The sequence below is a fragment of the Meriones unguiculatus genome, chromosome 10 (genome assembly GCF_030254825.1).
Source record: "Meriones unguiculatus strain TT.TT164.6M chromosome 10, Bangor_MerUng_6.1, whole genome shotgun sequence".
In the NCBI taxonomy this organism is placed as follows: domain Eukaryota; kingdom Metazoa; phylum Chordata; class Mammalia; order Rodentia; family Muridae; genus Meriones; species Meriones unguiculatus.
This window is the reverse complement of record NC_083358.1, coordinates 103,750,190-103,892,604: the sequence shown is the minus strand read 5'-3', so window position 1 is coordinate 103,892,604 and position 142,415 is coordinate 103,750,190. Positions and strand designations below refer to the sequence as shown.

General features: G+C 48.1%; 1 protein-coding gene and 1 long non-coding RNA gene across 4 annotated transcripts; both read left to right on the top strand.

Moving 5' to 3' along the window:
• Positions 1-25,033: 25,033 nt before the first annotated feature.
• On the top strand, positions 25,034-116,757 carry Igsf3 (immunoglobulin superfamily member 3). 3 transcript variants are annotated; one of them, XM_021648494.2, is made up of 12 exons: positions 25,034-25,158; positions 25,773-26,455; positions 76,069-76,446; positions 78,781-79,191; positions 84,111-84,500; positions 85,864-85,923; positions 88,362-88,763; positions 92,763-93,167; positions 104,619-105,029; positions 108,557-108,964; positions 111,508-111,993; positions 113,564-116,757. In XM_021648494.2, exons 2-12 carry the CDS (start codon positions 26,413-26,415, stop codon positions 113,812-113,814), a joined length of 3,645 nt encoding a protein of 1,214 aa, XP_021504169.1. In that variant the 5' UTR covers positions 25,034-25,158; positions 25,773-26,412; the 3' UTR covers positions 113,815-116,757. The 3 variants fall into 3 exon arrangements, with proteins under 3 accessions (XP_021504169.1, XP_060248956.1, XP_060248958.1); XM_060392973.1 differs by lacking the exon at positions 25,034-25,158 and adding an exon at positions 25,598-25,618; XM_060392975.1 differs by lacking the exons at positions 25,034-25,158; positions 25,773-26,455; positions 85,864-85,923 and adding an exon at positions 57,685-57,704.
• An 8,319-nt stretch (positions 116,758-125,076) lies between these two features.
• On the top strand, positions 125,077-132,191 carry LOC132657071 (uncharacterized). Its single transcript, XR_009594915.1, has 4 exons — positions 125,077-125,154; positions 127,594-127,689; positions 130,359-130,403; positions 130,982-132,191. It is a non-coding gene; the product is annotated as an uncharacterized LOC132657071 (long non-coding RNA).
• The last annotated feature ends 10,224 nt before the right edge of the window (positions 132,192-142,415 follow it).

Genomic DNA, 142,415 nt, shown 5'->3' with positions numbered 1-142,415 from the left:
GGACACTCAGCTGTTTGGGCTGATTAACTGGGACACTCACTCCTCGTCCAGGTGAGCCATGCTGAACTTAATGAAATGGTTTTCCACCTCTTTGCACTCTGGCTGCTAGAGTGATGTCACTGGGCACCTTCCTTTTCTCTTGCCATCTCTGCTCTGCGTATGGAAGAGGAGTGCCAGAAAAGGACCCCAGCTCCCAGGGACTCCCCTGAATGTCCCTATGAGACAGCAGAGAGTACGAACAACAAAGAGAGACTTGGAACCAACTGCCCCCCCTGCGCCAGTGTATCCAATCCCCAGGTCACCTGCTGCCAACCCAGCAGCTCACAGGAGGTCAGGATCCGATAGGTGAATGAGTAAATTAATGATTCCAAATGGGCTCCCGCCTAGAAAGGAAAATTAGGGGGAAATCAAAAGTTGCCGTGTCTGTGAAAGCGCTCTATAAACTGTAAAATGGTATGAAAACATTAGAAAAAAATGTTATGATTCTTAATTATTACCGTTTTGAATCTTCGTGCCAGGAGGTACAGCCCCTTGGATGCTGGGCTAACTCTCTGCATGTCATTTGTTGGGGGGTGTTGAAGGGCTAAGGGAAGAAAGGGGCTTTCCCTGAAAAGGTGGCTGCTGTTTTTCCTGGAGCCAGGCAGACTTTAACACCCACGGTATAAGCTATTCATTACAAAGGCATAAAGGTATATCCACAGAGGAGAGATCTGCCAGATAATTAAACTTTCCAGCACTCTACACGAGGAGGCTGAGGCAGGAGGATTGAGAATATAAGTCCAGCCTGAGCCACCTAGCAAGAATCTTATCAAGCAAACAAGCAAACAGCAAAGAACAAAACACACACACACACACACACACACACACACACACACACACACACACACACAGGAGTAACCACTGCAAGTATGAGGGAAAATGACCTCATTAGATTCCCAGGCAGGACTGATGGGAGAGCTTTTGCCTCTGTGTCACCTGGGCAGGTGTTTTGGTTTCCTTTTCAAATAGTTTTCGTTGATTTGTTGTGTCCTTTTCCTGTCTTATTGCAGCTTTTGTTCTGGGTTTTTGGGTTGCAGGGGATGGAGTCAAAGGACCCCGCCCATGCTTAGCAAGCACACAGTCTAGCTGAGTACAACCCACTTGTGGCGTTACTCTTGCCTCAAACAGTTAGCTTGCATGCAATAATCGCCACTTACAACGCAATCACGAGAAAACGTGCCCTCTTAGGTGTCTGTTTTCAGCTGACCAAAATCACGTGCCCTCTCACATGTTTATTTTCAACTGAGGATGAACTGAAAATATTTCCACATCTCACATTTGGAACAACAACACACACACACACACACACACACACAAGAAACCAAAATTTTTACTGCTGTCAACAGTGACTCTAAGGAAGGGGATGCATGGTATTTGTCCGGTCTCCTTATGTTCTGAAGCTTTGAACTTTTTCATTCATTAGAAGTTGGGAGAGACTTAACAATAAATGAAAAACACTAAGCTCACTCGCTGGGCCTCTGTTATAATCAGACGCGTTTTGCCCATTCTGATTCGCTTGACCATCTGTGGCCAAACCACTGTGGAAGAACTGGATCTTGTTTGATTTCACTCCAACTTTTTTTTTTTAAATATAAAATTTTATTGGCATACACATTGATGGGCTTCAAAAAGATGTGTTCGTACACTTATATTGATTCTCACTTCTCATCACTACGTGACTATCTTTAGACGTCGGTGTCAGGAAAAGTGGGAAATCCAGGGCAATATAGCCCATGATTTTTTGAGGCTGCATAATCTTTTAAAAAGACTAGCCAGGCTCCTCTGTGGATTCCTAGGTGTCTCCTTCTTTCCTCCTCCCCTTCTCCTGCTTCCTGCTTCTCTCCCCCTCCTTACCTTCCAGGCTACTTTCTTCTTTTCCGTCCTCTATGTCTTTCCACCATTGATCTCCAATGCTGAGCTTTTAAATGACCTCGGTTCCCGGCCTCCAGTTCCACGTATCCTAGATAAGGCTTGCTTTGCACGGAAGCTGGGAAAAGCTGGTCTCATAGGCAACCTATTCACAACAGACACAGACCCCTGAAGCACGAAAGCAAAGGTCAGATAGACTAACCGGAATCCTTAGTTTAGCTAGTCTCAGACTTCAGAGGGAACTGCCTTGTGAAGGAGGAGGGGCTCTGGGTTGTGGAAGGATCGGTCTGGCCCTGACTGATAAAATGTAGATCAGGCCTAGTCCAGAATGCCAGGCCATCTGGCAGTTTCTAGACAGCAGGTCCTTGCTGCTTCCAGTCCCCAGGACCAGAAGTGGGCAGCCTGTCCCACCAGCCATTGGCAAGGAGCCCTTTGCCCTGTGGAGAACCAGTCCTGGCTGAGCTCCTGTCTCAGTCATGTGTATCTCTGGATACCTGTGTGGCATCTTGTACATTTGACCCTCAGCTTTTCTCTAGTGTTCCTTGTTCCTGTTCTTCTTCATGGGCTGCATGGGGAGATTGTGCTATGCAAAGCCTTTTGGGGATCCTGGCCACTGGCTGATACCTAAAATTTAGAACTATCCGGAGTGTCTTATATTATAGGCAGGGTCACAGACCCACGCATCAAGAACTTGGTGAGCTGAAAGTTGTAGTCTTACGTAACACTAGTGCAATCACAACATTTTTGTTACTTTTACCTGGAAAGCCCTGCTCACTTCCTAATACATGCACATTTCATAACAAACTATATAACCTGTGGATAGGCTGTTCCATTCCTCCAACTCTCCCTCCCAAACTTGGGATCCCTGGAACCTTAGCAGCAACAAAAAATAAGGAAAGGTCATGGTTGCCAACACCTGTAATCCCAGCTCTCTGGAGGCAAAGGTAACCGGAACTCTGAGTTTGAGGCCAGCCTGGTCTGCAGAGCAAGTTCCAAGAGAGCCAGAGTTACTAAGTAAGACCCTGTTACAAACAAACAAACAGACAAACCAACAGAAATATGGAGGATGGGTACCTGGAGCCCTCTGGCCTGACTGTCTTGTGTCTGAGACACCTCCTCAGCCTCCCTCCCACAGAGCGCTCCTCCGCATACAAATTAAGCGTGCCCAAGCTGGGTTGCTGTGGTGTGCAGGGTTCTTCACAGAGCTGCGTTTTAAAGGACAATTAAAGGACAGCTCTCTTTCCCGAAGTAATGTCCTCTAATATTTTGTTTCTCTTTTTGGCAGTGCTGAGATACAAGTGATAGGAGATGCTGTTTTGGTGTAGCCTCCTGCAGAAGGTCCCGACAGACCAGGCTAAAAATAAAAATGAGTTGCTTAAAATGAAGTTCCATGTCACCAAAGTGAGACTAAGCTGTTTATCTGACCTTGTCAGGAATCAGGAGACAGAGAGGATAGCCAGACTCCTAGCCCCGGCCAGGTTCAGGGAGCAGACAGCGAAGGCTATGTGCCCTAATCCCTGTGTCCCCCACTGGACTCCCCCAAACTACCTGAAGTTCAGGACTCTGTTATTTTCCTATTGCTTTGTCTCTTAACCCTGCTTTCCAAGGCCCAGTGCTTTGAAACAGCCAGTCTGCTTTTTTCTTCGTTGCTTCTGCTTTCTCCTGCCGTCTCTGTTTAGGAAACTGAGCGTATCCACTCAGTCGGCTGGAACACTTAACTCCACTTTATGCAACAAAGGTGCTTGAATCTAGAATCACAAAGCAAACGGAAGGCTTTAGATTTGCTCCAATTTTGTGTCTTGACAATGTTAAAATGCCCCTTCTTCTCTAAAAAGATGGCCACTTGAGTAGACGGTCCACAAAATGGCAAAATGGATAACCGTGAATCGGCCCTGACCACCCCTCCCCCAGCTCCATGGATAACATTCTGTACAACTCCGTTTGTGAGAAACACTGGCTTAGACAGACTTCTGACTCGCCCTCTCCTAAGCTTCATGATGCTCTCTAATCCCAGCCCCTTGGCTCGCCAGGCCCCAGTATTTTTTCCTCTAGAGCGCAGCACCCCTTTCCTGGGGCTTCCGTACTTACTGTTGGAGACAGAACCTGACCCAAATGAGACATACTCTCAGCTCTCTTTTTTAGAATTTTACTGAGACAAGAGTCACACTAAGTTACCCAGAATGCCTTTGAACTTGGGTTAGCCCAGGCAGTGCGGATCATAGACCACCAGTCAGGGCTCCTCCGTGATCTTCTGGAAGTCAGGACTGCATCCCATTTCCTCCTGCTTTCTCTGTTTGGCACACTGTAACTGCTCAATCAACCTCCAAGTGAATCAAGAAATATATTAATTCCCAGAAAAATTAAGGTAATGGATACAGTTTCTTCAGCTTTTAGTGGGTTTTTTTTTTTCCTCACTACGTTTTTATTAAATCTTTGGCACCTGTTATTGCTTGTCCACTGGCCAGATGACAAGGAGAATTAGCAAGTAGCAAATGAATATTAACGGAACCAGACACAACCCACGGTGCTCAGTTTGACAGATTGGTTATTTTTCTCTTTGGATGGACAGGTGTTTGGGCTTATGGTTGTAGGTTTATATTGTCTGCTAGTGTCTGTAATTTAATTAAATTCAACATTTTTAGGCAACTTAAGCATAAAGGCGCTAAATATATGATTTTGTGCTAATTCATAGGCTGCAGTTTGAGTTGAATCTATCAGTATTTCACAGTCAGGTTCCTGGCACAAAAACACTTGAACGAGTTGGCCTGGGAGGCAGATTTTGGTTGGAATTTGTAACCACTGGGCAGTAAGATACAAAGAAAAGGGCTGAGGATGGGGGGGGTAAGGGATGTCTGAGGCGAGTGTGAATTCTCCATCCCTGTTGCTCCCTCCCATGGCTTGGTCTAAAATGCAGTTCTGTCGTGTTTATTCTCATTGAGGCTTTCGGTGCGTCTATCTTCTCAGTCTGTGTATTCTGAGGGTGCCGTTAATGTCTAAAACAATGAGTAATTATTGGAGAAGAAAGGAATGCCTCCTATTGCTCTGCTCAACATGCTCAGCTCAGGGTATATTCTCTACTTTAAAAAAATATATAAAGTAAAATCTCAGTGGGTCAGAGTTAGGAGGATCTCTGTGAAGTTCAAGGCTAGGCTGGTTTACTCAGTGAGTTCCAGTCCAGCCAAAGCTACATAGTAAGATCTTGTCTCAAAAAAAACGGAACATCAACAAACATGTGTTACAGCTGCTGTTTCCAACCTAAGGCAAGCTTTGATTTCTTGGTGTGGTCTTTCAGCCCCTCCAACCCTGAGCCAGTCTGTGGCAGCTCTGTGGCATGATTTTCATGGCTTCTTTGTACCTAGGCTGTCCGAGTACCAAACCAAGCCGACCACTTGACTTCCAGAGCACTCAGAAATTTGACCCTACATTTGCTGGAGTTGTGTCCCAGTCCCTAGAGATCCCCTGCTCCCGTGATGAACTCTACCCTGAAGCTGCTCTGACATCTCAAGTCTCTTTCAAGGTACCTGATATTTTCTGCTTTTTAGAGGGTCGATTTTTACACTTTGTTATCCCAACTTTTTTTGCTACAGATTTTTTAAGAAAATAATCATGGTAGATGAGGTTGGTTCATCTGTGTCTAGACAGTGTCTGGCATGTTGCTCTTACTTACTTTGTGCCAAATTCAGTTTGTGTCCTCAGTGATGCTAGCCTGGATTCTGCGTTTGTTTTGCTGATGTTCTGTATCATCATTCTTCCATTTGCAAATAACACATCAGTCAATCCAAAAGGATGTAGTCAGTGAGAAAAACAGATAGCTGGGCCTCACATACAAAGAGATCTGGAAGGAGGGAGGCTTCAGGGTTGCACCTGATGCCGAGTGACATCATTAGAGACTGCCAGGCCATTGGCCAGCCGTGGTCACGCTGTAGTTGCTGCAAGTCCCATTTCTGTTTGTATACAGCAGCAAGAAGCAAAGAAGCCAGTATTTCTAGGACTACTGTTTTATTTCACCAAGAAACAACCAGAAGACTTATATATTATTGATCAGAATTGCAATGCGTTCAGACCTTAAAAATGATTGCTGCACAGGAACTGGCATTCTTTTGATTGACTCGCATTAGTGAAGATTAACAGCTTTGGTCAGGAAAAAAATTAGATTAGCCTAAGCACATGGTAATCACACATATGAACAAGATTAGGCCTATGGTGGTTTGATTGGAAATGGCCGCATAGGCTAATATCTTTGTTCTCTGGATTGGTGGTGATGGTGGTGGTGGTGGTAGAGGAATTTGACTTCCAGATGGAGAATTTCTTTCTCAAGAGCAGCTAGAGAACTTTAGGGAGAGGCCCAGGTGCTAGCTAGGCCAGGGTGAATGCAATCGCCAGTGGCAGTGGCGTTTCAAAGCCTATGATGACACCAAAGTGTTACAGCTCTTGGTTAGGCTGCTGTGCCGAGCACCACAGGCATACAGGCCAAAACCATGCCTGGTGGGCTTATAGCAAAGACACAGACCTGGTGAGGCCGGGACTGGAGAGGCCCAGGCTTAGTGGGCTGGAGGACAGGCCTGGTGAGATGAGGCCCAGCAGAGGATAAATGATGACTCTCAGGAGGCCATGGTGGAAGGCTGATGGTATCACACAGCATGCAACCAGCCAGCATTTATTTGAAATCAGGGATTTATGAACCTTGGGCAGTGGGAAGGATTTTGAGGGTGAATAGGTTTGATTCAATGAGGCCAGGTGGTCAGGGATACTTGATTTACATGTAGTGGTACGGTGCCTCATTTTCCATGCAATAGCAAGGAGAACACAGTATTTAATTATCTTATGTGTGGGAGAATCTCCAAGTACAACTGAAAGTCACTGCTAAAGACTATGACCCTTAGCAGGGTGGGGTATTTCTAGGAATTCCCAGATACTTGCTGAACTTTTTTTTATTTTTAATCAGAAAAGAGTCAGGCCTGTAATTTGCCCTGAGTGCTGTGACACTCCTTACAAAATCTGGGGTCACCCAGATTGGTGGAGGGGGACACTTTTAGAAAGTCTCTGAGAAAAGGAAGTCCGTCATAATATTAATAGACTGAGTGCAAAAAAATGGCTATCTGGAGATGTCAGACTTCAATTTAATCCAGCAAAGCCCCACATCTTTGAATGCTTGGTCCCCAGTTGGTGGAACTGTTTGGGGAGAATTGGAAGGTCTGGCATTGTTGGAGAAGGTGTGGGTAGCCTCGAGGATTCAAAAAGCCCATGCTATTCTCAGTTAACTCCATCTGCCTCATGCTTGTGGATCAAATGTGAGCTCTCAGCTACTACCCCAGAACTGTGCCTATTGCAGTGCTCCCTGCTGTAATGGTTATGGACTCTCATATGGAAACTTGATCCCCAAATAAAATGCTTCCTATTATAAGTTTCCTTGGTCCTGGTGTTTTTCTCACAGCAACTGAAAGGTAACTAAGACAGTGTGGATTCAATTTTTAGAGTCTCTTAGTCAGTTGCCAGCCTTCATCTATCTCTAGCTCCCAAAATTGTTTTGCTATTGTTTTTCCCATTCTTTCTTTCCTGTGATGTGTATCTTTCATGTTTATTGAGTTTAATGTAATTATGTAGAGCTTCAGGGGAGAGTAAAAGCTGGTGCTTAGGGGAAGTCACTAGCCTTCATTGGGAACTGTTGCCCTCTACGTGGAGGGACAAAATGGCAATGGACACTGTCCATTTCTAAAGAAGTTCCTATCTCCATCTTCTCAGTCCTCTGAAAGATCCTCATCCATCCTCAGTTCTGTCAAGAAATCCAACATTCTTGCACCCAAAAATAGAAATACATGAGTGACTATGCTGCCTTTCCTCCAGCCTTCTATGTGATGCCTCCTTGCTTCCAGCTCAGGCCAGTGTTTGCACTTATATAGGGGGATCCAGTACAGTCACCTACTCAAGGGTATCATACATTTGATCACCTTCCTGTCTCCTTCATCACTGATATTTTCCTTCTTATTAGATCCTTCTGCTAACCTTCAAAGTTTTTAGGGTAAAAAAAAAAACAAAACAGGATTCCAGCAGGTCTGATAAGTTAAGCTTTGCCATCAGAAGAGTAACACTGAAAAGCAGAGATTTATTCAATGTGTGGCCATGTTGGGGAAAATAAATAAATAAAGGAGTCCAGTCCCCAAAAGTCTGTCTTTCGGGTGTGCTGCCATGATGTTTAGGTTTCAATAGAAGAAGAGTTGGGAAAGGAGGCAAGAAGTCTCATAATTAAGCAGTCCTGGTAAAAGTATGGTCCTGCCCATCATTGTCTCAGTTCTGGTTTGGCAAGGCAATGAAGAGCATTTCTTATCTTTGCCATTACTTGAGGGGTTCCTACAAGACAGGCAGCCACTTCTACTCTAGGACACAACCTCCATTATGAGGATATCTGCCCTCGGTTGGAGATGGTCCATCCTGCCAAGTTTTGTTCCTCTGGAACTGAAGATAATCTCAAGTTTACGATGATTGATTCTGTGTTCGAAGCCTTGAAGGGGATGAGACAGGCCTAGAAACAAATTCCTTGAGTGACTAATACACTGACCTGCAGAAGTGAGTGGGTGAACCAGAATGAAGGGGCCAGTCACCAAACAGAGATGCCAGGCTTTCATCTGTGTTTAGTGAGTTAGCTGTGGACCCAAGAGAGGAAAGAACTCAATGTTTTTGTTTGTTTTGTTGGTTTGGTTTAGGAAAGGAGCTTCTAAATGCCTGTTTGGCTTCTGTCCACAGACAACATGAGCTCAGCCTTAAGCAGTCTCTTAACCTCATGTCCTTCTATTGCTATGAACCATTTCTGTTTTCCATTTGTGAAATGGAAATTTCTAGAATTTCTCAAAGGGGTTATCAGTTATCCTAATTCTAACTCCTCCCCTCTGTTCTTTCCATAACTTCTCCCCAGCAGGCTTCCACATATATTGCTCCACTGGAACTTTCAAAGCAACAAAGCATTCATTGGCCAAGTCCAGTGACCAATTCTTGGTCATCACCTATTTCAGTTACTCTTCTCATTGATATGACAAAATATCTGTCAAAGCAATTTAAGATTTTCTTTTTGTTTTTTTGTTTGTTTTGTTTTTATTTATGTTCAGGATTTGAAGGCATTCAGTCCTTGACAGTGGAGAAAGCATGGTGACAGGATCTTGAAAGTTCACATTGTATCTGAAATCAAGAAGCAGACAGAGACTAATGCTGGTGCTCTGCTGGCTTTCTCTTTATTCAGTCCAGGAGCCCAGTCTATGAGGGGTGGAGCCACCCACACTCAGGGTGACTCTTCCCTCCTCAGTAAAACCTTTCTGAAAACACCCTCGCAGACACCCCAGACATGAGTTTCCACAGGAATTCTAAATCTAATCAGGTTGGTGATGAAGATGAGTCACCACAGCATCTTATGTAACTACGTATAGATTGTCAACATAGTGAGTTCTCCCTTCTCCCAGAACCCGTTCTGTACTCAGTTTTCACACATGCCTACTGTTTTACCTATTGGCTGGTCCTTCTTATCACGTGTGCAGATTCTCTCTTCCTCCTCAGGTACTGCTGTGCTCCAGGTCTCTGTCCTTGGGCTTCTTTCAATGTTCTCCCTTCCTTCCCTGCAGTTTTTGTCACCCTTGTGATTAAACTATTGTCCATATGCTCAGGACTCCCAATATGTCTTTTCAGCCTTGTAGATCTTTCCTGGATTCTAAACTCAGCCAACCAACTGCCTACATGACACCTTAATTTAAATATCCACCTAACATCTCAAATGTCACATTGCTGTACCAGTTACTTATGGCTACAAAACAATGTGGCTCTCTTGGTGGCAAATTGGGCTTTGCCTGGCTACATGGTTCTGATCTCCACTGACCTTATCCATGCAGCTGAAGTCCCCTGAAGCAGAATTGGAGCTACATGGTTTATGAGGTCTATTGGTTAGGCTTACTGGGCAGGGACTGCTCTTTTCCTTCAGTAGTGTTCCAGCAGACTGGCTAGAGGTTCTCCTGTGATTAGGGCAGCATTCTTAGTAAGGCACCAGTGTGCAAATCGCAGTGAGGGACTCAGGAGGAGCTGGTAAAGTAACAATATCTCACAAAGTCCAATAAAGAATGCATAGCATCTGCCCTCTTCTACTCCACCACTGTCTTAGTTAGGGTTTCTATTGCTGTGAAGAGACACCATGACCACAGCGACTCCTATAAAGAAAAACATTCAAATGGCATGGCTAATAGTTTCCAAGGTTTCGTCCAGTATCACCATGGCAGGAAACGTGATGCTGGAGAGGTAGCTGAGAGTTCTACATCTGGATCCACAGGCAGCCGGAAGAGACTGAGACATACCAGCCTGGCTTGAGCTTCTGAGACCTCAAAACCCACCCCTGCTGACACACTCCCTCCAACAAGGCCACACCTCCTAATAGTGTTACTCCTTCTGAGTTGGGGCCATTTTCTTTTGAACCACTACAACCACCAAGCCCAGATCTGCTTCAGATATGGGGGGAACCTTGATTCTTATGTTCCCACTGAGAGGATTTCCCTGGGACCCACAGAATCTGAACAAGCAAAATGACCGAGAAGAAAAGCATACTCTTACAGACAGGAGTATATCGGGGAGGGTCAGCCCACAGGGCCTCAGGCTTCATGGATTTTTGTTTCTTTGTGTTGATGTTTGTGTTTTCAAGAAAGGGTCTCACTGTGTAGCCCTGGTTGGTCTGCAGTTTACTATGTAGACCAGACTGGCTTCGAATTCATAGATAACCACCTGCCTCTGCCTCCTGAGCACTGGAATTAAAGGGGTGTGTCACCATGCCTGATCAGGTGTTTAAAACTTTTTCTGTCATTCAATTGTATCATCTATCCTTCTCCTTTTTCATTGGTGGCTGTTTTGTTTCATTGGTGGCTGTTTTGAAATTTATCTCCCCCAGTGCATGTGCCTGTTCACAACCAGCTTGCATCAAGACGGCCCACGCTTTTGTGACCAGATCATGAAGGTTTTGTTGTTGCTGTTGTTGTTTTTGTTTTAACAAGGTCTCTTTCTCTCTCTCTCTTCAGTTTGGTTTTTCTAGACAGGGTTTCTCTATGTAGCCTTGGCTGTCATGGACTCATTCTGTAGACTAGGCTGGCCTCGAACTCACAGAGATCCACCTGCCTCTGCCTCCCCAAGGTACTGGGGTTACAGGTGTGTGCCACCACACCTGACTGACAGGGTTTCTCTATGTAGTTCTGGCTGTGCTGGAAGAGACTCTGTAGACCAGGATGGTCTTACATTTACAGAGATCTACCTGCCTCTGCCTCTTGAGTGCTGGGCTTAAAAGTGTGTGCCACTATACCCAGCTTACAAATAAATCCTTTTTTCCCTTCCTTCCTTCCTTCCTTCCTTCCTTCCTTCCTTCCTTCCTTCCTTAATGTATTTTCTTTTCATATGCTTTGGTGTTTTGCCTGCATGTATGTCTGTGTGAAGGTGTCAGATTCCCTGGAACTAGCTGTGAGCTGCCATATCTGTGCTGAAAATCGAACCTCTGGAACAGCAGCCAGTGCCCTTAACCACTGAGCCATCTCTCCAACCTCACAAATAAATATTTTTAATAAAAATAAATAAATAAACAAATCTGAATCCAATCACTTGTCACCACTACTGGTCCATGCCACACTATCTTCCACATGGATTATTTCTTGATCTTAAACTATTTTTCTTCCTCCTTCAACTGCGGTCTCTTGTCCACATAGCAGCCTGAACAACCTTGTTTAAAATGTTATCCAGATCCTGCACTCCTTTTACTCCCTCCAAAGTTTTTGGTGACAGGCAAGGTTCCTTGCCACCAGCACTCTCTGCTTCCCCACCCCTGCGGCACACTTCCCTTCCTTGCTCATTTCCTCCATCTGTCCTTGCTCGCCCACAGGTTCCTACAGGGTCCTGTCAGGTCTGGCATGCCCCTCCGGCCTCAGGATGCTCCCTCCTCAGATGAGGGCACGCTTGGCTCCCTCACCTCCTTCTCTCCCTCACCTTGGACCATACACAGACGTCATATCTAGCAGGACACCTCCCTTGAGCACAGCCAGCCCTCTTCTCTCTGCAATTCTTTCTGGTCTTATTCTTTTTATTTGGGGGGTATTTTTGGTTTGGGGTCTTTGCTGTTGTCTGTTTGTTTGTTTGTTTGTTTGTTTTTAAACAGGGTCTTATTCTATAGTCCATGCTGGCCTCAGACTTCCTGGCAAGGCTCCTGTTTCAGCCCTTCGATGGCTGAGATTAAAGGTATGAGGCCCCAAACCAAGAACCTCTAGATGGTTCTCCCTTATTTCCTCTCTTGGCTTTTTTCAAAGCAATTTTCATCACCTGGTGTGCTTTATATCTTTCGGGGGTTTTTCCCCCTTCACTAAGTCATATGTTTCACTTCTCTGTTGGTTCATTTGTTCTTTTTGTGGAGTGTTGATTCCACGAGGGCAGGGTTTTCTTTCTGTCTCTTGTTTTCTTGGCAGCACCTGGAGTAGAGCAATGCACTTAGCAGGCAGCCAACCATACTTGTTATATGGCTGAATTTCGTGCACTAGCGCTGTGTGCTGTTTTTTCCCATGCTGACTATATCAGTTACTCTTTTCAACACTGTAAGGGCATCATATGGAGGATGTTCGGGTTATGGTCCTTTTTAGCAGGAAGCCATGGCTGCAGGAGGAGGATTTAACTGCTCACTATGTTTGCCCTTAGGAAGGAGGGTGATAGGAATCTAGCATTCAGCTCATTTCTTTTTGTTTCAGTACAGGACCTCAGCCCAGGGATCAGCATCACCCATGTTCAGGGTGGGTGCCTCCACCCTGCCTCCCTTCTCAGGCAACCCTCTCAGAGACCACCTCTTTGGATGTCCCCTAGGAGGTTCTAAGGCAATTTGACGGTGAAGACAACCCATGCCTCTAACCCTCTGAGGGAAAGGTCCTGATAAAGCGGATGCTCTGTTCTCCGTTCTCCACTCTGCAGATGAGGCAACAGGCTAACAAAGACCATTCTCCCAGCTAGACGAGGTGGCACACGCCTGTAATCCCAGCAGTTGGTGAGGCAGAGACAGATGGATCTCTGTGAGTTCAAGGACAGCCTGGTCTACAAAGTGAGTCCAAGACAACCAAGGCTACACAGAGAAATCCTGTCTCAGAAACAAAAAAAAAAATCATTCTTCCAGGGGCTGGAGAGATGGCTCTGTGGTTACAAGTGTTTTCTGATCCTCCAGAGAACAAAAGTTCCTTCCCCAGTGTCCACATTGGATGACTCTCTACCTCTTCTGCTTCTTCAGTCATGCACGCAGACATGTTCAAATGCATAAAACTAAAACAATCTTTTTTTAAGTGGGGAGAGGCTGGAGAAATGTCTCATCAGTTAAGATCATTTGTTTTCTTTCTTTCTTTCTTTTTTTTACAAGACTCATGTTTGGTTCTGAGCACCATGAACTCCATGGAGTTCATACATCTCAACAAACAAACAAACAAACAAACAAAAACCTCTAGATAGGTAGTGGTGGTGCATGCCTTTAATCCCAGCACTGGAGACACAGAGGCAGGCTGATCTCTGAGAGTTCAAGGCTAGCCTGATTTATAGAGTGAGTTTCAGGACAGCTAGGGCTACACAGGGAAACCCTATCTCAAAAAACAAAACAAACAAACAAACAAACAAACAAACAAAAAACTAAAAAAACAAACGGCAATATAGCCAGTGTTAAGAACCCAGAAAATGATGCTTCAGAGATCTACCCTTGGACTGGCTGAAAGGGTTAGAATTCATCGGAGCTCTCTGACTTGTCTTTCCCCAGTTTTATTATGTGCCAGGAGAGACTTTCTCAGGAGTTCCTTTGTATGACTTCGGAAAGCTTTCTAGGGAGAAAAAAAAAAGGTAATTAATTGTCTTCAGTCTGCTCCTGAGGAATCTCACTGAATAACTAGGAAAGCTTATGCTGCCCTAGAAAGAGGAGGAAGTGTCCAAGCCCTAGAACTCTCTCCTAGACCCGCATCTGACAAGCCAAGACTGGAAGGGTTGCTCCAGAGACTTCATCTGCATAACACGATGACCTTTTTTGCATCCCAGCAGTCAAGCTCAGAAGTTGCTTAAGCCTTGAGCATCTGGCCCCTGCGGAGACTCAGAGCTTATATGCACCGTGATTTCTTCCCACCTCCTCCTGTTCATGTTAATGAATTTATATTCCTTTTCTTTCTATTAATCTGTCTATTGTTGATTCATTTTAATGGGGCAGGAGAAACCTTTTCTTTTTTCTTTTTCCTCCACCAGTGAAAGAGATTGTCTTAGTTTTGTTTTATTTATTTATTCATTCATTCATTCATTCATTCATTCATTCATTCTTCCTGTTTCTGTGATAAAGTACCTTGACAAAAGCAGCTTAAAGGAGAAAAGGTCTGTTCTGGGTCTCAGTTCAGGGCACTCCAGTGGGGCATTTCAAGGCCCCAGGAGCTTAAAGCAGCTGGCAAAGACATGTTTGTGCTCAGCTCCCTTTTTTCATTTTATACAGTTCAGGATCCCCTCCTACAGTCAAGATGGGTTCTGCACACCAGTTAACATAATCAGGATAATCCCAATCAGACATGGTAAATGGGGCGAATGTCTTTAATTCCAGTACTCAGGAAGGAGACAGAGGCTGTGAGTTCAAAGCCAGCTTGGTCTACATTTCAAATTCCAGGTGAGCCAGGACTACGTAGTGAGACCATGTCTAAAAAAGAAAGGGGGGGGGGAGGGGAGAAGGAAGGTTCCTCACAGGCATGGTTAGAGGCTTGAGGTCCAGTTTAAGAACTTGTCAAATTGACAATTAACAGAGAAAGTGTGTGATTTGAGTTAACTGTTGAGTGTAGTGTCACCTGTCTTCATCTGTCCCTTCACATCCCCGCAGAAGGACTGTCAAGTCTGTGGCCCTCTGACATGCGTGTATTCGTGCACTTGTGTGGTGGGACAGCTGGCCACCTCGCTCTGATTCTGTAATTGTAAATCAGGAGCTATGAAAAAAAAGGGAAGAAAAAGGGAAAAGGGGAGGGATAAAACATGTATTAAAAAAAAAAAGACTAAATCAGAAGAGAAAAAAATGGAATTGCTGTAGAAGGGATGACATCTAGGACCACACAGGTCCCAGGGTACAGTTGAGAAACACACACACACACACACACACACACACACAGAGAGAGAGAGAGAGAGAGAGAGAGAGAGAGAGAGAGAGAGAGAGACTCATTCACATATGAAGGAAAAAAAATGGTTTTGAACAGCTCAGGACCAAGACAGATGGCTGTAGTTGATAGATTCTGGAGAAAAATAGCATTTCCTGCATTTGGGTTATCATATGAGAGATCACTAAGAAAATGGCTTTGTTCTGTGCTCGATTCTCTGGGCAATTAATTGTGGAAGATCTGCCTTGAGGTCCCTGCTGGGTTTGAAATACTTCAGACATATTTCACAGATATTGGTGGTTACTTCATGCTTCTCTCCCTCCCTCCTCTCTTTCCCTCTGTCCCTCGCTCCCTTCCTGCCTCCCTCCCCCTTCCCTTCTCACTTCCTTCTGCCCTCTTTTCTGTTTCTTCTGCTCCTCTGTATTTCTCCCTTTCAATTCTCCTTTGGTCTGCCCTTTTTTCCCCCCAGCTCTTTTGTTCTTTTATTTTTTTTTTTGTGGCTCCCCAGCCCTCGTCCATAAATAGCAAATTATAAGTAAAGAGAAGGGGAAGATGAGGGGTCATTGTTGTAAAAATTACAAGTGACTTTTGGGGAAGCTTGTTGGCATCCATATGGGGTAATTTGCACTGTGAACTTGGTCCACATGTAGGCTTCTAAGCACCAGGCAGCAAGCTTTGAAGCCTGGAGGAAGATGCTGCTGTTTCTGGTTTAGTCCCAAGGGCCCCTGGGACTAGGCTGGGTGTGGGATTTAGAGATCCCAGGCAGATGGTCCTTTCCAGTTCTTTCGGATGAACTAAAGAGACTGATCAGCAATTAAAGTTCTTTGTACAAGTCCAAAAAAAAAGTTTGATTGCTAGTGTCTGTGTGAATCAACTCCCACATCTGCTAAGAAGAGAGTCAGATACTGTGGCCAAGTCACCCAACTTGAAAACTTACAAGATGTCCCCACCCCAGCAACTGAAGCATCATAGAGCACAGGGACTACAGGCCCACTTGTGTGCTGAAAGTAAGTTCAAGGGCATTTGTTCATAGAATCACTGAATTGTCCTGAATCCATTCTGTAATGCTTCTATTGTGTGCCTGCACAGCTACACAGTTACAATGGGCAGTCTCTGACCTCAGGAAACTTACCAGGAAAATCATGCATTAAACAAAGAGCCCAAGTCAGAGGGAAAGCATTGCCCTGGGCACTGAGCACAGAGCTGGTAAAGACGTGCACTCACTCCGGAAGAAGGGGAGGAGAGATAATTTTTACTCATAAAATGGGTGCGAGTTTGCCAGGCTAGTGGCAGCAGCAGAAGGAAGTGCTCACCTCCCAGAATACCTGGCACACACACAGGCATGGCTGGGAAACCACAGCTTACTGGTAACTCCAGTTCATAACAGGCAGAACCAAGAACTTAGGGAAGCTGGAGGGAGATGGAGGAGACTGGAGAGATGCTTAGAATCCATTCAAGGAAGTCTGAGTCTTACACAAGCATGTGGCGGCCTCAGGAAGGGTCCCATCTGTAGTTTAAAAAAAAATGTACACCTCTTTTTGGAATGTTGTTTTGTTTTGAGTTAGGGTCTCAGCTATGTAGCTCATAGCCAAGGTTAGGCTAGCCTAACCGGAACTTAGGATACTACTGCCTCAATTGCCTTGAGTATTGTGATAATATGCATACTTCGGACAGGCAGATGGGCAAGAGTGAGGTCTTTAAAACGTGAACTAAACTGGGTGGTGGCGACCCACGCCTTTAGTCCCAGCATTTGGAAGGCAGAGGCAGGTGAATCTCTATGAGTTTGAGGTCAGTCTGGTCTACAGAATAAGTTCTAGGACAGACAGGGCTACACATAGAAAACAAAAACAAACAAACAAACAAACAAACAAACAGAAAACAAAACAAAAACAAAAGACAAAAAATATCACCACATAAACTAATCCTTGTCACTTTATGCCTCTGAATTATCTGATGGTATCCTCCAACTCATGCCCACACAGAACAAAACCTAGATTCCCACAAGACCCACATGGTCTACCTTTGTCTTTCTCTCTTACCTCCCTTGCTGTCTCTCTTGTTCCCACCACTGTAACATTCTCTAATAGGCCAAGCCTGCCCTTCCCAATTGTCCTCTTAGCCTTGAAAGCTCTCCTCTCCATCCTAGTATAGTTTTACATTTCTTTGAACATTATTTGATCTTTTATTTTTTTTTTTTTTTCATTTTGGTTTTTCATGACAGGGTTTCTGTGTAGCCTTAACTGTCCTGGAACTCATTTTATAGACCAGGCTGTCCTTGAAATCACAGAGATCCACCCTCTGCTTCTAGCCAAATGCTGGGATCAAAGGTGTGCACCACCACCACCAAAACTTATTTCATGTTTTAATGACCTCTCTCTTTCTCATTTGCCTGTCCAAATTATGCACATTATCCCAGTACTCCAGACAGCTGAGGCAGTAGTATCCTAAATCCCAGTTAGGCCAGCCACCATCTCCCAACTTTGATATTTTCTTTTATAAAAGGTACAGTCAAGCTGGGTGCGGTGGTGATGCCTGTAATCCCAGACCTCGGGGAGGAAGAGACAGGCGGACTCTGTGAGTTCTAGGCTATCCTGGTCTATAAAGCGAGTCCTGGACAGCCAAAGCTCTCTCTGTGTAGTCCCTGGATGGCTTGGAACTTGCTATAGACTAGGCTGATCTTGAATTCAGAGATCCACTCACCCCTTTCTCCTGAGTGCCACCACATCCAACTTCCATAGCATTTTTCCTTGCTGACTTGTTCATCATCTCTCTCCAGCTAGATTTTACTTATTCATTCAACTAGTGTTTACTGAGTGTGAGTGGTATATTAGCCTTGATTCTAAGTGCTGGGCACACCCTGGAGAACCAGGAAGAAGAGAACTAGTTACTCTGAGTTTCCACCCTCCTGGGAAGACATACAACAAACAGAAAACCACACAGAACAGAATCCCATAGGGATAGAAATCAGGACTGCCTACTTTCCATTTTCATTAAGACTTATTTCTACTTCTCTGTGTATGTATCTCTGTGTTTCTGTATGCCACATGTTATGGAGGTACTGGTGGAAGCCAAAAGAAGGCACTGGCTTTCCTAGAACTGGAATCACAGGTAGTTGTGGACTGCGCAGAGTAGATGCTGAGAATCAAACTTGGTCCTCTGCAAGAGCAGCAAGTGCTCTTAACCGCTGAGAGACTCTTGATCTCCCCAGCCCTGAGGACTACCTTCTATAGCATCCTAAGACATAGAACACTGCTTTCAGTTAACTTAATATTTATTTTTTCTCTTTTTCAAGAGACAAAAGTCTTGTGTCCATATTATTTTTCAGTATTACAGAGTATCTGATGTTCAACTACCTTGTCAGCTCGCTGCTTCTCCCTTCTTCAATGGGTCATATTTAGGCATGTGAAGAGTTAAGCATCTTGCATGTCATTCTGGAAATATAATTGGCGTCTATCATATTACTGTTATGGGAAAATATGCTCTGAGTTCCAAATAATTAACTTGCAAGTGAACTTTGAAGCTGTCAGCCAGGCTCATGTATATTTGGGGGAGGTTTTGCCAATGTCTTTGCACTCTTTTACGGGGAGAGGCGGCATGCCAGCCAAATCGGCCCAGACAGCCCTGGCGATCATGGGGTAACAGATGTCTCAGAAAAATCTCCCCATCCGGAAGGTTCTGCTAGGCTTTGCATTCAGTGTTGGGATTCTTAGAATCTTAGACCTATGCTGACACAGACCCCTGTGTGTAAGGACAGACATTGTAATCCAACATTTTTTTTTTTCTTCACCAGAGGGACCAAGACAAATTCTTCAGAGTACTTCACCTGGACCACGGCATGGCTGAAAGCAGCAGCCAGCCTGGGCACCCAGCCCAGCAGCCCTTCGACATGGAGCAGGAAAAAGCTTGGGGGTCAGCCAATCTAACTCAGAGAAGTCACTCCAATATGACAAGCAGCATGGCATTGAGCCCACTCAGGGCCTCTGGGGCTTCTCAGTATTTTAGCAAAGGGAGGAAGCTCACAGAGAGAAGAGCTGGGTCTGAGGAGGTGGTGATCTAAGGCTATCAGGTTACAAACAAAACAAAACAAAACAAGATTTGCTGAGACTGTGAGTTAGGAAGGAGGTGGGGCAATCAAACGCTCGATGCTTGAGGCTGGAAACAAGGGTGTTCTCTAGACCGCAACTGGGATGAACACTGGTTCTTCTCAGTCTTTGGCTCTAGGTGATGCTATGTAGCTGAGAGGCTCCTTACTGCAATCAGAGATGGTGTGACTGTAAATCTGGGCATGTCTGTTTTTATCTTTCCATTGCTATAACACAACACCTAAGACTACATCAGAAACCAGGCTACATGGCACATGCCTTTGATCCCACCACTCAGGAGGCAGAGTGAGGTAGATTTCTGAGTTTGAGGTCAACTAGGTCTATAGAGTGAGGCGGATGCCCCAGGCGGAAAAAAACTGAGTGATTTATATATGAAAGAGGTTTGTTTAGCTTTTGGTTTTGGGGACCTAAGACCATGGCATTGGCATGGGCTTCTGGTGGAGGGCCCTGTGACATGTTGGTATATGTTGGCAAAGTGGAGGGGAAGCAGGCATGTGCTGAAGGGAAGGGCCTGTGTGAGAGACTGAGCAAGAGAGCAAGTGGCAAGCTCTATGCAGCCTGCTTTCTTTCCTGGGGTGTGAACCCCCTCCCAGAGGTGGAGTTTCATGAGCTAATCTCCTCTTCATGGTCCCACCGCCTCTTAACAGTGTGAAATTGGCAGCCAAGTTTCAAGGGGCTACATTCAAACCATGGCCAACACATCCTAACATTTTGGCCTTTAAAAGTCTTCTGAAGCCAAGTTTCAAACAGGCCTTGAGAAACAGAATCTTCCAATGGGCCTGGGAACCTACACTTGTTTTGTCTTTTTGAGACAGGGTTTTTCTGTGGAGCCCTGCCTGTCCTGGGACTTACTCTCTAGACCAGGCTGGCCTGGAACTCACAGAACCTCCTGCCTCTGCCTCCTGAGTGTTTGCAGGGATTAAAGGGATGCACCACCACCAGTGGTGTGTCTGCATGAACTCATGCATAGCCATGTGCAGAAGAAGTTGGGCTCCAGAAGGGTTCTTAGAGCATCATTTTAGCATAAAAGTCTGAATGGGAAGCTGGAATTTCTGACCCCAGGCCCCTCACTCATTGGACATTGAGAAGTACACATTAGTACAGAGAACAGGATGGGTGCTGCTGTAACCCACATTTATAAACAGGCACCTCAGGCAAGAAAGGGTACGCAGCTGAGCATGGAGGCTCACACCTGCAATCCTTGCACTTGGGGCATAAGAACTGGTGCAAGTTCGAGGCTAAGATGGACCACACAGTGAGCCAGTCAGGGATAGAGTAGGAACCTATCTCAAAAACCTAAACAAAGAAGCTTGACAGAGAGTTAGGTGTCAAGAAACACAGCCCTGGGAGCCAAACTCATGCCTTTAGAGCCATTGTCCTTTATCAGGGATGAAAGAAGAAAGCCCAGTTTTGTTGAGAACGGAGAATGTTCTGTAAATGGAGTTAGTTTCGCCTCTGGAGTGATCCAGGCACCAGGGCTCCACGAGGCAAACCTAATCACATCTCTAACGCTAGGTGGCGCATCTCAGGTTCTGCGTACCCACCTGTGGGAGAAGCCTTCGGGGACTACCCACTCTCCACCCAGGTCTCAAGATATAATAGTCTCTGTGTGTTTGAAGACAGATGGCAGCCCGTGTAAGCTATTCCTAGGTTCAGCTGCGGGGATCCTTGTCTGTGTAGGAGGGTGATCACCGAGGAAAGCTGGCTTTCAGGAGAACTGCTCAGCGCGCGCTTCGAGCCTTGCTCAGGCTGAGCTGTGAGGTAGGAGGCTCTGCTCTTTTCACAGGACACTTCCTGGCGCACTGAAGAGCAGTCAGCGCTAACGGTGGGGGTGCGTGGGGTGGGGGAGGGGAGCTTCTGAAGACTCAGTCTGTGCCTGCTATCTGTAGACAAAATGCTTTGCCCCCAACTCTCTTTCATGTGACCGAGGAGAACTTTGGTAGACATCCTTTTATGTTTTTCTTTAAAACTTGAACTTGCTGGATTTTCGTTTATAACAACCATCTGTGGGTCTGACATCTCACACTCGTAGAAACTCTTGGCCATACCTTATCTAAAAATGAATTTTGTTCCCCGCAGCACTTAATTTAAACACTGGTCTGGTGGTACAGGCAAGCCATTCAGGAAACTACTCAGGCCATTCTAGATCCGACTGAGGTGGGGCAGCTTTGGCCGTGTCTCAGTGTTAGAGTACTTGCCTAGCATGTAGGCAGCCCTAAATTCACTCCCCAGGATTGCCAAAGCAACAATGAGGAGCACACTGATTTCCAGTTGATAAAATGAGGAAAAACTGTGGCTGTTGATATGGCTTAGTCGGTAAAGGGTCTTGCTTCCAAGCCTAATGACCTGAGTTTGGTATCTGGAACCCTCAGGAAAGAGGAGACAAATAACTCCTGCAAGCTGTCCTTTGATCTCTACATAAGCAAGGTGACACACATGAACACAAAAATCACAAATATTTAAAAAAAAATTAGAAAACAGGAAGAATTCTAGGAAAAGTCTAGGTTTCCTGGTTTTCTTGAAGCAGGAAACTCAGATTACCAGGCTCCTTCATGCTCAGTGGCAGTACTTGGCCAGGATTCCTCGGGGCTGTGTCTTCAGCGTACCCAGCCCCAGCTCTCCTTGTTGCTGTTTCTCCACCTGGCTCCATCTGGGTTGAGCTTCCCGGTGGAGAAGACTTAAGGTGTCTTCCAACACCCACAAAACAACTGTCTTGTTCCAGGCCAATGCAGGGGAAGGATTAGAAGCTGAATTGTAAAGTGTCGTGAAGCAAGCTACTCATGTGCGAGTGTGTCCAGGACACATACACACACACTCCCCCAATAGCACGACAGAAGACAGCACCAGCGATGACGGTGACCACAAAGGTGGGTTTACTGAAGGTCTTCTCTGCCTTCCTCTCCTTTGCTTCCCTTGCTTCCCTAAGGACCCTTCCCAACTCAGTTCTGCGCCTGGCGGCTGATCTCCTGCAGGGGCCACCCTCAAGCTTGGTTCCTGTCAGAGCCTGTCTTTTAACTGTGCCTTTTGCTGCTCCCTGTCCAGCAGTTAGCACAATTCTCCGCATATTGTAGATAGTTCCCGACTGTGGAATTTAGAAAGAACCCATTGCCGGGAGTCTGCTGTGGTTAGACAGGCCAAAGGCTCAAAGAGAAAGCTGTTGGCCTCCAGGTGGTGGAGGAAGGGCAGGTTGAGAAGGAAAAAGCTGGGAACAGACAAAGGATTATTGAGTGCTGAGGTTAGAGGCACAGGTAGAGGACGGGGGGAAAGTCTAAATTTTGAGGAGGAATTAGGCAGCTTGATAGGGTCAGAGAGTTCTTAAACAGGCTGAGAAGGACCTTCAAGAAAGTTCCTCAATTTCTCTCTTTCTCACTTTCTCCAAAATTCATTTCCACAAGGAATGCAATTGACAGGCTCCCAGACTCCAGACGTTCGTCACAGCCTTCATATTCACTGCCCTTAGCTGAGCCATGATCCCCTCATGCCACGCAGGTGTCAGAGGCCCCTGTCCATCATCTTCCTGCCACTTCTACTTCTGTCGCTCTTCTTCCTCAGCAGCCCATGATCCGAAGACCTCTGTGGCTTCTCGGATCACACTCCTCCCATTTCTCCTTTATGCTATGTTAGAAATACTTTTAATTTCAGAACATGTTAACTGGCCTACCATACCCTACAGCCGGGACCCTCTTCCTTCCATTTTCTCTTCCTCCTGCCTCCCTCTAAATCAGGTTTCTGTTCTAACACCTCTTGGAGAGATCTTCCTGGACCATTCCACCTAGAACAGAATCCCCTCCACACCTCACCCACTAAACACACACACACACACACTATTCAGTCACCCTCTTTCTTTAGACACATGCTATTGTGTTATATATTTATTTGTTTCATGTCTGTGTTTCTCATGAGAATTTACTAAGAGAACAGAGACGTTTTTTCACACAGAGATGTTTAGGAAATAAACAAAGGAGTCTAGTAGGCAGGTGCTGAGGGACACCAGGGCCACTGCTGTCTTGGGGGAAAGAGGACATATGTGATGTATGAAAGATTTTCAATACAATACCGTAAATATGTGATAACTATTCAATTTGATACGATAGAAGTATTTATAGTTCAATTACATATGCAGATCAAACGCCAAGAGTTGTTTGGGGATACATGATAATTACAGAGCAGACTGCCTTCGAGAAATGTACAGCCAAGGGTGAGGGGAAAGGACAAATAAAGACTTTCCAATTATCCGGGTATCCCCCATGACAAGATCCTCATTGTCATGTGCAATGGAGGTATTGACTTTTGGGGGATGAGTGAGCTATAAGTATATTCATTTTGTTTGTGGATACATGTCCATATCTAGGCCATGTGTGCAGAACCCAGAGGACAACAACCTCAGACAAGGACGCTCAGGTGCCATCCGAATTCTTTTCTACAGCGTGGCTTCTGGGGGTCAGACTCAGGTCCTCACCTTTAATGGCAAGCGCTTTACCAAACGAGCAACCTCCCCAACCTATCAATGTATTCTTTCAGTGCTTTCCTGTCACACAGTCCAATAGGATGAAAATTCTCTGTAAGCCCCTCTCTGGGCTCTGAAATCTGCCGGACTTCTCAAACGGGAACCTTCATCCTCCTCCTCTGAATCCTGATCTCAGGTACTGAGCCTCTCTCACCCTCACCGAGACATTCCATGGAGCCCACCTCCTGCTGCCAAGGCCGGATCAACCCTCTCTGTCCCCTTAGCTGCCTGTGTGGTTACTTGCATTTCCTGGATCTTTCATCTGTCCTACACTATGACATCTTCAGACTTCCGGAAAACGCCCTCCACCCACTCTCCACTCTTAGGTCATGTGGTTTTTCTAAAATGCACGTCTGATTGCCCCAGTTCACTAATTGAACTGTTCATGGGTTTTTCTCCTGGACACAAGCTCAAGGCCCCTCTGGCTTCTGGATCTTTGTTATAGTCCTTCTTGTCAGTCTTCCTTCCGGTCTAGTTAGGGCTGCACAGAGCTTTCTGTCACAGGTCCTGAGTCTTTCCTCTCTGGGCCTGTAAAGGCATGTGTCCAGGGCCTGTGACTGTCCTCTGTACCTCCTCTCTCCCTGTGTTCTATTCCGTGGCTTTCCACTCAGTTTTCTCTAGGAGAAGGCGTCCTAGGCCTTAGCCTTGCTCTGCATCCCACTATAGTAACACAGGGTTGGGAGCCTTCCTCCACGCCATTTTTGCACGGCTCACTATTAGCGTCCCCAAATAGACCGCAAGCTCCGCAAGGGCAGTATGTCCAACCGTCTCTGGTGAGTCGGTTTAGCACTTCGTGCTCGGCAATACCGAATAAATATGGAGGCACCTGTACGGATAGCAGTTAGAAAATAACGACAGTTCATTTTTACCGAACGCTTTGGACAGATGAGGCATTTCGCTAAGTGCTTTACAAGTATGACACGGACATCTCACACAACCCTCTTCAGCAGAGGTTATGTACTCTGAGACAGATGAGCAAACTGAGGCATAGAGGATAAGGAACCAGCCTAAGGCCCTCAGCTACGAAGTGGAGGCCTCCTGGGTGAGAACCCCAGATTCGATGCTAGAGCGGAGCAAGCTGCTGGGGTGGGTTACAAAACCAGATTCAGGTCTCTAGCGAAGCGCTTTGCTATTGTTTATCGGGCGAAAGACACGCCCCCGGGGCCTGGGCTGTGGGAAAGGCCCACGGTGCGCGAACCCGGGGTTAACTTTCCATCAGCTCATCCCAGGTGGTCCGCAGCTGCGCGGGGGTGCAGCCTAAGGGCTCCGGGGCGGTGGGCGGGGCGTGCAGGGGGCGTGTCCCCGCGAGGCCACCGCCCTCTCCCCTGCTGGCCAGGCCGGGAGCTGCGGGCCAGGCCGGAGCTGGAGGGCGGGGCCTGGGGCGGGGCGGGAGCAGGGCAGCCAGAGCCGTTGCGGGAGGCGAGGAGGAAGCGGCGCGGCTCGGGAGGCGTGCGGGACGCGGACGGGAGGACGAGCGGCTGCCGGGAGCTGCGGGGGCCCGGGCGAGGTGGGCGCGGGCGGGCGCGGATCGGGGACGGGGGCGCGGGGACGGTGGCGTGTGTGTGGGGGGGGGATCGGCGTCCCGTCCCGGGCCCAAGCCCGTTCCTCAGTTGGACACGGAGCGCATGGAGCGGGCTCAGCCGGCCGCGAGCAGAGCTCCGGGCCCCCTTCTCGGTTGTCTTTTCTTTGCCAGCGTCTCAGAAGCAACCTCCGGGGAGGTAAAACAATAGCGGGCCACCTGGGACGCGGCGCGCCCCGGCTCCCACGGCCCCGCGCCCGGAGTCGCGGCCCCGCGCCAGCCCCGTGGCGACCCGCGCCGCCGAGGGTGGGGCTGCCCGCCGCGCCCCGCTCCGTGGACCGCGAAGCGGGGCAAAGCCCGCGAGTGAGAGGCGTTCGGTGAAAGTGTTTTGAGAACAATCGTAATTGCCCTGCTCTGGGCGGGGAAACTGAGGCGTGAGGCAGGGAAGGTAGGACTTGTACAAGGTCAGGAGGCACACATGGGCAGTTCTAGCCTAGGGAGGGGACCCGGCTGGCTTGGCTGGCCAGCCGGGCGCTCTGATCTCTCTCGGTCTTGGGGTGGTTGTGTTGGCCTTGGATCAACGTCTGTTGTGTTTGTTTTAGGAATCTGCCGGCTTTTGTGGGACCGCTCCCGGGCTACCGAATGCCAGCTTACTTCGTGTGCCCTGGGAGGTTCTGGGGCAGGTGACGGCACCGTGACCTATCCAACATGGATGGAGATGGACTTTTTGATGAAGAAACCCGAAGTGTCTTTACCAGTCAGGGTGGTTTGGCCGTCCAAGGTTTTTACAAAACCTGCCTGGTTCCCTCTGTGGGATCCGAATGAGAGAGATCTCAGACACCTTCACTGCGAAGCCAAGGACATTTCTGTATAATCAGCGGATGAAAGGGTTTTTCTCAGACTCTCTTTTCTCCCATTTTCCTTGAGGATTAATCCACCAGAATCCACAGTTCCTGTGGAGACTGCAAGGCATACAATGTGGCAGAAGCCTAGAGCGCCTTCGGAATTGCTCTGGACCCTGCCTTTAGCATAGAGGACTCTCAGACATATGCCACTCCCCTCCCCTGCCCCCAACTCCCTCCTTCTGATTACTTGTCTTTGACTGGTTCTCATTTTCCCCCGTGAAGTTCTGTTTCCAAACTGTTCCCCGGAGCTATAAGTGGATTGGCAGTAATGAGAGATTAGGCGGTGGGAGGAAGCACGGTGCCCTATGCTGTGTCCTTTTCCTGCTGCGCCGCCGACATGAAGTGCTTTTTCCCAGTGTTGAGCTGTCTGGCTGTGCTGGGTAAGTGACTGCTTATCAGTTCTTTGGCTGTGAAAGTTTAACCTGATCTCCTTGCTAATTCCTTGTGGTTCTCTCCCATCAACACTGGGTTTTGGGGGACAGTAGAGTGTAGCCAGAGTGTGACAAGGGAAGATTAAAGTACCAAGAGAGTTCGGGTTTTTTTTGACCCGGAAAGAATGGTGGAGATACTGGTTGTCTTTAAGCAGGAGTGTGTACTGTCCTGGGCCTTTGACTGTAGCCCTTCACCTGCAAGTCTGTGGCGTAGGGATGGTGTGTGGGTTGAGGGCTTCCAGTGTTTCCACTTTTGCGTTGGTCTGCTTTGGTTCCAGGGAAGTTACAACATAATTCTCACTCTGTTGGCACAGGTGGTTTGATGAACGAAGGTGCTTTTTTTTTTTTATTGTTGTTTTTGGAGGGGTAAGTGGGAGTGAGTGGGATGTGGCTGAAGGGATGCTTTGTTTTGCCCAAGAAGTCTGTAGGCTAAGTGTATATGAAGACACTAGTCCTGTGTCTCCAGACCAAGGGAGCCCAAGCTCACAGTCCTTGTGGGAGGTGAAGCTGGAGACACAGGAGTTGCCTGGCAAGGGGTGTTTTAGGATTGGTTTTCATGCCCTCAGAGAAGAAAGTCAGAAGGCTCAGAGTGGGAGGAAGAAACTGTGGTCTCAGGAGTGAGCCCTGACTGCTCTTCAGGCTCCCTCCCCAGGGTAGGTCCCCAAGCCCTGGTCCGTTCTGATGTCCAGCGCATCTCCACCATGTATCTTCCAGGGCTTCTGTTTACAGTAAAGCTGATAGCTGGCACCTGGTGCATCCTCTGCTCAGACCTCACGGAATGGACACACCCCCGTGTTCTCTGTGTGACTCCCTCTACATTCAGAGAAGCGAGTACTGCTGGCCCCTTGTTTCTCCGTTCTAGGTATCTTGCACTTCCGGAATTCATCCATGGAGGTTATCCATGTCTCCAAATTATCTGTACCTTTACAAAAGTTAACCGGTGTGTGGAGTGAGGATGGACTTTAGAGTTAGAGCCTTGAATTGCTATCGCAGCCTCATCTTGATTGATTGGCATGTGTCTCAATAGAACACCCAAAGACTGCAATTAAGGGATGTAAAATGTCCTAAAAAAAAAATCTTGATTGCCTTGCAACATGCTTGAAACTCAAATCACTACGTTCATTCAGTGGTGTTCAAACTTGGGTATAAGTTGTTGTCTTAAGGCATCTTAAAACACAGCAACAACAGCAACAACAACAACAAAATCCTTGATATTCAGACAGCCACCTCAGACCCGTGAAACCAAATTCACTGGAGTGGGACCAGAGATGGAATTGGTGTGTGAGTTCATTTTCATCAGTGCCGTCCCTTTCTTGTCCAGCACACATATGCACAGGCACACACACCTCCATCTGGTAGTGAGTTTGGTCCAGTTGTCCTGTTGTTAGGGTACGGAATCCCCATTTCTCCTGTGTGCTCAGGTAAAGGAAGTCAGGAGGTAGGCTTCCCTTGGCCAGTCTCTTAAGACTATATTTGTATATGTTGTACAGTATTTGTCATTGTGTCTCAGCTTGAATCAGCGGTGATTCATAGAGATTGAAAAGGACACAAACATGGAAAGCCCCACCTCCTACCCCACTCTCAGGCTTGGGTGTGTGTCTGAGGGGGCAGGTGGAGCTCAGGGCAGAGGGAGCCACCAACGGGAAAACAGGGAACTATGTATGACATTTGTGCCTTTCCTTTCTTTTCTTTTTTTTGGCTGTTGGAGAAATGTGAGGCTGCCTGCTGCTCTCCCTGCTGTTCGCTCTGTGGGCCCCTCTGTGGAGCCCTCTGTGGAGGGGAGGTGGAACCCTGGCACCTGGAGAGTGCTGTCATCTGCCCTTCACCTTCACCCCTGCGTGCAGACTGGGGGAAGCCGAGTCTCCAGGCAGCTGTGGAGGGTTCCGGGTGTGGAAGGCCGGATGAGTGTGAAAGTGTAGATGTTTGGAACTGTGGACAGGCACCCTAACCCTGTCCCATTCTGAGCCCCTCTGGGGGGACTCTCAAGGTCTTTGGCTGTCATCTGATGGCTAGAGAGGCCTGCCTTCTACTAGCCTAACCTGGGTGAAGCACAGGGTGTGTGGGGAGGGAACAGAACCACACTCCAGTCTTACTTCCTGCTGGCTGCCTGGTGTGGTCTGATTCATGTGTCCGCATTCTTGCAGTGTACTAATGTGAATTAGTGTGAAGTGTGAATTTAAAACGGTAAAGGATCCCGTGGTTTTGAAGCCTTGTGGATCACATACCTGGAATAAAATTGTATAAAAGCTGAGTCAGGCTAAGGGCTGTGAAAGCCAAGCGGAGAGTGGACACTTTCTTCCAGAAACACTACATTTGAGATTGAGGATCTATGAGCATCTGTGATGGGACCATAGGGCGAGTCAGTGAGATGTATGTGGCGTTAGGCCTGAGCGTCTCTGCTTCCTTCCCTTGCCAGTGTCTGGAGTTTGATTCAGGTTCCTCCTCTATTGCCTGTATACGGCACTGATAATTCAAGTCTTTGTCCCCGTTCTCCTGACTGCTGGGTCTCCTGTCCTTTTGCAGTCCCAGGTGGCTCCTCAGCCACTGGCTGCCACCACCCCCTCCTTTCCATACCGAAGGCATCATAGGCCTGGGCTGGTGAGCAGCAAAATTTCCACTGCTAGGAAAGGATGGAACCAGAGGGGCAGAGGGTGAGAGGGAGAGTGAGGGCTCATCTGAGTGTGAGGAAGAGGGGATGGGCAGGGAGAGTGGGGGTGACTGGAACCATTTCTGTGCCTGGGAGCACCTCCTGTGTGTAAATATGACATGGAAAGAAGGCATGAAGAAAGGAGGGGTTGTGTCTTTTTGAACAGGAAGAGACCACTCTGGAAAGAAGCACGTGGGCTGTAGGCGCAGAAAGCATGGTTCGATTTTGTGTACCATGAAGAGCTGTACTTCCCAGAACAGTTGGGAAGTAGCTTTGAAAGAGTTAGCTGTGAGAAATTCAGGAGACAGCTACCTCTGGATCAACACAGGAGAACATCTGGATGGTTAATGGGCCTTCGTGTTCTTCTCCAGCGAACCCATACGCTTCATAGAGTGTGGGGAGCCTTCTGTTTGAACAGGATGGGGTCAAGTTATCACTTACTTCCACTTATTAGGCAGAGGCCAGAGGACGCTTCCGAAAGAGATGGAAGGAAACTTTGATGTTTTGATAGGCATGAACTCAGAGACCAGATCAAGGTGATCAAAGGCAAAAGAGAAGGAAGAAGCAGATGACGGAGAAGGAGGAGGGGGGTTTGCGTCATTCAGGGGCAGGCTCTAAAGCAGGGAGGGAGGGATGAGCATCTTGATTAATGGATGACGCAGCACTGCTGGTCCTACCTCTTTTGGAAAAGTGGTTTGCTTCATCAGATCACCGGATGAAGGTGTTGGAGAAAGGAGTGCTTGTCAGGACGGGACTGGTTAGGATGTCTTTTTTGGTGGCCTGCTTATAACAAAACATCTGACATAACTAACTCAGAAAAGGTTCATCTGGGCTCGCAGTTGGCTCTATTGCTTTTGGGCAGAGCAGCTTGGTGGGGGTGGGCAGGCAAAAACAGTCACCTTATCGCCAAGGAGTGAAAAAGGAGAAGGAGCTAGGCTGTACTGTATTTTTTAAGGACCTGTTCTCAGTGTCTGGAAGACTTCCCACTAGGCCCCGCCTCTGAAAGGTATTGCCTTCTCCCAACATCCCATGGTCCAAACCTTTGGGTGTATAAGGGTCATTTAAGATCTAAACAATAGCATATTGAGACGGTAAAAATGGTTGAGTGATCTCTGTGCCCAGGGCTGTCTTCTGTCCCTTTTGTTAGACCGTTCATTGCAGCAAGGCTATGGTTATTACTACAGCAATGCTAATACCAGTTCTCTGAACTCCAGTCCTTACTGTGAACCAAGCCTACCATTGAGTCCCCAGAGCAACCCTCGGCAATAGCTACCTTCATTTTCATCCTTTTATAGATGGGGATGCTGAAGCCCAAGAAGATTAAGTGAGTCTCCTAAGAAGGACTGCTGGCCAGGTTAATGCATTGCATGCTATTCGGGCCCCAGGCTCCTTCTGGCTTGTTTCCTGTGCACGGCATTTACTCTCCATATTTCCTCAGGGTCTAGTATGGCCATTCTGGCTCCCGCCATCAGGAGGAAAGAAAGGACTAATGAAGGATTCATAATGAATCTTACATAGTAAGGATAGTTACCAGAAGGTCTGTACATTTCTTCTGCTTATATTCTCATTGGCTTGAACTTGGACAGAAGGGCTGCAAGGAAGTCTGGGAAGTATGCTCCTTCTGAGTGCCGGGGCCATGCTTAAAACCTGGGGCTGTATTGCTTTAAGGAGAGGGAAGGTTTTGGGTAAGTATCGGGCTCCGCCATGGCCACAAGCTTGTAAGCGGCAGAGCAGAGTACTGAAGCCAGGACTGTCAGTTCCAAGTCCCTTATTCTTTTACCAAACAGTCAGTACCTTCTGTGAGTGAGGCCCAGGCTCTGGCCAATGAGGAGCCTCCTTGGGAAGACATGAGCTAGACAAACCAACAGTTGTTGTTGAGGAAGCGACAGAAGCCAGCATGTAATTACAAAGAACACGTGTGGCATTCACAGTGAGTACTGTGTTTATTGGGTGTTCTGTGCCAGCACTTCCCATACCGTGGCCTTCTGTGTAAAGTGCGTAAGGATGGTCTCCGTACACGAGCCCTAGGACTGTCCTGTGTTTGCCACCAAGTGAGCAGAAGTTCAGTTAATTTGGGGCAAGTGGGTTCACAAGGTAAATATACGTGGTTTAGCTTGGTTGGCTTTGCAGAGCTGGGGCTGGATCTCAAAGCCTGGACATCCCGGGTACCGTGGTATCCATTGAGTTACATTCCCAGCCCTCACAAAGTAAATACTGTTTTCCTATTGGCCGCCACGCTCATGTTGAGGAGCTTCAAAGTTGAGGGGGAGGAAGTAACTGCTCTGGTAAGAGCTGGAAGTTGGCAGGGTCAGGATTTGAACTGATGTTTTGGATCGTAGCACTCAAGCCTACATTCTACCAAATAGGGCTTCTGGATCTTTTCTGATCTGTGTGAATCCTTTGGGTAGTCTGGTGAACCTAAGCATAGCATTTAAAAATATATAAATTACTCCCATAAAGGAAATTAATTATATTGAAATAGAGCTATCAAAATGTTTAAAAAGAACTATGTGATATGGTAACATGCCTCTTTAATAACACATTAAACTACCAGTCCCTGACAGCGAATGTAATAAGCATTAGTGTTGATATAGCGACTAGTGTTTGGTATTTTGGGGATGTATGGACTTCATTGGGTATGAAAGTATGTGATTTCTACTTGGAGAAATAACTGATTCTAGAAACATTACTAGGGATTGGTAAGGTTCACTTAGAGGCTAGTGAGAATAAAGATACAATTTCCCACTTCAGGCTCACATGCCTCCTGAATTCTCCCCACAGACTGGCAGGGTTCAAAAGCAAGCCAGCTACATAGTGATGGTTGAGGGAGAAACTCATTCTAATTCCTAAATGTTGGCTTTCAATTTAAGGAAATTTAGATCACCTGTGCATCAATGCCTCCTTGATTTTTAAAGACTCTCCCAGTATTTAGAATGGGCAGGGTGGAGGGGTGGGCAGGAGTCAGCAGTTATAATGGTGGGGGATGGGCATGACTTTTTATGGGCTGAAGAGTCCCAGTGACCTGATGTTGAAGCAGAAGCTTCCGGTTTAGGTTGTATGATGCTAGGTAGAGGGTTGTTGTAGATTGTAATGAACTTGGGATTTGGATCTAGAAACCAGAGCCCAGACTGCTGTCAGGGTAGGTGGGAGTAGGGGTGCTGGAACTGATGGAAAGGTCTCCAGGTGAGAATGGTGGTGCTCACTGGCCATGGGTACCCCATGCATCACTTCTGGGCTCACATTTTTTAGCTTCCTCTGAGAGTTCCTCATTTGCCACAAGCAGACACCTGTTTCTTTGAGGCTTCATAGTGAAGCACAGCAATTCCTTATAAAACGTTGATTTTTCAATTTAAGGAAATTTAGGACACCTGTGTGTGAATGCCCCCTGATTTTCAAAGAAATGAGCTGTTACATAAAAATCAAGCATGTAGTTGTGGAAAATCACATGTTGCCAAATTCCCTCACCAAGAACCGTTTATTAAGTGACTAATTGTGAACCGCAGATGCAGGTACTAAACAAAGAGGAGAGCAGAGGCCCTCCTTTAACCAGAAGTGAGAGTTTTTGTTTTCAAATTTGCTTTCAGATGGGCAAAACTCACAGGCTGGAGGTGTATTCAGTTTAGTTTCCAAGCAGTTATCCACCCAGTCTCTACATTTTTTTTTTTTCATCTATAATTATAGTAGCAGGAGAGAATGATGAGCCTGGGACCCTGCAAGATCCTAAATCGAAGACTGAATTATATTAACTCTGCCCAGCTGGAAGGTGGTCAGATGCATTTTAAAAAGCTTTATAATAGGCTTTATAATGATGAGAGTTCAGGCGAAGTTTCTGCCCAGCCCTGTAATTAGGTCCACCGGATAGTGTCTTCTCCACCATCCAGGTGAGGCTTTGTTGGCATGCCCAGTCCTCTAGGGCATGATAATGTAAGTCAGCGCTTCTCAGTCTTCCTAGTGCTGAGACCCTTTAGTACAGCTCCTCATGTGTGGTGACCCCCGCCCATAAAATTTATTTTTGTTGTTACTTCATAGCTGTAATTTTGCTACTGCTATGAATTGTAAGGTAAATATCTGATATGCAGGTTATCTGAAAGGGGCCCCAGGGGGTCACAGCTCACAGGTTGGGAATTGCTGATCCAAGGCCGCCAGAGATACAAAGGGTAAATTGACTGGCCAACAGGCTGGCTACTACTGACATCTCGTACTCTTAGAGGATGCATGTCTTGTTGGGCGTGGGGAGGTTAGGCTGGTGTGTGCTTCTTTTCGGGCTAGCAAGAACAGGGACTTTTTTGTGTTTTTTTTTTTTTTTCAGCAGAGGAAGCTGGTAGAGAAGCTGTTCATTGGTCCACCCAGAAATGCTTTCTGGAACAGCTTAAAATGTAGACATTTTCCTAAGTAGGAGGGGAGTGACATTTCTGGCAGGACTGTGATGCTTCTAGGAGGGTAGGTAAGCCTGTCACTGAGCCAGGCCCTCCTAGTGCTGTTTGGTAAGAATTGGAGCAGGCAGTTGGTAGGAAAACTGGGTTTTGGGGTCAAAGACAGGTGGAAGAGATCAGAAAGTTGTCATTGGAAATCTGGCAGGTCACTGGGAAAAGTGGTCAGGGAGTTCCCAGGTGGTCGCCCAAGGTGGAGGGGTCCAGAGATGGAAGGAAATGTTCACGCCTGCTCCTGAACCAGACAAAAGTTCTCAGTTCTTCATTCTCTGTTCGTTACCTGATAATCAGAGCGAAAGTGGCCTATAGAACTGGGAATTCAAAGAAGGCAGTGTCTTGTCTGTCCCCCCCCCGCCTTGTCTGCAGGTGTTTACACGAACACTCTATTGAAACAGGGAAAAATGAACCCCAAACTGATGCTGGTCAGGTGTTCTTTCTGGGCCGATTCTCCGATGCTGTTTGCCCACGCTTGCCTTAAGTTGCTGTTATTTTGCATACAGATCAGTTTTTGTCTGTCGAGACACTGTCTGATACTCCAGAGGGTTGTCTGCTGCCACACCCTGTGTGTGGTGACCTCTGCTCTCTCCGGGGCATGGGTCTAGAGGCAGACTTCGAACCCCCGCTTCTCCAGGATCTGTTCTGTCACTCCACAAGAGCTGCCCATTTTGAAATCTTTTCCTCAGAGACAGAGTCTATTAAGTAATAATTAGTGTGCCTTTCGGTAGGTGATAATCAGGAGGGTAGCTCACCTGCAGATGATCCTGCTGTCAGGCCTTTGCTGTGGGCTGCAATGGTGGCCGAAGTCCACACACACCTGTCTGTGGGTGTGTTGGCACTTTTCCCCTGGTCTGGGAGTGGTGGCACTGGCAAGCGTTTCAGAATCTTCAAGGTGCTAGTTTCCTGACCACAAGTGCGGCTTGAGGCCTCTACGGTCTTGGGTAACTCAGTGGTGTGCATCCCTTACTTGCATTCCTCACCTTGATCCACTGAGCCAGGAAGCACTCTCAGTGGAGAGCTGGAGAGGAGCCTGGGGCTCAGTTATCACCTGGTGCTGCAGGTCAAACTGCTCCTGCCCTGCCCAGCCCTGAGGACTTACTGTTTGCTAGAAGACTTCTAGAGAATGTACACATTGCATAATCAAAACACGGAGTCAGGCTCTATAGGTATGTGTGAGTCTTATGTCCAAAGGGGAAGCAAAGAGAGAAAGGGAAAGCAGACTTCTGGAGAGGGAAATGCCATAGTCTCTTAGGTAGGATCCACCTACAGGAAATAGAGAGGTTTTTTTTTGTTTTGTTTTTTTGGTTTTTGTTTTTGTTTTTGTTTTTTGTTTTTCCCCCAAACAGAGCATTTGGTTTGAATTAAGCCATTAATTTCAATAGTTAATAAAATGCTGTAGGCAAGAATATTGTATAGAAGTAGAGAATGAGATACTGGTTTTAATTTAGATGATAGTGTATATTTTCTTCACAAATTTTTTTTTTTTTTTTAATTTTGAAGCTTTTGTTTTTTTTTTTTTTTTGGCAGAGGTAACAAGACCATAATTCTGGTGTAAGATATATAGGAGGTGGGGCTGGCTGGGGGCTGGCTGGGGGCTGGTGGGGGCTGGCTGGGGGCTGGCTTCGTGGTAGAGCACTGGCTTTACGTGCAGGAGTGGCTGAGCGTGTCATCGCTAACACTGAAGGAAAGAGAAAAAGAAACACAGAAATTAAAACGTGCACATCCGATCTTTGTTCCACACTCCTTATTGGTTTTGATATATCTTCCTGATGATTAGTATATCGTCTCTCAGTCTGTGTGTATGCTCAAATGCACATTTTTCTGACATAAATGGAGCCATCAGAACGTTCTGTTCCACAACATGATTTTAAAGGGGTGATTTACCTCACTTCTTTTTTTTTTTTTCCAGGCTTAATTTTATAGTCATATCAGAACTGATTTGCTTATTTTATAGCTAGCTGAAGCTGTAATTTGTGAAGTCACCGGGGAATCGTGAACTCAATCAGTAGCTATACAACAGAATAATTTCGTCTCCCTATCATCAGGAGACCAAGAGTCATAATAAAAACACTGGCCTTACATAGCAGTGTATTTAGTGAGGATAATCGACTTGTTTATCCTGAGTATTTTCTCTGAAAAACACATAAATTTGACAAATTAAGTACATTCATGTCTTACTGACCAGTTTGTCATAATGTCAAAATCACATTAGATTAAAAGGAAACTCTCTGAGAATTTATTAAGGAGACAGCTGTAACACTGGGTTATGTGTCTGACTCAACCAGACGTTCTTGAACTGCAAGAGAACCGAGTTTTCCATTTCCACATGGTTTCCCCAACTCACAGTGGGGGCGACCAGCCTCCAGTCAGGTAGGAGGGGCCCCCACTTAAGACATTCCGGCAAGGAAGAGAACTTCTCCCTGCTGCCTGCAGTGTGGCTGCTGCGGCTACGGCTATCTTAGGCTCACTGTTATGACTGCGCAGCCTGGCTCACCTTTCCACTTTTAAGAATAGCTGCTATTTGGGAGGGATGGTTCTTGAATTCACATATCATAGTGGAGAATCTTAAACATCAGAGCCTGACCTCCTCTTACCCTTCTGAGACCACCGGAGGAGCCCTCTTCTGTTAGAATCTACTTTAAGACTCCCCAAAACCTTTTATCCAACAAATATTCAAGTGCCTACTCCAAGTGCTCATTGTTCCGTTATCTCAAATGCCACAGAATTGAAAGCTAACACCATGACGGCCATTTTAACAAGTCACCTGATAAGTATTTTTGATCTTTAATAAATAGGGCGATTAATTAAAAACTTAGTGATACAAAGGGCCTCTCTCTTCACCTCTCTCCCTCTCCCTCTGCCTTCCCCTCCCCTCTTTCTCTATCCCCAAGGTAAGTCTGTTTTCTGGCTGTCACTTTGATGTCCTTTCTTCCCATCCTCCCCCCTTAGTTTTTAATGCCCATGAATTATGAATACCCAGGGCAACCCATGACAAAGGACCTTTAGGGAAAGGATTTAGAATATTGCTCATGTGGGGAGATGGAAGTAGTAGATGGTACAGGGATGATTCTTTCTGTTGAAATACGCAAGTATCTTGAGCCCTGGAAATGTGGACTCTTCCCCTTGACTGCTGAGATGGGATTGACTGTTGGTGACTGCTGGGGATGCTGTCTGGATACAGGAATTGACCTTCCATTGGCTGTTGGGGATGCTGTCTAGATATGGAGACTGTTGTCTTTGCTAGGATGCTGTTGGGCTATGAGGGCACTGACTGTTGGGGATGTTATCTGGATGTGTGGACTGATTTTTTTATTGACTGTTGGGAATGTCATCTTTCTTGGGGAATTGGGAGTTTCACCCTTGCTTCTGAATTTCTAGGAAATCAGAATAAAAGAGAAATAGAAAAGGGCAACCTTCCCATCGGACAGGAGACAGTGTCCACACCAGGCTTTCTCCATGTATTGGAGTGTTGGTTAGGTTTAGTCCTCTTCTTCACTTTCTGTCTGTCCTGTCTCCCTGCCCTGCGACTTCTGTCAGGAAGGCCACAGCACGGCTGGCCCTATCCTTGCCAGGCATCCTTAGAACCCTGGTGGCAACTCTGAGAAGGCACACTGCACTGTTTTCCTGTGTTCCTGTCAGACTACAAGGTAGCCAGAGGCTCTCCCTTTGTCAGGGACCTCTTAAGTCTGAAGGTTTGAGCTGCTTAAACACTGCCTGGTGGACATGGCCGTGGCCCAACATAAGCAGCTGCTGCCCCGAGAGCTTCTCTGTTAGGTCTGCTTGCTCCCTGAGAGCAGTGCTTGCCTGAGGCCACCCTTCCTCACTGGTTTTGTTTGGCAGTGGGAATTCTGCCACACAGATGGATGCACACTTGTTATCTTATGGGGGGGGGTATGCATCTGTTCCAGGCTTACCCCCAAACTAGACAGCCCTTTCTGACTGCTTAGAGATGATTTGCTGGACAGTTTTATATTGTTTTCTGGTTCTTAAGAATGAAAAACTGCACACTGAACAGTCCTGTGGACTGTGTTGTATTATCACATTGTGAAGAAAAAGCAAGACTCCATTCTGAGTGCTCTGCTTGGCTCTTTCTCTGTCCCTCTCTGGGAATGGGCGACAGTCTCTGGCTAGGAGACTGGAACAGTAGGCTTCTGGGAGGGAGATGATAAAACCAGAACTAATGTGTCCGTAGACTTGAATTTATTTCAAGGACGCTGGCAGATCTCCTGTGTGGTCCTCTTAATTATAGGGGTAAATTATTCTAGAGGTGAAGAAAAGGCTGGTGGTGGTCTTGAGGGAGGAGAGTGAGGGGGTGGAAGAAGAACTGGAAAATTTTCCTAACATCATCTTTGCACATTGGCTTTGTCGTACTTAAAATATCACATGAGATAAACTGCCTTTCCACTCTTGCCCCAGCACAGAGGATCTGTACCTTCCCATATTTGGTTTTTGGGGAGAACAGGGCCTCATTTGGGGATAAATCCAGATTCCATCTCTGCTGTCTCTGTTTTGGGGAAAGGAAGTGAATATTAGGAGCCTGGCATTGTAGCTGAACACGTGATTCCCTTACATGCCTCCCCACCACTGTTATTCAGCTCCTGTCCCAGAGCTGGTGCTGTGCCCATCAGGAATCCGACTCTTGCTTTCTTCTGCAAATTTTCCCTTTTGCCAATGCATAGGCATTTGGCTTTAATCAAGGAGGCTTTTACTCTGTGATCTGTGGCAGGGATGACTGAAGTCATGGAGAGGATTTTAAGTAACTAATCTCTTAAGACATTCAGAACCTAATCTCCCCAGCCCATGAGCATCCTGCCTGCATCTGGGAGATTTGTGAGGGCTCTGCAGAGAAGGACGGATGGGGCCTGGCTTCTTTGGAAAGGCCTGGTGTCTTTCTGGCTGGCGGCAGGTCACTGACACAGGAGCAAGGCCTGATGTTCATTCGTCAACAGAGTTCAGGATGCCCCATGAGTGTGACCACCGTGCTACTAGTGCTACTAAGTCTCTGTGCCAGCACCCAGAACGATAAGAAGCCAAACTGGAGTGAAGATGTCATCCTGGTTCACTCATGATTCTGCAGTGTGTGTCCAGAGCTCGCTTCCAGGGAAGATGCTGAAAATACATCAGAGGCCGGCTGCCCGCAAATGAGATTGGGTTCATCAAAACATCAGAGGTGCAGGATCTGACATTTCCATGTGCTTTGCTTACAGTTTGGATGTCACCTCACACGGATGCTATGTGCCGCACTAAATTGGATTACAGTGGCTCTGCAGGTTGTCATGTATTGATTTTCTGTTTCTATCTACTTTGAATGTGAGCTCACATTTCCACTACCAAAGGTACCCTTTGAAAGAATTTGGCTCAGGATCCTGAATGAAGACTCAGTCATTTCTCTTGGTAAAATGATCAAATGCCTAACAGTGTAAACTAATGAAGAAGATTAGTTCAAATTAGTGAAATGCCTGAATTACCAAATATTTTTCAAGAAATTCACTGTTATTACTTGTAAGTAAATATTGTAACTCAGACTAGGCTAATGGAGTGCCTAATAAAGATCCTTGGGGGAGCTGCTATAGGAGAGAAGCAGGAATGATTTGCAATTAGCAGACCCATTGTTGATGCAAATGGAGTTTCTGAAATACTAGATTGTGCCCGAGAACCGTTTGTTCTCCTAAGTATTTTAAATGGTCCCCGTGAAACTCCCGGATGCTGGTAGTTTATATGCTGTGTTAAGATCTGTATTGTGAAGACGGAACTCAGCCGTGTTGGCAGCATCAGAGCTTTCATGTTAGTGATGCCCTTGATCCTTGCCTCCTGAAGATTAGGTTAGTTTCCCTTCCACATGCTTCCTTCCACACACTTATATCTGTCTGTCATGATACCAGTCAATACATTTGATGCATGTGTAATGTGTTCTGTGTGCTTGGCAATGAGTAAATGGAGAGGACTCGGCAGTGCTAGCCTATACAGTCCTAGCAGGTGGTTCATGGAGACGCCATTTATAGACCCAAGCATAAGCGGATTGGTGCACTTGTCACTGGTGACATCACTGAGGCTAAACTGTGGATTACTTTGTAATTAGTGCACCCTCCTTCTTAACAGAGTTTGCATCTGTTACTTGCTGTAGTGTCTCAAGATTCTCGCTCTTGCCTGACACAGACACAGGGTTGATATTAAGATGAGCTGTATGATGTTACCAGTTTCAGATTAGAAAAAGAGACAAGTATCAGCAGGGACATAGGTTCAACCTAGTAATTGCTCAGTTAGTATGTATTAAAGGTCGAATGCATAAATAGCATGATCCATGTGTGTCCAACTTTTAGATATTGCAATGTGACTGTCATTTACAAAGGTGATGCCAGAACATGGTGCAGTTAAGTTAAAAAAAAATCGTATAATGCGTTGAGTAAAGTTATGATGTTGTGCTTGGCCATTCGCATGCAGTCGCTGCTGCGTGCAGGCTGTGGGCTGTGGGTTGGACAGGCCTGCTGGTTCACATCTTAGGATTTCATGCAGTTCTCTTTAGCCAAGGAAGTGTCAGCTTCATTATTTAGAAAGGAATCCCTAAACCTCAAGTAGCTAGAATGTGTAGTCTTCTGACACAGCTTAGGGACATGGGGTGAGTGGTGGGGTGCTGAAGAACCTTACTTTCTATGTGTTTCCCCTGAAGTTTTTTAGTTCCCTTTACATTCCATGTGGGGACATGTGTATTTGGGGTCTGGGGTGCTGTCGATACCCAGACCAGCTCTCCTGCACCTGTGCATTCACTGACAGATTTGTGAGGCCACAGAGCTGTCGTTTGGATCTTCACTGTCCCTCAAAGGCCTATGTGATAAAGATTGGGTCACCGACCTGTGATGCTGTTGGGAAGCCATGAAACCTTGTATGGGGTGTGGCTTAATGGGAGGAAGTTAGGTCTTAGGACCATGCTCTTCAAAAGGCCACTTTCTTTTATGTCTTTATTTCCTAGCCCCCATGAGGTTAGCCCCCGGTATCTACCTTTGTTCCCTCCCGTGGTCATTTGCCTTGCCACCAGCCCAGAAGCAAAAGGACCAAGCAACTACAGTCTGAAACTTCTGAAATCTGGTTGGTTGTCTCAGCTGTCTTGTAAAGGAAAACTGACAGGTCTACACAGTATGCTCAGTTACTTGATGGACACTCGCTCCTCGTGTGCCTCCTTGGGGCCTGGAACTTATGTGTGGTGAGTTGCGTGCTGGACTGGAGCCCACTAGTCCATCAGAGGTGAGAGTTGAACTGAGGAGAAGGCCCAGCTGGGCCTGTTGGAAGCCCAGCTTCTGGCCAGGATCCCACGCCCTAGCTGTGGAACTGGGAGTTGGGCCCAGGCTAGAGTTGGATCAGAGCTACCCCAACCTTCTCTTATGAGAACATCTCTCTCTGCATCTGTTAGGATTTCACGGCTGTCTTTCTAGTTTCTGTGCACAAATTTCCCATTGTACCGCCATGCTATGGTGCTCAGCGTTTTCTCCCAGGCGCAGGGTAATTTCTGCTTCTGCTCAAGCCCACAGTCATTTGCCGAGCATCCTCCCGTGCCAGCACAGGATGGGGCTGCAGCGTGAGGGGAAACTCAGATGTGTGGCCTGGCGCTGCTGGTGCAGGGACAGTTGCTTGCTCACGCACCAGCTCTTCTTTTCTCTTTCTGCTGGTGGGGCCCACTTTGGTCTGCAGGCTGCATCTCCGTGCACACCCCTCCAGGAAGGATGATCCTCCTTCCTGCTCTGGAGTAAGTTCTGGTCCATCTAAGCTAGTCACAGAAGCCTGTCACTGAGATGTGGGCCAATGAAACTGGCCAATGAGATTTGAGAAAGCCGCTGGCGGATTCTTGGAAAAAACATTTTCTCCTAAGAACTGTAGGAAAGAGGAAAGCTCCTCTCACTAGACTCTTGGAGATGAGGCAGCTGTTTTGTCACCATGAGGAAGGCAAGTTTGTCAGGAACAGCAGAGAAGAAACTGGGAGCGATTAGGGTGCTTGAGGGAGGTCCCTGAGACCGAGCAGTCCAGTCTCCGTGCTTTCCATTCTCCGTGTTTATCAGACGAGTTGATATTTTTGACTGCTCATAGTTGGAGGCAACCTATATCAGACACTCCCTGAGTGAGCATGAAATGGGATTTCTTTTCATAAAACAGCACCATTCAGATTGCCATCAAAAAGCATATTGTTTGGAGGCAGTGCTCAGCCCCGCGGTAAGCCGGAAAGAAGAGCAGAAAATGCACTGACAGGGAACACATGAGTGAGGAGATTGCATCTGGAGTGCATTCTGAAGAAGGGTTAGGATTTGTGTGGTTTGGGGGCCACCTGAGGAGGGGGCTAGCATGAGCAGACCCGTGGAGACAGGCATGGATGTGGAGGTGGCATGCAACAGTGACATTATGTCCCAGTTTCATCGGGATTCTACAGTACCTCAGACTGGGTGTGTAGGTTTTGACCCTTGATTTGTACATGGAAGTATTGTGAGCCCTTGGGCAAGGCAGAGGCTAATGAGCATGGGCCCTGGGGTGGGAGTAGGATTAAGGAGCTGTGAACCAGGCTGACTGGAAGGGGAGGGAGTCAAAGCTAAGTGGCCAGTGTAAGCCGCAGGGGAAGCATTCATTTGAAGGGGTGAGGTCTGAGTTGGGAGGCCTAGGGAAGGGGGTGGGGGTGGTGAAGATATCCCAGGAAGGTTGTAAAGGAACAGAACAACCAGTGAAAGGTGGCTTGGCTGGTGCAGGACGGTGAAGCCTGCAAGCTGACTCCGGGGGCGTGCGTGTAATGACTTGGAAAATGACACACACAATGGAAGTTTGGAAGAGGTGGACTTTAGGGAGATGATATTTGGCTTCTGCCACTGGGACTTCGAGATAGTGATGGGAGGTCTAAGTAGGGAGACTTGAATTCAGTGAAACAATGGGCTGGAGTCCGTGAGTGAGCCCAGGAGCTCCTGTGATGTGAAAAGCCCCGGATCAGGAGACACGTACTGAACTGTGGCGGGTACTACTGGCTGCTCTCTGTGTAGGATCTGAGTGGCACGTGGGCTTCAGGATGTAGTTGCTTTCCTCTCTTGTCTTGATTTTCTCAGGGCTCTGCCGCAAACGCGCTACAGCTTACGGGTCAAATTCATTTTACCTTTGGGGTAAAATGAAGCCAGGTTTGCGTCCTGGCTTCAGGGCCCTTCAGCTGTCGGGGGGGGGGGGTGTAGGGCATCCTTGTTCATGAGTGACGTGGCTGAGCTCTCTGTGGGTCACTGGAAAGTCAAGTGTCTTGGTGACTGCAATGGGTATGTTAATCAGTGAAATGTGAGGCTTCATGAAAAAGCTCTAGTTCCAACTAGGCTGGATTTTCACTCACATCTTGTATTTTCCTCCTCTGAAGTCATCTAAAAGGGACCTTTTGTTAAAGGTTCTGGAGTCCAGAGCTGGGTGCTGCCCGTCTGCACACTTAGTGAAGGTGTAATCCGTCTGCTGTCTGGCTCCCATTACTTCCCTAGAAGCACAGGGCCCCATGAGTGAGTGCCGGGGGCACTTGCATCTGGTTTTCATCAGGCGACAAGTGAGTGCACGTGGGGGAGTCTGGGCTCTTTCTCTACACAAAGCTGAGGCGGAGGCAGCCCCTCTCTTTCTCACTGTTAGCTGTGGGAGCTCCCATTGTTGACTCCAGAAGCACCCGGAAGAAAACCCTCAAGCTCGAGAGACAGATGGCATTGCCCACTCGGGGCTTTTGTCTCTGAGCTGACAAATACAAAGATGGGCCCAGCACTGTCTGTCTTCCTAATGGGATGCTCAAGTTCTTTTCCTTCCGCTTCCCCATAACCCAGGGTGTCGTGTTTGTCAGGGCCATTTTGCTCACTGGCAGCCACTCATATTTTACACCCCAAGCTTTCTTCTTCTGACAGCCCTGTGTCTAGGTTTAATCCCTGGAAGAGGGTGATACTATCAGCCCAGACTTTGATTTGTCTGCATGTCTGTTTTTCTAGACATCCATCTCTCTTTCCATCCAACTAACATTCAGCAAACATTTGTTTTGGAGACAGCAACATGAATTTGGGCAAATTATTGAACTCTTTTTCCTAGGCCATAAACAAGGAGATGTGAGCATGGTGGTGAGAGTTAGCTGGAACCCTCCGGGAAAGCACTCTGCATGGGGCCTGGTGCACAGCTCCCGCCCTAGTCGGGGGTAAGCACCATTAGTGTGGCCAGGCCAGGGTTGCCACCCTCGCCAGCTGACCAGCCACGGGTTGCCTTCAGCATGGTATGGCTATTTGAAGATTGGATTTATGGCACAGTACATAGTTCCAAGCCATAAAGACGTGACCTTTGATCACTTTGTCACCTCCTTTGGCATTTCTTTCTTGTTTCAGTCTTGATAAGGCCACTGTGACTCCACTCCAGAAGGCTGAGCTCGTACTTGGTAGGTACTGAGTGCTTGCCAGGCCTGAATGTGACGGGTGAGTGCAGGTGGCTTTGAGGTACAACTCAGCATCGTGATGTGGGTGTCACTGCCCGGGTCTCCCCTGCCCTTCAGAGTCACCTTCTTGACCACTTTTTACACCGTAACTTGTAGGTGTACCCTCAACATTTGAACCTCTTTACTTCTACCCTTCTTTGTCTTTATCCTGTCAGTCCTGCCCTTCTCTCGCATGGCAGTGAGGATTCCCTTTGTTTGCCATTCTCCCTGTACACTGAGAACAGGGCTGACCCCTCATGTCCTCGGCCGTGTGTCCCGCTGGAATCAGCGTTGGCCCTCTTGAGTGTCAGAGCACTTACTGGAGGGGTCCCAGGAACGTGCAGGATCCATCACTGGGAGGTGGGAGGGGGGTCAGGCTCCCCTGCCTGAGTTAGAGTGGCCTGCAGCAGGGGCAGGTAACGGGCAGGAAGGCGGTCAGCCAGCAGGCTGTCCTGGCTGATGGCTGTGGCCTTGGGCACATTCTTTCACATCTCAGCTCAGTGTCACAGATGACGACTCACTTCTGCCCCTGCCATTTGGGTCACCTGGAATATGCTTCAACACCACTTTCGCCTGGTCTGGCCCTCCTTCAGTTAATTGAGGAAATTTGTTTCACCCTTGGTGAGCCAAGCACTGCCCTTGTCTTAATGGATAAGTCGCGATTGTGCTAAGGAGAGAGCTCTGCTTTTTCCTGTATGTGTCCTCATATTTTCAAGTTTGTAGGGTATCTGGAGCTGTTCTGGTTTTGGCTCATCTCTCAAAGTCTCTGTCTCCCTGGATAAGACAGACCTCTTTCGAGGCTAGACCAAGGCGTTTGCACTGCTGCCTGGGGGAAATGACAGAGGACTGCTGGGGCCTGCCTTCCGTGTTACAGCCTCAGGGCTCAGACAGAGATGGGGGGAACAAGCCGTAAGTCACAGCCAGTGATAGAGGGGACTTTGTGCTGCAGTGGGGGTGGGCATGTGCCCGACCCCTCATTAAGGGCCAGGAAACGGGATGCCGAGGCCAGTAGTTGACCCTGGGCAGAGTGGTCAAGTTGTCGCCACCGAGCCCCTGCTGTGTGCTGTTCTTATACCCCACACTCCAGCAAGCAGCGCTTCCACGTGTCTTACCACTTCCATGTGTCCTTAGTTTCCCCACGTCCAGGGCTTCCCTGAGTCCAGGGTTTTCCCAAGTCCATGGCTTCCCTGAGTCTGCGGATGGGTCCCACACACTGCTCTTTGGGTCTGCCTGTGTTGAGTCTGTCGCTTGCTCTCCAGCCTGTCTTTGACTTAGCTGCTTAGAGGCTTTGTGGCTCTCTGGGGTATCCTGCACTGAGGAAGGTGAGCAGGAGTGGTATGTCTTGTGCTCCCACAGCAGTCCAGGCTCTTTATGTTCACTTAGCCTTATAAACGCCTGCCCAATGGGTGGCCATGCAGTCGAGGCCCAGTAAGGTCATGCCATTTCTCCAGGTCAGTCAACGTGGCCATGTCTTTGAGCTTGGTGTGTTAGTATGGTTTATTGTAGTATGATTTGCATGATTTGTAGTACAATTCACCTATTTAAAAGTGTGTAGTTGTGTGAACTGTTACAGATGTCAGCGTGAAGGGCAGCTAGGTGGGGCAGCCTGGTCACATGGAAGCCTTTGGGTCCATTATATTAGATTCCTCCATCCAGAAGTTCCCTTGCGTTTCTCGCAGTTGGCCTCACCTCCGCCTCCAGATTCTTGGCGGCAAGGGCTGAATCCCGCCATTACAGATGTGCCTTACCTGATGTGCATGGAGCCCTGCAGTGCTGCCTTTGGGATCAGGCTTCTCTCAGCATAATGCTTCATGTTGCTGTGTGTCTAGTTTATTTCTTTTTCTTTGCAAAGTAGTTTTCCATTGTACGGCTTTGCCACATGTTTTCCATTCAGAGGCAGCTGGCTGTTTGTGTTGTTTCCAGTTTATGGCTCTGAAGTATAAAGCTGTGGTGACACTTAGGTGTTTGAGTGGACGTAGGTTTTTGTTTCTTCTTTGGAAAACACCTAGGAGTGCGATTCTGCCACCCTGTGATTTTATGTTTAACTTTGTAGGAAATACCTAGGCTGTTTTCCGCAGTGGCTGCACCATCCCACACATTCTCCAGTCCTATAAGAAAGAACCTGGAGCTTGTGACTTAGAATCTAGAGCTTTTCCTGTTACATCGCCGTGTCCCTGGCTGACGAGTGTTGCCGTGATGTGAGCCTGCCTTTAGCATAGTGTCAGGGTGAGCGTCACCCCTGGGGGAGCCAGTTGATGGTGGGAGATGTTTCCTTGGGGAAACCCTTAGCCAGTACTCAGTTGCTTTCCCCAAAAGCTGCCCCTCCTCCGCTGGCTTTCGTCTCTGTTATGGCCTCGGCTGCCATTAAGACTCTGGTGGAGTTCCCTCCGCTGCAGTGGGGACCCTCTTTACCCTGTGGACACCGGAACAGTCTGTGCTGTGTGGCTCACGTCCTGTGTTCTTGTGGACACCCGAGATGCTGGCTCCTGGCCAGAGGTGGAGTTAGAGCCTCCTGAGTAGAGAAGCCATGGATGCTGGGGACTCTGTCTTAGCATCTCTGTAGCTGTGTATCTGTGTGTGAAGCTGTTTGCTGCTGTGCAGGCTATGAGGGGCTGTCCCTGCTTTATGGCCCATTTCAGGCCTGGCCCTCCCTGCTCAGGGCTCCTCTTGACTGGCAGCCAGGCGGTCTGCAGTTTCCTGCATTGCTTTCCTGTTAGGTCCCCTGTGTTTTGAAAGAGCCAAAACCAGACAGGGGCGCTCTCAGGTTACAGCTCTGCTCTGTGTGGAGTCTGAAATGGAGAGGGAACTCAGGAACATGTGGTTGGATTTACTTTTTTTCCTTAATTTGGGGCAGCATTTCCTGAGTGGGGGACGACTGATAATTAGGCACTCTCTGATTCAGAGGCCCCAGTGAAGGAAAGTACAGTCATGCTTTCTAAAGGACCATTGTTGCAGCGAGTGTGCCTACCGTGGAAGCGCGCGTCCTGCAGCGCGCATGTCTGGAAGCCTCACCAAACGGGTGCGTGTTTGGGAAAGGCAGGGGCAGGCCGGTGAGCTTGCCTGCCTGCCCAGATGAAGACTTGAGTTCGAAAGTTCTTCTGGGCCCCTCCCTTCTCTTGCCAGTGTCAGTGACTGTAGATTGATCAGTGACCTGGGCTTTCGGGACTTTGCCTTCCGTATTGCACAGTAGAAATTCCATTCAGTCTCACAAGGGGAACAAGGATGTGGCACCTCAGAAGCATTTTAATTTGTGTGACAGTGTGACATCTAGAGGTGGCCATGTCTCTGAGCATGTGCTTGACTGTGGAGGCAGAGCCAGCGCTCAGAAAGCCACCTGCTGTCTCTCCCTTCATCCTGTTGGTCCCCATGCCTGTCTACCCAAGAGGACCCCGTGCCCAGGACTGGCTCTGGCAGGCTGGCCTTCTTGCCTTTGAGCACAGGCAGTGTGGAAAAGTCAGTTGGTCCCCTGACTGACATTTATGGCAGAGGAGGACAGAGCAGCTGAGGAGTGTCGCGAGACAGCCATCAGGATAGGGCGTCACTCCAGTGACCCTCCTGCCTGGGCTTTGCCAGTGGCCTGGAAGTATTAGGGAGAAACAGCTGGGATGCAGCATGGAGTAGGGGCTTCTGGTGGGTCTTGAGAGCAGAAACGAGAGCATGGACTTGGGAAACAGGAAACCTAGGTGTCCCGGGTCCTCTTGGGAATTAGAAGGGGCAGGGGACCTTGCAGAGCTTGGAGCCTTAGTTCCTTTTCTGTAAGACAAGAGGACCAGATCAGATGATGTCATTGCACCAGGGAGTAAAGCTACACGGCGGCTGCTTCCCCTGGCGGCCTCGTGGCGGGAAGTCCCTGTGGTTACTAGGTGATGGCTTCAGGGGTAGAAGTGTGGGTGAGAGGACTGCTACTGTGGGATAGACGGGGCAAGGAGGGAGCTGTTCTTAGGCCACACTCGGCAGAGGCACCCAAGAATGGTCTTGCTAAGCAGTTTTGCTCACAGCTTGTTGGCAAGTGGCCCTGATGGCCCCTGCTGACATCCACTGCTGGAGCTCCCAGTGTCTAGCGCAGAGAAGTGATGGATGGCCCTGACGCAGAAGCCCTGCATAGCAGCCCTGTGCATGCTGCCTGCCAGGGCCAGGGCTTCAGGACACCAGCTGATGGTCCCTGTGCTCCCCGTTCCAAACCGTGGGCATGCGGAGACATTGCTCTGGCCTCTGTGTTGTAAATAATAAATCAGACAGATGTTTCATTTTAAACACAGAATATAAAAACAAATGAGGTGTTCTGTATTTCAAAGAAAAATTTTAGTAGAAAAAAACCTGAATTTTCTCTTTCTCTTTATTTCTTTTTCTATCTTTTTCTTTCTTTGACAGGGTTTTACTGTGTAGACCAGGCTAGCCTCCCAACGTGTATGTCACAATGCCTGGCTTCAGTGATTTTTTTTTCTTTAAAGATTTATTTAGTTTTCAAAATTCATTTTAAGAGGGTGTGTGTATGTGCATGCGCTGGTGCAGAAGAGTATGGGTGCCCATAGAAGCCAGAGGCGTCAGAGTCCCTGGCGCTGCCTGATGTGGGGTTAGGACCTGAACTCAGGAACAGTACAAGCTCTCAGCCACGGAATCATCTCTCCTGCTTCAGTTATTATTAGTTTTTTAACAACTCAAAACATTTTGCTAGGTGTTGTCAGGTTGTGCAGAGCCACTAGAAACGTAAATTTGCTAGTGTTGTTAACTTCTGAGTGAAAACATAACACACCTCACAAACTTCTCCTGGCCTCCTTTTCCCGCCCGTTAGCCTCACCTGCAGACACTGCCTCTGCTTGTAGAAGACCGTCCTGCCCACAGTCATCACTGCTTTTCTCTGGACCGTCTAGGCAGGAGCATCACAGCTTTTCTCTCTCTTTCTTTCTTTCTTTCTTTCTTTCTTTCTTTCTTTCTTTCTTTCTTTCTTTCTTTCTTTCGTTACTTTACTACTGTGGAAAATGTCAACTGGGTACCAAAAGAGGGGAATAAGATAATGAAATTCCATGTACCCTGCTCATGGCTCATCTTGTTTTGCATGCGCCACCCCCCAATATGACTTCCAAGAAAACACAAGGTCTGCTAGTGTGTTCCCATGTACTGTTCAAAACTCTTGTCTGTTAAGCTGAATTTATTAGACATTTATCTTTCCATTTAAAAATTCATTTTCAGAGTAACGAGAAGGTAACCTTTCAATCCCACAAGATCAGTGGAAATGTCAACCAATACTAGGAATTGAGGAAGACACAAGTTGAGAACACTGGAATGCTGTCTGGGGACTATAAATCAGGGCAGCATTGTTGCAGAGATTTGAACAATGCCTGGTGTGCATGAAAGGACCCTCGGGAACAGTGAGAAGCCTCTAGATTGCAGTGGAAAGTTGCAGGCCAGTTGAAAGTTCATCAGTTTTCCAATGAGTTCGTTTGGCAGCACCCACTGTTAGTACAGCAGGCTGTGACATACAGCAGTTGAAACAAATGCTTTAACCTCTGTCAACAGGGTTTACTCCAGAAAATGCTTCCTCAAGTCAAAAAAAGAAAAAAAGAAAAAAAAAGGAAGCTGTAGAATGGTACCTGCAGAGCGATGCCGTTTTTTAACAGTTTTAAGACACGCAAAGCCCTATGCTGTTTACCGCTTTGTAGTAAAAGTCCAAGAGTGAAGAGTGATAAATATGGCTGCTTCGGGGCTGGTGGGAGTGACAGGATTGAGAAAGTGGCAAAATAGGGACCTCGCTGACTCTATGATATGCTTTCTTCCTTGGGGAAAAGCCTTGAGGAGTGGTTCTCAACCTGTGGGTTGTAACCCCTTTGGGGGTCGAGTGATTCCTAGGGGTCACCTGAGACTTCATCTGCATATCAGATATTTAGATACAGTTTTTAACTAGCAAAATGACAGTTATGAAGTAGCAACAGAATAATTTTATGGTTGGGGCATAAAATCCTCACTACAACATGAACTGTATTAAGGAGCTACAGCGCTAGGAAGGTTGAGAACTGCTGGCCTAGAGCAGAGGGGGCAAAATGTTGCGGTTCGGTATACTATGAATGTGCCTGGGTGTTTGCTTTCTGGATGATTAAAATATCCCCTATTAAAAAAAATAAATAAATAAAAAATATCCCCTATTGAAAAAGTAAGCCAGCCATAGTTGTGCTTGTCTGTGGTCCCAGCTGCTCAGAGGGTGGAGTAAGAAGTTTCCAGTCAGCCTGGGTAATGTTGCAAAACCCCGACTCAAAAATAAATAAATAGGGGCTGGTGAGATAGCTCAGTGGGAGGCTGAGGCAGGAGAATTGTGAATTTAAGACCAGCCTCATCAAAAAAGCAATGTAGGGAAACCCTGTCTCAGAAGAGGGGTGCATGGGGAACACTGTTTTCTGGTGTTCTCCAGATAACACAGCTTGCTTGCTTGCTTGCTTGCTTGCTTGCTTGCTTGCTTGCTTGCTTGCTTCCTTCCTTCCTTCCTTCCTTCCTTCCTTCCTTCCTTCCTTCCTTCCTCTTTCTTTTCTTTTCTTTCTTTCTCTCCCTCTCTCTTTCCCTCCCTCCCTCCCTCCCTCCCTTCTTCCTTCCTTCTTTCTTTGTCTTCTTATCTTGAGGAAATGTGTTTCTTCATCACTTAATGATAGCTCGATCCTGGCTTTGCCTACATTTACTGAGTTCCTAGAAGCCAGTGACTCCAGTTATTTCCTTGACGTCTGTATTGAGAGGTGGAGAAAGCGGATGTACAGCTCTGGTGATCTGGGGAAGGAAGCTTTGTTGCTGGGCTTCCACTGATCCTCCTGGAGAAGGTAGAGAGAAGGCTGAACTCGGAGTGCTCCTGGCCTCTGGGAGTTGGATCTGAATGGCAGCTTCCCTTCTGTCACCAAAGTTGGCTCACATCTGTCTCCACACCTGTCGTTTGCTCGAAAGTTGGGAGGATGGATGTGGAAGAAGTGGGACCTGAGCTGAGTCTTGCCAAGGAACAGCAGGCTCTGGATGGGTAGGAGGGAATGGTTGGGTAGGTGTTGCAGGATGTAGGATCTCTCTTTAGCCAGCCACAACTGTTGGCCTCCCTGCCTGCCCACTCTCACCTCTGCTGCTTCCCAGCAGACCCCGCACCCCATCTCAGTGACTGTTCTTTTGCCCCGAGCTACACATGTCCTGAACCAATCATGTAGAATGGAATGGTGCCCCCTGTACCTGCCTCTGGGCTACCTGCCCCTGGGCAGTGTGCTAGACTTACCTGCTCACTCTAGACTCTGGCCGTGTGTCTCCTGGGTATGCCACATTCCCACAGTACATCGGCACCAAATCTGCTTTTGTCCTCAATCCCATGCTTGTCTCCTTTCCTGGGACTTTCCCGGGAAACCATGGAGGTGGAGGTGGATTGGTTCAGACTGTAGATGCTGTGTACAACCCTGGGAAGACATGCTGGCCCAGCTGGACTCCCTTGGGCGGAGAGTGGCATCTACACCCATGGCTGTGGTGGAGCTGTATACAGTCCCGCAGGTAAAGCCCCTAGTAGAGAGCCTGGGCCATCAGAGCCAGCCAGATGCTGTCCTCCCCCCCTTGTCCCTTTGTCTGTCCCCTCTTCCTTTCTGGACTGCTTCCCCTCCTTTCTTTTCTGTCTTCATTTTTGTTTGCCCACAGATGACAGTATAAGGAAAAACCTAGAGGTGTGAATTAAATGGTGGGCTCGGGTGATGACATTGTCTCACAGGTTACAGAGGAGTGTTTGGAGGGGTCCATGGGAGTCAGGCAGCGGAGGTGGAGTGAGCCAGAAAAAATAAAAGCCTTGAGCCAGGTGTATCAGTGTGCACCTGTGATCCCTCCCAGCTACCGAGAGGCTGGAGCCAGGTGTATCAGTGCATACCTGTGAGCTATTGCAGCTACCGAGGGGCTCAGGCGGCAGGCTCATCCGGAGCTGTATAGTGAGTTTCTGGCCAGCCTGGGCTCCATGAGATCCTACTTAAAAAAAAAAAAAGTGAAAGCCTTGAGTGTCTAGAGGGGAAGTTTGCACTTGATGTGATCGTTATGGGTGGACCTGCCTGGCAGGAGTTGGTGGGGTGGATTGATGGAGCCAGTGCAGAGAGTCTCAGTGAGATCAACTCTGAAATGAAGTGAGACCTTGAACACTGCAGAGAAAGAATTTGTTTTCAGAATTCTGTCTTGGTGTGTTGAAGGAGTCTATCCACACTGCATTTTCCTAGTGAGTTCAATGAAAGTAGAGACTGCACTGATTTGAGTGTGTCTGGGTGTGTCTCCGTGTGTGTGTCTGTCTGCAAGTCTGTGTCTATCTTCATGGTATTGGGAATTAAGTACAGAGTCTCTCCATGCTAGCCGAGTGCTCTAGCTCCAGGCCATATACCCAGCCCTCATCTGTATGACTCTAAAGCAAGAAGGGCAGCAGGTGTGCAGATTGGCAAGCAGGGAAAAGGCTGGTGGTTTGGGTCTGTTGGACTATCAGTACAGATCCACACTGTGTGGTGTGGAGACTGAGGGTGAAACAGACTGAGGGTTTTCCTTGGCAGGCGTCAGTCCTGCGATGGGGTCCCCAAACAAAGCTGTCTTGTATCCCCGGCTCTGCTTGCTCCATCCTGCTCAGACCTGGAGAGGAACAGCATGGCGTTCTGACAACACACTAAGGACCATGGACAGACTGGAGCCTGTTTGCAAGAGGTGGGGAGCGGAACTGGCCCGTAAGCAGCAGGCTGTGCCCATGAATGTCCTAGAGCGTCAGTGCCCGAGCCAGCACCCTGTTGGTGGCGTGCTCTCAGCTGCTGCCCGCTGAATAGATCCATGAGATTGCGCTTGTCCCATTTCCAAATCCTCAGAGCCCTGTTGGTGTCGGCTCAAAAGAGGACGTTCCTTTCTTCCTTTTCTTTCCTCTCTCTTCTTTCCTCTTGTCTTTCCCCCTTCCCCTCCTTCCAGTCCCTTCCTTCCCCTTCTCTCTCTTCCCATCCTTTCTCCTTCTCCTCTTTCCCTTCCTCTTCCCTCCCTCCTCCTCTCCCTGGCTGGAACCCAGGGTCTTGCACATGCTAACCAAGCTCCCTAACACTGAGCAGTATCCCCAGTCCCGAAGCAAGAGCTTCCCTCCTGAGCTGTTGTCAGTAGAGGTGTCGCCTTCACGAAGAGATGTCTGTACAGACAGGGCAGTCAAGCCTGGGTGCTGGATATAACTCTGCACCCTAGAAACCCATCCTTCATGGTTGGGCTTTTTGGTCAGGGAACGTAAAGGAGAGCGAGGGACCTCTGATCAGTGAGGATAGCTGGCAGACTTACACAGTAGTCCTATCCACAAACAATGCTTTCTATAAAATTCTAGCTAAAATGCCCTAATTTGAAATAGCATTAGATAGAATTTAAGCTAGTGGTGTGAATTGTAGTCCCATCTGCTCTGTTCCATGGCCCAGTAGATCTGCAGAGCCATTTGTCACAGTTTGTTGTAAAGCCTGGAAGATAAATAGTCCTGGCCACTGTCCAGATCCTCCCATGGAACTCTGCATTTGGAACATGGAAGGGGTGGGCAGTGAGAAATCCAGGGCTGGACAGAGGAGGGTGCCGTATTGCCAGGAAGATGTACCTGGTATCCTGTCCTCTGGTTAGGTTGCTGGTGGTTGTCATGGTGCCTGGTTCAGAAGGGCCAGGGCAGACTTGATGCTCTTTAAAGCAGGATGGCCATTCATTTGTTCATTCATTCATTCTTTCATTCAACTGATTTTTTTTAATTTTTATTTTTATATGGGACACCATTATTTTATGGGTAAGTATGTCCTGTGGACTGCAGATCTAGTACCAGTATTTCTTTCTAGCCTTAAGACCGAAGATGCCACAAATATCACCATTATTTTATTAATGTTAGTTACTTAAGCACAGCATTTCTTCAGATGTAGGACTGGGGCTCAGAAGTCTCTAGCCTCTGCTCTTGTGTTTGAAGTCTCAAGGGGAAAGAGGCGTTCACGACATGCGGGCAGCAGAGTCCATGCATGGGACACAGAGAAAAGTAGAGCTCGCTGGTGGAAGGCAGAAGGCTCCTTCACAGGGGCGAGGTAGTGGACTGGGCTCTGGGGACTGGGTTTTGTTAGATGAGATGGCATCAAGGAGGACCTGGCACTCAGACTGCTTGTTGTGTGTACGTGGCTGGCACAGTGGGCTGGAGGCTGCAGGAGAAAGGCTGGCAATTCATCTCAGAAGCACTTCTGTTAGGCACAGGAGGACAACAAGATAAGGCCCTGGATGGTGGTGGCCCTCCGCCCAGTGAGGCAGGTAGGGATTGGGGGAAATGTTAGCATGGCATGAACTCCTAGCATTGGAGAACTTCCTGGTGAAGGAGGTGAAGGCAGTTTCCTAGCAGAGGAGACAGCAGGGCTTAGCGTGGAGGACAGGCCTTCTCTCAGGTGAAGGGCTCCAAGTGCTTTAGTTCACTGTCCTCCTGTGGATGCAGGCCAGGGATTCCATAGGCAGGTGTTCATATCATTCTTGCAACAATGAGTCTGTATTCCATTGCCTCCACAATATGGTCATTATTTGAAGAGGATAATTCTTTTTTTTTTTTTTAACAATTTATTTAATTTTATTTTCTGTGCATTGGTACAAAGGTATCAGAATCCCTGGAACTGGAGTTATAGACAGATGTGAGCTGCCATGTGGGTGCTGGGAATTGAACCTGGGTCCTTTGGAAGAGCAGGCAGTGCTCTTAACCACTAAACCAGTTCTCCAGGCCCCTGAAGAGGAGGATTCTTGGTGTGTGAGCTGTGCCTTTTCTGGAACATGTGGGTGGGAAATTAAAAAAAAAACAAAAACAAAACAAACAAACAAAACGTCCTTTTTCCTCTGTAGGTGTGGGGGGGGGTTGGAAAGGGTGATGTTCTGGGAGGCAGCCCCAGGTGCAGGCGCCTGGGGAAGTGGCCAAGCTGTGACAGGAGGAGGGAGGAGGGCCAGGGCTAACAGGTTAAGTTAGGGATAAGCAGAACTGGGGACAACTCTTGAGTGAGGATCAAATTAGGGAAGGAGGGAAGAACTGACCCCTGGAGGCCAGAAAGAGAGCAAGGGGAAGCCACAGCCATGGGACTATGGGCAGGAGCAGGCAGAACAGACTGCAGTGGTGAGTTTATCTAACGCAGTGTCTGGAGTTGGTGGCTCAGGGCCTTGAATTCAGTAAGAAACAGTGAGTGGAGGGAGTGTGAAAGGGGCTGTCCACTGCTTAGAGGCCAGTGCTAAGGCAACAGCTTCTTATGGCTACCTCAAGTCCATGTTGCTTTCACAGATTCTGAATAAGACTTGAGGAGAGTTCTGGTCCTGGCACAGGTTGCAGACAGGTGTGGGGACACTGGGAACTGGTTGGGTGCTGCCTCGGGCTTCTTCAGGGTATGGTGGGCTTAGAGTGGCCGTGGTGGACACAGCAGCTCCCTGCTCCAGGAGAGTGGCCTAGATTGCCTGTAGAAGTCTTCTGTCATCTAGGCTTGAAGTCCAGAGTGTGGTACCTGCTAGAATCATAGCTCATCAGACTGCAGAGCCCAGCCCTCCACTGGGGACCAATGTCACCTGTCAGCTGGGTGAGGAAGGGGCTGGTTGAGAAGCACACTCTGGCCCTGGGGGAGGGGGGGGACGGTGTGAACAGGTGAGCTGCCTCATTGCATAGGGGTGGAGGAGAGCACGAGGCCTTGGCTGAGGATTGGTGGCTGCCAAGAGACAAGAAAGCTGCGGATGACTGAGGGCTGTGCAGGGGGACGGAGGAGGGAAACCAGGAGGTATCTGGGCACAAGCCAGGATAGATAGGGGTGCCTACAGGCAGGGGTGAGCAAGGGAGGATGGGGAGGAGGGGGCATGCTCGAGACCACGTGCTCTTGATTTCTAGTGTTTCCTCTGCTTGCTGCAGCCACCTCCTCATCTCATTTTTTTTTAATTATCCGAAGATTTTTTTAAAGCAGTATTTTATTAGGAAAACGTTTAAAATTATCTTTGTCTGTTTTTATCATCTCCCTACTTCACTTTAGCTTGAGTTTTATTCATTTATTTTTGTGTAGGCAATGCATACACATGTGCTGGTCTAAAGGGAGTCTGAGAAAGCCAGCTGGGGTGGCACATGCCTTTAACCCCAGCATGTGGGAGGCAGAGGCAGGTGGGAGGCAGAGGCAGGTGGCTCTCTCCGAGTTTAACATCAGCCTGGGCTACAATGTGAGTTCCAGGGGCTACACAGTGAGACCCTACCTCAGGAAAAAAAAAGTACAGAGTAGGCAGCCGGTGCGGATTAGGTCAGCTCCTCACAGCCCCCCTCACAGCCCCCCTCATGCTCTGACTTCTGTGTGCGTCCTCCACCAGTTTTAACTCTTTGCTGTGAGCTGCCCACGTCCCCTAAGATGAGCCCATCCAGAGCCTCTGAGTTCAGCCTCCATAGTACGGAAGGCTTGCCATGGCCATGGGCATCCACTGCAGACCAGGCTACCGGACTTCAGAGAAGGCAGAGCCTGCAGGCCCAGGGATAACCCCAGCCCTTCCTAAACCTGCGACTTTAAGTGCCGGTTCTAATTCCAGCCAGATCCTTCCACGCTGGCCTTTGTCTTCCTTCTGGCTCTCTATGGCTTCCCAGTATTGGTTTGATCCTGAGATCATGATTCTGCAGTTTTTTTCCCACTCCCATCACTTAAGGGAGTGTCTTTTCCTGGCACAGAGGAGTGTGTAAGTGAGGGAAACACAGGTGCTTTGACTTGCACAGTTCAGTTCCTGGAACTAACACAGTCTTGGAGCTGAGAAGAGATTTTAAGGATCATCTGTGGTTTTTTTTTTTTTTTTTTTAAAGAAAAAAAAAAACCCACAAAACAATTGGTACATAGAGAATTCATTCCTAGAAAGGAAATTATAATATCACCTCCCCAACACACACACACACACACACACCACAATGCCCTCAACTCAAACCCAAAAAGCCCTGGCTGAATGTTTTGGGGTAGATGGTGACATTCTGTGAAGCACACTGTCATTCCGTCCTCCCCCCACCAATACTCTGGAGCAGGAGGAGGGAAACACTTGATTGAGCTATGGCAGGGATGCTTGAGCCCAGGGCATCCTCAGTGGTGGGATTGTGGGACTGTGTGCCCTGCCTAGGCCAGGGGCTGACTTCTTAGTTGGCCTTCAAAGGGACAGATTGCCACTGAACTCTGGGTAATTCCCAAACGTAGCTGGAAGAAGCCAAGAGCTCTGTCTCTGCAGTGCGCATCATCGATCCATAGCGTTTGAAGCGATCTTTCTCTGCAAGCATCCACAAAATTCATTACTTTACAATGAGCCTGGCAGGGATCAGGGCAGTGGGAAACTCTACATGGCTCCCAGGCTCTCTTCCTTCTGGAATTTTGCCTTGGCAAGTGAATCAAATACCCAGTAAACACACTTGTGTCACCGTCTCTCCCTGTCGAGATTTAGAACTTCTCCAAAGCCCCTTCTGTCTGTTCCTCACAGTGGCCTTTCATTTGCTGGGCTTGCTTCCCCCCATGCAGTGGGGCTGGGCCCTGTGGCTGTACAAGTATGGCCAGCTAATCCTGTCAGACCAGGTCAGCAACAATAAATGACCATAATCTCTCTTTTTTTTTTTTTTACCCAATAGAGCTGAACTTCCTTTGATGGCTTTCCCAAATCTGGAAAAAGGATTGAGGGGAGAGTTGAAAACATGCTCTTCAGACCCTCATACTCAGTCATTGCTCTGTGAGTCTGCTCTCTCTCTTCCCCCACCTGCCAGGGCTGCTCATTCCAAATGCTGAACCCTTAGGTAGCAGTTATCTTGAAGCTGGTGCCCGAGATGCTGCTTAAATCCTAGCGCTCATGTCACTGCCACTGATAGCAATCTGAGGCAGCTGAGGGATGCTGCCCCTTCCCAGATCCCTATCTTAACTTGCTGTACACAGAAACAGCCCAAACCCTTTCCCCTCAGCAGCAGATAGAGTGGGAGTTGGGGGCGTGGGGGATGGGAGGTGTATGGTACTGATCAGTTTTGAGTTTTGGTTCTCAAGAAGGCATTTCAAATGTGCAGACCCATCAGAAAGTCAGCCTTTACAGCTGTCAGTCATTCATGGAATTGTTTTCTCTTCCCCTCCTGTGTGTGTGTGTGTGTGTGTGTGTGTGTGTGTGTGTATGTGTGTATTGCTGGAGATGGAACCCCAGTCCCTGCCCCCAGGTTAAGCACGTGGTCTGCCACTGTGGTCACTCCCTCAGGGTTGTTTCCCAGCATGAATGTCCTCTTTGTCCTTCTCCTCTGTTCTCAGTCAGGTTCTGAGCCCTGCCTTGGTTAAATGTGTAAATCAGGAGTTCACTGCTTTCAAAGGTGGGCTCTGCCTTGGTGACTTTTGCTGTCTTGACCTTTGTGGCCAGCGAAGCTCTTCAGGAGCTTTAGGGCCTGCAGCTGATAGGGACTTGGAGGGGATCGAATGGCAGGTATTTTAAATCAGCCTCGAATTAACTGTCTCCTGGTATCCTTCTGCAATCAATGGGCAGGTTGTTGTGGCCTGTGAAGGCCCCTGCTGTCAGAGTGCTTGCCATCCTGTCAGCTCTGTGATTGTTGTCTCTGATCCTTCCTTCTGGTGAGCAGTGGCTGTAGGTGATGATTCTTAGAGGCAGGGTGGACCGGGGAGGGGTTCCAGATGGCTCTCAGGACACAGTTGTTTACATCTGCCTGACTGCCACCCTCTGCTCTCCCCTTTCCAGCCCTGACTTGATTATTCCTTCTAGAACCATCTTCTAAGACACAGTTTGAAAAGTCCCCTGCCCTTTCCTCCTCAGTGATCCTCTGCCGTGCAAGGGCTGAAGCTCAACAGCCAGCCTCCTGAGCCTTACCCAGATCTCTGCTCTCCGACGCTGCTTCATGGTTTTCCTCTGTGCCTATGGACTGCACCTGCCACCCAACATACAAGCCACTGTCCTCCAGACCTTCAGTTCCCAGTGTGGCTCTTTTGTCTGCCTTCTGGCGAGATCCTGTGTCCCTCTGTGGAAAATAGCAATTTCCTGAATTTAAACCTGACACCCCACCCCTTCTGTGAGGCCTTTCCTGATTCAGCCCCCTTTCTACTCCTTGTTTAGGAAGGACCCCTCACTTTGTCTGCCTTCTGTGTTCTTTGAAGCACCATTTATATCCCTTTTCTCCTTCCTAGATTGGGGATATGGTCTTCTAATTTGACCACATAACATTTTTTTAAAGATCCATCCATCCAGTATTCTGCCTGCATTTGTGACTGCACTCCAGAAGAGGGCATCAGATCTCATTATAGATGGTTATAAGCCCCCATGTGGTTTCTGGGAATTGAACTCAGGACCTTTGGCTGTTAACCTCTGAGCTATTTTCCAGCTCGAGCATATAGCATCTTGTTCAGCAAAGAAGAGGCGCCATAGTATTTGTGGGATGAATGAACTGAGCCTGGAGACTCAGAGGCTCTTTTGTTTATGCAATTTATGAAGGTTCGGGTATCACACAAGATACCCCAAGACCAAGTTCTCAGCACAAAGGAGATTTATTTGGCCCAGTGGGACAGAGGGCAGGGAATAAAAGGCAAAGACATGAGGTAGAGGATGAGGGAGAATGTGTAATGATTGCTGGACCTTGGTTGTCAGCTCAGAATGAGGAAGTGGCCAAATAAGACAAGGAATACACCCTGGTGGCTAGCTTTAGGAATGTAATCTAATGGTTTTTAGCAAGGCAGGGAGAGAAGGGCAAGGGCAGCCGGAGCCATGTTTGCCATGCTCAGGCTGGCTAGAGTCCTTCCCTCTGTAAGATGGGAACAGCACACTTTCCACAGATGCTTATGCAGTGACTGGAGGAGGCACCTGTGGAGTGCTAGTGTTGTACAGGCTGGGCTGGTGTCTGCCTGGAATGGCAGGTAGGCAGCCCCTTCACCAGGAGAAGAGCTGGGTGAGGCGGGGCATGCCTCTAGGGAGTGCGTGAAGTCTTGAATGAACATGAACACAACCATGTCAAGAGCTCCAGTGCCCTAGACCTGTGGGTATTGCAAAGCCTCCCTCATACATCTGTACATCTATTGACACAGTGTTCAGAAAAATCTCACTGTAGGATGTTTACTCCATTACAGAGACCCTGTTAAAGTAACTTTTATTCTCTTGAAGAAATTGTCACCTCAGAGACTCACTGCCTCCATCTGCTAAACCTAAGTCTAGTCTGGAAACTTCCAGGCTCCATACAATCTAATTTATGCCTAGAATGTTTTCAGCCTCTGAGACTTCTGAATAAGCTCATCCTTTCTAGCTCTTTCTGACTTCTGGCTGGCTGGTTCAACTCAGTTGTTTTGGCTCAAACTCCTCTCCAAGATGACTGATTCAAACTGGCTTCTCTCAGTTTCTGACTGAATTGCTCTGCCTGGCCTCAAACTAGCTCTAGCAATTTGTTCTAATCTTCTGGCTCCTTTTTATTCTCTGGCTTTAACTGCCTCTGCTGACCTGCCCTGAGTTTATGAACGGACTCCAACCTCACTGCTTCCTTCTACAAACTAAGTTCACCTTCTTTGGGATTAAAGGTGTGCACTAAGGGCGTGGCTGTGCTCCAGCCATAGTAGCCATGTTGACATAGTAGCCATGTAGAGGATTAAAATTCTTCTACAAGACCCCCTTCTGAGACTAGCTAAACTTTCCTCCTCACTCCCTATATAAAATAAATCCGCCTCCTCAATTCATAGTAAAACCAGTAAGTTTCTGAGCCGCTACTGGTGTGTCTCCATCACAGCCCAAGGCCCATCCTACCCCAGTTTTTCTGTGTCTATGTTTGTCCTTTCTTCATTCCCTGGTTTTCCCAGTCAGGTTTCCAGAATCCAGCTGCATGGGCCACACTTAATTCTAACACTCGGAGGCTGACACAGGCTGATTTCTCCAAGTTGGAGGCCAGCCTGGTTTATAAACCCTATCCCCACCCAACACAGAAATCAAACCAAAACAAAAAACTCCAAACAAACCAGAAACAAACAATCACGGCAAGGATGGCTTGTTTCAGATAATGCGTCTCATGTCTTTGTTGTCTTCTGGAGAAGGCTTAATCTACTCTGAATAGGAGGGTGCACCTTGGGGAGCCGCTTCCGGCTTCCGAGCCAATTCCGCGTCCTGGTGGGAGAGGCTTTGAACCCTCGCTGCTGTGTCAGGACCTGCTGCGGCTGTTCACAGTCTGCAGTCCTGCAGCCTCCGCTCAGGGCCCTCACTCAGCGGGTGTCTAGAAATAGCCCTGCAGTGTGTGTCACTCCCTTGGCCTGTCAAAGTCAGCCGGAGGAGGCTGATGCACTACTGCTCCAGCTTCTGCCTTCTCAGGATTCCTCAGGCCACCTGCCAGCCAGGTGCCCTCTTCATGTCCTGCAAGGACGACCCGAATCCGAGCTCAAGGTGTCTGTTAATGCAGCTTGGAGGCATCCGGCTGGGAGGCGCCTACAGCAGAGTTGTGCTAGGAGGCTCATAAGGGATCAACGTGGAATTGAAAGTTTAATAACTCAGGAAATAAGGAGTTTTCAGGAAAGTAACTAAGCTTAAGAAATATAAGTAAATGAGGTCAAATTTGTTCCTCCAGGCAGTTGTTAGAATTGGGACTAGAGGGCCACAGACACCATACACCTGCCCAGCTTACCTGACCATGTTGGCTCCAGACATCCAGTTCTTCCTATATCTGCTTCTCGGTCTCACCTCATGCCTTTGGTCACATTTCCCGTCACATCTACACACCCCCAGGGTTATCTGCATCAAAGTACTGCCCTGACTCCTTTTGTGGGTTCTACAAAGCAAGTGATTTGAGAAATTGTCTATGATCCATTGCTGTGATCACGAAGGCAATTTACTTGTGGGATTGGAAAACACTGTGGAGGGAAGAAACCCCTCCCTTGGTACTCAGTCACTCAGTGGCGTTTTCCCACAGATGCTAAAAAAGCCCAGTACTTCCCCCCATGCATTTGGAGGGTAAAGGAAGTGTTTTTCTTTGGAAAATTACTTTCAACTCCTTTTATAACTTCTTTTCCCATGGTAACATGGGAAACATGCTTTAAACATTTTTAGATGCTTATATTTTTCTCTATGGTTTTTCTGGGGGAGTGGGATGGAGTGGGAATGGTGGGGACTGAACCCAGGCATGCTGGCAAGCACTTTACTGCAGAGCTACCCCCCCCACCCCCAGCATCTTCTTTTGGGATAATACTTCACTAATGAAGAGATGCTTTGGTTTGCTTTTGTTCTTTGTTCCAAGGAGTTGAGACAGGGTCGCGCTGTGCAACCCAAGTTGGCCCCAAATTCTTGATCCTTCTGCCTCTGTCTCCCAAGTGCTGGGCTTTGAGGTGTGCACCACCCCACCTGTCTGCTCTGTTCTTTCTTAGTAGACCTCTTTTTTTTGTTTTTGTTTTTTTGGTGAGCTCCTCCCATGATAGAGTGAGCCACATCCATCCGTCCTGGCCTCATGGTCTTTTGTCAGGATTGCTGTAGAATTCATCTCTGTGCACTGGCCATGCTGACTGCTTTGCGTTCCAAAGAAGAACAAGCCAGATGGGCCCCAAAGCCTACTACCTATGTGTAGTCACACTCTACGGGTCCTCCTTGAGTTGTGCAGCCCCAGGGCTTCCCGTGGATGAGGGCAGTATGCAGTAGCCTGGACCACCACCAGTGAACTCCAGGGTCCAGGGAAAGGAAGAGTGATGAAATGCCACCATAAGCAACAGGTGCGTGGGAAATCCCCAGGAGCCCCCGTCAGTGCAGAGATCGCTCTCTGGAAGATGTGTTTCAGGGGCCTGACCACCCGTGCTTAAGTCACTGCCCTAATCAGGGGCATCTGGTTAACAGAGTCCAGGGGCCCATCTGACCACACACAGCTCAACCTGGGTAGAATGAGTCCGTGCCATAAATGGATCCAAACCCATGATATTGACTGTTTTAAAAGAAAAAAATTGGAGGGCGGGGACTCAAACTTGAGCTATTGAGAAGGCTCAGTTGGTTAGGGCGTTTGGTGTCCAAGCTTGGAAAGCTGGGACCTAAGGGGGAGAGAACAGTCTCCACGAAGTTGCTCCAGGACCTCTACATATGTGCCACAGTACACCCACCTGCACACATCCATCCACATGCTGAAAACAGCAACACTGATAACACACGGACGGTGATGTAAACTGAGCCCCTGGAGCTCAGGCACCAGCTGGGTGAAAGGCATGCCATAGAGGCAGAGTGTCAGAGGCCCTGCAGATGTCACAGCCAACAGGGAAATGATCAGCGTGAGGTGAAGAATGAAACTAGGGTCAGCACCGCGTTAGCGGGTGCTGGGTCAAAACTTCCAGATTCTGACCTCATGGTTTATTTTTCTTACACATTAAACACAGTAAAGCTTTGTAAAGAGGTTTCCACACAACAGTTATCACAACTAATCTTTAGGCATAGCCGCATAGAAACTCCCCAGCAAAGCAGCAAAGCACCTATGACCTTTACAATAAGGATGTGTTCTGTTGGCTGATAAGCAGTGCCAGGGCAACGGGTTAAGGAGGTTGGATTTGTAATGAGCATAAGGATAGATCCTATTGATGGAGGGTACAGAGTTCATGGGGCTTCTTTCATAAAGGTGGGTTCTACTCACTAAGAGACAAAGCTCAGGGCCTGAACAAAGCTCAGGATTTTGGAGGATTCAGAGAGGCTGCCTCCATGAAATAGCAAAAAGACCACTAGGTTGTTAGACGACATCCACGCCAGCCTTCTGGGTGACCAGGTGTCAGGCATTTTCTTCCTTTGAAGCAGATAGGCCTGAGTGTTTAAGAAATCTGGGTCCTCCGATGCTCTCTGTGCCTCCTACAGCAGAGGACAAGGGGCCAGATGCTTGTGTGAGCAGGGATTCGAGCTACAGAGCGTTCTTCTGGTGACCCTTTGGGCTGTTCTGAAATCCCACCAGGCACTGTTTTATACGCACTGTCTGCTGTTTGTCCTCCATGCTAACTCCCCTCACCACAGATTCTCAGTGGTTAGCAATATGGGCTCATCCCTGGTCGTCCTACCTGACTCCTAAGAGGCCCATTTCAGCACTTCAGGCTGACCAGAGGGACCTTGTCAGGAAGGTGCTGGCTGGCAGAGTCTGCTAAGGAGTGAGAAGAGCCCTGGAGATTTGCACAGGGGGAATTTTGAGAGCTAGAGGGGCTTCCTGGAGTAGGACATGCTCAGCTCCTCTGAACATTCTTTGAGGGCTATATACCCTGTTTTCTAACTCCACTGCCGGATACTGGGTACAGAGTGAAGACAGTGACTAATGGATATGGCGACCACCAAGTTTCCTGGAACAGTGGCTTCTCCCTCATAGCCAGGCCTTGTTTCTGAGGCCATTGGAGAAGGCCTTCTGGGCCTGCCGCCTCCCTCTGCTGCCTGAATGAGGGACATTCTGACACTGCCTGGGGAAGCACCTCCAGCCTGTTTGAGTAAGGGCCAGGCCTAGTGGCCACTTTGGGTATCATGTATTGAGGCCATGCAGATGACACCTGCCATCTTTTGGGAGGAGACACAGGAAGAACTAAATGGGGGAAGCCGAGAAGGAGTTAGTTTTTCTGAGCCTCCTTGTGTGGGTAGGGTGATAGGGCTAGTGAAGGTGCAGAAACACAGTGGCCACTTTGCCAAAGATGGAGAATCTGGAGAGACTGGCATCCAGAGCCTGAAATAGTGGCAGCAGGAATTATGCATGGACTGTGACGGGGAGGCTGGCCTGTACTGATTTTCTGTGGCAGTCGTTTCTAGGAACTCACACTAATCCTGAGGCCCACAATGCCCAGAGAGTGGTGTCACGAGGCTGCCCTTTGCAGCAAGTAGCCCAAACCCAGCTCGTTTCCAGTATTTCTAAGACCAGAGAAAGAGTGGGCAGAGTAATTATAAGGCGAGCATTTACAGGCAAGTAATCTGATCCCATCCTTTAACTTCCGCCATCAAGAAAATATAAGGCATTGACACACAGACGGAAGCACTGTGATTGACAGCTGCTTTGACTCCAAGTAGGGTAGAGGGAAGTGTCTGCCCTGTGGCTGTGGGCATTGTGTTAAAAGGACAGACTGCAGATTCTCCACTGCTGTCCATCCCCTGGAAGCTTCTTTCCCGCTTTAGCATGGGTATAGGGAGAGGAGGAGAGGGATGAGAGGGGAGTAGGACTCACAGCTACTTTGCCTACCTCTTCAGGAGGAGAGTAGAGGGGGTACAGATGAGAGGAGGGGCAGAAGTGAGAGTGTGGGAACTGTGGTCGCTGGGCTGTGTGATGCTGAGCCTGTCAACAGGAAGGAAGAGCGGGGGCCACTGGAAGCAAGTCTGGGAAGCAGAGAGGTGGATATTGCTTTGGGTGTGGTCCTTTTACTGAAACACACACTAAATGGTTACTGGGATAAGAGCAAGGGAATTATATCAGTTTAGACAAGGAAAAGACAAGGCATGTTTAAAAAAGTTTGATACACACACGCACACACACACATATATATATCTTATATATATATGACCATCTTATATATATATGACCTTTTGAGGGAATACTGTATAGCTGTTTACAGGAATATACATCAATATAAATATATTTATTTAATTTTTAAAGATTTAATTTTTTCTGCATGGATGTATGGATGTATGTACACTGCATGCATGTTTGTTGCCTTCAGAGATCAGAACAGGGTGCTGGATCCCCTGGAACTGGAGCTGTGGCTGGTTGTGGGTGCTGGGAATTAAACTGGGGTCCTCTGCAAGAGCAACAAGTGATCTGAACTGCTGAGCCATCTCTTCAGCCCCTAAAGTTTAATAGTTAGGTTAAAATTCTGCACAATACTGTATGTTTTCAGTGGTTATATACACGCAGTCCTACATCAAAGATCTGAGAGATTTGTCCCTGAGGCACGTTTGTGACAATATGAGAAGATGAAGAGGAGCAGGATTAGTATAATGATCAGAAGAGTTTGTGATATTCTGATTAAAAAAAAAAAAAATTAAGAAGACCCAAAATGAAGCTGGTCTTCTGACCTAAGTAAAGAGCTCAGTGTCTCCAGTGTTCCAAGTGGTGGTTTAGCAGCTTCAGTATTTGGTCCTAAAGGACTGTAAAAGTAACTTTTATTCACCTGATAAAATTGCTGTCTCAAGGCTTAGTGCCTCAGGGTAGTAATCTAGGTCTAGTCCTGGAAGCTTCCAGCCTTTGTACAGTCTTATCTAGGCCTAGAATGTTTTCAGCCTCCAAGATGTACTGCTAAATAAGCTCATCCTTTCTAGCTCTTTCTGAACTCTGGCTGGCTGATTCAACTCAGCTGTTTTGGCTCAAACTCCTCTCCAAGCTGACTGATTCAGACTGGCCTCTCTCAGCTTCTGACTGAATTGCTCTGCTTAGCCTCAAACCAGCTCTAGAAATCTGTTCTAATCTTCTGGCTCCTCATTCTGTGGCTTGTTCTGCCTTTGCCTGTCTCTGTAACCTGTCTCTGTAGAAACTGCCTCTGAATTCTGTGAACTGAACTGCCATGAACTCCAATGCCCTGCCTCTCAGCTCACTGACTCCACTGGACTGCCTGAACAGCACTGACTAGAACTCGGAGATGGCATACCTCTGTCTCTTAAGTGCTGGGGTTAAAGGTGTATACCACCACACCTGGATCTAGGCCTTTCTTTACCTGAAACTTTGTTCTATACCAGGCTGGTCTTGAACTCAGAGATCTGCTTGCCTCTGTCTACTGGGATTAAAGGCATGTCTGTATACCAGTTGGATCACACAGACCTAGGTCTTTGGATATAATCTCTTGCCAGAGCAGCCATGTTCTGAATTAAAATTCCTCTACAAAGAACTGCTTGGAAGCAGAGACCCGGTCCTAAGGGACTAGCTGAGTGTGTGTGAGAACAGCCATGTGCTGGGTCAGTCTGCAGTGCAGGAGTCAGGGACGTAAAGTCATCTGGGGCAAAGTGAATCATTGGCAGTTACACCTTCTTAGAAGCGACATTAATAATTTAACATTTATTAATCATCTTTAGGCTATTTCTATTTTAGGTGCCCACTGGAGGAGATTCAGATTTTTTTTTATTTTTTAAAGACTGAAAAGATGAATGGATGATACTCTTGCCCTTCAGTCGCTCAGCAGGCCAGGCTTCCTGTTGGTTCCCCTGACTGTTAATTTGGTATCCCTGCTGCTAAAGCCTTGCCCTTTGCTCGGTCTTCCATCTGCCCCCAGAGCAATGATTCAGAAAGATGGGTCTGTTCTGTCTCCCTGTGTACCTCACTGCCATGCTCAATTCTCCAGTCCTGGGGGAAGATCGCCGTTATTAATATGTCTCTTAGTGCCCTCTCCTAACTGAAACTGAAGTGCCCTCAAGTCACAGGGCAGACCCAGGCCAGCTTCCTGCCCAGCCTGGAACTGCAGCAGTGTTTCCGTGTGGCACGTGAGACAAAGTTCAGATGCTGCCTGCCTCTGTGAAGCATTTGGACCAGGCTGAGGAGGTTTCACCTGGTACCTCGCTGCCGATCATGGCCTGTTGGATTATAGTAGTCACTGTCGCTTCTGCTGGGCATATCGGCTTAGACTAAGATTCTAGCTATCCTTCTCTCGAATGTCTGTTTTGGTATCCATATCATAGGCTCTGAAAACACAGTGAGGGAAGGAATAGCATGGGCACTGGTTACCTTCGCTGTGTAACAAACCACTCCAAGACTCAGCAGCTTTAAGAGCCACCGTGTTATGCTTACGGAATTTGTGGATTAAACAATTTGGGCAGAGCACAGTGGGCTTGGCTGAGGCCTTAGCTGGGGAGGTCCTTAGGCTGGGAGATATATTGCATACTTTGATCATGTCTCACCTCCCCCGCCCGTTTTTATAAAAGTGAGGACTCAGATATAGGTCCATGCGCCCTTGGCAATCCTCAGCAATCTCAGCACCTGACATGTCATATCTAGACCTTAGCCTGGCATGGCACTGGCTCAGACGTGACCGTCATTTTTAATGCATTTTATTTAGTGCAGGTGCATTTATCCCCACTTTGCTCACCCCTGGGTCCATGCCTTAGGCTCTGCCTCTGTCCTATAACACCACTGAGCATGTGTAAGTCATAACTTGCTGTGAGGGTTAAATCAGATCTTCTGTTCTAAGTATGTCTAACAGTGTCATATACTGTTCCAGGGCTCAGTGAGGTCAGCTGACCAGCTTGTATCTGTCTTTGTCCTCACCTGGAAGGGGGTCTGACAAAGGATCTTTTTAGCTTATCCCACTTCTGGGCCTCCCTTGGCCCGTGGCAAGGAGAGTCCCCAGCTACTGTCACTGATATGTTGGTTAAAATGCCCTTGCTATCTGGAGGCTGTGTCTTCATGAGCTCAGCTGGCCTGTTTTAGGTTCCCTAGATATCGGAGGCTCTCTGGGCTCCCCACGATTTCCTTCAGGGCCAGCTAGGCTAGAAGGCAGATAGGTGCTTTATCACTTATCTTGGATACTCATGGAGCCACGGCGCCGGGGAAAGCCATTAGTCATGTTCTGTGTCATGGGGAGAGTTACTTAACCTTGAAGACCATTTCCTCCTCTGGTAAGTGTGGTTATAATGAAATCGACCTCATTCAGTCGACGATGAGTCCAGGTGAGGTGATGTGTGCAAAGCTGGGAGGGCAGGGTCCTTCGCTGGCCTCGTTCATCTTTATCTTCAAATGTCCTGTACTTGCTAATTTAAAAACTAGAGAAAAATCAGAAAATGGAGGAGATGGTGCCGTTCTCGTAACAGGCAGGAAGCACCCCTGCCCTCAGCACTCAGCAGCTCAATATAATATTGTTATTTTCCAGGGACAGGGTTTCCAACATATTTTCACTGTGTACATATGCTGTTTTGCATCTTTAACCCAAAGTTAAACATTAATGTTCCTTTTAATACTTCTATACTTAGAGCTTTCGTGAGACCCATTTTTAGATCGATATCTCATATTGGTAGAAGTGAGATGAAATTTTAAAATACTCATTTGTTGGCTTTCAAGTATTATTTGTTCTCCAAGGTTCCCCAGGAGACTGGTACATGGTGCATTACATCATTCCCATATTTTATTTTTATGTATGTGTATGTGTGTATATGTATGTATGTGATTATGTGTATTCAGGTGCCTGTCTCTGTGTGTGTGTGTGTGTGTGTGAGTGTGTGTACACCTGGAAGTCAGAAGTCAGCCTTAGGTATTGTTCCACAAACACCACCAACCTTTTTATTTTTAGTTTGAATTTTATTTTGTGCCCGCATGTATGTCTGTGCACCGTGTATGTGCCCAGTGTCTGCTGAGGTTATAAGAGCGTGTCATATCCTGGAACTAGAGCTAACATGGTTGTGAGCCATCATGTGGGTGCTGGGAATTAAACCCAAATCCTCTGGAGAGCAGCCAGTGCTCTTAACTGCTGAACCAGTCCTCTAACCCCATAAGCCTTGGTTTTGAGATGGAGCCTCTCACTGGTCCAGTGATCTGTCCATCCCTACTTCCCCAGAACTGGGATTAAAAGTAGGCATGGCCACACCAGCCTTTTCATTTGTTTGTTTGTTTGTTTGTTTGCTTTTGTTTTTTGAGGAAGGGTTTCTCTGTGTAGCCCTGGCTGTCCAGGAACTCACTCTGGAGACCAGGCTGGCCTTGCACTCGGATTTTTTTTCAACGTGTGTTTTAAATTGAGTCCTCACATTTATGTGGCAAGCACTTTGCTGACTAGGCCCTATTCCCATATTCTAGGTATTTTGGTAAATCAGTGTGCCTGAGTCACATGCAGAGTCACTCGAAGAGTGAGCATTAAGGGTGGGGCTTGAGCTCAGGTCCTCAAGTTGTGCCGCAAGCACTTTCCTGACAGAGCTGTCACACGAGAGCCCTGTTCCCATAGTCTAGATGTTTGAATACGTGCTCAGTCATACATCTTGAACATAAACTGGATCCTGTAATAAGACAGGTATGTCCCTGAATCCCAAGGCGTGTTTCAAGAAATGATTGTGAAATGTGTTGCCGCTCCTTGGTCATGAACTGCTGAATCTTGTCACCTGAAGTCAGGCTCGCCAGGACCCGAACATAGTGACTATGGATGCATCCTTGGGCAAGCAATGCCTTGACATCTGGTTCTGGGCCTAGCCTTTAACAACTGAACCTTGTCTTGTAGGCCTGGGAAAGCAGCCTTGAAAGCTGACTCATACCAGGTGAGCCATATGGCTGGATACAGACAATCCCACCTGCCCATAGAACATGGCTCTTTTGGGCATTAAATAGTTCTTTTGAGGGTCTTTTAAAATACACGGGCTTTCCCCCTAGAATATATAAATATGTAGATGATGCAGTTATACATTTAATCTTAGGCTTGGAAGGATTCTTTGTGTGTGTATACATATGTATATCCATCCATCCATCCATACATACATACATCTATACATACATACATACATACATACATACATACATTTTGGGGTAGCAGTGGGGGTGGGGTACCCTGCGACTCAGGAATTCAGTAGTATTTCAGGCTTGGAGTCTCTCAAGAAGCGATTTCCTCTGGGCCAGCTGGCATGTAAAGGATTGACGAGGGCCAGAAGAGCCACTCTCTGTAAATCTGTCTGCTGCTAACAGGTTAATGCTGGCTGGTGGCACCAAGCCTCAGGTGGGCCCCATCTGTCTGCTTTGATGTCCTCACACAAGATATGTGGTCTGGGAGAGTAGGCAAGACCATGCTCAGAAACCACATGCATTGTGTCTGCATTTCCCATGGGTCCCCACAGGTGAGTGGTACTCAGCCTCTCAAAGTATGGAGCCCTAGAGCAGGACCTTTGTTTTTGTCTTGGGCACTACCCTCCTGGCACAGTGTGTTCATGAACCTGGAAGGCATCCTGTCCCATCACTGAGGGATTCTTTTTCTCCTTTTTCCCTTCTTTCTCCTTTTTTTCCCCCTGAGGTCTCATTGTATAGCTTTGAACTAGCTGTTTAGGTCAGGCTGGCCTCAAACTCAGAGATTTGCCTGCTTCTGCATCTGCCTCTGCCTCCCAAGTATGCTGGGAGTAAAGGTGTGCACTCCCATGCCTGGCCATCACTGAGGGTTTCTGCATAGGGTTTTGTTACATGAGCATGCCTCATTAAGTCAGTGGCTATTGGTGATTGGACTCAGTCTCCAGCCCCTCTCCTGTTTCTGTAGGTCTAGGATGAAGCTGAAATTTCCAACCTGCTGCTCTTGGCCAACTTTGGAAACTCTAAAAAAGGGACCACCTTGAATCATCACATTAACACAAATTCTGCTGTGGTTGGAAGAGGCTTACTGGGTATAGAAGCCTCCTGTCATTAATACTGCAAGGGAGTTAGGTGCTGAGCATCAGACCAAATGTGCATATATATGCATAAATAAACATATTGCATGCAAATGTTTATTAGACTATACTAGTAACTGTAGAAGAAATTTTATACAGCAGTCAGGCGTCTATTTTGGGGTAAAGATTTGGTTCATCCTCCTTGCAGAGGAGTACAGTATAAAAAGGGAAATAAAATCAGTTGTGGTCCTGTGGCCCATTATTTATTTTTTAGTCTTTTTTATAGATGACACTTGGTCTTTCATTTCTCATTGGAGACGTGGCATTTGCCTATTACAAAGCAATTTGAAAAGTACAGAACATGTGAAGTTATAATTATTATTCTTTAAAGAAATGGTCCTCGGGGGCTGGAAAGATGGCTCGGAGGTTAAGAGCACTGGCTGTTTTTCCAAAGGTCCTGAGTTCAATTCCCAGCAACCACATGGTGGCTCCCAACCATCTGTAAGGAGTTCTGCGGGGCCATCTTCTTATGTGTAGGCATACATGTAGGCAGAATACTATATAATTAATAAATAAATCTTGAAAAGAAGTGGTCGTCATGGGGAGGAACCTGCTGTTGTAGACTAAGAGGGGAGGTGGTCAGGGGGATGCCTTAGGCAAAGTTGGGGTCCTGGTCTTTTTGAAGGCAGCAGAGATTAACATCTCTGAGACTTTCCAGGACACTGAGGCTTTTGAGTGTGGAAGGGGAATTATTCTATTGAGAAGAAAGTTAACTTTATTTCTGTGTTAAGAAGCACTCCTAGCTGGGTATGGTGGTGCATGGCTGTAATCCCAGCATTTGGGAGGCCAAGGCAGGAAGATTGTCAAGGGTTCAAAACTGTCCTGCTACATAACAAGACCCTGTATGAAAACCAAAACAAAGAAACCCACTTTCTAAGAAGAACCCTATTTTCAGTGATGAAGTGCTGTTTGTAGGCTGGGGAGGGAAATGACAGGGACAGTTTATAAACAAGTATGGCTGGCCGTGGCTAAAGTGCAGGAACGTCTTTGTTTATTTGTCAGGACTGATTGTAATCAGCTTCCAGTCTGGTCCAGTTGCTTTGAACCTGCTGCCCTAGCTCATTCAGGCCACTTAACACTGTTTACTCTTTGTGGGGGGCAGGGTATGTAGGATCTGTGCTTGTTTAAGGTCTGTGAGCTAAATGCAATCTGGTTAAGCTTATTATCGGATATTGCATGGGGGGAGGCTCAGCTGTTTTCTTTGGACAAGAGGAGAATGGCATTTTGTGGAATCTTCAAAACTGGGAGCTTTACACTGTTGAGAGCTTTCATTTAGAGTGTGTCCATTCATTTGGAGACCCGACTGGTCCTATACAGAAAGAGACATCGTAAGGCTGATGGTTTTTGGTGTGCGTGTGCACGTGTGAGTGTGCAAGGCCAGCGTTCAACATTGGATGTCTTCCTCAATTGTTCTGAGCTTTTATTTCCTTTGAGATGGAGTCTCTTCCTGAGGCTGGAGTACCCCAGTGAGACTGGCTGCCCCTGTGTGCATCTTCCCTGGGGTCACAGGCCTGCAGCACAGTGTCATCTTTGTGCGTGGTAATGGGGATCTGAACTCAGGTCCTTCTGCTTGTGTGGCTAAATATGCCATCCCCCAACCCCAGTGCAGATGGTTCTTGAGTCTGACATACATCTTCAGGATTACACGGGAGCACTGATGTCTCTGCTGCACTCCATGGGGCTGATGAGATGGTAAGGCTACTTGCCACCAGGCCTTGTGATCCGAGTTCAGTCCCTGGAAACCACATGGCAGGAGAGAACCAATTACCCCAGGCTGCAGCCCGGATTGATGGCATCATAAAAGGCACTGGTGTTTTCTGAAACTTGCCCTACCTCAGTGCCTCTGTGATTTCATTGTGGGTCCAAAGATGAGAAGCAGTTCATAACGGTGCCAGAGTTTTCTGGCCCACCCCCAGCCTCCTCTGCAGTGGGTGTGGCATGTTTGTGGCTGTTCAGCAGCAGATCCCTGGAGTAGAAAGCAACCTGAATGTCAGGGAGGCCTGTTATGACTGTAGTTATTTTCATAGTGTTGTGCATTCCAGGAGCACTCCAGGGTTTGAATTGTCACAATGTATATGGATATATGTATTTAAATTGTCATAAAAGTATCCCAAACTCATGTTAGGCTCCAGATTTTAATATATTAAAAATGACTGATAGTTGCTTTCTCTGTGGCTTTAAATATAGTAATGGTTGTCACTAAGGATAATGTAACAGGTTCACATGTCACTTTGTCCTGCTTAAGTATTCCCTCCCCTGCCCATGTATGTGTGTATGTGCCGGGGGCCTGGAAGGGTAGGGAGGGTTTGGGTTGGGGGAGTGGTGTATGCACGCAGCGCAGATGTACAGAGACATGTATGTGGAGGGGGAAGTGAATGGTAGGTGTTTTCTCAGTCACCTTTTGACATTATTTTTGAGACAAGGGCTCACTGACTCTGGAGCACCCCTTGTTCTGGCTCCTGTCCAGAACTAAACCTGCGGGCAAGTAAGCCCCAGGGTATCCTCCTGTTGCTACCTTTCCAGGGCTGGGGTTACAGGTGGGTCACCTTGCCTAGACAGTAAGTTCTGGGGGCTTAAGCTTGTGTCTCACGTACATTAACTGACTAAGCTCTCCCCTCACCCCCTCCCAGCCTTTTGTAAAACAAACAAAAAACAAAAAAACAAAAAAAAATTTTATTTTATTTTATTTTTTATTGTTCTTCTTTTTCTGCTTCTGCTAAAACTGGGATGGGGTTCTCTGTAAGACTTTGAAACAGTTCTGTGCAGGTGAGAGTGCCACAGGGCCTCTTGAAGTCTGTTGTCTTGCAGATTAGGCCAGCGTGCCAAGAGGCTCCAGGACCTTCTGGGCTGGACTGAGCTGTGTTGCACCAGGGTTGCCATTATCCCACCTCTTTAGCTGCCGAGTCTGTTTTAGAGGTTTCTACTGGGTAAAAAGAAAGGTTTCGTGGGAGCAGGCTGTAGCTCTGGGTAGGTGTGAGCAGCCAAGATGTGGTCATTCCCAGGAGGCTGCTGAAATGCCCTCGAGCAGTTATTGACCAAAATCTGTCTCCAGATCCATTGCATGCATGTCAGTTTGAGACTTAGCATGTTTCCATTGAGTACTGATTGTGTATTAGGCCCCAAGTCAGGGGCTTTTTAGACATCTTATTCAATTTTTTTTTCCGCCTCGCACATGGGGAAACTGAGGCCCATAGTCCCTAAGTAATTTATCCAGTGTCTCAGCTGGCAAGTGACAAAGCCAGCATTGCACAGTTCTTCTCAGAAGCCCTTTTTGTAAGACGAGCCCAGGGTCTGGAGACAGAAGTGGGTGTCCAAGATGGTTGGGTATGGGCTGAGCTGTTAACCTCTGAGGCCAGGCTTCACATGCTTTTTGCCACACATTGCTGTCCCTGGCATCTACCATACCCAACTGCTGCCCAGGGAGCATGCAGAGGGAGAGGTGTCTCTCCCATGTTTGAGTGGCTTAGGAGTAGTCAGTGTTGTGCTGATACACCAATCTATTTTCTATTACTGTAACAAAGTATCTAATGTGGAGTGTTTTATTTTCAACAGAGGTGGTTTGTTTGTTGTTGATTTTTTTTGCCCACGGTTTTAGAGACCAAAGGCCAAAGACTATTGGTTGGCCCTGTGTGTTCTGGTGAGGGCCCCTTGACTGGGTCACGACAGGGCAGAGGTATCCTGGCAGGAAAAGGTACAAGAGGGAGCCATTTTATGGTGAGGCAGGAAGCCGGAGGAGGAGGAGTTGGTAGGGTTTTTGTTGTTGTGTTTTTTGTTTTGTTTTGTTTTATAAGAGCAGACCTTTAAGGACGCTAACTCATCCCAGCTAGGAGCACTGATCCCTTCTAGTGTTCCCAGTGACCTCTTGACCTGGCGGCCCTAGGCTTCACCTCACCAAGGGCTCAGCTTCCAGCCTGTAAACCCTTGCGGGAAACACTCAGACCATGTTCAGAAGCATTCAGATGGCCTGGGAGGCGAAACTTGAATCTCCATATTTAATTTTTGTCCCTGCGAGAGAATACATTTGTGAAGGACTTGGAGAGGGTAGGCAGAGGCAGAAGTGACCTTGGAGAGCTGTGTCCGTACCAGAGGGCAGGGGCTTGGTGGGCCAGTAAGAGCCAAGAGCGCAAGGGCAGCCGTCAGTGTTCAGATCTCCGTGCTCCGTCCCTCTCTGCTTTGTCAGCTGGTGGGAGTCTGTTCGGCTTCGCATTTCTGTAAACTGGCAGGCATTGCAGGATCTGCTGGCCTCTGTTTGTATAGGGAAAGGAGATGCTCTTTGGGATGAGACAGAAATAAAGACTGCAGCCCCCCTCCCCCCTGCCCAGCTCCACCCCAATAAAAAGACTCAATGACTTTCTTGGGCCAGCCTTGCTAATCATGGGAGAAACATTTAATTTCAGCAAGATTACAAGGCGGTTGCTTTTATTTGTTTTTGCCTGGATTTGTGCCAAGGATTCAACTTTTTTTGTTTATTTTATTAAAAACTTTATAAACAGCATTAATAAATAGATATAAAACTGCCGAATAAATGACAGAGAGACCAAATGAAATTCACAAGGGTCAGCGTTGAGTAAGTAACAGAGCCACGTCCTTGTGCGATCAAATTCCCATATATGCAAATTAGATACAGAGCTTCACTGCTCTGTTTTAATTAATATTTATAAATCACAGAGTGCCTCGGATAGGGCCAGTAACCTATTTATATTGCCATCATGTTACACAAATAACAAACCCTCTGGGGACTGCTGACTGTTTTGCATTTGGTCAGAAAAGTAAGTACGTTGTTGTGTCTGTCTCCCCGTAGGTGTGGTGTCAGCTCAGCGCCAGGTCACCGTCCAGGAAGGACCCTTGTACCGCACAGAGGGCTCCCACATCAACATCTGGTGCAACGTGAGCGGCTACCAGGGCCCCTCTGAGCAGAACTTTCAGTGGTCCATTTACCTGCCCTCTGCCCCTGAGCGTGAGGTGCAGATTGTTAGCACAGTGGACTCTTCCTTCCCCTACGCCATCTACACCCAGCGAGTGCGAGGTGGGAAGATCTACGTGGAGAGAGTCCAGGGCAACTCAGCCTTACTTCACATCACAGACCTGCAAGCCCGCGATGCTGGGGAGTACGAGTGCCACACCCCCAACACCGATGAGCGCTACTTCGGGAGCTACAGTGCCAAGATGAACCTAGTGGGTAAGGAGACATTGCTGTCCCATGGCCGGTGTCAGACCCGGGTCCCTTCAGCTTTTGTTGCCTTGCATATGACTGGAAAAAAAGGTTCCCCGGCTATCTTAGAAAAATGCATTAGGGAGCATCAGTGAGCATAGTGTCTGTGTACAATTGTGAACACTAGATGGTTAAGGCTGATACTCAGAAAGTTCTGCAAGCGTTAAGAACCTCAGTCGATAACCAGACCTTTTGCTGGTGAAGGGCAATGAGTATGTAAAGGCAAGATCTGGGTGCCATGGCTCAGGCCTGTAATCCTAGCGTCCAGGAGGCTGAGGCAGGGTGCTGTCCTGTGGCAAGGACATTTGTGGGGGATAATTTGAAGGTGTGGCTTGGAAGGTGAAGTGGGTAAGATCAGCAGGAAGAGAGGCAAAGCTCCAATAAGAGGAAAGGTAAAACTCCCGCCCTCCAGAGGCCAGATGGAAGGGGCAGTGAATTCACACCAACAGGGGCTCGTTTCGGGAGTGCAGTAACATGTGAGGGAAATCTCAGGAGAGTTTCCACTCAGATAACCCAGTGAGTTCCAGATGCTCACAGGGAAGAGAGAATGAGGAGGGAATGAGACCATTTTGAGGCGTCCTAAGTGATTTCAGTGAACGACCTGGGGGCAGACTGTCAGACAGTAGTAATGGTTCTTTTGGGAACTGAGTGGATCTCAGAGGCAGATAGTAGCTTGTGCCTAATGCTGCCTATATGCAGTTGTGTTCTTTAGTCTCCTCTGTAGATATGAGTTTAATTAATGAAAAGCCAGAGAAGAAACAGAAGGTAAGGGCTTCTTCTGCAGGCCTGCTCTTTAGGCGGACAGGCATTGTAATATTGCCGCTTGAAGCATCTACTACTATCTAAAGGGCCTTTCCTCAGTGTGAAGTAATTGGCATACAAGAGTCCCTATTTTTTTCTGTGCAATTCCCTGGACTCCACCTCTCAGAAATTACGAGCAAAAAAGACAGGTTTTGAGGTGCAGGGAGAGAGTAGGACTCCAGATACTCGGACCTTGCTGGCTGCGTGCTAAGAGGCTGTGAATTGCCTGTCTCCCTGGATGCTCTCTGCACGATGGAGAAGATGTAAGCTGCAAGTGTAGGGAGCATTTAGTGTGGACATTCCTGGCCACTCATTGCCTGTGAGAAGAGACAGACAACAGCCAGGCTGTTCTGGTTTGTCCCCGAGTCCTTCCAGTTCTCTACTCTTTATTTTCACAGTTAACAGGGCATGTTGGTGGGTCTTTTGTCAATAAGGACACTGCCTTTGTTTATTTTTTGTTTCTGTAACGAGCCTATATCCTAGTAGGAGGCCTTTAAGCCTCAATCTTGGGATGAGTACAGGGAGAAAAACATACCCTTGTGAGTGCCTTTCTCAGACAGCAGAGACAGTGGAGTGGGATGGCGTTTAGTCTTCAGGATAAAGGTCAGAATAAAACTCCAGTCAGTGATGGAGACGCAGAGCAGTGTCTTCATTTGCCTGAGTCTCTTGTGTACTGTGGCTTCCTTCTGCTGTGGGCCACTTAGATGAATTAATGCAAGTGCAAAGGAGCAGGTCAGGCCTAGCAGTGCCCATCTGTAATCCAGCTACTTGGAAGGCTGAGGCTGCAAGATCACAAGTTCAAGGCCTCCTTGGGCAACGTAGTGAGATTTGTCTCCACTTTAAGGTGGGGCCTCGGTTTGTAACTCAGTGGTGGAGGCCTTGCCTGTTATGCATGAAGTCCTAGGTTCTAGCCCCAGTACTGGGGGAAAACAAGGAATGATGGTAGTTTTCTATATTCCTGATCCCCATTTTTTTTTTTTCAAATAGCCTTCTAAAGACAGTGCATTGATGGAGGGAAACTGGGAGATGAGATGGATTCGAGGGAAGGGAAAAGGGAAAGAGGCATAGAAATATAAAGCCAGAAGGTCCAGGAGTCAGAAGGTCCGTTCGCAGTCAGAAGTGAGGTTAGAGATCTCAAAGCAATACCAAAACCAAAACCAAACCTTATTAGGCCTTCATGGTTATTCTTAAACAGTGTTCTCAGGATGCCCTTCTGTTGTATACATTTTCAAAATAAAAACCTATCTTTGCTCTGAGTGTCATTAAAATACCAAGCAGGTGTCAATATCAAAAAACATTATCTTAGCTCTTACAACAGAAGAGGGCATTTATGTTTATATCTTTTTGGGGTTTTCTATGGCCTTGAATCGACTGTCAGAGGCTGCCTCCTTTGAGACAGTACAGTGGTTTCTGTGTGGAGTAGGGCCCTCGCCTCCCAGAGGGTGAATCTTGAATTCTGTGGTTTGTAACTTTCCTCCATGGGAACATTCTGTGTTCCAGTGATCCCAGATTCCCTGCAGACCACGGCTGTGCCCCAGACTCTGCACAAAGTGGAACAGGACCCACTGGAGCTCAGTTGCGAAGTGGCCACTGAGACTGTCCAGCATAGCCACCTGTCTGTGTCCTGGCTGCGGCAGAAGGGTGGCGAGAAGCCCGTGGAGGTCATCTCCCTGAGCCGGGACTTCATCCTGCACTCAAGCAGCGAATATGCCCAGAGGCAGAGCCTGGGGGAGGTGCGGCTGGACAAGCTGGGCAGAAGCACCTTCCGCCTCACCATCTTCCACCTGCAGCCTTCCGACCAGGGCGAGTTCTACTGCGAGGCTGCCGAGTGGATCCAGGACCCAGATGGCTCCTGGTACGCCATGACCAGGAAGCGCTCCGAGGGCGCTGTGGTCAACATCCAGCCCACCGGTCAGTCTCTCGCAGCTTCTTGTCCTTTACGTGGTAGGGAGTCAGATGTTGGAGGTGGGGCACCTTGTTTGGTGTCTGTAACAACACAGTAGGGGTTTGACTGAGGTTAGAGAAGTTTGTAGCCTCAGCTGGAGAAAACAAGGGGTACACAGACCCAACTAACAGTGAGTCACAGTGAGTCACAGTCAGCTACCCACACTGGCCCCTACTCATTGCCATATTTGGTGTATAGATGGTGTCATACATTATTTTCAATAAGAAATTTGCTGTTTTTTTGTTTTTTGTTTTTTTTTTTTTAGATGAGAGATTTTGCAGAAAAATCGGGTTAGAGAGATGGCTGAGTGCTCAAGATCATTTGTCGCTCTTGCAGAGGACCCAGGTTTAAGTCCTAGCTGCCCCGTGGTGGTTCACAATTGTTCCAGGGGATCCTTTGTCCTCTTTTGATCTCCAGGCACATGTGTGATACACACGTATGCATGCTGGCAAAACACTCAGATGTAAAATAAAACGAGTAAATCTTTTTAAAATTTTTGAAATCAGAGTTTCCACAGAAAATCTTTGTGTCTGTGACTCTGGGTTCCCATGCCTGTTAGCCATGAATGACACCCAGTTTGATGATGCGTCACTAACAGAGGACATTTGAGATGATGAGCCTCCTGGCGGATGTGTGAAACAGTGGACTAAGGAGGTGTTAGTGTACCGTTATTTTTATAGTAATATTTCTGCCATTTTTAACAAAACTTCTAAAATGCTTTAACACATACTGTCATGTCTGTGAGGCCAGAGGATGGCTTCCTCACGTCATAGGTGAGCATACTGAATGCAGAATGTTCTGTGGTGTGACCCGGGAACAATCAGAGTGTGGGCCACGAGGCTGTCATAGAGCACTAGGTCCTGCTGTGGACACTTGGTCACAGGAAGACCTGGGTAAGTTTCTTGAGGGTGAAGAATAGTATGTTTGGGGCTGAGTTAATGATGCTGACCTGGCAAGCTTCTCTTGATATCTCCTGTGACTCCAGGTTCCACTCGGGGTTCTTGTGCCTGCAGGGCTCCAGTTTTGAACTGACAGCAGTTGCCGGCTGTGTTAGTGGAGCTGGGGCAAGCTCTCCTGTGGGCCTGGCTTTGGTTGGAGGGTGGTCGTGTGCTGTCACTGAGGTGGCTGGAAGGCCCTTTCTCTCAGATGAGGAGGGTAAAGCCTTTCATTACAGGTGGTGGTACTCTTGTCAGAACCTGTCTCTAGGCCTCCTTGTCCTGCTGGTCCATTACCGTGGTCCCAGCATAGTACTCTGACATTTGAAACAGTGCTCAGATTTACCAAATAGTGAACTTTCTGAGGCCTCTCTGAAGTCCCTACTCAGAGACTCCTGGGGGCAGAAGCTGTGTTTCTGATGGGCTTCCCAGGTCTTTCTTCTCCTGTCTACATTCTGTCTAGCACAGCTAGAGGGAGCAGGGCTAAGAGGATCCTCTGGACACCTAATGGCTGTGAGAGCAAAACAAGGTTGGTTTCTGGGTGATAAGGGCACACTTGATCCACACTTAGGACCCAGGGCTCCTAGTGGCTTCTGGGTCTTCTAACACTGAGAAGTTTACCCAGGGGCTTTAGTTGCTGCTTATCCTTTTCCTTACTGGTTGGTTTACGATCAGTGTCAGAAAAGTCTGGGCTTAATTTTGAGTCTTAATGCTTTTAAATTAGGTTGCATCAGCTAATCTTCTTTATTTTAATCTCACCAATTTGGAATTAGGACATTTTGAATTTGTCCTGCAGACATATCCAGACTGAGCCAGCAAAGGAAAAATTTAATGGAAAAAAAAAAAAGTTGATAACTTCACCGTGTGTTCCAGTTCAGACTGAGGAGTAGCAGCTCCACCTTAGAGTCTGTTTCTTCATGTTTATTTTAGCAGACATTAGTCTTTACAGCACTGAAGGTGCTGGGCAAGCCATTAGGGGATGTCAAGGTGAATGGCATTGCTCTGAGCACTTACAGTGCTAAGTGCTGTGTGAATATTGAAGGCTGTTCTTGCTCTGTGTTGTCTGTATGGCTCTTACAGCAAATCTAGGAATTCCAGTTCCTTGGGTGATTTGAGCTGTGTCAGTATTAAGCAGATAGCATCAGGAAATGTGGGAGGGCATAGGTCATTTGGTAGCTGGCAGACAGAAGAAAGTGAAGTGACCGGATGGTGAGTTCTAGATTGAGTGGTAGAGAAGGAAGGACCTGCAGCTGCGTGCTATGAGGTAGAGAGCATGGGCCTCCCTCTGTGGGCCGGAAGCCGTCAAGCCGTTCTTCTTGTATGAGGTGCTTGGGGTGTGCCTGAGAGGAACACTTGGGTGATTACACTTCCTCAGATACATGTGTGGGCACCAATGGGTACAGGACAAGAACCTGTGTGCTCCTCTCTTGGTTCAGCCAGTTGTTTGCCCTATTGAGCAGTGAAAATTTTGACCTGAAGTAAAGGAGGTTTCCCCCGCCCCCTTACACCTCCTGATGAACTTTGAAAACCCCCACTGCAGGGAATTGAGATTTTTTTGTTTGTTTGTTTTTAAATCAAGGATTAACCACCTGCTTGCATAATTTAGAAGGAAGAGCTCAGGTGTGTGGAGGAGGGCATTGGAAAGTTTATTAGACAGGTTGGTGTGAAGTCAAGAGACAGGGTTGTTAAGAATTCATTTGGCCAGGCTGTGGTGGTGGCCTGAGAGGCAAAACCTGGCAGTAGAGGCAAATGGATAGAGACGAGATGGAAGGAGGAAGCCAGGGGGTTGTACGTCATCTGTGGTTTCCTGGACTGTGGGGGGAAAGGGAGAGGAAGGGTTATGAGGACATGAAGAGCCCTGCTGGGAAGTTTGCATCTCTGTTTGTGGCAACATTGGTTGTCTTTAACTTAACCAAGGAATCCACCTTGTAAGCCGACTTTCAGAGACATTCATAACAGCACACACTTGTGTCCGGACATGGGCACACAGAACTGTTAAAGACTGAACCTGCAAGTGAGGAGGGTTCGGGAGAGTCAATGGGGCAAGAATAGGAACAAGCTCAAAAGATGCCTGGCTGTAGGAGGTGGTCAGAGAATAGGACCCACCATGGGGAACAGAGTGGTCAGGCAAGGCAGGGGAGAGGCAAGAGGGAGGAACCAAGGGAGGAGAGCAATCTCAGAGGCTGAGATCACTCCAGAGGATGAGGGTCAGGTCGACCACTGGTGTCTTTCACTAGGCCAGTGGCTTGTGAACAAGGAGCCAGGAAGCCAGACTGCAGTGGCTAGGGAAAAGGGATATAGAATATCCCAAGTCAGATTTCTTAGTCAACTGGCTGGACATAAGCAAGAGCAGATTGCTCTGCAGAAAAGGGGGGTTATGTCTTCAGCCAGGGAATGTGAAGGATGCATGGAACATGGGGGATTTTCCTGAGCAGCACCTAGGTCTCCCAAAAGAGGAAGCCATAGTGGTGACCCACCTATCATGGGCAGATGACAAGGTCTGAGGTCCTGGACTCCCCTGATACACTGTGCTGGCAGTCGCCTGGAAGGGAGTGCCTTTTAACATTGATGGTGGATTATGAATTGCTGTACCTTACTGATCAGAGGGCCAATGATAATGGATAACACAGGCACAATCTCTTCTGGGTTTGTTTACCTAGCAGACAGCGGCAGAGTTAAACCTGCTGCTTTCTTTGTTGTCTCCCAGGGCTGTTTCACTTGAGAGAGGGAGGTGGCCTCAGCTGACACGTCAGAGGTATTGTTAAGAGGGCTTTGCTCTGACAGGAAGTTTGGGCAATAGAGCTAGTCACTGATAAGGGATGGCGTCTAGCTCAAGGACTGGCCTGTGTAGAAAGGAGGGGATGTCGAAGCTAAGATGGGTTGGAATGGAGTAGCGCTTACTTGGCTTACATCCATACAGGAAAACAGGACTCTCACGTGTTTGAAGAGCGTGAGGGATGGTTGGGGATAGCTGAGGCATGCATACCAAAGGTGATAGTGATGGCCTGGAAATGCCACAGAGGGAGGACCATTGTGGTTGAGGTTGATGAATTACTAGAAAGTTCACACACCACTCTGATGTGCCCCCCATATTCTTTGCAAGAAATATAGCTAGAACCGGAAAGAGTTAGGAACTACAGCCTCCCACAGCAAGAGGAGATAATGCCACTTCCTCCCAGACTTAACTCCTTTTCCTGTCCCCTCACTTCCGCTGTGAGTGCCTCTTGATATAAAATGATGTCTCTGGAGTCGACCATCAACCAGGTACTGTTTCTTAGAGAGCCCTGAAGCTGTTTGCAGTGATGAGCCCTGCTTGGGTTGACTCCTGTGCCTAGATAGATACCAGCTCTTTGATGAGCTCCTGCCTTGATCCTTGGCCATTTCAGACGTGCCTGGATGTTAGTGGAAGCAGGTTCTTTGTAGACTGGTGCAAAGACATTCCATGTAATGCAGCTAGTTTATCCTGCCCACATCTAATTTTCAGTGGTAGAGAGAAGAGTCTCAATAAACTCATCTGAGTGTTGATTAGAATTGGGGTCAGCAGCTTGACCACTCTAATTTTGTCTCACAGAACTCTGTGAGACAAGTCCTACAGTATCTGCTGAACAAACATACTTGTACCCATGTTGCTTTGTTGGAGCTCAGGCCTGGACCCTTTGCCATCTGCCATCTAGGTGAAACCAGGCTTGTCTGCTGGAGGTTTATTCTAGAGCAGCATATTCCTTGATAGCACTTAGTCTAGAAGGAATGGTAAGCTGGGGTTCTGGTATTTAAAGGTTTCCTTGGCCCCAGATAGCCTTGGCTAGAGTTGGATTTTCATTCAAGATGAATACTGGGTCCTCTCTGCAGTTAGTGTCATGAAGAAGGTCAGGGGAACAGGGATGTCTTGAAGTTTGGTGGGCTGCAGCCCTTATTTGCCCAGAATGCATCCAGTTTGTTTGTGTTCCCAGACAAAGAGTTCACCGTGCGTCTGGAAACAGATAAGAGGCTGCACACAGTGGGTGAGCCAGTGGAGTTCAGATGTATCCTAGAGGCTCAGAACATTCCCGACCGGTACTTTGCCGTCTCCTGGGCCTTCAATAGCTCACTCATCGCGACCATGGGGCCTAATGCTGTGCCGGTCCTCAACAGTGAATTTGCCCACCGTGAAGCCAAGGGACAGCTTAAGGTTTCCAAAGAAAGCGATGGTGTCTTTGTGCTGAAGATATACCACCTCCGCCAGGAAGATAGTGGCAAATACAACTGCCGGGTGACCGAGCGAGAGAAGACTGTCACTGGCGAGTTCATCGACAAGGAGAGCAAGCGTCCCAAGAACATCCCCATTGTCGTCCTCCCCCTCAGTAAGTAGAATCATGCTGCTTACTCATTCTTGGTGCTATGGCTAGTGACATCATGGAGAAATAGTAGGAAAGAGAAGGACCAGGATTTGGGGTAAAGCTGATTAAAGAGAGGCCTCTTTACCTCCCCCAGCCCTGGGTCTGGAGAGCAGGAGGGGTGTGGCTTGGGCTAGAGGTGGTACTCACAGACTGAGCTCAAGTAGCCGGGTGTAAAGCACCAGCCTCACCGGCTCAGCTAGGAAGAAGACCAGGAAGTCATTTGCTCCTCTGGGGGAATTAAATCCCAGAAGTGGGCAGAGGCCTGCCTTGAAATCTCACTTAAGGAGAGCTCAGCTCTTATGGGAGAATTTGGACATCATCAACTGCATTATTAAGAAGGATTTGCTTTGCTGTCTGGGTTTTTCCAGGTATCAGTGCAGGCCTTTCCCTCGTTGTCTCTTCTGTACTGAAATTGCATTGTTAAAAGTCAGTGGAGTGATAAAATACTTGCTAGCATGCACAAAGCATTAGGTTCATCCTCATGTGCACATAAAGCAGTCAGTCGATGGGGTATGTGTCTTCTTGGAGTATGCTCTGAGAGCTTGGACCTTTCAAGGCTGTTCCAGGGACCCTGCCTCCACGTGCTGCACTGACAGTGTCTGGATGGGTGGTACTCTTTTCTGGGAACTCCAGAGATGAGCAGTGTGTATGCATGCCATATTTAAATATTCATAGTGTCATGACGTTCTTATTAATCTCCTTTCTCTCACAGTTCTGTTTTTAGCAAAAAGTTAATCAAAACTTACAATGCTCTGATTTTTAAATAAGATGGTCCAGTTTAAGAACTAACCTTTAACCTTTTCTTAGCTCCCAGGACTGTTCCTCCTTTTCGCCTTGTAACGATCTCCTTTACATTTTTATTTACACATTTATGTATTTGAAATGTTTCTCTGTTAAGTGTTAAGTGTAAAATAATAGAGGAGGCTTGTCATCCTTCTTTGCTTTTTTTTTTTAATCAATGGAATTGTTTTCTCTCGTGCTTATTATATTTTGAACACACACATACACGTACATACACACACAAGTAACCTTGAACTCTTCCTTGTGCTTTTCTCGCAATGCATGGTGCTTTGCATAGAGTAGGTGCTTGCTAAATGTACGTACAGTTGAGACTGTCGAACTGAATGCCCGCACTCTTTCCACTGTTCTCCTGTGCCTGCCTTAACCATAGACTCTATACTTTTACACTAATTCCTCAGTGTTTCATAAGGATGGCATGAAGGGCAGCCACTCTGTTTTCTTCCTGTATCTTTTGTACTAAAAGATTTCCCCCAGCCCTTCCAAGAACTTGTTTGATGATCTGTGGCCTGCTATATTGCTTTTCCAGCAGATAACTGGGTAGTTAAAGTCCCCCAGCAGCACCAGATCCTGCCCCAAGGCCACTTGGGTAAGTCTACTGAAGAACAACAATCAATGGGTAATGGTGATAATGCCCTGGCTTTTAATGGCACCTTTTCTTCTAAGAACCAGAAGTGCTTCTGCATAAATGATCTCTCTTTCCAATCATCCAGTCCCTGTAGAAGCCCGCGTTACATCCATCTTGTGAATGGAGACGTCAGAGCACACGCAGGGAAGTGTCTGATCCGGTTGTTCAGTTAGTGTTTGAACTTGCACTTGCATTAGGAACATTTGCTCTAACTCCAAACCTGCTGCTCTGCGCTTAGCCTGTGCTCCACCAGCAGCCTCCTGGTTGGAAATTGCATTTGTGAACACACACTCAGATTGTCGTTAGTTCTGTCCTAGTCTTCCTTCAGTCTGGAGGATATTAACTTGTTGGCTTTCTCTTTACAAGCCTGGGAACCTGTATAAATAGTTACAATGGGCAGCACGTCACCACATCTGCCAGGACTCTTCTATCAGGGTTTTTCTAGGCTCTCTCCAAAAAGCCATCAGGAATGTCCTCAAGAGTCCACTGGGGTTGACAGTAGGGCATATGACTGATGTATACAAGTCGTTCTTCCGTATAAAACAGGCAGAGGGCTGGAGAGATGGCTCAGAGGTTAAGAGCACTGGCTGTCCTTCCAGAGGTCCTGAGCTCAATTTCCAGCAACCACATGGTGGCTCACAACCATCCATAATGAGATCTGGTGCCCTCTGCTGGCGTGCGGGTGTACATGCAGACACAACACTGTGTACATAATAAATAAATCTTTAAAAAAAAAAAAAGACAGGCAGAAAAGTCTTCCTTGATGCTGAAATTACCTTTTGCACCTCTCACTTTGAGCTGAAAACAGGGAGGAAGAACATTGAATCTGATGGCTAACAGAGGCTGGGGCTGTAACTCAGTGGTAGAGTGCCTGTGGAGCATGCCTGAGGCCTAGGTTCAGCCTCCGTGCCACCCGCCTCCTCCATCTCATCCTCTCGGTGTCACGGCCCTACGTCTGCACTAGCCGCATCTCAGCTTTGCACATGATAAATTGAGGCTCGGGTAGTAAGGACACCAAAGCTGCACAATCAGGAGGCAATACAGCCAAGCTTCGAACCACTGCTGCTGTCTGTGGACAGTGGCTCTGCCGGAGCCTTGTCCTGGGCAGGCTGTCCTGAATTGCTGACTCCACCTTGTCCAGACCCCTTCCTGTGAAACAAGCACAGCCTACTCACTGGGCCAAAATCTAGGTGCAGAGGGCCTGTGCTTATCTTTTCTGTTTCTGCCTGTGGGGGAAATAAAGGTGAGAAGAATGAAGTGGATCTAAATGCTGCAGCATTCGGCATGCTTCTTGATCTGGGGTTTGGCTTGATCGATTATGAATGGTGCCTAGAAAATTGGATCCAAATTGATTATGACACTATGTTTTGTGTTGTTTATAATTCTTATGAGCTCGTTGAACTCAATATAGATAATTATACAGAATAATATGTGCATAATTAAGAAAGTGTTAGCCATGCTGTTTCTGAAAGCAGAAATATCCCTGAGTATGGTAAAATCAATCATGACTGTGGGTCCCACGTTTTAAAAACATACTGTGTGCCATACAATCTGTAAGCATTGTCTCATTTGCTTTTTTTGTAAGTTAAAAATAGTATCTTACAGAAGAAAAAGCTGAGGCTTGTAGAGTTTCAATCATCCCCTGACTGAAATGAGCTATCCAAAGAAGTGCAAAGACTAGGCTAAGCTGGGGAGGGAGTGGAGTTCTGTCACCACCTTTGTTCGGCAGACTGTCAGGGTAGAGAGCGGAGGTGCCCAAGGCTGAGTGGCTGTAATAGGAGGCCCGTAGATGTTGGCTGTGGCCCGTTCTTCTGTGTTAACGAAAGCATAGAACTTTGCTCTCCATGCACTCTGAGAGATCGGACCATCTGTGCCCCATTTTCCACACATAAGCACATGCCATCTTCCAAATACTTCCCGACATTTTTTTCTACTTCCTAATATTTCCCCGAAGGATTCAAATGGCACACTTAAGGATGTGTATAGCTTTTGTTGGGCTGTTAAAGCTTCAAGTGGTGGAAGATGGAGATGCAGCAGGACTTGGGAGTTACTCCTCATGCTGAAACTCTGAGCCAAAAGCTCTAAACTGCCGTTGGACAGGTCACTCATAAATGAACATCATGTCACTGTGTTATGCTCCTCAGGCTCTGATTCACTCTTAGGTGGTAGGACCTCATTATCCCAACCCACCACACAAAGCATTCTAGGCTTCCAGATCTAGGGAGCAGTGCCCAGTTCAAATCAGTAACTTGTGTTTCAAATCAAATCAGTGTTCTGAATCCTTTGGGCTTCACTGTCAGAATCATGGGACTTGGTTTGCACCCCTCCTCCTGCGCCACCCATGAGGAGGGTGCACGTGAGACTGCAAATCCCCAGAACGACACTCTCTCTTCCCCCAGAGAGCAGCATCTCCGTGGAGGTGGCCAGCAATGCCAGCGTCGTCCTCGAGGGTGAGGACCTGCGCTTCTCCTGTACTGTCCGCACGGTGGGCAGGCTGCAGGGCCGCTTCTCTGTCATCTGGCAGCTCGTGGATAGGCAGAACCGCCGCAGCAACATCATGTGGCTGGACCGTGATGGCACCGTACAGCCGGGCACGTCCTACTGGGAGCGCAGCAGCTTCGGGGGCGTCCAGATGGAGCAGGTGCAGCCCAACTCCTTCAGCCTGGGCATCTTCAGCAGCAGGAAGGAAGATGAGGGCCAGTACGAATGCCACGTGACGGAGTGGGTGCGGGCTGTGGATGGAGAGTGGCAGATGGTGGGCGAGCGCCGCGCCAGTACCCTGGTCTCCATCACAGCTCTTGGTGAGTGAGCAGGGGGGCCAGGTCAGATGCTTTCTGTCAGGCTCCTTCCCTCTTCGTGAGTGTTGTGGTTGGAGGGTCTGGGGAGATGTCAGTGATTAAAGTGCTTACTGTGCAAGCACGGGGATGTGGAAGTCCGGGTCATAGGACCCACGTAAGATGTCGAGTGGGCTTGGCATCATGCATGTTTCCAGCCCTGGAAACAGACATGGGATCCTTAGAGCAAGTGACCTATCAAGACCAGCCATATCCGTGAGCTCTGGGTTGGATTGAGAGGTCCCCCCTCAGCGACGGAGGTGGAAGAACAATTGAGGATGGCTCCTAGCATCAGTCTCAGGCCTGTGCATGCACAGTTATGCACATGCACGCATGCGTGCATACACACACATACACACACACACACACACACACATACACACACACACACTCAGAAAGGAAACCAAGTTCTGATTGGAGACAGTGTTATCTTCCAGAGGACTTCCCTGAAGGGACTCTAGGGGATTATGCTCAGAGTCGGGGGAACTTACAGAAGATGGTGGGACATCTGGGGTAGTGACTCCGGTGGGCTGTTTCTACCCCTGGGGCAGGGTGGTGTTAGGATTCTGGTCAGGTTGGTGCCACCAACCGGCAGGAACATGGCTGTGGCAAAATTGACCTGGAAGAGGAATGACAGTGGGTACAGGGATAAGCCCGCAGGGTGTCGTGTCCGGCTGCTCACAGCCCAGCCCTTGTCAAAAGGGCCTGAACAGGATGGAGAGCCCATTGCCAGCAGTACAGCAGTCGCCCGTGTCTGGCTGAGCATTAGCATTCAGCTCACTTGTCCCATTTAGGCCTGTGTTTTTATCTACTCCCCTGAAAAGCCCCCACTTATGAAAACATTTCCTCATTTACAGGGAGTGAAGATACCTTGAGGTTTGCTAAAACCAAGTAATGTTAGAGTTGTTTCTCACAGGCTATCTGAAGAGGCTTCTGCCCGTGTTATCTGCCAGATGCAATCAGCCTATTACATTTTAAAATGCCAGCCTGCTTCTTTGCTGGGAAGATAACTTATTATGGCAGGCCTTTTCTTTGTCAAGAAGCTTGGCCAGTCCCCATTGGCTGGCACTTTGTCGCCGCCTTCCCTCAGGTAGGGCTGGTGGTGCTGCCGAGCACCACATAAAGATGGCAGCCCAGGGTCCTTCTGCCCGAGACTAAGTCCTGGTTCTCCCTCCCGAGATTAGGAGTGCATTTGCTTAACTCTCAAATGTTTGTTTTCAGTTGCTTGGTAATCAAACATTATCCGTGTGGCGCTTAACCGCCCCCACGCCAGGGTTTTCCTCCAGCTGCCTCACAGAGGGGCAAGCCGCGTGCCACGGCTGTAGGAATCCTTGAGCTTTTCAGGGTATCAGGGTATCTCCCCAAGCAGGGCATCAGCAAAATGGAAGAAACAAACGCATAAACAGTAAGAAAACAACAGGCAGCTCCGGAGCCCTGGCCTTCCGTCACGGCACCCCTTTGGTTAGACTGCTGTCTGGGACTCGGGATGGACAGTGTCGTATAAACCCAGGTGCAGCCTCGGTGTTCTCCCCCACTTCACTGCGATTACACCCACTTCCTCGAAGCTTCATGCCAGAGGTGGGCTTGCCTTCCACAGTCATCAGGCAGCTCGGATCCCTGTTTCTAGAAACTTCTTCCAGTGTCGATCACAGTCCCTGCGCCTGTGTGTGGCCCCACCGTGGATCCGGACAGGGGAGCTTGGCAGATGGTTCTGGGATCCGCTACGGATAGTTTTTCCCTATCCTGGGAGACTAAGGGTATCCAAGGAAGGGTGATTCAGGGTTGGTTCCCTGGAAGTAATTTTACGGTTTCAGGTTATCTGTCCTTGGAGTATTCTTAAACTCCGCGCATGTCTGACAGCTCTCATGGCCGGGATGTGCTGAGTAGTACTCCCCTGGGATCCTGAGGCTAGTTCTGCTCACTTGACCCCCTCTTCATTGCCCCTGGAAGTAGGACCAAGGTTGTCTTGCCAGCCATTGTCTGGTCTAAAGTAAACAGCAACACATAGGAATTGCTGTGTTGCTCCTATTAGGCGTGGCTCTCCCTCAGTGCTAACAGCAGTGTGGGTGAGCTACAGGCCGCCTGCCCACAGACCATTGGGGCTGCGCAGGGGCACCGTGGCCATGTGCACTCTAGTCTGTATCCACAGTGTAGGCCCGTGTTGGGCCTGGGCACCACGGCTTTGTATGTGAAGCCACTAATACCCAGCGCAGGGTCGTTTCTTGTGTTCCTGATCTGTACCAGGCCACTCTTGTGACGCGTGTAGCACCCACCACTGTCAAATGAATACCACACGGGGACAGTCCTGGATCTTCATTTTTATAGTTGAAGATCCAGAGAGTTGAGCAAATTTTGCCAACCTATTCTCTAACAACTCCTCAGGCAATTCCAGAAGATTCTTTTTGTGCCTTCTGTGGTTCGTGCCCTGTTTCTTACACAAACTCTTCTCTAGACTATGTATGATGAGCTGCACACTCATTTGACCTTCACAGGGACCCTTCACAGAAAGGAAAACACAGGCAGAGGGGACTTAGAATGTGCTTACGGCACTGGTTCTCAACCTGTGGGTCATGACCCCGTTGGGGCTTTCATTATTAGATATCCTGTATGTCAGATAGTAACATGACGAGTCATAACAAGTAGCAAGATTACAGTTATGAAGTAGCAGTGAAATAATTTTATGGTGGGGGGGGTCACTGCAACCTGAGGAACTGTTACTTTTTTAAGATTTAGTTATTTATTATTTATACCATATTCTGCCTGCTCACCAGAAGAGGGCACTCACTATAGATCTCACTATAGATAGTTGTGAGCCACCATGTGGTTGCTGGGAATTGAACTCAGGACCTCTGGAAGAACAGCCAGTGCTCTTAACCTCTGAGCCATCTCTCCAGCCCGAGGAGCTATATCAAAGAGTTGAAGTGTTAGGAAGGTTGAGAACTACTGGCCTAATGTCACACAGCTAGGAAGTGTCTCAAGAAGGCGACTGTGGCTGAGTTGATGCCTTATCCAGTCTGGTTGCCCCTGGGCAAAGCAGTGCCAGGCAAGCCCTGGGTACACATCGCTAGGTCTGTAGCCTGACGCTACCGTTACCACATTCAGACAGTTTATCTGATTTCTCTGCACCCTGAAAAAAGGATAGCAAGCCTGACCTGCAAGTGTTGATTTAATGTGAGGGCTGCAGGCCGAGCCTCCGACACCAGGCTTGGCATGTAGCATTCAGCAGAGACCGGCCACTGTTACTTTCATAATCATAGCCAGTGTGCTCCTCCACATGGCAGGAGCTGTGGCTCACTTGCCCTGGAGAATGAGGTTAGAGGTTACAGATGCTGCTAGTCAGTAAGGAGTATTAGGAGGCTCACGGTTCAGAGACTGCAGGGCTCGGAACTTAGGGGTGATGCCTCGCCCCACCTCAGGTGTTCATCTCCTGAAGGCCAGTCTCTCCTGTCATATGTCCCTTAATGCCTAATGCCGGTCTGAACCTAGCTTTTGTTGGGGAATTCGCATGCTTCAGGATGGCATGCTCTAGAGGACCAGCAACAGGTATCTGAGTGTTGGGTACATGCAGCGAAGGGAATTGGCTTTGGAACTTCTTTTTCTCTGTCTTATTTTTGCACAGAATTCTGGGATTACTAGTATGTGGTATGAGCCTTTGAGAGCACTCTGGTGTCTTACCCTGGAGGAGGATGTGCTATAAACCCACATGAGAATCTCAGGTCTCACTGGGAGGGGCTGGGTTTCTCGGAAGAATAGCCTGGATCTACTTTTTGTGAAGTCTTAGGAACTGGTGAGTCGGGCTGCAACACAATACCCAAAGTAAGATCTTGCTGGTGACAAGAAGGCTTAAGAACTTGCCAGCCTCCGCTCCGACGGCGAGCTGTGCCGTGAGTAGGCCCATGCGTGATGCCACACTGCCCCAGAAAAGCCAGGTGCTGTCTCTGGTTCAGCTCTCTGCTCTCCCTACAGAAACAGGCTTTGCAGTCACAGCCATCTCCCGGACGCCAGGGGTGACCTACAGCGACTCCTTTGACTTGCAGTGCATCATCAAACCTCACTACCCATCCCGCGTCCCCGTGTCGGTGACATGGAGGTTCCAGCCAGTGGGCACCATTGAGTTCCATGATCTGGTGACCTTCACCCGGGATGGAGGGGTTCAGTGGGGGGAAAGGTCGTCCACCTTCCGAACTCGGACTGCCATCGAGAAGGCTGAGTCCAGCAACAACGTCCGCCTGAGCATCAGCCGGGCCAGCGACACAGAGGCGGGCAAGTACCAGTGTGTGGCGGAGCTGTGGCGGAGGAACTACAACAACACGTGGACAAGGCTGGCGGAGAGGACCTCCAACCTGCTGGAGATTCGGGTGCTGCAGCCAGGTGGGTGGCCAGGCCTCAGGACCTCCCTGCTACAGGGACCGTGTGTGTCTACACGACATGGCGGGGCACATGGGTGTGTGCTTGTGTGACATGGTGGGCCTGTGAGGAAGCATGCGTATGTAATGGGAGACATGAAGATGTATTCGCAAATGACATGGTGAGACAGGAGGATGTCTGCTTGCGTGGTGTAATGAGACACGGTGATGTGTGCCTATATGACGCCATGAGGCACACAAGAACACACGCTTGTGTGATATAGACATGAAGATGTGTGTTCATATGACATGAGATACAGCTGGTGTTCTTACCTGACACAGTATAATGTTGAGGACATGTTCTCCCATGATACATGCATCATGAGGATGTGTGCTTATGTGACATGGTAAGACAGGAAGGGTATATGCTTTCGTGGCTGGGAGACGTGAGGAAAGAAAGAAAGGTATATACTGAGCCCTGGCCCAGCCTCTGTTTCCCAGCTCTGAGAATTCAGATCACCTGCATTCCCTTTGCTTGGTGGACAGTTCATGTCTCACTCATGTGTTTTCTCCCTGCCGCGTGTATTGTCTTTTCTTTTTTCTGCATTCCAGAGTAGGTAGAGGACATGAGATGCAGGATATTCATAAATGCTTCAGCATGTGACTCCTAAAACCAGGACATTGTCCTACCCACCACAACACCATTGTCACACTCAGGCATCCCGCAGTGGGATAGCCTTATTACCCCTAATTCCCCATTTGTCCCAGCGGTGTTGTTCCTTGTACACCCCTCTCCAGCTCCAAGGAGATGTCAGTTAGGGATCACTCAGCACTTTGAGTTGTACTGTCTCTTTACACTCTCTTAATCTGGCACAGTCCCCAGGCTGTCTGCGTGCTTGTGTGTTAAGACACTGGCATTAAAACATGGGCAGGCTGCTCCAGCCCAAACCCACCTCTTATCATCCTGGCAGTAACGTTGTGTGGGTGATTTCCTTGTTCCTGTTTCGATAAAGGAACTCAGAGGAGAGAGGAAAGACAGTGGCCTTATTGAGTTGCTTTGCTCCCCATGGGAAGATTAGCTATTTGATTAGAATTTCACATTCACTGGAAGAGTTAAGGGGTGAGCCTGGGGGCAGGGCTGGTCACTGGAGGAGCACCGTGGTCAGTCTTCTCTTGACTCCGGTCCTGTCCCATGGGCCGGGTTTGGGTTCCTCTGTCCTGTGGAAGCCCAGAAGGCACTAATTTGGGAAGCATGCTGCGGTGGAGGTCATACACTCCGTCAGGCTTTCCGTTGGCTTGAGGGGTAACTTGGATTTTTCTGTCTGTCCCAGTGGCTGGCTATGCTGGAAGCTGGTGGAGCAGAGAGCCCATTCTAGGCTCCTGCACTTCTGTTGCTCAGCCCATGCCCAGTGTAGAAAAGGCTCCTCCGCAGCGAGTGGTGATGAATAGATGGTTTTTGTTTTTCTGTCTTTCTGACACAATTGCTTTGCAAAGACGGTTTGCGCCCCTGTCTCCCCCTCTCACCAGCTAGGATCAGTACCCAGCCTGGTCACTTCAGAGGGCCACAGACGGGAACATTTTTAGCAATGTGAGGTTAAAGAGCGGTGATGTCTGATCTCATCCTTCCCCTTGCCTGACCCCGTCACAGAGGCCTCTTCTGTTCCACATTTGGAACAAATGGGATTTATACACGTTGAGACTATATCTGGCCAATTAGAGCTGCATCGGGCCAACAAGATGCTGGGGAAGAGGCTGCTCTTAAGTGGGTGTTGAGGTTAATGGCAGTTAAGCGGAGACCCCATTTGATGTCAAAACTTGTGGAAGATGTGGAGATATCCACTGGCAGCCTTATGGAGTAGGGCCTAGGGTGACAATTGTCTATTTTGTTGTCTCCTCTGTCAGTCAGGGTCAGTGTTCTGAGCAGCAGTACCTGTCACGTGATCTTGCAGCTCGGGAACGAAGCAGACAGTGACCCCCAGATCTTGCTTGTCATTGCCTTGCGGAATAAGCTCCTGGTGTTCCCTTGTGTCTGTTACTACTTGAAGCTAAGACTAGAGACCTGAAGTGCACATGCGCAGTTAGTTTATTAAGGTTCTCATTGTTTAGATTCGGATTCCTGTTGATGGTGACGCTTTTGACCACGCCGAGCCTTGACAAAGGTTAGTTAAGTGGCAGAAGTCAGCCTGAGGTTAGAGCCCAGGTCTCTTTGATTCCACACCTCTGCCCTCTCCATCATACCAGCTTATTGGCTCTCATCCCTGCAGCGTTAGGACTGTCTTCATGTCTCATGCTCATGGGATGGGGCGGCGGGCAGAGAGGGGCAGATCCTGCTTTCTAAACGTGGACCACTATTGAGAAGGCTGGATCCAACAACAGCATCTACTTGAGCAGCAGCCTGCCACTGAGACTCTTTGTGGCTTCACTGGGAAGTGAGCACAGGTAGTGGTTAGCACAGGGGACTTGTGAGCATTCCAAACTGCCACCGTCTTCAGGGGGCTTGCTGGGCCTGCTTGCAGCACGTCATCACACCTGAGCTTGTGGGCTGTTGGCTTTCTCTCATTGAAGGAGGGCTCAGGAAGGGTCGTGGAACCCTCACCTGAGTATCTTGACCCCCTCCTAGCTGTACTGCAGTTCTGCATTAATTGTAAGTGGTCCATTGGCAGGTTAGAGTATTAGGTGAGGGAAAGACTTAGGGGGGTGGACTCCATTTACAGCAGCTGTGGTAAAGCCACCATCTCCGCTGGGTGCAGATCTTCCGGTGTGGCTGCTTTAAGGACATCCCTCCTGCTCTTGGCCCCTCCCCTATTGCCCTGTAAGTAAGCTGAATAAAATCATTGGTTCTTCCAGGTGAACTTTGGTAGACCTGAACTCTGGTTTGTAATTAGGACCTTGAGGGAGTGGGATGTTACCTTGTCCTTCGCAGTGCACGAATGCAATAGCCGTCACAGGGCCTGCTGTTATAGGCGGATGGCACCACATGCCCTGGCCCTTTGGGGACTGGGAAGAGCAAAAGCCTCTAGAGCAGTAAATGACTCCAGGCATGGCCGAGGCACCGGGGAGACTGCATCCCTAAGTGTTACTGTCTCTCTTGTGGTAATTATTTATGTGCTTATAACTGAATACTTTCCAAAGAGCTTTCTCCTAAATGCACCAGCCGGCACAGGTGCTTTCGTTGGAGGGAGAGGAGACTGAGTGAAGGAGACAGTATTGAGTCTTTGGTGTGTGTCATTTCTCTGAGTCTTTGCAGTAACCCCAGGAGGAAGAAGTGCCCCCTCCCCAACTCCACCACCATCAGCAATGAATGGGAGATTGGAATTTGAACCCATGTATGCTTTAATGAAAAGTGTTGGTAATGGAGAGCTTTGCTGCCTTTTGAAACCACGCAGTCTTGTCTTGTTCCTTCTGCATTTGACCCGTGACATCCGTTAAGGAGCATTCTTTGCCTCGCTGGCCCCTGCTGTGCAGGGCCTCGGCCGTGGTAGGATTAATAATAACAGCAGCGATGCGTGGCTGTCTCCACTGTGAACGCCTTACTTCTGATAACTTATGTAACCCACGCAGGGTTAGCGGGTATGTGGGTGCCTGGCACAGCTTGCAGAGGATGACTGCCACCCAGTGATTCATGATGAGTAGCTGAGCCAGGGTTCAAGCCTCAACAGGCATTCTGGCTCCAGAGCTAAATTTTTAATTTTGTTATGTTGTGTGCTTTGTAGACAATGAGCCAAATTTTTGCTGACTTATGTTTTCTCCCGCCCTGTCATCTTTTGGTACAATGTACATGTGTGTGTGTGTAACAAAGGGCTTTGTGGGTACTAAGCAAGCATTTTCCTTCTGGGGTTGCACCCAAGCACCAGGTACTTCACTTGCAGGTCTTCTCTGGTTTGCCATCCGTATTCCTTGGACCTTTGTTTTGTAGCAGTAAGGCCACAAAGCATTTGGCATTTCATTGAGACACAAGTTGTTAAAGACTAAGCAAATACACACCTCTTTCTGGTTCCTTTATTTCTTCTAGCTTTGGCCACAAGGTGGCTCTAGGACCAGGGGAAACCGGGGCCAGCCTCCTTCGCCCCACCCTCCCTGTGAAGCCTGCCTTTCCAAGCCTGACTTAGCATCTTCCAAAGAGACACCTTCCACCCCTAAGGAGTATTTTAGTGAACGTTCTTATTTGAGGAGAATCAACAGGGAACCCAGGCACTGGCGACTTAACTCAGTCCATTTATCTTCAGCTCCCACCGCGTTGTCCCTGTCAAGTTCTGTGTGGTCTGTACCCACACTGCTTCCTGCCGAGCCACTGACGGTGATCACAGCACTGCCAGTCATTTTGTCAAGCTCTCCAGTTCGCTGGCATGGGCACCTTGCTCTCAGGAGTGTCTTGCTGTGGATTTATCACTGGCAGTCCATAGTCTGCTTCGGATCCTATGATCCCCAAGACAATTGTCAGCTCCCTTTCTGTCCTTGATTTCCAGTCTTCTCTGATTGATGCCATACTGTGACCCCGTGAGGTATTTAGGCAAGAGTTGGCCAGTCTGGTATGCTCCATTCTCATTCAGTTCTTTTTTTCCTTTTCGTTGTGAAGCATCATCTTGCTGCCTTCTGATTTTTTTCAGTTCTAAAAACACCCTCCAATTTCACATGGCTAAATACAGAAGCAATAAGGGAAATGTCAGCACTCACTTGCAAATGTTTATGACTATCCCTTGGTCTGCCTATTAAATATTGTGCATTAAAATTGACAAAGCAATAAACAAGCCTGCAGGCGGACAGCGTCCGGTGGTAGAAGGCTGCTTGTCAGTGGGGGTGTATTCTGCTGGGATTGGACTGATGGGCAGTCGGGATGAATATTTCATGCCCTCTGCATGTTGCCAAATCCGTTTCTTCGAGTTCCCATTGCTGACCTAGCAGGTTGGGCTTGCTGAGAGCCCCTTCTATGACTGTGAGTATGGAGTGTGTGAACATGGGCTGGCCTTACCAGAGAAGTGGCCCTGCATTCTCCCAGGGCAGCTGGGTTTTCCTCCTTCCAACCCACGCAGCTTCTGCCTGCTTGCTGTCTGTTCAGGACAGAGCAAGTGTGAGTGTATGCCCTGAGAGATGTTCTCAGCCCTCCATTCATGCTTCAGCCTTGTTGCCATGGTGGCAGCAGGTACCTGCCTGATGCCAGTCACTCAGGGTCACTGCTGTGCCTGCAGACAGGTTGGGCAGGGTAGGGTGTGCCTGGGTCTGTCTCAGTTTGCTGTTCCGCTTCCCAGCTCTTGCTGCTTTCCCTCTGCCCCACCCCTCCATACCCCTGTGGGCATGTCTGCACACCAGCTGGGACTGCAGCCATGCGGTTAGCACACAGAACTTCAGCGTGGACTGTCTGGGTGGGAACCGGGTACAGCCATACCTTCCGGAATGGAGGTTGAGCCAGCACAGGGAATGGGCACGGGGTGCAAGGGAGGTCCCCAGTTCATTCTTGTTAAGAGTGAGGGTGAACCACATGGCCTGGGTAGGATTCCAGCTCTACCAGGCCACTGTCTCTGTGACAGAGAAAGAACCTTTGTAAAATTGGGAGTAATGATCATTTGTCAGGACTAGTAAGGAGTGCATAGTTAATATTTGGAAAGAGTTTAGGGTAGAAGATGAGCTTAGGGTAGCATGAGATGAAAGTTTGTTAAGAGCACCCTAACCTGGAGAATTAGAGCTTTGGTTATGTAGATAATATACCCCCTCCACCTTATTGTTTTTGAGACAGGGTTTCTCTGTGTAGCCTTGGCTGTCCTGGACTCACTTTGCAGATCAGGCTGGCCTTGAACTCACAGAGATCCGCCTGCCTCTGCCTTCTCGAGTGCTAGGATTACTGGCGTGCGCCACCACACAGCTTAATATAACCCTTTTATTAAACTTTTTATTTTTTAATTATGTGTATCTGTGGGTGTGCACATAGGAATGCAGGTACTTTGCGAGTCCAGAAGATGGGGTCACATCTTTTGGAGCTGCAGTTAGAGGTGGTTGTGAGCTGCCTGACATGTGCTGGGAACTGAACCACGGTCCTGTGCACTCTTAATTGCTGAGCTGCCTCTCTAGCCCACATGCACCCCTTTTAAATGACAGTTGGTCTTTGCTTGAAATGAAATTAAATAAAAGTCAATGTAACATTTCTAGTCACGGAATCTTTAAACATTGTCAGGTTCCCCAAGTGGTGCTTTTTCATTTGGTTTGGTTGGCCTCAAACTCGTGATCCTTAGTCTCCGAGTGCTAGAATTATAGGTACATGCCACCACACCCAGCTAGGAATATTAAAGTTTTTGTAGTAAGATGCATCTTGCCATGTATAAGTACTCAAAGACAGTGACAAGGGGGCACCGTCACGGCCAGAGGGGCTGTGATTGCTGCCCTTAGCTGCAGAGTGACAGCCACTACAAAAGGGGTGACTGAAAAAGATCAAGAAAAATTTTGCCTGGCTGAATCTATATATTAAAAACACAGAAAAAAAGAATGCTGTGTTTACTGTAATAGCGAAGTAGGCTGAGAGGCATGTGGATGTCATATGAAGGTCATACACGCAGAGCTTTATTGGAAAGAATTTGAGACATTAAATATCTCCCACTCCCTAAGCCAGTGTAAAAATCAAAAGGCCTGCTGCCTCCAGATTCCTGTGATGCTGTGGGACTGTATGTGGCAGGCGTGTGCATGTGCATGTGCGTGTGTTCGCAGGGTTGGGGGTGGGCGCTGTCTGCCCTGTGGAGAACCGCTGTCTCAGGGGCACTCTCTCAGCTTGGGAGTGACTACTCCCATGCTTGCCCTTTAGAAAGATCTCCCAGGCTGAGGCAGGGGCCAGGAGACTGCTCTTCAGGTTGATGCTTCTTAGGGGCTGGGTAGGTAGGCCATGGCCACGCAGAGGGGGAGGGCAGGGACGTGGGAACGGCAAGTGCGGTGACGTCACGAGTGACAGAGCTGCTTCTGCTTACTTTCCACGGTGCATATGCATACATGTGGACGTTTTGAGGGAGGGCGCCCCAGGAGACCGTAGTCTCCTGGTTGACCTGCTTCCTTGCGCTCAAAGCTCTCCCACCCCAGCTACTGGCCTCCTCCATCCCTGCATTCCTGTCACATGTTTTAGAAAAAACCGTCTCTCTTCCTCATCGTAATTCTTCATCCATCTCTCCTCTGCTCTTCCCTTGCTCTCCTGCACAGAATCTGCTATGCAGAAGAGCCTTCAGTCTCAGAACCCACAGCTTCCCCCCCCCCATTTCTGAACCAGTATGGTTCTAACAAGTTCCAAGGTAGCTGTGCTGCCCACCAGTTCCTCTCTGAGAGCCATAGGCAGGCAGGGTCAAGAACTAGTCCCAGGACGCCACAGTCTTCATCACTCACCTGCCTAACTTTATCCACCATTGCTGGCTCTTGCCCAATCCGTACACAGAGAGGTTGGCCTTGTTGCCTGCTGGGGAGCTCTTTCCCTCTCATTCTTCACCTGTTGGACACCTGCTCATTTGTTTCTCAGAGCCCAGCTCAGGGATCACAACTCTTTGCAAGGTTCTCTCTCTTTCATCACACTCAGAATTAATAGTCCCTCTTTTAAAAGATTAACTGGGTTTTTATTCAGTTACCCATTAGTTAACGTGATTAGCAATGATTGGGTCATAGTTCTTTTGCCTAGACATTTGCAGAAAGAGGAGCCCTTTTAAAAATGGTCCTTGGTTGAGTTTAAGGAGAATCTTTACTGGTGGAGTGAGTGAATTTTGCTTGAGCAGTACACCCAGAGAACCGGTCCAAAGGCTGGGTGGGCTGACTAGGGAAACAACAGCTGTTCTCTGCTGCCGAGTCCCTGCTTCCATGCTCCTTCTTCCTTGTAGCCCTCCTCTGCCTCATATCACAGCAGCCTTTCCTGAACTGACAGACCCTCTTAGCTTTGATCCAAAGTGTTCAACTGCAGCAAGAAAGGACATTCCCGGGAGTGAAGGGGGCTGCTGCCGTTCAGGGGCCGGCATTGCCATCCAGCCTGCCTGGCCCTCCCCCTGCTGCATTCTCTCTTTGTCCACGCTGAGGAAATTGGCCAAACCCCACTTCTGAGTGTCTTTACTTTCACCTCTGCATTCAGTGGTTCTCCAAGTCCACGTGCTGGTGAGCCAAGGCTTTCTTTGGTTGAAGGTAATTCTGGATCCACAGAACTTGTTCTCGTGGAGATTGTGATGTAGTGGGCCTGAGAGTCTGTTTCTGAGACGCCCCCCCCCCAGTGGATCTCATGCTGCTGGTCCGTAGCACTTAGGATTTTGTTTTTGTTTGTTATTATTTGATATATATGGATGCTTTGCCTGCGTATTTTCATGCACTGTGTATGTGCCTGGTGTCAGAAGAGGGTGTTGGATCTTCTAGACCAAGGATAGTTGTGAGGCTCCATGTAGGTGTTGGGGCTTGAACTCAGGTCATCAGGAAGAACAGCCAGTGCTCTGAATCATTGAGCCATCTCTTCCAACCTAGGATTTATTTCATTTTATTTTACTTTTTATTTTGTGTATCGGTGGCGTGGAGGAAGTAGGCATGCAGTACAACACACACGTGGAAGTTGGAGGACACTGTCAGGAGTCAGTTCTCTTCTTCCTTGGGTTCTTGGGTTTGAACTTGAGTTTCCAGGCTGGGCAGCAGGTGCCTTATCCTCTGAGCCATCTTGACCGCCCTGTCTGCAGCACTTTTAAAAAGTTCAGTTGCCACTTATGTTTGTCAGTGTCCCATCTAATTATGAGCTTTGAACTTGGGACTACAAACAGAAAGGAAAAGGGAACGAGGAGAGCTAAAACCTACCTAGTGTTCCAGGTACACCCAGCCTCACAATCAACTCTGCAGCTATCGCATTCACTTTGCCGGGCACTCTTAGTGAATTAGAGGCACACCTTCGCTTCTCTCATTTGCAGATGAAAACAGTAGTCCTTAGAAAAGGCCAGGCTGTCTTAAGGGGGAAGGAGAGGAGGCTTGCAGACATACCTTGCCCAGGGCAATGCTGAAGCAGGCTTGTGAGTGCTTCCTAATTAGCTGTGGAACCTCCTGACTCCTGCGGGCTTCAGGACCTGTCCTCCCTCCCCTTGAGATATGGGTGGAAATGCAGAGCTTTATAGTAAAAGCTGACCCCTGCCCGTCTGTCAGGCATGCAGCAAGTTTCAAAAGTGCCTCTCTTTTAAGCTCCCCAACACTTCATGATATTTTGACATGGGATGGCTTAAAAAAAAGAAAGAAAGAAAAAGAAAAGGAAAATTGGAAATGCTTTGAAATGTTTCTCTTCCTTGGCTTCTGGTTCTCTGACCATGTGACTGATTTGAAGTTGAGTCATAGGATCCCAGTTTAACATATGCAGTTACTATAGCAATTGAGGTTTCCTTAGTAACAGTTGCAAAAATAATCTGGCCCCAATTAATAATACATTTTAAAGCTCGTTCTACTCTACACAGAACAACCCAGTTCATTTGGCCAAATACCAGATAATTCAGGTGGTGTTGTCTGCACTGATTGAGATACCATTTGCATGTGGTGAATTGGGTTGGAAAGAGATGAAAAGGGAACAGGTTGTTTCAGGCCTCACAGAAGTCCACTCGGAAAAGCTGACCAGCACGCTAATGTCAGTCCAGTCTCTAGGATTCCCAGTGTGCCCTGGAGGACTTTGTGTTTGAAGAAAGGAAAAAGTGAAAGACTGGCACAGATAGATGGAACCAGAGCATGGGGCCAGTGGTCCATCCTGACTTGTCCTGTATTGCTTGAGGTTGTGTGAATTCAAAGGCCCTTCATGAGGAGAGAGTCTGCCTCAGCAACATGAGACAGGTCCTCAGGGGTGCTTCTATAGTAATGGTGGTGGTGTGGGACCCTGCTATGCCTTCTCGCTAAAGCTTCAAATCTACCCTGCGCATTTGTCTGTGTATTAATGGGCACACGGAGGTGCAGTCTGTGGCTGTCCAGAGCTCACCTGCAGCTTTGTCACTGTGAAGGGAAGAAGGTAACTTAGAAGGACTGCCACTTCAACCCCTGAAGCCTCTAAGGAAGCAGGCCAGCTGGCTGGCCAGAATCCCAGGGTCATACCCAGGGTCCCAGGTCCTTACCTGGAAAGTTTCTGCACATTCCAGCTGTTGGACTCCAGCCTCAGGGAAGCAAGGGTTCCCAGCAGGGCCTGGGGATAGGCCAGGCAAGTGGCAGAAGCCCTGTACCACACCCTGGGTATTCCTCAGCTGGCAGAGTGGCCCAGAATTAAGGTGTGAACAGAGGGGTGAGGTGGACTGCTGCTTTCAATATCAGTTCCCTAAAAGAATTGTCTTCTTTTTGTTCTATTATCTGTCTGTCTATCTCTCTATCTCTATCTATCTATCTATCTATCTATCTATCTATCTATCTATCTATCTATCTATCTATCTATATCTGTCATCTATTTGTTTTTAATAGGAAGAAGCAAGTTGATAGGGAAAAGCAGAGGCAAGTATGATAATATATATGGGAAGATTATCATTCTAAGATAGATTTTACTAGAGTTTGGCTTCTTGGCATCTTAAAGGTGAACACTGGCTCCAATATCGAGCAGGGCAGCATCTGGAATGATTTGCCATCCCTGTTGCTTCTGGCCCGCAATAGTAAGGGAAGTGAGGCTGGTGCTGTCTCTGCCCTGTCCATTGGTATCCTCATTGCTCCAAGATGTGCGCTGGCCTCCTTTAACTGCCCGCTGTCACATCTTTAGTACCCCAGCAAACGCCAAGGGAGGCGTTTTTGCTTTCCAAAGCCTAGGCACTGTGCTAGGCCCTGGGGTTACAGAGTGAGAAAGTCCCCCAGTAGTGAGCACTTGTGGGCCAGGGCTGCTCCACTCTCAGGGTGCCCTCTGCTTTTAACAGCCTAGCTGAACAGGGGTGACAGGAAATATCAGCTGGCTGAATGGAAAAGCTTCGTTTCTGTTCCTGGGAGCTCTGGGTCTAGGGGAGAGGAGAGATTTTGGGGGGAGGTGTGTGGCCAGCCTGGGTCAGAGGGCACCAAGGGAAGAATGGGAGGCAGGAAAGGTCAAGAGATGGAGTGGAAAGAAGGGTCTGACAGGTAAGTGGCAGAGAAGATATAACAACAGGGTCAGTGTCTAGGGCTCAGGGTAAAGTGTTGGGGTTGGGGGAAATGGGAGCTAGAGGTGAGTCCTAGGAGATAAGTCAAGACAGTTGGGCAAGGGCCAAGTCCCGAGGGAGCATTGTGCTGGTAATGAATTTTTTCCTTTAGGTTCTATAGGCAGGTGGGAGCCATTAAGCTTTCTAAGTGGGGTCAAGCTATGGGCAGATTGGTGTCTTGGCTGAGTGTGAGCAGTGACGAAGAGAGAATGGACAGGGTACGGGATGTGACACGAGGCCAGTAGATGGGTGAGGTTTTGAAGGGTGCTCATTCATGGTATGTTCCCTGCTGGACAGAGCCAGTCTCCAGCCTAGACTTGAGCTTGGGATGGGCCCAGGCTGTATGGCCGTCCTTCTAAGTTACCCTCTCCCCTTAACAGTGACAAAGCTGCAGGTGAGCAAATCCAAGAGGACCCTCACACTGGTGGAAAACCGGCCAATTCAGCTCAACTGCTCCGTCAAGTCTCAGACCAGCACAAACTCACACTTCGCCGTGCTGTGGTATGTCCACAAGCCCTCGGATGCAGACGGCAAGCTCATTCTCAAAACCACGCACAGCTCAGCTTTTGAGTATGGCACCTACGCCGAGGAGGAGGGCCTGCGGGGCCGGCTGCAGTTCGAGAGGCACGCCTCGGGGGGCCTGTTCAGCCTCACTGTGCAGAAAGCTGAGGTCAGCGACAGCGGAAGCTACTACTGCCACGTGGAGGAGTGGCTGCTGAGCCCCAACTATGCCTGGTACAAGCTGGCCGAGGAGGTTTCAGGGCGCACGGAGGTCACCGTGAAGCAGCCAGGTAAGAATGGAAGGTGTGGCTGTCACGGGCCCATGGGTTTCTTGCAGACTCTAGGCCCTGGGGAGCTCTGTGCCTCCTCCCCATAGTACACCGAGACTGCCCCAGAGATGGCCTGGGCATGGTTGCAGGTGCACGGACGGTCAATCTGGTGCCCTGCAGACCTTTTCCTGGACTTCCTGGGGTCCTGTTGCTGATGGGGCTCAGGAGCATCCTTGGGTCTCTTATGGGATACTGAGGGCAGCTGAGTTTTCCAAAATGCAGCTAGGCAGGTGACATCTCAGACAATGAGCTGATTCTCTCTGCAAGCCTCAATTCTACTCTTGGTAGGCTGGGCTAGCTTTCTCCCTGTACTCCAGCGCACAGAACAGTATATGATAAATCTGGTTATTTCTCCCTAGCATAGAAAGGCTTTGCCCCTACCCACAATACCCTCCACTCTTGATTGAGTCAACATGGCTTTGGAATTCCTCTTGTAGTGTGGCCTTCACTGCCCTCTTTGCCCATCTCCCTTCATCTGTCCTGTGTGTGGGCTTCTTTAAGGGCCGGGAGCACAGTCCCATCTGCTTCTGTGCTCCCCTGCACCTGCAACCCGTCCTCCCACTTCTCCTATCTCTGTCCCATCCCCAAGACTTCACTGAGCAACGCTTCCAGCAAGTCTACCCTGATTTATTCTATACAGCCTTTGGGGGAGAATCGCCTGTGAGCACAGTGTGGTAATTACCAGCATTTCTTCTGCAGTACATTATAAGCATGGTGTGGTCAGAGTTGTGTCTTCATGACTTCAGCCAAGCTGGCATGGCATCCTAAGTGCTGGCTGATGGAGGAATTTGTGGTGGCTTTCTTTGGACAACACAAGGGCCGTGTACTGCCTATTTCAGCATGAAACATGCTGGCCAAAGATACTCATTTATCTCCATGTTCCTCCAAGACGCATTCCTACCTCATTTTAACCTAAATAGACCCTGTCATTGGCTCCTCTTTTCATCATCTTCATAATACCTAGTACCCCCTGGCATTCTGTCAATTTATTTATTTATTCATATGTAAGTAATTATGAGGCATTTTTTCATGTTTATACTCACAACCTACTTTTCACCTACCATACGCTAGCTGTACATTCCAACACACACACACACACACACACACACACACACACACACACACACACATGTACATGGGCGTATTTATTGCCTGTCTCTCCCATTAAATGAAGCTCCCTGAGTGAGTGCAGGGACTTAGTTTCTTTACCAGACTCCCAACAAAGCAGAAGGACTGGGGATAGAGGTCCAGTGGTTGCCTGACACATGCTGAAGGCAAGGACACCATTCCCTTCCTTTCTCTGAGCATGTCCTGTGTTCTAGAATCCCCTCTGGCCTCACAGTGACATTTTCAGCTGTTTCACTGGTGCACAAAGTAGGAAGTCTACCTCTGAGGTACTTCCTGTGGCCATCACTATGTCCTGGGTCCAGCCTGCTTGCCTGCAGGGGCCACATTATGAACCTTTAAATTACCCAGGCTCCTCTCAAACTTGCCACACAACACAGGCAAACCTTGACCTTGAGATTTTTCTGCCTCAGACTCACAAGTAGATGAGGTTACAGCCCATGCTGCCGGGGTTTCTAAGAGCTGAGGGCATCTGTCTGACCCACAGTGCTCTCTTGCCTGCTCTGCCTCTGCCTTCCACCCCGGTGTGTCTCCATTAGGGCAATGCCATTCTTGCTCCTCGGATCCCACTTCCCAAGGTTTCTAGTCTCCAGTCTTTTACCTTTCTCACTTACGATGCCAGGAAGCTCTTCCTGGGTCCTAAATATGTTGGAGAGGTTTCCCCATCTGAGGCTGCCATGGAGCTAAGTGAGACAGTACAAAAAGGCCATAACAATCCCTGTCCTCAAGCATAGTGACATTTCTCCTGCAGGGAATTTTAGCACAGAAAACTAACACGACACTTTCGCTTTTTCAGTTGATTTTATGGTTTGCATCTTTATCTCTATTTTTCTGTTCCTTGTTGCCCTCCCCTTTTTCCTGCTGAGAAGGCCTACATTACTGAGCCTTTGCTGGCAGTGTGTGTTTGTGTGGGAGGGGGATCCACAATGAAAGCATCGTAGTCAGAGATGGTGCCACAGTTAACACCTTATATGTATATGTTGGCCAAATTGTTGAAAAGTCAGTTTCTTCTTCGTCTTGTTTTTTGGCCTTTTATTTGCAACAGTGATCTTCTATGCATTATGAAACATTTAGACAGCACTGAAGAGCGTGAACCTGTCAGGCTCTTGTTCTCACTTGGGGATGCTGGTCCCAAGACTTTTGTGTGTTTACAGTCATGGCTGTTAACATCTACTGGTCCTGAGAGGTTCATCGGGGCCCTGTGTGAAGTTGCAGGCATGCTATCAGCAAGAGCCATGGTTCACGACACTTCTTCCATGGAGGGACACTGTGTTCGTGAGTGTTTAGCTCAGCTATCCCAGCCCCATCAGCGCCATCTTTTCTTTGCTGATCTCTCTCCACCCTGAAAAGGAAGCGCTTTGGAGGCCAGGTGTCTATGCACATCATACTGGGTCTTCCTTAGCAGTTCCTTTGTGTTTCTGACTCTATATAGTCCAGCTATCATGTCAACTTCAAAGTTTACCCCTAGCCCAGGCCTGGTAGTACTGGCCTGTAATCCCAGGTCTCCAGACAGCTGAGGCAGAAAGATCACAAATACAAAGCCTGCCAGACTACAGCAGCTCAACACTAGCCTGGGCAATATACTGAAACCTTGTCTCAAAACGCAATTTTGAAAGGGTTGGTGATTGTCCTACTTACTGTTCTATTGCTGTGAACAGACACCATGACCAAGGCAACTTATTGGAAAGCGTTTGATTGGGGGCTTGCTTACAGGTTCAGAGGGTGAGGCCATGGCCATCATGGCGGGGAGCATGGTGGCAGGCAGGCAGGGTGCTGGAGCAATAGCTGAGAGCTCACATCTGGTCCGAACACCCCAGGATGGGGGGGGGGTACAGGGGAGGAGGACAGGAGGGGAGAGAGAAAGAAAGACAGACAGACAGAGACTGACTGGGAATGGTGTAGGCTTTTGAAACCTCAAAGCCCACCCCCAGTGACGCACCTCTCCCAGCAAGGACACACCTCCTAATCCTTCTTAAATAGTTTCACCAACTGGGAAGCCTAGCATGTTCACCCTCAGGTTTACCCCTGTTGGGAGAGGCGCTGTCACTCTGCCCTTTCCCCCCTTCTCGCTAGCTACCTCTTCAGTCAACCACATGCTTTGAAGTCTGTGTCGTTAGTCTCTTATTGCTTATGGGAGGCTTCCCTTCTCATGTCTGCATCCTTGAGGATTCTGAACCAGAGACAGCTGTTGCTGAGCACTGGACTCCCACGTGGCCAGGGATTCAACACACTCAGGGGGACATGCAGGAGAAACATGTCCATGACACTCTCCTGTGTTCCAAGGGCACCTGTTCAGCCACCCTCCCAACGGTGCTGTGCACTGCTTGCTGTCGTGTCACGGCGTCTCTTTCCTCCCTGTTCAGACAGCCGCCTGAAGCTCAGCCAAGCCCAGGGGAACCTGTCTGTTCTGGAGACTCGGCAGATCCAGCTGGAATGTGTGGTCCTGAACCGGACCAGCCTGGCCTCCCAGCTCATGGTGGAGTGGTTCGTGTGGAAGCCCAACCACCCAGAGCGGGAAGTAGTGGCCCACCTCAGCCGAGATGCTACCTTCCACTATGGCGAACAGGCTGCCAAAAACAACCTGAAGGGGCGGCTGCACCTGGAGAGCCCGTCTCCTGGCGTGTACAGGCTCTTTATCCAGAATGTGGCCGTGCAGGACAGCGGGACCTACAGCTGCCGAGTGGAGGAGTGGCTGCCAAGTCCTAGTGGTGTGTGGTATAAACGGGCTGAGGACACCGCTGGACAGACCACTGTCACAGTCATGCGACCTGGTAAGACGCCTAGCCTTTGGTGTATCCATGTTAGGAGTATTTCAGGCGCTTGTGTCAGGTGTGTATGTCGTCATGGTGACCAAATACCTGACAAGAAGCAACCTAAAGGAGGAAGGGTTGATTTCACAGAGAGCGCCTGTCATGAGGAAGTCATGGCAGGAGTCTGAGCAGCTGATCACACTGCATCCATTAGGAAGCAGAGAGACATGAATGCAGGTGCTACTTTTTCATCTAATTTATTGGGGTGTCTAAAGCCTCTTCCTCCCTTCCACCTCCCAACCCTAGGTAGGCGAGAAAGAAGGTTAGAAGGGAAGGGGATGGAGACCTCTTTGGACTTAGTTTTGTCTGGTCAGAGTTCTTTGGGAAAGTACCAGTCTCAGCCGTCAGGCAGTCCAACAACAGCAAAAGGCGGCTGCGGCAGGACTTACAAGCAGCCTTCTTCCTCCTCCGACCCTCTCCGAGAAGCCTTCCCTCTGGGCTCTCATATTTATACCCTCTCAGAGTCCTCAGAATTCCACTATCTGTAGCTTGCAAAGACCACGCCCCACACAAGGTGTTTATCAGCTGTGGACAAACTAAGGCAGTTCCAGATCCGACATTTGGGATTAAAACAAAAGCACATTTACATAACTGCATTTTTAAAGAAACCAAAGCTTCCACTCCGTGTCAACACTTCGTGGCTTTCTCCTTCCCCGCCTTCTGTTCAGGCCAGGCCCCAGCCGGTGGGGTGCTGCCCACATTTCGGGGAGGTGGGTTCCCCTCTCTGACTCTACTCTGGAAATGTCCTCACAGACTTCCTCAAAGGTGTCTGTCCTAGCTGATTCCACATACAGTCAGCAGTAAAGGTTAACTATCATGGTCCTGAATATAATTAGTTTAAGAAATTATTTGCAGTGGAGTATATGAACATTTATATTATACGTTGCATTCTAAATTCTCTCAACTTGTTTTCCCTATGAATGGAAAATTGTACGTCTGGCTTTGTCCTCCGGTGATTAGATCTTTTTCAATTAGACTAAGAGCCAGCAGTTAATTATTCTAGGTCATAGGAATGTTTTCTTTTTAAAGCATACATTTAGATTGGAACAGGTGGTTAATATGAAAGAAACCTTGAAACAGTAGCCATGTGTTCAGAAGTTGTGCAGGTGATTTTTTTCAGTGGAAAAAAAAATAGAGTCTTTAAGCAGAAAGCAGCAAGTACCTCTAGCCTCTACTCTCACTCCCAATAATTTCATTGGCACTAATGTCCTTCTCATGTGGCCTTTTGTTCCTCTGTCTTTATTGCTGTTCCTGAAGTGTATAAATGCATACAATTACTGGGTGTAATTATTGCTACATTTAACATATAATTAAGGCTAAAATGAGCAGAGTCCCTGTTTCTCCTGCAACATCGCAGCCCATTGATCCTTATCAGAGCAAAAAGTCAACCGTCCTTTAAGGACATGCAATGGAATTGAACTTGCAGCCTGTCGGTGTGAATGCTTCGCCTTGTAGCTTCTGGGCGTGGTGATGTTCACCCTCGTGGTCCGTGCACTGCTGCAAGCTCTTCTTGTGTCACCACATCTGAGCTGAGCTGCTCTTGTCCCTGATGGCATGTTGGAGAGTCACAGCTGTGTTATGCCCCGTTCGTTCACCCACCTCTGTCCCAGGAGAGGGCATCCAGTGGCCGTGCTTGTCCATGCTGGAGAAGTCCCCTCCTCAAGTTATCCTTTTCTGCGTGCATAGTCGTACATAGAGAACAGCAGCTGAACATTCTCCCCCAACTCCCACTCACATGGCAGATCTCCAGTTTAGCCTCCCCCCAACCCCCCACCGTGGAGGGGGAGGAGACAAACGCTTACAGAGAGCCAGCCAGGTTCCTGCCAATTAGATTGATATTTAGTCTCATTAACACCCCCAGTGGTGGATTTCTCTAAGGAGGGAAATGAAGCCTGAAGGGGATCTCTACACAGCTGATGAAAGGAAGCCGAGTGGACTCAAGTTTTCATCTTGACATATGTGTGATTCCAATGTGGCCTCTGAGCCTGAGACCCTGTACACAGTCTAAATCACCTTCCATCTCTCCCCCCTTCCACCCTCTGTCTCTTGTTTATTTTTGCATTTATTTAATTATTGAGTTTATGGGGGTGGTGAGACAAAGTCTCTCTGTAGCTCTGGCTGTCCTGAAATTCTTAGACCAGGCTGGCCTTAAACTTACAGAGATCTTACAGAGATTGCCTGCCTTTGCTGGGATTAAAGGTTTGTTTCATGTGTATCTTATGTGGATCAGAAGGTACTGGATCTCTTGGACCTGGAGTCAAGGGTGGTTTAGGTGGTTGCTCTGCAAGAGCAACAAGTATTCTTAACCATGGAGCTGTCTCTCTAGAACCCTCCCTTTCTCCTTTGAACCCAGGGCAACTAGCTTACTGACCTGAGTTCCGGGCAGCTCAAGCTTTCTTATCAGTCCTGTGTAGCAAGCTTTACCTGCTGAGCCACCTTTCTGGCTGTTTTGTTTGTTCTGAGGAAATGAATCAGCCCCTTCTCCCTTCTCTGTTCCTCCTCAGACGCCGCCCTCCAGGTGGACACAGTGGTCCCCAATGCTACCGTGTCTGAGAAGGCAGCTTTCCAACTGGACTGCAGCATCCTGTCTCGATCAAGCCAGGACTCCCGTTTTGCTGTGGCCTGGTATTCCCTGAGGACTAAAGCTGGAGGAAAAAGAGGCAGCCTTGGCATTGAAGAGCAAGAGGAGGAGGAGGAGGAGGAGGAGGTGTCGGAAGAAGAGGACCATGAAGATCCGACAGAGAGGACGGTCCTGTTGAGCGTGGGACCTGATGCTGTCTTTGGTCCCGAAGGCAGTCCTTGGGAGGGCAGGCTGCGCTTCCAGAGACTCTCACCCCTGCTGTACCGGCTCACAGTGCTTGAGGCGAGCCCCCACGACACAGGCAACTACTCCTGCCATGTGGAGGAGTGGCTGCCCAGCCCTCAGAAGGAATGGTACCGGCTGACAGAGGAGGAGTCTGCCCCCATCGGCATCCGGGTTCTGGACACAAGTGAGTTTCTTCCCCAGTTACAGAAGAGAGCTGTCACCTGTTGTCCCCGTAAGGGCGTTTGTTAGTTGGGGTTGAGATGCGGTAGAATTTGACACACGAGCCCACAGAGCTGACCCTCAGTTACCCATGGAAAAAACAGGGCTAGGGATTAAAGTGATGAGACACCAGATGGCTTTTGTGACCAACCAGACCTCTGCCCGAGTCTATTTCAGTAAGATTTCATTGTACGAATATCTCTCTTGAAGTTTTTTCGTTACACGTTAGAATGGCAAGTCAGTCTGCTGTGAATTAGTAAGTGTTTCTGGACTCATGGGACAGAGAAAAGAGGGAAAGCCTGTCAATCATGCTCTTCCTCATGCTTCTTGGTCACTTTTATTTTGGAGGCTGAGTTAGGGCTGCTGCGGTAGGTTTGGCCCGGTTACAGAGACCAGCTTAGAAGAATTGTGCTGGGGAGTTTGGAGGCAACAAACTGTGGCCTCAGAGTGACCCCTGTGTTCTTCCTGTGAAGGACTTTCATTCTGAGCAGAGCCTGGAGGAAATACTCTTTCAATTGACCTTCTGTCAAAATATAGAGTAGATCAGGCATGAAATGGTGTTTGCTCTAGTAGAAGCAGCTTGGAATTCAGAAACCTAAGAAAGCTCAAGCTTTCAACCTCTTTTCAGTCAAAATGCTATACCTCATCATGATAATTTGAGGTCCGAGCTGCTCAGCTCTCTCTTTGCCTGTATCACCTCCTTTTACCATCAAATTAAGTGAGACGGAAGTTTTTATGAATTGAAAGTGGCTGGCCATCAGTAATTTGATACACATTTGCAAACTGTAAGTATAAAGTGTGAGCTGACCCTTCTCAATAATTCTGAGGGTGTCCGATCATACGATGGGAGGGAAAATAGAGGCAGCCTGGATCAAATGTGCATCCAGCATCAGAAGTCAAAGAGAAAGTGTTGAGGCCACACTGGACGTCTGTGGACACCAGTAGGTATTAGGCTTCATGGACATGCTCACTGAGAGGCCAGGTTCCTGCCAAGGGCAGCCCTGACCTGGTATCAGGGCTTCTGGTGTCATTCTCTTCCGTAGCCAGCTGTAAGTCCACCCCGTGGAGCCACAGACACTGAGCACTGTAAGTTGGTACTGGTAATCCAGTGTCTTCTCCTGCTCAGCTGCCCCCTGGAGCAGGCGGGTAGGGAATGTGCTGGATCCCTGAGATGGACGTCTACAGTAGAACAGACACCACAGAAGGACACGTGGGAGACCCCCTTCCCACGCAGGATGCCAAGAATGAACCTCAAGTTCCCAGTCAGCATGCTCAGCGTTAGTGTCTGGCTTTCCCAGCGACATAATGGACCTCAGTGGAAATGGAGGGACCGCATCATTTGAACTTAGGAGTCACAAATGGTTGGGGTGTTGTGAGAAAAAGAAAAGGGGAAAGTCTCCCAGTCAACGGTGGCGGGGGGAGGAGGGCTAGGAGGGGTTCTGGGGTAGCATCTTCAGGGCAGGTGAGGTCTCGGTCATGGGGAGCAGGCCCATGTGGTCCAGGCTGCACCCTCACGGTTCCTTGCTGCCTTTCAGGTTCTACCCTGCAGTCGCTCATCTGCTCCAACGATGCCCTCTTCTACTTTGTCTTCTTCTACCCCTTCCCCATCTTTGGCATCCTCATCATCACCATTCTGCTGGTGCGCTTCAAAAGCCGGAACTCCAGCAAGAACTCAGAGGGGAAGAACGGGGTGCCCCTGCTGTGGATCAAGGAGCCGCACCTCAACTACTCCCCGACTTGCCTGGAGCCCCCTGTGCTCAGCATCCACCCCGGAGCCATAGACTAAGGAGGTTGTCCCCAGTGGACGTTGCCCATGGCGGGGTCCGGTCAGGGGAGCCCTGTGGGCTTCTCCTCGTTGCTTCATGCCCTGTGACTGGACAGGCGACAGCACGCGAACTTCGCAGTTTCTCTGCAGGAACCAGCCTGACCTGGCACGTGTTGGAAGCTCCCAGTCATGGAGATGACCGCCTCAGGCGGCAGCCCTGCTTAGCCGTTCGCGTCCAGGTGTCGTGAGCCCAACGTCCTAGGTTTCTAGTTTTTGGTTTGGTAATGTAGTAGTGCGTAGCTCCAGGTGCCGCCTCTACTCGCCAGTCTATCTCGTGTTCTCAGATCGGTGCTACGGGGTTTCCTGTTCTGTGTAATGAACTCTTTTAAGCCCCTTTGGTCCTCTCCGTTTGGATCCCATAATGTTGTAGAAGCATTTCTCTCACAACTGATAAGCAAGAGGAAGACGGCTTCATAGTAACAAGGAATCTCTTCCAAGACATTTTTGTTTTTGCACATTTGAAAATGCCACCCGTGGATCAAAATACACCCAAACATTTTTTTAAAACTTTCTTAGCAAGACTTGAAAAATATGTGTAGCGTGGGCCCAATTTGTATCTTATCTTTTCCCTCAGCCAGAGTTGTTGGAACCACTTTATAGTCAAGATGAAAGCATCGAATTTTGCTTCAAAGGACTGTACATGTGCAGAAGAAACCCTGCAGAACCCCATTAGGAGAAGATGGTATCCCGCCAGCTCATCTGTCAGGAAGGTGAAAGAGGCTTCAGTTCCGAACTTGCCAAAAAAATAAACAAGCCACCTTGGAGGATGGGTCAAGGGCTCCGGACGGCATCCAGTTTCTGAGGGTTAATCAAAGGCAGTGATAAGAGAGGGCAGGAGGGAGGGAAGGCGCTGACTGTTGGGGTAACTTTGGCAAGCTCAGTCTCTCGATACCCCGAGCAGGCAGCTTTCATCTGTAGGTGCTTTGCCAAATCTTCAAGGGGGACATGTCCAGTGAACCGAAGGGCTGCTCCGAGGGGAGCGCTGTGTGCAGGCCCAGTGGAGGGTGCTGAGCTGTCATACTGAGCTTGGGAGAGAGGGCCAGGAGGGGTCTAGCCTCCTGGAGAGGCCAGAGGCATACTTGGCTCTCTCTGTCTTCCTGCCAGTGAGCCTTTCCTTGGAGATGATGAGGGCTTTGGTATTCATCACTGCTCTTCCCAAATCTCACTGCTGTGGGGATACTGTCCCAAGAGGGGACCAGGTGCAGCCTTTTCATAATCTTTGTTCCCCTAGTGTCAACAGACAACTGAGAGCAGGTGTTGTTCCTTCCCTTTGTTGGAGTGTGTGCGTTCCTGTGAGTACGTGTGTGCACATTCCTCTGTGTGTGTGTGTTTAGATTGTATGGTTGTACTGGTGTCTTTTAATTTTCAGCCCACAAATCCAGAATCCACTGCCTCCACTCCATTAGGCCAGATGCTTAGCTGCCCTGGCGCCTCATCAATCACCAATGCTTCCTTTTGCCTCTTGCACACTCTGAACATCTTGTGAAGCCCTTTCCTCCCCATCCTTCAGCAGCCATACTTTCCCTTGGGAATTTGCATCCTGAATCCCGAGATAGGGCCTCTTGGGAAAAGCTACCCAAGATTGTATACAGTTTCTGCAATGCCTGGTCCTGAGAATAAGTGGAAAAACGGAGGCTGCAGGCCTTTGGGCCATGTGGTTACAGATCCTGGAAAGGGGGCTGCTGGTTGTAGGCCGTGTGCTATGTGGCAGAGGAGGGGAGGCAAGATGCAGCCCGACAATCCTTCCTCTCTCCTCCGGGTCCTCGAGTTCTCTGAGCAGTGTCCAGGCAGCGCCGGCGTAATCCCTCCAGTGCCTACACTGCTGGTTCTCAGTTATGCTGCATCAACACATTAGAGGGACCAAATTGGCTCAGTCACGAAGAAAGAATGTCTTTTGTTCTGTTCCTTCATTTCATGGGTGTGGGCTCTTGATGGGTAGCTGCTGACTCCTGATTTTTAGGCTGAGTCAACGCGGGAAGATTGACTCTGCCTCTGAATGGAATGACGCCGAGGGCTGGCCTGGATTAAGATTTCAGCTCAGTTCTAAGCAGCAGAAAACAGGCTGCACTTCAGTATGTGAGGCAACTGCACACAGGACGTTGGCAAGGAGCAAAGAACCCGAAGTCAGTATTTTAACAACTGCTTTTTGCTTGTGTTTTCTGTGGAGATGGGGGATGCAATCAAAGGTTGAATTTAGCTTTTTATGGAAAACAAAAAACAAGAAAAAACCCTCAGGACCTCTCTCTGTGGCTGGTTCTACAGACATGTGATGTCAGATAAATGGCGATGGTGCCCTCCAGTGGCTGGAAGGCCTCACTGCACATTGTCTGCTGGGGTTTTGGTCTTCTGAGTTCAAAGGACTGAACAGAGACTCCTGACATCTGTCCTCTCCAGTGTCACACTTGAGAGAAGAATCTCCACTGTGCTAGGCACGTCCCAGGACACTCTGTGACCACACCCTCTCTCATCCGGGTGTTCTGTAGCAAGTTTTCATATTCGTTTCGCTCAGCGGTTCCTCTGCGTTCATTGTTGAAGAGACGAGAAGACTGCATGAAGTAGAGAGCTGTTGGTTTGTTTCGTTTTTTTAAAACAGAGAAACTATTTGTAAGCCGCCGCACAAAGACATTTTCTATACACTGCAGAGACCTGTAGTAAATGATGTTGACAATAAGCTGTTTACATTTCCTGGAGTCGGATGCCCCCCTCCTGCCCCTCCCTGAGCCAGTCACCTCCTGCTGTGGGACTGTGCTCGGTGGGTGGCCTGGAGTTCTGCCCTCGGCATTGATGTACCAGATTCGAGTTTTACAAGCTGTAGCTTTTCTATGCATGCCCTCACCCAGCCTAAATTATGTTTTTTGGTTTTTTTTTTTGTACAAATGATAAAAAAAAAAATCTTTCTCAAGACATTTTTGCCACATGCTGAAATGTATCACAACTCTGTAGCTACCCCGTTAAGACTGATGTCCTAGAGCTATGCCACAGCACACCCCGGGGCCCATTAGGCAGACCGAGAAACTGACACTGTTAGGGGTTATGTGACTGGCTTTCCTTTGGTGGGAAATTTGTGGTAAAAAGATCCTGACGAGAACAACTGGCCAGCTCACGAGGGCCTCTGCCCCACCAGCCTTCTTAGGCCCCATTAGTGTTAGTGATGGAAGTAGTCATCAGGCCTTCTCCGGGGTGGACAGGGATAGAAGCTGGACAGTCCCAGGCAGGGACGCTGGACACTGCTGCAGCCGCCAGTCACGCCAGCTGAGAAGCACTGGATACTGCAGGCCCCAGCAGCAGTCACACTCAGCTGGGTCTTTGCAGTTCTTAGAACATGCAGGGAGGAGGGGACAGAAGGCTGACCACAGAGGAGGTGCACCCTCCTTCCCCCTCCTCTCCCTTCGACCTCGCCTTCCCAAGGCTTGGCCATTCACTTTCCTCTGCTCTCAGCCCAGTTTGCTGTGTCCTTATCGGCTTCCTGCAGCCGCTAGCTTGGCCACAAGTTAAACCTTCAGCTGCTTATCCCTTGGGTGCCCACAATGATTCCGTGTTAAGTCTTAGGCATTATTTTTGCTTATGAGGTGAAAATGTGACTGCTTATTTCTTAGGTACCCACAAAATGGCTCCCTGTTAAGTCTTATGCATTATTTTTTTATGATCCCACCCCCCTCCCCAAATGCCCTCTTTCTACCAGGATCTAAATTTTAAAAGGGAAGTGGAGTATTATGTAGTCAGATTACCCCAATTAAGCCCTTGGTTAAATGAACATGCGCCTCCCCATGAGGCATATGATAAAATTGACCATCTGCATGTTTGGGCTTAAGGGCTGTATCTTGTCACCATGTCCCAGATTCCTACACTTTGCAGTTCCAAGTATTCGGTAAAATTAAAGCCCAGAGCAACAGAGAGTGGCATGCCTCCAGGTGGTGTCCAGGCCTCTTAGGCCGTCCTTTCCTAACCTTTTCACTCACCATCACCCACAGTGACAAGAAAAGAAAACTGGATTACAGAGCCCAGCCACAGGATGAGCTCACGTCGTCATCCTGTGGAAGCAGAGACCATTCTCAGCATGAGAAGGGATCGGTCTCGTCGGCTCTGCTGAATGCATTATGGGGCATCATGAGCCACTTTGATTCATTAGTTCCGATAAGCAGGGCCCATTGGCACATCCGTCTATAGATGCTACATGGAAACAAAGCCTTTCTGTGCATGAAGGGGCTGGAGCTGGTCCCTGGTTAGAGAGTTCAATGACGGAAGGTCTGACAAGTGTCCCGATGTGTGGAGACCATGGCCTGAGGCACTTGCCCGCCCCAGGTGGCAGGACTCCCCTCTGTGGGAGTCCAGTAGTGATAACTCGCAGCTCAGTCCCAAAGCCCCGTTCATTGCAGTCCCTTCCTGTGCGGGCGACACGGGGAGCCTGTATGCTTGGCCCCTCCCTGTGTCTTAGGTAAGCCGTTTATCTGCTCCAGACCAGTTTCCTCGATATGAAGATGGGGCCAGCAAGCCCATGGAATCCATGAGGCAATATGCCCACCAAGGCCACCACTCACACTCAGGTTCATTGTTCCTTTCCCATCTCCAGGGCAGGGTCCTGGCAGCCACCTGGTACACAAAGTCCAGGGTCTCCTGCCTCTCCCAGATGGGACATTCTGACTGTCAGGGGGTCGGGGAGAGAGTTTCTTTTCTCATTTCCTGGGCCACACCTGGCACCTGCCTGGTTCCCAGGCACCTGCCTCATGGGGCAGGGCGTCCGTGACCAGGAGTTCACTGACAGAAAGACCTTTAAGGTTCATGGCTAAACTGAGACATGGTACGTGAGACGTGACAGAGTTCACATGCTGTATGACTGGGCCCCCACCTGAGGGTAAAGGAGATGGTAGCAAGGATCACGTTTCGTGTTCACAGCTGGTCAACATGCTTTGGCGTCTGTTTGGACGGCGGGAGTCCTGCTCTTTTCCTTCAGCTGCACAGGTTCAAGCTTGATGCTTCTCCCTGCAAGAACGGGGACAGCCAGGAGGGAGGAGCTGAGCGTACAGGTCTGAAATAGTAGTTCGGCCTGGGATCCAGTGGGTTGGAAGAGTCCAAGCTCTCAAAAGCTGAATCAACAGGCTGCTTCAGACTGGGGTACATGGGCTTGGGAGGTGGGATGGAAAGGTCCCAAGGGAGAGAAGGCATCTGACAGCCCGAGCACAGATGGAGATAGATCCCTGGGTACCACGGGGTTACTGAGAAAACAGTCTGTAACCCCAACACTTGGGAGGTGGAGGCAGGAGGATCAGGAATTCAAGGATACACTTCCACAATGTGTCAAGTTCCGGGCTAGCACGGGCCACAAAAGACCCTGTACGTAAACAGAAAGCAAGGAGCCAGAGAGCTATCTCTGAGGTTAAGAGTACTTGCTGTTCTTACAAAGAACCTTCCTTCTTCCATGGTGCCTCTCAAAGGCCTGTGATTCCAGTTCCGGGGGATCTGTTGCATGCACATGCACTAATGCAAACACCCCCCAACACACACACCCAACAACAGGGCAATGGAAGAGAAACCAAGGCTACGGGCAGTACTTGGAGGACTAAGGGAAAGAAGGGCTTGTGTGAGGCGTTCCAAGGAACTTCCGCATTCTAGCAGTTGTCTCCAAGGGCTCCTTTGAATATTTGAGGGAAAAGTAGGAGGGGGATTGTGCAGCCTGAATGATGGGAAAAAGAACAAGCACCCCTTGATGGAATAAAGCCTTTTGTCCTGTCATAGTGTCACTTGAAGACCAGCCCCATGGGGCTTTCTGGGACTAATGGTCCCTGCCTGATCCTCCAGTTCGAGCTGCCCTCGTCTTGTCCATAAGGTGGAGGAGAAGTGCTGGAGTTGAGGGAACAAAGGAAGATGTTGCTGGGCTTTAAAACATGCTCTATGGCTGGAGCACAGGATGCTGGCTGGGACTGAAAGGCACGGAGGTAGGGGCCTGGATAGCTGTCCACTGGGAGTGGAGAGAGTGTGAGCAGAGCAGGGACTGGAAGGTCACAGCTGGCCTAGGGCTCGGGAGCACCTGTGGGCAGCCTGTGGTCATTTTTCTGTTGTCCTGGGCAGTGGAATCTACCCTTGTGGAAGAGGTCCCAGGGGCTCCTGGGTGGGTGGATTTGGGTGGGTTCAGGGATGGGGGCCATCCCTGCTGGAGGGGCCAAGAAGCTCAGTGGGCAGGAGCCTTTTTTTCAAAGAGAAAACTATTTCATGGGGGGGGGGAAGCCTTCGCTTTAGCAACCTCCCTTCTGTTAGGGATGAAGAGGGACTGGACTCCTGTGCTGTTTGAGGGCTTATCTGAGCATCCTTCCCAAGGTGCCTTGTCTCTCCACCAGGCTCTCAAATGACACCACCACACCCCCAGGACAAAAACTGACCCTGAACTCACCACTACCACCTGCCCATTTGTCCCATTCAACAAGCTTTCAGATCTGGGTTCTACTGGAAAGATGGAGGGAAGAACCCTAGGAAACTAGAGCGGGACTTCCCAGGGGGCTGTGAACAAATGTCTGAGCACTCAAATCCGTGCCCTGCTGTGGGCCACAGAAAGAATTCCACCAAGTCTGGCTTGGTGGACAAACGAGTTTATTAGGGTCACACACAGCATAGATGAGGACTTACTGAGGCCTGGGGACTCGGAAGCAACCTCATTGCCACGACGCCCACCCCAACCTGAGGGCTGACAGAGGAAGCTGCATGCAGGCTCCATTAGAGGTGAGCCCTCGGGGACCTAGCCTGCCGCCCCCAAAACCTGAGCGACATCATAGTGCACAGCCCTAATTCCGGGGTTAGACCCTGTTGTGGACCTTGGCTCCCTCTACACGTCACTCATGAACTTGAATAAGTTACCTAACTCATGTATCCTTAAGTTTCTATCGCTTATTCCACAATATAAAAATGCCTTTAGTGTATTTAGTATTCACCTTTGATGAATATAACATGAGAGAGACAGAGACAGAGAATCATAATGCATCACAGACTTAGCACGAATGGCACGCACTTGAGGTAGTAATTTTCCTTGGTATTTAAGCTTCATTCTCAACCCAGATGGATTTGGAATCATCTGGAAATACACCTCCGGGTAAGGGTCTCAGTGCATCTCCTGAGACATTTAGCAGAGGGAAGATCCCCCTGAATATGAGACTTGGCCTCAGCCAGCTGGGATGTATCTCCCAACCTCCTGATTGCAAACTCAGTGACATCATCATGTTCCTGCAGCCACAACTACAGCATCTCTTCCTGGGTGGAGTCTCACAAAGTAGGCTTCACTATTGGTCAGCAAGCCCCATGCCTGGCTTTCTCACGTGGGAACTCTTAAAGGTGGACACTCGGTGAAACGGGAAGTTTCAGAGGGTTTTGAATGGAGTCAACGTACAGTATGGAAAATGGCCCACGAGAAATGTGCTTCTAGTTTTGAACAAGTGAGTTAATATTTTAAGTGCATAGCAAGCAAAAGGAGAAGAGCAAATTGTAAGTCCCAGGCAGAAGCAGCGGAGAGCTAATGACACCCTCAACCCAGTTTCCAGCACTCTGCAAAGCCACTGGAGTAGCCAGAGGAGAGAACTAACAAAGGTAACGTCATTAGTCAGGGCTTACCAACAGACCCCAGAAATCCACTGGGGAAGTAGAGTCGGTCATTTGGAGTTCTTGATGGAGCTTTCTTTCCATAGATGGGCTTCCAGCTTCTTGTTCCCACAGCAGGTGTTTTTATATCATGGAATAAAGGAGAGAGTAACCTCTGTTGGAAAAGGTTTCCTTTGTAGTGTTCTCAAGGACACAATGTTTTTAATACCCCTGGCTTCTGGCTTCTTTTCCCTCTCCCCACAACACAGCCAAGGGGTCCAGTCTGACCTGGAACAGAGTTTTTATTTGGGGTGGGGGAGAGACAAAGGAACCTTTCCTCTCCACACACACTCCCGGAGTCTTTTTATCAGCAGGCTTAAGGGACACATGTTAATTTATCAATATAACATGTAGTATGGAGTGTGTGCGCTTGTGTGTGTTTAATCTGTTGCTGAGTGAAGAATGGTCTGCAGAGAGGAACAGGGACCCCAAAAGCAGCACAGGTCTAAAATGAGTGGAAGCTTGGACCGTCAATGGAGGAAGTGAGAAACGCTTGGCTTTGTTGTAAGGGCAGAACTGGCTTAGGTTGGCACTGGCTGACTTCAGTGACCTGCAGGTAAGACCCAGCTTGTGCTGGGCAAGAAACAAGAGCTTAAAAGTTGGAGGGTATGGTTCCTGAACACCTTTTCCTGATAAATGTAGTTCTCCTCATAAAAAAAAGGTTTTCTTTGCAACAGAGACAGTCTCAGAAAACTACATCAAAATACAACAGACATCCTATCATGGGGATCATGGGGTGCCTAACCTACCTTAAGTCCTGCACCTAAGGCTCAGGGAAAAGGGGTGAACAGATTGTAAGGTCCAGAGGAATGGGAAGTCATCTTTGTAATTGCATATCCTAGAAATGACAGGGAAGCTATACTCGGGACACTGCAGCAATATGGCTGCTTACAAGACCAAACAATGACGGCACCAGGAAACACGTTAACCTCACGTGGAAAGGGGGAGATCTCATGGGACGACGCCCTAGACAAAGAACTACAGGCAGAGAGGGAATGAGTTTGCCACAGATGAGTCCTTCTATTAGTTACCTAATGCCACGTGCTCAGCCCTGAAATCAGTACATGAAAGCAACAGTAAACAGCAGGTGGCATTCATATGTTTATACATGCATGTATATACATGAATAACTAGAGAAAAGGGACCCCAGATTTGAGAGGACCTGAAAAAGGGAACACAGGTGGGCCCAGCAGGATAAAAGGGAAGGGGTAATGATGTGACCATTTTAATTTAAAAGGGCAGAGTTTTTTGAGGGGGGATTTGAGACAGGGTTTCTCTTTGTAGCCCTGGCTGTGCTGGAACTCACTTTGTAGACCAGACTGACCTTGAACTCAACATCCACCTGCCTCTGCCTCCCAAGTGCTGGAATTAGCCGGGCATGATGGTAAATGCCTTTAATCCTAGCACTCAGTGAGGCAGAGGCAGGCAGATTGCTGCTGTGAGTTAGAGACCAGCCTGATCTACAAAGTGAGTTCAGGACAGCCAAGGCTACACAGAGAAACCCTGTCTCAAAAGCTCAAAACAAACCAACAAAAAACCCAAAACCAAACCAAACCAAACCAACCAGCCAAACAAGACAGTAGGAGTCCAAATGATATATTATATGACATACAAATCTGTTGCACTGGTATTTTACCATTTATTTATCAGATCTATCTATCTATCTATCTATCTATCTATCTATCTATCTATCTATCTATTATGGATACATTATTCTGCCTGCTTATACAGGTGCACTCCAAAAGAGGGCACCAGATCTCTTTATAGATGGTTGTAAGCCACCATGTGGTTGCTGGGAATTGAACTCAGGGCCTCTGGAAGAGCAACCAGTGCTCTTAACCTCTGAGCCATCTCTCCAGCCCCTTATTTATTTCTTTATTTTGCTTTTTCAGACAGAGTTTCTCTGTGTAACCCTGGCTGTCCTGGAACTCGCTCTGTAGACCAGGCTGGCCTTGAACTCAAGAGACCCATCTGCCTCTGTCTCCTGTGTACCAGAATTGAAAGGCGTGCACCAACCCACCCAGACCTTTTTACTTTTAGAATGTTCAAACTCTTATTCTTTGAAATGTCTTATAAAGTGTGTATCATCTTTTACTCGAGTGAATATAAGAGAGGAGAGACCAGTTAACCTTGACAAAAATATCACTTTTTGCAGACCCTGCCTGTTCTGCTGTGCTTGGGTCTTGGTTGGGCTTGCCAGGTGTCTCCCTGTCTAGAAACTGAGTTCCTTGTGCTCAGGAGCTCATTCCTCTTTCAAAAGCTTCCTCTTGTGGGCTTGCTTCAGTTTTGCCTTTCACACCATAGAGTGTTCAATGGGTACATTAAAGGAACTTGTCAGTGTCTCCATCTGTGGTTAGTTCACACTCTCATACAACACATGTCCATGTGATTTGCTACAGTCACGTTCAGAGAGTCCCGTGTTTTTCTTTAGAAACAGTAATTCAAATGAAAACTGTCATAGCCGGGTGGGCACGCAAGTAATGCTTTGTAGCAGCGAAACATTACTATATGCTTTGTATAGGCACCATTTTTTTTCCTTTTCTTAAATTTAACTTTGTGTGTACAGATGTTTTATCTGCATATATACATGTGTACCACATACGCGCCTGGTGCCCACGGAGGTCAGAAGAGGGCATCAGATCCCCTGCAGTTGGACGTACCGATGGTTGTGAATTGCCATGTGGGTAGTAGGAACCGAACCTGGGCCCTCTGGAAGAAAGCAATGCTCTTAAATACTGAACTCTCCAGCCCCCCCTTTCGTTAATTTTCCTTCTCTCCCCTTCACCCCTTTTCCCCTAAGTCTGGCCGTGCTGTCTAGGCTGGCTTTGAACATCTGATCTCAAGCAATCCTTCTGCCTCAGCCTCCCAGGTCGAAGAGGCTAGAATTGCACCTGGGCGTAACACCAGTTGTATTGGATAAAGAGAACAAAGCTTAGACAGGTTAAGCACCTCATCCAATTTACACAGCACATCAGTGGCACAGTAGCTTGAGCCTCCGTGCGGGTAGCCTTCTGCTCTGCGTTCCTGGAGGGGACTCAATGAACTATCAGAACTTACAAGGCTTATGGAGTGCAGGGAATCACAGATTTTTAAGGCCCCAAGGTTAGAAAAGCACAAAGTGGTTGCTGGGAGATGGGAGACTGCAGTGTTCTCTGCAGCTTGCCTGAGGACAGGTATCCTCTGAGAGTTTGCGGTAGACCTTTCTTCCCCCAGTGTAAGTATAAAGGATTGTGGGGGTGGAGCACGTAGGCCAGTGCCGCCAAGACCAGTGGGGCTGAGGGGAGGCATGGCTGCCCTACAAGAGCAGTGGTGCCAGGCATAGGATGAATCATGGGTAAAGACTGTAGACAGATGGGGGGGGGGGTAGTTTCTCTCATCCATTGTTCTTGTGATGAACCGATTGCCAGAAGTGATGCTGCCCTGGACCTTGCTAACACTTCCTTCTTAGCATCTCTTTATTCATGCGAGACCAACAGGAACTTGGTCCGAACAGAGCAGTGGACTTACGTGATCCTATCCACGCTCCGCGAAGGCGTCAGTTTTGTAACCCTAACACTTGAGGGCGCTACAGTTTTGATATGCGTCTGAAAGGACAGCGGAAACAGAAGCTAAAGAGTTTAAACAAAAGCATCCTGCGTAGCTGGGAAAAGGCAGTCTCAAAGCAGAAATCCCATGTCAAGGGTGAGTTAATCTCCCTATAAGCTTTAGCCATGGAGGCCCCCTGAAGTCCCATAAACCATAGAAGTCCTTGCTACAGTTATTGCTTTTATGCTAGAATGACTGTTGAAGACGCCGCGTGCGTTGGTTGCAGGAAATCAAGCTGGGACTGAGCTGACGGCTCCCTCCCTGGTGGATGGCATCTGTGGTAAGAGGAGGCACATGCCGCTGGGGGAGACTGGTCACCAACAGTCCCACTTGTGGTCTCTGGTTGCTGTACTACCAACTCGCCAGGAAGGCCATGCCTGCCCCGTGCTGTATGACATGATTGGTAGGAATGCAGTCAGGGTTTTCTGGTCGGATTGAAGGCCACCTTCACAGGAGGGAACTCACGTCTGGTATAGCAAAACAGGGCAAAAGCCTGTGGCCAGGGAGGTCATTGGTCCCAGCGGGGCAGCCATTACTGTTGTTTTGTTAAATGGATGGGATATGCCTGTCAGTTTGTCTTCTGAAAATTTCTGTTTCCACCCTTTACTGCTGCTGCCAGCTTCCTTTGCTCGTGCAGGGAAACTGCTTCTGTGCAGCAGGGGGTGCCTGCTGCAGAGACTCATAACCTAAAAGGAACAAAATTATCAGACGTCTCTATTACCCACTCCAAGCTGCAGGGAACACTGCGGAAGAGGGACGAGGAGAATGTGTGAGGCAGAGAAGGGCTGGAGCATTCCCTAGCTGTTTCCTCTGAGCTGAAACATTCCTTCCTGGGCAGAGGGGGGGAAAGGAAGTTTGGATAGTTACAGGAGTCACACACAGCCAGGGTCAGAAAACCATAAGCAATTACTGGAGGGAGGGCAGGGACAGGAGTGGGTAGGGGAGAGGATGGGGGGCACTCTCCTTTAAACCTGAGCAGACCTCAGGGATGCAGCTTGCCTGAGTTGTCAACCGTGGTGATGTAAACAACCCCAGTCAACTCACTGATTCACTTGGTCACTTCAAGGCAGTAAATGTGCAAAGGAGGTTGGCGTATGCAGACAGACTTACTGTTCTGAAGCAGAGAAACCAGTACCTACCTGGATCTACTAGAGACACACTGGGGGAATGAGGAAGGCCATAAAGCAAATTCCCAACCTAATAATAATAATAACAATAACATTGTTATTATTATAAAGTAATAATTATTATTTTACTTTATTAGAAAAGAAACCTTGGGAATAAATAAAAACACCACTCACGAAAATTAAACAGACTTAGAAACTATGCAAGTTAGGGAACTTATTTATGCACAGTGGGAATTAGCATTCAGAGTGGAAGCTATGGAGCTTCACATTAAATCCTACATTTTCAATATCAAATCTATTTTATGACGACATCTACCTCCAGAGGAAAAAAAATTCAAGACAGAGTTAGAACAACTTTGTACACTTTCTCTCTTTGACTTCCGCTCACGTAGTTTCTGCTCGGGTACAGAAGGCTGTCCGTAGCTGCTTCTGTGGGGTGACCAGAAACTTGTCCTTGAGGGAGCCTCCCTCTCACATTCTACAGACAAACGAGCAAATGAATGCCAGACGCAGCTATTTGAGTATGACACATGACCAGGAAACCCTCGGGAGCGCTTGTGTCAGCCCCAAGGACTATGCCTTGTGTCCTCATGTAGACTCAAGTCATCTTCTTTGACCTCGTTCTTTTATTACCCCCTCCCTCCTCTCACACACGCCAGCTTGGCCTCTTGCCTTCCCCAGCTCTTGCTTGTGCCTGTGCTGATGATTTCTTAGTCCGTGGCTCTTTGGAGCAACCTGAAACCAGGGCAAGTAAGAGCATCTCTTGCCTAAAGTCACTGAAATGCCTGCAGGCCTGTCCCCTGCATCAAGGTGGGACCACTGTATGGAGTTATGTTCTCCCTCCATGTCCATCAGAGGGATCCAGATACATTTGTTCTCAGGAAATAGACTCACCTTGATCCTACTGATTTTTGCTTTGTTTTCATGATGTTACCAAAAATGTTGGGATGTAGCTCAGTGGAAGAGCATTTGCCTGCCATGCTCAAGGCTCTAGGTTCAATCCCTAACATTACAAAACAAACAAAAGCACATAGTGTTCTCCAGTATGGCTGTGTGATACGTGCTTGAGTGTCCACTGAGCTGGCTGGTCTGTAGCTTTGCCCACATTTCCCCTATGCAACAATTAAAATGAGAAGAAAGCAAGGACTTCCATAAATAAAATCAGAAAATAGTAAAACGATCAGATCAATAAGAGGTAATGATGCTGTGTGTCACGGATGAGTCATGGTAGAGTTTCCCAGCTAGGGACTGGGTGTCTAGGAACTAGCAGGTATTCTATAGGATTTTTAATAAAATGATCAATAATGTATTGAAATCTGTAGGAAAATCTATTTGGAGAATAGAGTTTAAAATCCTCGTAGAGTTTTAAAGAGCTCTCTAAGAGTCTGCGCCCTCTCCCCCAACACAGGAACAGTCAGAAGTGCCCCTAGAGCATGATGGGATTGAGTGTCTTCAAAGGACAGGCCGGAATAGAACCATCAAATACGGTTGTAATACAGAACAGGTAAAGTTAGTTTTAATGGTGCATTTTATTTAACCTCAATCCATAACATTTTTTTTCTACATGTCGTTATCGTAAGAAAAGGTTAACGAAAGAGTTGTCTACTCTGCTCTCTCCTGTTAAGCTTTCAGAGTCCGGTGTGTACTTGACACTCACAGCCCATTCCAATTTGCCTAGTGGCGAATGGCTAGTGGCTACTGCCCTGGACAGACTTAAAGGGCAACACCTGAAAGAAGGAGAAAGACTGTAAGTGTCAAAGATAAGGAAGAAAAGGAGGGGGGCAGTGGTGGTGCACACCTTTAATATCAGCACTCAGGAGGCAGAGGCAGGCAGACCTCTGTGAGTTCAAGGCCAGCCTCATCTACAGAGCGAGCTTCAGGTCAGCTGGGACTACACAGAAACCCTGTCTTGAAAAACAAACAAACAAACAGAAGAGAAATAAAGAGAACATTTTGGTTGGGTGGGAGACAGGGAAGCACGGAGTGTGCAGGGGGGCGGGGTGGCTCAGAGGTTGGCCGTGTGCACTCTTCTTGCAAAGGACAGGGAGGAGTTTGGTTTGCAGTACTCACATCAGGTGGCTCACGATCACCTGTAACACCAGCTCCAGGGGATACAGTGTCTTCCCGCCTCTTCAGGCAGCTGCACTCATGTGCCTGTGAGCTCACACATGAGAGCGCACACACACACACACACACACACACACACACACACAGTTATAATGAGTCTTTCAATTTATTTAGAAAATGACAACGGAAAAGGGCACTGATGTCACAGCTCAATTCTGCATGAATTATTCAAGAAATAGATTGGCTGCCAAGGGTATATGGGAGGCAAGTTTCCAGGAAGTCTTAATTTTGGGTGTCCAGAGGCTTGTTGCCTACTGGGAAAACAGATGGCTGCAGCTCCAGTCTGAAACTGGTGGAGGCAGGGGAGCAGTGATGATGCAAAGTTGAAACAGGCAGATCTCTGTGTCTGGTCATCAGAGAGAAAGGAAGCCATCAACTCAGACTGAGAGTAAAAGGACAAAGCAAGACAGGGTGACCCAAACAGAGATGTCACTTAGCTTCAAAGCTACCATCAGAGCCTGGGCATCACCTGTGCTGCTGACAGGCTGAGTGGCCCCCGTCAGCTTTGCAGGCCCTCTGAGGTTAGTGTGGTGGTTTGATTAGGACTGGCCCCCACAGACTCATATATTTGAATGCTTGGTCAGTAGGGAGTGGCCCTACTTGATAGGGATTAGGAGGTGTGGCCTCGATGAAGTAGGTGTGGTCTTGTTAGAGGAAGTGTGTCACTGGGGTAGACTTTGGGGTTTCGGAAGCTCAAACCAGGCCCAGAGGCAGTCTCTCTTCCTGCTGCCTGCTGATCCAGATACAGAACTCTCAGCTCCTTTTCCAGCACCGTGTCTGCCTGCAGGCCACTGAGCTTCCCACCGTGATGACAATGGACTAAACCTCTGAAACTCTAAGCCAGCGGCAGTGAACCGCTTTCCCTTTTATGAATTTCTGCTGTCATGGTGTCTTTTCACAGCAACAGAATCCTAACTAAGACAGTCTTCACCTGTAGCTTGATAATTCTTACCTTTTGGGTGTTCTACCCCCACCCACATACTCTCAGATTCACTCTTTATTTAGGCTCTGCTCAAGTGCCTGCTGACGATCCCCCCATCCTCAGCCACAATGCTCCTCATTTGTATTAACCAGCCCCCTATAGGCTGCTTGGAGGTTTTTTGTTTTTGTTTTTGTTTTCCAAACACTGAACACCGCCCAACACAAGCGATTCTTCAGTGTGCAATCTGCACTCCCTGTGGGTAGACTCCAAGAGGTCAGGGGTTTTGTCTTCTTTGCTCACTAGTGTGCCTTGAGCACTTACGACATACGAGAAACTCCACAAACATTTGGTTAGTGAATAAAGGAAGAAGACCGACTCTCAGAGTTTCGAGGATTAAATTAGTTGATAAGTAAATCTCTTAGAAGAAGTGCTTGGCGCGCAGTGAGCCCTCTGCAAATGTTTGTGCAGCTTTCACTGTTAAACATCACTTCTGAGGGACTTAGCGGCAGCCTCACTGCCGTGGATTTCTACAGAGCTTGGTGGAAGAAACAGGCTGTGCAGACCTGCCTGGGTGTGAAGACAATGGCCTTCTTCTTCACTGTTTACGTATCCAGGGAGCATGTGCGCCTCCAAACTGGGGACGACTCAGCTGAGAATTTCTGGTCTTCACAGGAATGATGGTTTGATACCCCAAGCTGCCCTAGAATTTTAAAGAATGGCTGTTGCTGTTCTTCACATGTGCCGATGTGTGGAGGGAGGCTTTGCTTCCCAGGTGGCCTTGTTCTGATCGTCCAGTAGAGCTCGTGGAAGTATGCTGCCGTGCAGACAGGGAGAGCAGAGAGGAGCCTCTGTGGCAGAGCCACAGCAAGGAGAAGTTCACAGGGAAGCAAAGCTGCCCTACCACCGCCACGCCTGCTGTCCCAGGGCTGGCATGAAATTTTAACCTGTGATGTCAATATCCAGAAGGAAACATCAAGATCTACAGAGCTGAGTGCTGAAATTCTGGGGAGACGGACTTCTTGCTGTTAAATTATTATTATTATTATTTTTAATATTATCTGCTGTCTTGGTTTTCTTGTGCTGTGATAAAATATCGTGACAAAAAGCAACTTTTTTTATTTTAGCTCACAGTTCCAGGTTACAGATCTTCATAGCAGAAAACGTAGCCGGTACGTAAAACCCGCATCGCCTCCTCAACCAAGGGCAGAGATAACGCATGCGCTCATGGGTGCTGGTGCTTGGCTCGCTCTTTCCTTTCATTCGTACCAGGGTCTAGTCCATGAATGGTTCGGTTCACATTCCCCATGGGTCTTTCCGTTGAGAGGAACGAGTTAACTTTACAGGTCTCTTTATGAATTTTATACCCGGGAAGCGTGAAAACACAGTTTTAATACTTACCTCATTTATTTCTAAGAACAAACTCAAAGAAATCCTGCCCTCCAAATTCTTAAGACCTGCTAGCTTGCCCCAAGCAAGTACCGTACAGTTTTAGATGAAATAGGAAAACGGCAGTCACCTACAACCTCAAGACCCAGGGGAAAACTGCCAGTGGAGTTTGTGGCTGGGGTTGAGGGGTTCTCATTTATTAACTGCACAAATAAAAGTATACTGATCATATTTTATAAATAAAAAAGTTAAAATTAAATTGCACTTATGAATCCTCATAAGGCAAACTGTCAAAATGGGGACAAGGTTTGACTCTAAATCCCAACTGACCTTTTCATTTCTCACCCTGCTCCTCCCACAGCAAGCCAGAACAGATAGACATTTTGATTATGTGAAGATTTAGAAACTCTATATAAAAGACATCCATTTATTAAAGTCATCAGGCAAACCTGTACCTGAAAACATTATAAGACTGATAACAACAACAACAACAAAATATTATGATCTTCCAGGAGCTCTTAAACTTTGATGAGAAAAAAGACAAGCAATCTGACAGAAAGAAAATGGCAAAGGGTGTGAAAAGATTGATCTTGGAAAAGGCAGCGTAAACCATCAACAGAGAAGATACTTCCAGCCCGAAGGTCAGAAAAAGCATGTTTTCAAATAGCAGTGAAAGGTTGCTGGTGGCCGACAGCTAAGTGTGAGACTCCAACTAAAGGGCACAGAGAAAAATATGTCTCAGACATCACTAACAGAAATGGGAACTGAAACATCTCTTTTGTAAGTAGTGCGGCAGCTTTTATTAAAACACAAAATTGATTTGCTCTTTGATTCAGCAACGCTAGCCCCACTCCTGGATCATCATCCTTTAAAACAAAAAGCACGCATACGTGATGAAAGTTATGTCAGTGTTACTGTCGTGAACAGAGCCAGGGATGTAAGGGCCATTTCGCAGGCCGGAGAGAGGGCTCTGTGGTTAAGGGCATGTGAGCTGCTCTTCCAGAGGACCCAGGTTCGATTCCCAGCACCCATGTGGTGGCTCACAACTGTATGTAAATCTGGTTTCAGATTTACAGAGGAGTCAGTGCCTCTTCGGTCCTCCTCAGACACCAAGTATACAAGTGGTGCACAGACACACAGGCAAACACCCGTACACATTAAGGGGTGATGGTGGCACTTCACAAAGGCAGGCCAATCAGTTAGGATCCATGAACACCTTAGCGTATTGTGTAGCTAGATCAGTTGACTGAGTTGGTGGGGGTCATGAGATTACTGGTGAGAGTAGGGCATGGTGGTTCATACCTTTAGACCTAGCACACAAGAGGAAGAGGCAAAGCAGATGTCTTTGAGTTCAAGGATTTCCTGGTCTACATAGTGAGTCCCAGGACAATCATGACTGCATAATAAGACCCTTCATTTTTTGAAAACATGCACACACACACACACACACACACACACACATACATACACACACACATGAGACAGAAGAAAGGTAGGGTAAAGGAACATATACATAAGACTACTTTAATGAAACGATGTACATATACACACGTGAAACACATCTGTCTCCACATGAGCAAAATAATAAAAGATATATTCTAATGTTTAAAATAAGTTGTTTATTGATTTAGTGTGTGTGCGTGTGTGAGCGAGCCACCTTTTATTCGTGCAAAGGTCAGAGAACAATTTGAAGGGGTCAGTTCTCTCTTCCATCATGTGTGTCCCAGGGTTCTAACTTAAGTCATTAGGCTTGGTAGCCGGTGCCCTTTCCCATCGAACCATCTCCTGTGGCCCCTGAGTATTAAAATATAGTTTACCAAACTAGAGGCTGCTCTAGGGGTGTGAGTAGGGGACAGCATGACATCTAAAAAACAACAAAACTCTGATAAGACTGGGCAAGCACAGACATATGATTATCCTGTGTTCTGGTATAGTTATCTGCAGATGTACATGTGGCACAACGGCAAGAATTAATTAAGAATTAATTTCTGTGGACTGGAGAGAAAGCTTAGCAGTTAAGAGAATTTGCTTTTCCAGAGGACCTGGGTTCAGTTCTCAGTACCCATAGGGCAGTTCCAGAGGACAGGAAGCCCTCTTCTGGCCTCCATAGGTACTGCATACACTCACAGACACTTGCAGATGAAACACCCTTGTACATATATATAATTTAGAATATATTTATATATAATTATAATATAACATAGGCACAATATATTAGATATCACATACTATATGTATTTTAAAAAATCTTTTAAAAAAGAGGGCAGATGCTCACACACACAAGTACTACCTTCAGACTAGATTCTGGGAGGGGAGGGACAACTTCCCAGAGCAGAGCGGATATATTTAAAACAGGTGGAGAGAGGCATGACTATCTGGAGAGGCGTGGAGCCTCTTAAGTCCTCAGAGGAAAGTTGGGGTCTATGTTGGCTAGTCTTATGTCACCCTGACACACAAGCTGGAGTTATCTGAAAGAGGGAACCTCAATTGAAAAAAAAAAAAAAAAGCCTCCATAAGCTCCAGCTGGAGGGCATGTTCTTAATTAGTGACTGACGGGGGGCCCAGCCCAACTGTGGGTGGTGTCATCCCTGGTCTGGTAGTCCTGGGCTGGCTTAGCAAGTCATGAGGAGTAAGCCAGTAAGCAGCACCCCTCTACGGCCTCTGCATCAGCTCCTGCATTCAGGTTCCTCCCCTGTGTGAGTTCCTGTCCTGGCTTCCTTCAGTAATGGACCATGCTGTGGAAATGTAAGCCAAATAAGCCCTTTGATCCCCAGGTTTCTTTGGCCATGATGTTTCATAACAGCAATAATAACCCTAACTAAGACAGGTTTGTTCTTGTGTCTCAACTATGCCCCATAAAGTCACAATGGACTCTGAATCAGTGAGCCCAGAACTATTGTACCACAGGACTACAGGGTTAGATTCCTGGGAGCCTCTGATCAAAGCATATTTATCAGCCAGCTCTTTCATAGTTCTGTTTCATGTGTGGTTCTGTTTAAAGAAACATAACCTTGATTATCATCTTGATGGGCTTTAGAATCACCATGGAAATGAACTCTGGGTATGTCTTTGGTAGCATTTCCATAAAGGCTTACCAGCTCCAAGAACATCTACCCTGATTGTCTACATCCTGAGGGCTGGGATGCTAGAATGAAGTAAAATGAGAAAGTAAGTTAAGCAGCACTCCTTTCTCCCTGCTTCCTGGTTGCTAAGTAACCAGCTGCTTCATGCCCCTGCTACCGTGACTTCTTCACCATGATGGACTGTGTGCCCTCAGACTATGAGCCAAAACAAATGCCTCCTCCTTCTGGAAGTTACTTACCAAGTAGTCTGTCATAGCAATGAGAAAAGCAACCCAACCATACACTCTATTGATTCACTAGTACTGAACTCAAAGCCAACCCCAGCACAGCTAACCCCTGGGGAAAGCTAACACATACGTTTTCTTAGTAACATATCATAGCCTTCTCATAGTTAGAAACCAGCCATGCTTCAGTACCATATGTAGGGGCCCTTTAAAACCTCCAAAGCAGCACAAAAATCATAAACATATAAAAACCATGTTACTAAACGACTGTGACCTCCGTGCTTGCTAAGACAACACAGCTAAAACAACGTAGCTCTTTGCTGGGCTCCACCAGCTGAGACTGGTGTACGGGGGGACTCAAGGCTCTGCTCATGTCCGAGAATGGCTGCTGTGAATACTGATTCGAGGAACACACACACACACACACACACACACACACAACCTTATCAAGGGGGCAAATTTCAAGTAGGAACTTGCTGGCGTTTTGTGTGTGCTTCTCTCTCTCTCTCTCTCTATCTCTCTCTCTCTCTCTGTAAATAAATGTGAATGCGGTACCTAACTAGGTCAGAAGAGGGCATCACATCCCCTGGAGCTGGAGTTACAGGCAGTTGTGAGCTGCCTGACATTGGTGCTGGGAACCAAACTCAGGTCCTCTGGAAGAGCGGTGTGTGTTCTTAACTGCTGAGCCATCTCTCCGGCCCCCAGCACAAGCAGCTTGTTTGTTTTGTTCTGTGGCAGGGTCTTGCTGTGTAGCCCAGGCCGGTCTCAGTACTAACGCCTGTGCCTCAGTCTCTGCAGCGCTGGCATAGCAGCATGCTCAGCTTTGACAGTGTTGATTTTGACGAGTTTGGCTAATTCTATTTCTTTCCTCATGCAGTTTGTTTGGGGCACAGGCTGCTGTTCATAGCGGCACTGTTACTTGTCAGTGTGACCAGTGTTTTTCTGTTTTTAAAAGGAGCGAATGCTCCCTAAGAAAATTAATTTCAAACTTAGCTTGACTTTTCAAAAGCTAGAAAAGTAATTGTCTCGAAGAAGAATTCAAAGTTTGACGTTTTAGACAGTTGAAAAGCAACAAAAGCTTTTTTTGTCTTCTTTGTTGTCTAGAGTTGCCAGGTCTCTCTGGAGAACGTCAGTGCTTTGAGTGGCAGAGCCCATGGCAGGTCTGGGAACACAGCCTAGCGCTCCTGGGGCGGGTTCCAAAGCCTCCCTGTGACTGTGGTCCATTTCAATGAACATGCTGCTACTGGCCTTGGGCCAGACTCTGCCAAAGAGCCCTTTCCCCTGCCTGCCACTCGATGACTGTTGTTATAATAGCTTTGGTATTGGGCTATATATTATTTATGATTTGCTCTATGATTATCACAGAAGTATCATTTAACCTGCTATCACAATTAATAAGACACAGACACCTGTTAAATTTTGTAACTACCTTATTTGCCTTGGGCTGGGCAGATATTTTACCTGTGCTGTCTCAATAACCTTATCATCCACCTCCCAGTCCCCACCCAATACCATCTGCCTTAACCATCCTTACCTAGGCTACCTTCCAGCCATAATCTTATAAGTATTTGCTTGTGTTCTTCAAATGGGGCTTTCTACAACATGGCTGGGAGTCCTTCCTCCTGACCCACTTGGTTTCTTCTCCATGCTAACCCATCATGGCATCCTCCTCCCTCCTCTCTTACTGTCCCCCTATCTTTTTCCCATTATTCACTCTGTTCCCAGAAACCTTAGCCATGCCTACCCCATTCTGCCCTGCCCAGGTTTTAGGCCTTTTAATCAACCAAACAGGTGTAATGTCTTAGGCAGGTTTACACAACAAGGATAGGTGTATCCAGGCAGTAACCAGATCTTGAGGGCCAGTAATTAGCATCAAAACACAAGCGTCGGACCAATCCCCAACAGCTGACAGGAGTTGTACTGAATTGGACGCTGACTTGAAACGTGTAGTTAGCATGATACTGCTTCGCCAGCATTTCTCCGTACCCCTTGAAGCACTAGAGGCAGCCATGTACCCTGAAGAACCAGTAGCCTGGCCTCAGCCTGGCTTTTCCTGCAGACTAGGAAGCCCCTAAGTCTTAAAGGACACTGAGCAGGATGAAAATGGGAGGGGCAGAGAATTCATACCAGCCATCACCAAGATGAAACTGCCAGGCCAGTTCTCCTTCACAGGAAACACTGCAGGGTTGAGTTCCTAGGAGGTAGTGAGTGACATCTAAAACTCAGGTCCACTTCACTTTGGGAATCCTACAATTAAATTTTAAAATCAGATTTCAGCATTCCTGAGCATGCCATTTCTATATAATGGCCACACTCGGTGACTTAATACAATCCTGTTTTTATGTTTTAATTAGGCTGGCATGGTGGCACATGCCTTTGCTCCCAGCACTTGGGAGGTAGAGGCAAGTGGATCTCTATGAGTTTGAGGCCAGCTTGGTTTTTATGGTGAATTCTAGGCCAGCTAAGACTGCATAGCGATTGTGTCAAGAACAAAATAACAACACACACACACACACACACACATCTAAAATTAAATTTCAGTCCTCTGTCTCATGATAGACACTTTTCAAGTGACCAGTACATGGTAACTGGTCATACAGGGTTAGCAGCCAAGTTCGTCAGTGCAGAAAGCTCCGTTGGCCAGTTCGAACAGGGGCTGTTTGGGACCATCGGTACTTGAATTTGAATGTAATTTCCCAAGGTACTGTTTCCATATTACAAGCTACAAATAGCACAAAGTCCCCTTGGTAAAACATTATCAGACTATTGGCTCTCCACTAAACGATGTTAAAGAAGGCAGGTGGGAAAAAAAAAAAAAGTTTTTATCCAAGGAGTAAAATGTTTGGGGAGAACAAAATTTTAAAGTATCTTTAAAAATATGTAATATTTTTTATGTGTGTGAGTGTTCAGCTTTCGTGTACGTAAGTGCACCTGCAGAGGCCAAAGAGGGCAGTGGATCCCTTGGAACTGGAGTTAGAAGCAGTTTTGAGCCACCATGTGGGTGCTGGGAACTGAACCTTGGTCCTCTGGAAGAGCAGCCAAGAGCACTTAACAGCCAGGCCAGAGGAAGGCTCATCATTGGAGCTGACCTACAAGGCTTGTTGGAGAGATTACTGAAAGGTGCCTAAATCCCCAAGTCTCCTTAACCAGCCTCCGGGGTCTCCTTTACTCTCCTCAGGATGTGTTGAGTCTGTGATGTAATGCTGAGCGTCACAGGCATCTTTCTGGGAGTTACAGTTCATTAAACCACTTCATCAGCTAATGTCTCCTAAGATCTGGCATCCTACCAGCCCAGATGGTGCCTGGTGCCTGGAGCAAAAGAAAAACATGTGTGCCCTCATGGAGCATATTTTTATGCCTCTTATTAATAGTTAATTGTTCTGGAATATTAAGGTAGCTTTAAAATATTGAAATGTAGGTATATTAAAACTCTTCATTATTTTAAGTTTAAATATTTTATTTATTAAAAATCAAAACCAGAATACATTAAAATACCACTTTCCTGGCATTAATGAAAAAAAAAGTCATTAATAAAAACTTCAATATCTACTTCTTTGCTTGTTTTAATTAATTTAATCAATTAAGTACATTGCCATCTTTGGGGATTTTTTCTGACCAAGTAGTGATGTTTAATGGTCTTTAATTAACTTTCGCTCCTCTGCAAGTTTTCTGGATGGGTATTTTATTTTGTTCTTTGTCTTTTATTGCACTTACTATGATCTTTTGAAAAGTGGTGCATTAAGGCCAGGTATTGCAAAGGCCTACCCTCTGAACCAAACGGCAGCCATTTTCATGAGTTCAGTCATGTCTGCTTGCCAAAGCTCATTACAGCTGGGTCTGTAGACTGGTGACATTTCCTTGTAGATAGTGTGGCTGGGGAATGTCTTTGGAACCTTACTTGAGTAAGAGCCACCTCTCCCAGCTATTTTCATTCAATTTTGCCCTAAGTTCACGTGTTCCTGGGGTCTTGGGGAGAGACTAGTGTATGTAGTTTGGCGGGTGGGGAGGCTGAAGGAAGGGGCTCCACCTGTACAGCCACAGGGAGCGATGTCATCCATGCTCGGTGTAGACCTTCTGGTGTCGCTGCTTTAAGGCCACTCATGCTCTTGCTGATAACTCCAAGCCCACTGCTGGCTAAGTAAGCCTGATAAGCCCATGGGTTCCCCAGGGTCACTTTTGGTGGAATCTAATTTTGGTTTGTCAGTGGAACCGTAGAAGGAAAAACGAGTTGCCTACTTCCTGCCTAAGGAGAAGATTCTTGGGAAAACAGGCCACGTGGCCATTTCTGTAATGCCGGAAGTTCAGGAGGCTGCTCGTCTTTAGATGGGTGTGGTATTGTGATAACAATAGCAGTTGTGATCAACTGGACAGGATCTCCATTCACCAAAGAGACAAGCCTCTGAGCATGCCTGTGAGGGATTAGCTATCCTGGTTTAACTGAGTTGGGAAGAAACACCTTAAACATGGGAGGCACCATTTTGTGGGCTGGAGTCCTGGCTGGCTGAACAAAAAGTAGAAATTGAACTGAGCACAAGAATTCCTCGCTCTCTGCATGATTGTGGATGTAGTGGAACCAGCTGGCCTCTTGTTCCTGCTGCCCTGACATTCACCATGGACTGTATCCCTTTGAACTGTGAGCAAAACCAGACCTTTCCTCCCTTAAGTTGTCTTGGTCAGGCATTTGGTCACAGCAGTGAGAGAAGTAAGGAATACAGTGGCCACCTCCCTTCGGTTCCCAACAAGGCCTGCTCCTCTCTGTGGCCATGAGCTCATTACCTTCTCTGTCCCCAAGCTCTGAAGATGTGTGGTCTTCAAATATATCCTGGGGGCGACAGAGAGTGGCAGGAGACATGGGCAAGGGCAGCTCCTTCATAATGTGAAAGCTCTGTCCACTATGCAAAGGCAGGGCTTCAATTTTCCACCAGCAGAGAGAAATAGGAACTCAGGGTCAGAAATACTTTGAGTTATGGAAATTAAGGGGTGTCAGATTTATTTAGATCTTAGTGTGTACATTGAGAACAGGAAGCCCCCGAGAAAGCAACACCCAGAACCCATCCATAGAATGGGCTCTTCCCAGAAGTATGCTACCTTGTAGCAGGGACAGAGTTTCCGGCCCCCTCTCATTGCTACAGATGTACCCAGGTATAGAAATAACCCAGATGCTACTGTTGCTGTGGCACATACCTTGAAGAACGTTGGTCTCACTTGAGTCTCTGAACAACTTGATGGGTCAGGTGACTCGTTCTATAATTGCAGACAAGGGGACAAAGGTGATGACATGTGATAGGATATCCAAAGTCACTCTGCATTAACCTGAGACCTAAGTCCTGTCTCTGTACTGTATCTAGCTATCCCAAGACGGAGCGTAAGCATTTTGTCTGCCCTTTCCAAGCCAGGCCACCTACCCAAAATGTGCCTCATCAGCAGAGGGCCATGCAGTGGGTTGAAAAAAGAAGACTGGAGTTTCCACGCCTACCCCCCCACCCCGTGTTTGTCAGCTCTCCATTACTATGACAAGTACCTGTGAGAAATCAACCTAAAAGGACATGGAGATGGGGGATGTAACTTAGTTGCATGCTAGCTTAGCATGCAAAGCCTTGGGGTTGATCTGCAGCACCACGTAAACCAGGGGTAGTGGCCTACGTCTGTAATCCCACCACTTCTGAGCTAGAGGGAAGAAACTAGAAACTCAAGGTCATTCCTGGCCTTGAGTAGGCTGTGACCCTTCCAGGGCATACCTCCAATGACCGAACTTCCTCCCTCCCCCTGCGCCCCCCCCCCCCGCATTATCTCAGACGGGTTCCATTATTTCTAATAGTGCCATAGGCTGTCTGCCCCTATGCTTCACACACACACACCACACACACACACACACACACACACACACACACACACACACACACAGGGCCTTTGGGGGATGGGCAAGATCCAGCTACAGGGTGTGGTAATTCGCTTCAGCTACAGAAGCAAGGTAGCATGAGAGGACGAGGCTCTCAGCTCCGAGCACACAGGGCTTCCGGTGAAGTTCTGCTCCTAGGGTGGACTCACCAAGTCACGTGACCCCGCACACCCTCTCTGTGGGGCGTGTTTGCTGCTGCCTCCTGTGGTGCACTGGCTGTTCAGGCCAGAAGGCAGCCCACATCAGCAACTGAGACATCTCTCCAGGTTGCTGTGTACGCCTAGGCGAGCTGGGCTCCCAAGCCTCTTTCGTGCCAGCTCTATTTTCATCCATGTCAGGTAACTGGTGGGATGTGATTGCAAAAGAAAGGGAGGCATTGTTTCTGCAAAACATCGAGCTGACAGGTTCACAAAGACTTCCTAGAGGAGAGATGCCAAAAGATTATTGTCGGATGGGGTGGAGGCAAGACAAGGGAAGAGATGTGTTGGATGGGGTGGAGGCAAGACAAGGGAAGAGATGAAGGGAGCCGGCACACTTTAAAAGGCTCCCGTCTATCCTTCTGCTTCCTCCCATTTCCCTTTCGACGCCCACTTAGACCCAGCATAGAACCCAGCCTCAATCAGAGCTGTTTTGGTGCTGGCTTAGGCCCCACTGCGGACAGCCCTTCTGGGTGGCTCTCGGGCTAGGAGCACGGGGTCAGGCACGCTGCAGGTAAAAGATGTTCCTACACTGGCTGAGTCTGACCTTTGCCCTGCGTTCCTGTCAGCACCAAGGGCTGGTATTGCCAAGGCTTAGGAAGGGATGAGAGGCAACCAGTGCATTTAGCATAGAGCCTAGTTAGTACACAGCCAAAGTCCAGTGAATGGCAGTGTGTGTGTGAGAAAGAGAGAGAGAGGAGAAAGAGAGAGAAAAAACAGGAACAGGAAGCCACATCTTCACTTATTCTACAGAAGCTAAATCAGAACTAACACACAGGCACCATGGGTGTGGCTTTTATTGAAGGATGTTGCACAGCCCTTTAAAAGAGACTTGCTTTCCGTGAAGATCTGGACTCGGTGCTTAGAGCTCTGTGAAGGGATGTGAACCTAAAGCCAGCCATGGCGGTGTACACCTTTAATCCCAGCACTCTTTACCCAGAGAAACGCTTTCTCAACAAACAAACAACCAGAAGCTACATGAGCCTTGCTAAACCTGTCACTTTATGTTACTGGTAAATGTGATGAGAGTGTGCATTTTGCTTCTGTTTCGTTGCATACTTCTGTCCTCTCCTTTCCTTCTGCCCTCGTCCTACAGAGCCCAGCCAGCCAGCAAAGCAATGTGCTCTGGATCCTGTTATTCTTTTCCCACTCATGTATCAATCACACACCTGCATGGAGAGGGCATCAAGACTTCATAAATACAGTAAATTTATATTCATTTTTTTTCTGCACTTGGTCTGATCTCAATTATTCATGAAATCCTCTTCTGATGATATTGCCAAATTATTCTTTTGAGTGTCTGAAGGACAGTCCCGAGCACTCTGCTTTTGAAGGTCATTTTATTTTTGCCCAGAGTTTGTCTCCCATCATAGACAAGAATGCAGCACACACCCTGTGCATATAGCCATGTATTTTTTACTTCCATGGAAGTACTAAGTCAGGAGGTGTGTGCGTTTTATATTGTAAATAGCGAAGTGGTAGAGCACTTACCTAACACAGGGCCCTAGGTTCAGTCCCCAGCATTGGAAAGAAAAAAGAAAGGAAGGAAGAAGGAAGGAGGAAAGGCAAAAAGAAGACAGGCAGGCAGGAAAGAAGGCAGATTGATTTCAAGTGCAATCAAGAAGGGAAAACTCAATATGTGCAGAATCATAATTTTTAGTCATGGGCTGATAGGTAAGACTTAGGAGGTAATAAATATTTTCCTGTTACTATCAGAAACCGTTCAAAACCAACATAAAACAAAGGCTTAAAAGACTGCAATAATGTAGAAGAGGCTAGAAAATTGAAAGTAAAAGAAATGTGAAATATCAGAATATGAGCGAATAGAAATTATGAACCGTGTGGGAGACAAACTAGTATGGTATGAAAATGTAAAGTTAGTTGTTCAAAAGGGATATGCAGACAGTCAGTCAGACAGACAGACAGACACAGACACACACACACACTGCTATTCACTGCACGTTGGCTGTGTACTCTATGTTAAGGGCACTGGTTGCCTTTTACCCCTTTGGAAGCTTTGGCAGTACCAATCCTGATGGGAAAGCAGGGTCATAGAGGCAAGGCAGCAGGGCAAAGGTCAGACGCATCCAGTCTGAGTCTGAAACAGCGTTTATCTGGAGCATGCCTGACCCCGTGTTCCTAGCTTGAGAGCCACAGAAGGGCAGGCCCCAGTGGGCACTAAGCTGGCCCTAGAAGAGCTCTGATTGAGGCTGGGTTCCAGGCTGGGTCTGGGCGGGGTTTGAAAGGAAAATGGGAAGGGCTGGAAGTGCTGACGTTGGGTGTGGGTTCTTTCCTGAGGCTGCTCACGGGACCAGAGGGCTGGTTCCAGCCATCTAAGGCTTTCCAGGGCCTGAGGTGGGGCAGGAGGGTTAACAGACATACTGTTAGCAAG

What these genes read in the sequence shown, in the direction of transcription:
- Igsf3 (XM_021648494.2), top strand. Translation starts at nt 26,413, where the DNA reads ATGAAGTGCTTTTTCCCAGTGTTGAGCTGTCTGGCTGTGCTGG. An exon ending in GGTCTCCATCACAGCTCTTG is followed by an intron (nt 88,764 to 92,762) that starts GTGAGTGAGCAG and finishes CTCTCCCTACAG; the next exon opens with AAACAGGCTTTGCAGTCACA. An exon ending in TGTCACAGTCATGCGACCTG is followed by an intron (nt 108,965 to 111,507) that starts GTAAGACGCCTA and finishes GTTCCTCCTCAG; the next exon opens with ACGCCGCCCTCCAGGTGGAC.